The 117540-nt window shown below is 42.6% G+C and overlaps 3 protein-coding genes and 1 pseudogene across 5 annotated transcripts in view; all 4 read left to right on the forward strand.

The window, feature by feature from the left end:
• Positions 1 to 425, forward strand: part of LOC137627852 (pigment-dispersing hormone type 1-like) — a 1182-nt gene extending 757 nt beyond the window's left edge. The window contains exons 3-4 of the mRNA XM_068359270.1: positions 1 to 3; positions 152 to 425. The exon at positions 1 to 3 is cut by the window's left edge and continues 162 nt beyond it. The gene's annotated coding sequence lies outside the window, so the exon portion shown is untranslated. The remainder of the gene's footprint in view (positions 4 to 151) is intronic.
• Positions 426 to 4657: 4232 nt separating this feature from the next.
• Positions 4658 to 5828, forward strand: LOC137627534 (pigment-dispersing hormone type 1-like). Its single transcript, XM_068358625.1, has 4 exons — positions 4658 to 4700; positions 4949 to 5048; positions 5238 to 5402; positions 5548 to 5828. The coding sequence occupies exons 2-3, from the start codon at positions 4950 to 4952 to the stop codon at positions 5376 to 5378; spliced, it is 240 nt and encodes a 79-aa protein (XP_068214726.1). The 5' UTR covers positions 4658 to 4700; position 4949; the 3' UTR covers positions 5379 to 5402; positions 5548 to 5828.
• Positions 5829 to 14750: 8922 nt separating this feature from the next.
• Positions 14751 to 74086, forward strand: LOC137627536 (sulfotransferase 1B1-like). 3 transcript variants are annotated; one of them, XM_068358627.1, is made up of 10 exons: positions 14751 to 14876; positions 41131 to 41288; positions 41708 to 41905; positions 48679 to 48791; positions 51753 to 51964; positions 63900 to 64026; positions 64945 to 65081; positions 70062 to 70203; positions 70710 to 70858; positions 74005 to 74086. In XM_068358627.1, the coding sequence occupies exons 2-9, from the start codon at positions 41158 to 41160 to the stop codon at positions 70841 to 70843; spliced, it is 1194 nt and encodes a 397-aa protein (XP_068214728.1). In that variant the 5' UTR covers positions 14751 to 14876; positions 41131 to 41157; the 3' UTR covers positions 70844 to 70858; positions 74005 to 74086. The 3 variants fall into 3 exon arrangements, with proteins under 3 accessions (XP_068214728.1, XP_068214727.1, XP_068214729.1); XM_068358626.1 differs by lacking the exon at positions 14751 to 14876 and adding an exon at positions 22923 to 22966; XM_068358628.1 differs by lacking the exon at positions 14751 to 14876 and adding an exon at positions 22950 to 22991.
• Positions 31306 to 31424, forward strand: LOC137628028 (5S ribosomal RNA; annotated as a pseudogene).
• Positions 74087 to 117540: the final 43454 nt, after the last annotated feature.

Genomic DNA, 117540 nt, shown 5'->3' on the forward strand with positions numbered 1-117540 from the left:
TAGGTAAATAACGAACATATAGATTGAATTCAATATTTTGGGAAAATCTAACCGATTGATTAATAATATGTAAAAATTGATCATTCACTGATTAGGCCTACACAGGCACTTGTAAATATACTAAATTTCTAATTATTTTCTTTAATTTCAGATATGATATACGGCTAAGGAACTACAAACAGGAAGTAATTGGTAATAATTCTAGTTTTCAATGAAAAAAAATCTTTGTATCAAAAGTAATTTTTAGACAGTTACACCCTGGAAATTAGTTTCTTCATTCTGATGTTGCTGAAGATAATTGATCTTCCTTTTATTCTGCAGTTCTACAACTCACAGTCCTGAGATAGATAACATACCAGTGACAGGAGGGAATGTAAATGGAACTTCATATATGTAACACCTCACCTAATATATGAAATAAACATGGCAGCTTATATAGTCCTTACTTCTCCTGATTTTTTGTTAATACGTTTTGATAAACAAAAGAATGTGCATCTTTGAGTGCTTTACAGGTGCATGGAAAGCGCAGAATATAATCATCTACGTTTTTTCTATGTTACTTTTCAAGATGATTTAATCACATAATGCAGTTGCGTTCAGACTTGGGGATAGTTAATATCATAAATATTGTAATGTAGTCAATGGACTTTTTCCGTGAGTTTCTGGCAATTCTGAATAAATATATTGGGAAAGACAGATGTCCAGACTAACAATGGCACAGATTGTATTCATTAACTCACATTTACAAAAAAAAAAAAAAAGATAAAAAAAAAACCTTGTACATGTAGCCTGCTATAGGATATAATAGAAAAGCAGTTTGATAAACCCATTAGACTTTAAAGATTGCAATGTGAAGGAACATCAAAATACAAAGCCAGCCAAATTAAAGCTGGTCACCTGATTACACATTATTGCTAAATATGGTCAGCAGTATTGTTTATTAAGCTTGATTTCGTTATCCGGTCTCGTTGCCAACTTATGAAGACCATAATAAAAGAAAAGGGTAGAGGCTCATCAAAAGGAGAAATTTCTTAAGAATAATTTAAACCAGAGATGAGTCCAAAGATGAAGGATAACTGATTTCATCTGTAAAAATGTGGGAAGAGGTAGCCTGACAGTTGTTTCGAAGTAGGTTGATGGAAGCAGACTCAGATTTCTTTTACAAGAGGTTTAATTTTTTTTTTTTTTTTTTTTTTTTTTTTTTTAAGGTCATCTAATTTCCCATTACCAATACAGTCCAATCCCTCTCCACCATCCCCAACTGTTCCATTCATTACAAAATTCATGAGAAGGATAAACAACATAGGTGACAACACATTCCCTTGGAGTATTCCATTGCTCACTGGAAATTAATTTGTTAGGACTTCACTAATGTTAACTTTGCACTTGCTATGCTCATAAACAGACTTAATAGAATTTACATATATAAGAGGTAGGCGGTATATCTTACCATACAGTGCTAGGCAGTATATCTTTGCAATCCATGTTTGCCAACGGTTTTACTCGTACATGTGGATGAAGCAAAGAAAGATGAATACTAAGAAGAACTGCAGAGTGTAATATAGGAGATCCCTGAGAGAGATATGAAAATTGTGATTGGCGACTTCAATGCTGAATTTGGCAGAAACAATCAAAGGATAGAGAATGTGATAGGTGTCGAGGGTTGGCGAAGTTGCAAATGATAATGGAGCACATTTCATAAGTTTCTGTTCAGCAAACAATCTTGTCATTGGAGGTATCTCTTTTTCGACACAAGAACATCCACAAGTATACAAGGACTTCACCATGTGGTAATTACAAAAATCAGATAGATCATATTGCCATTAGTAAAGAGAGAAGGAGGACGCTGAGAAAGGTGCAGATATTGGTAATGATCACCAGCTCCTCATTGCCACACTGAAATTAAAACTGAAAGCACCCAACAGAAAGATGGATAGAATACCTAGGTATGATACAACTAAGCTTTTAGAAGAATGGCACAGAGTTACATTTGTAATTGAATGTAGGAATCTATTTGCAGTCTAAGACTTTAAAAGACAAAGAACAGACAATTAATGAAGAATGGTGTGATATTAAGAACATATATCAATCAGTTAGTAGTGAAGCCATGGACACGCAGTTACAAGAAGAAAACCATGGATATCAAATAATACCTGGAATTCTATAAAAAGGAGACAAAGACAGAAATTTATTGTAGAAAGTTTTCGAGGAAGTAATGAAAATTGCAAGGAAGAGCATGGTAAGTATTCCAGTATTGATAGTGAGGTCAAAAGAAAAACCAGGAATGACTGGAGAGAATATTTACACAGTAAAGTAGATGAGGCTGACAAAGCTATGAATTTAGGAAGTGGCTATGGTGTAAGAATTGCTCATATAATTATTAATGAAATGTCTACTGGGGAAAAGAAGAAGAAGCATATACTCATCAAAAAGAGAGATGGCTCTGTTATAGCAACAGAAAATGAAAAAAGACAACGCTGGATGGAACTCTTTAGTGAGGTTATGAATAGGAGATATGAAGGGAATAATTTGATTGATATACCTAAAGGTGATGAAGACCTTGATGTGCCCATGAATGAATTCAGTGTGTTTAAAATCGAAGCTATTGTCAAAACACTAAAGAGATGGAAAGGCCCGGGATACGATGGAATAACTGCCGAGATGATACTGGCTAAAAATGAAGTGACTCTCAGACTACTTATAAGATTATTTTGTAGAATATGGCATGAAGAGGTAAAACCTGATGAATGGGAGTTAGGTGTGAAAATATCAAGAAAATAAGACCTGACTGATTGCAATATTAACAGGGGCATAACACTTATATCGGTTGTTAAGAAAATATATAGTATGCTTATTCTATAGAGACTGAAGAGAAAGATTAATGAAAAGCTAAGGGATGAACAAGCAAGATTTAGAAAAGGTAGAAGTTGCACTGACCAAATTTTCATATTACGACATTGTAAAACAATGCGTAGAGTATAGAAATCCCCTTTTGATGGCATTTGTGGACTATGAAAAAGCCTTTGATAGTGTGCACCGGCCAATTATGTAGAGAGTCCTGCGTTATTATGGAATTCCTCATAAATATGTAAATTTGATTGTCTGTTCATGAGCATAGGAAGTACAAAGTTAATGTTAATGAAGCCTTATAAAATTAATTTCCATTCAACAGCTGAGTACTCCAAGAGAATGTGTTGTCACCTATGTTGTTTATCCTCCTCATGGATTTTATAATGCGTGGAACAGTCAGAGATGGTGGAGAAGGACTGGACTGGATTGGTGATAGGAATTTAGCAGACCTAGAGTATGCTAATGACTCTGTCCTTGTGAGCAGAACACCACACGATTTGCAATGCTTGCTCACCAGAATGCATGAAATATCACACGAGGTTGGGCTGAAGATAAATAGAAGAAAGACAGAGATGATGAGAACGGAGAATGCAATGGAAGAAAAAATATCATTGGAAAGAGAAAGGATTAATGAGGTAGAATCATTTAACTATTTGGGAACTATGATCTCCAATACCGGGTCTTTAGAATTAGAATTTAGTGAAAGATTGAAGAAAGCAAATCAGACAATGGCTAGGTTAAGTAAAATATGGAAATCAAATAGCCTGAAATTACATATAAAAATCAGACTGTATATCAAAAAGATCAGTGTTACTGTATGGACATGAATCATGGCATGATAATGAAACAATCTCCAATAGATTTAGTAGATTCAAGAACAAAGCTCTCAGAAGGATATTGGAAGTTAAATGGCAGGAGAGGATTAGAAATAAAACTATAAGAGAGATTACTCGAGTGCCATATGTTGATGAGTTTATGATGAGGGATAGATGGAGATGGTTTGGGCATGCTCTTCGCACTCCCCAAGAGAGATCAGTTCACCAAACGTTCAGCTTGGCTCCACAAGGCACTAAAAGAGTTGGAAGACCCAGGCATACATGGCTGAAGACTATGCAGTGCGAAGTAGGAGATGATGAATGTAGAAGTATTGAATTAAAACCTCAAGATAGAGACGACTGGCGAAATTTAACCGAGGCCCTTTGTGTCAATGGGCGTAGGAGGAGATGATGATATATATAATTCATATATATATATATATATATATATATATATATATATATATATATATATATATATATATATATATATATATATATATATATCGACAATTGCTCTCTATTATATAGGAGAGATGAGAGCTAGGCAACCCCTGGTTGGAAGACGGTAAGTCTAATTATGGCATAGGATTTACTGTTCGTAGACAATTTGTGTCGAACAAGGACAAAATTTCGATATATAGGCCTACATGAAGTCTATCTTTTTATTGAAATATTTATCGGTTATTATCAATTAGATTTTAACCAGAAAAGACAAAGTTTCCGTTATAAATCATGAAATTCGCTAAAAATTTTGTCCCCTAGTTGTACCGAAATTTGACAAGAATTGTCGAAACACAAAGGGAACGAAAGAATAGAGATGATGCTTCAGTAGGTCCTAAAAGATGATAATAAGGGACAAAAAAAGAGCAGAGAAAAACTGAAAAAAAAAAAAATATGTTTCCGCTTAATGCATGGGTTGGTGAATGAATGGGTAAGGGGGTGTCATTTATAAAGAGGAGATTCTCTCCCAAATCCACCATTCAATCTCCATCGTTCCTACTGGCCACTTTCTCATTCCATTATCCTTCTCAAGTAAGTGTAATTCATTAATAACTTATGATTATCCCAAGCTCAAATTTAAACATTTTAATTTCAACTTATCAAAAGAAAACACCAAATATACAATTTTGAATATGTTCTAGGGTAATTTGATTTGAAATTGTACAAAAATCTAGATTGTAGTGTAAAATTTCACTTGTTTTTACTTTACAAATAAATACCAACAAAATTAGGATACAAATTACTTTGTTTACGACAATCACCGACTGATTTCCTTTCAGAATGCAGGCTAAATTCGTCGCCCTCCTTGTGGCAATAGTAGCCGTCGCTCTCTCCTGCTATGCAACGGCTCAGGAAGATCTCACGAATACAGAGAGACAGGTAGGACTATTATTAATGGTAGGGAAACGCTGTTAAATCAAAATATTGATTATTTTTAGTGAATTCTATATCATAACTAATAGATATTCGTTGAAATCGTTCTCTTAAGTGCGAACTTCACCTAGACCTACTTTAATTAACGATAGTTTCAGAACTACTCACATCTAGAAATGTATTATTTGTGTCCAGGTCGTGGCAGAACTGGCAGCCCAAATCCTGCGTGTGTCCCACGGACCCTGGAGTGCAGCAGAGGCTCACAAGAGGAACTCGGGAATGATCAATTCTATCCTCGGCATTCCTAAGATCATGAGCGAGGCTGGAAAGAAATAAGACAACAAATTGTTTAAATTTTAGGTAAATAAGGAACAGATTGAATTTAAGATTTTGGGAAACTCTTACTGATTGATTAATGATATCTAAAAATTGATCATTCACTGATTAGGCCTACACGAGGCAATTGTAAAGATACTAAATTTTTAATTCTTTTCTTTCATTGCAGGATATGACATACAGCAAAGGAACTACAAACAGGAATTCATTGTTTATATACTTCTAGTTTACAATGAGAAAAATCTTTGTATCAAAAGTAATTTTTAGACTGTTACACCCTGGAAATTAGTTTCTCCAGTCTGATGTTGCTGAAGATAATGGATCTTCCTTTTATTCTGCAGATCTACAACTCACAGTCCTGAGATAACATACCAGTGACAGGAGGGAAAGTAAATGGAACTTCATATATGTAACATCTCATATAATATATGAAATAAACATGACAGCTTATATGGTCCTTCCTTTTCCTGACTTTTTGTCCATACGGGATCATGTTATAATTATAATTGCTAAGCTATAACCCTAGTTGGAAAAGCAGGATGCTATAAGCCCAGGGGCTCCAACAGGGATAATAGCCCAGGGAGGAAAGGAAACAAGGAGAAAAATAAAATATTTTAAGAACAGTAACATCATTAAAATAAATATTTCCCATATAAATTATAAAAACTTTATCAAAACAAGAGGAAGAGAAATAGGATTGAAGAGTGAACCCAAGACAGTGGAAGACCACGGTACAGAGGCTATGGCACTACCCAAGGCTAGTGAACAATGATTTGATTTCGGAGTGTCCTTAGCAGAGTCTCTTCTACTCTTACCAAGAGGAAAGTAGCCACTGAACAAGTACATTGCAGTAGTTAACCCTTGAGAGAAGAAGAATTGTTTGGTAACCTCAGTGTTGTCAGGTGCATGATGACAGAGGAGAATATGTAAAGAATAGGCCAGACTATTCGGTGTATGTGTAGGCAAAGGGAATATGAACCGTAACCAGAGAGAAGGATACAATGAAGCACTGTCTGGCCAGTCAAAGGAACCCATAACTCAGTAGCGGTACTATCTCAGCAGGTGGCTGGTGCCCTGGCCAACCTACTACCTAGAAAAGAATGTGTACCTTTGAGTGCTTTATAAGAACCTAGAAAGCGCAGAATATAATTATCTACGTTTTTTATGTTATTTTTCAAGAGAAATTAATCACATAATGCAGTTGTGTTCAAACTTGGATATAATCAATATCTTAAATATTGTAATGTGGTCAATGGACTTTTCCGTGAATTTCTGGCAACTTTAAATGAAAATATTGGAAAAGGCAGATGTGCAGACTAAAAATGGCAAAGATGGCATTCATTAAAAGAAAAAAAACCGAGTTAAATGTAGCTTACTATAGAATACAATAAAGAACAGTTTGATAAACTCACTAGACTTTAAAAGCGTACAATCTGGAGAACTATCTAAAAAAAGATAGCCAAAATAAAGCTGGTCACATGACATTACATGTTGCTATAAACGGACACCAGTTTTGTTTATAAAGTATGCTTCCGTTGTCTGCTTCCGTAGCCAACTTATGAAGACCATATTAAAAGGAATAAGTAGAGGCTTATTAAAATAAGAAATTTTATGAGAATAATTAAAACTAGAGATAAATCCAAGGATAAAGGATAACCGATTTTATCTGTGAAAATGTGGGAAGGGGTGGCCTGACAGTTGTTACAAAATAGATTGATGGAAGCAGAGCTCAGATTTCTCATTACGCTCAATAGATGAATGACAAACAATGTTATTAACATTGAGAGAGAGAGAGAGAGAGAGAGAGAGAGAGAGAGAGAGAGAGAGAGAGAGAGAGAGAGAGAGAGAGAGAGAGAGAGAGAGATGCCGGCCATAAGAACTGGACTAATTTCAGAAAACAGAAAATCTTAGTTCAATGAAATTATGATACAATAGATTTTTGTCTCGACTTGTCCTAATTGATGAGATAAACTAAATTAGGCTTACAAAGGCACTTAAAATCTCTGTTAACAACATAAGACAAGAACAAGCAGGATTGAAAGGGGAGCTTAGAAACGGAAAAGGAAAATGAAAGAGTTGAAAAAAGAAACAAGATTTACTGAGAATCAGAAGTCTAAAATACTGCCAGAATTAGGCAGAAGAGCAAGTGAATCCGTTTTAAATACACTAATATTACTATCACAACTATAAAAAAAAACTAGAAAAGAATTATGGGAAATGTAGAGGAAACAACTGAAAAAATTATTACCGGATGAAAAAATTGAGATTCACATAAATGACCCATGATAGAGTAATGGACAATGCAATTATGATAATGAAAGCAAGGTTAAACATGCTCAGTATTCCATATAAACAAATTTCAGGAGAAAATATTTAGATGATATTTGCGATTTATACGAGGAGAATTAATACAAAACATTCATTTTCGTTCCAAAAATTACGAAAGTTAAGAGAACAGGATATATGAGTGGATATGTTGAAAAATCCTAGGAAAGAGTGGACTATATAGGTCTAGATATTAATCTGAACGAAGTTAAAAAATAAATAAATAAATAAATAAATTCCACAATAGGTTGCTAAAATTTAAATAATTTTATCGTAACTGATTTCAGTGGAGAATGAAATAAAATTATAAGTTAAGATTTTCATTAAGACTTGTTTATGGCAACTCGAAAAATCTCAATTACAATACTGAGCTTAAGTTGAGACGTTCTGCATTTATCTATCAATACAGTGCCCGTAGACGTATTATACGGAGTGACCAGTTAGGGACAACGAATAACAAACACTTTCTACTGATTTCAGCGTATTGCCAACAAACAGTGAAACTATACAATCGGTGTTATTACAACGATACCTGCAATTGTGTAGCCACAGTCATAGTGTTGTGGAATGAGAGGCAATGAACAATGAAACTAGGAAATGCTAGGAATAAGGAACGAAGAAATACTAGAAACAAAAAACCAGGAGGTACAGTTGGCTTCATTAATTCCGGTACACTAGCTTCTCCTTGGCTTCCCAATAAGTGTACCGGAATTAATGAAGCCAACTGTACTAGATGTCTTTTTCAGATATCTCGCGTCTTATATTCCTGGTTTTTTATATGCTAAGGTAAATATTCAGAAGCACATTACTATGAATCAGATTTTTACAGTTAAGCAGATATGCGAGAAATATTTAGCAAAAGGTAAGGAGGTGTATGTTGCGTTTATGGATCTGGAGAAAGCATATGATAGAGTTGATAGGGAAGCAATGTGGGATGTGATGAGGTTATATGGAGTTGGTGGAAGGTTGTTGCAAGCAGTGAAAAGTTTATACAAAGGTAGTAAAGCATGTGTTAGAATAGGAAATGAAGTGAGTGATTGGTTTCCGGTGAGAGTGGGGCTGAGACAGGGATGTGTGATGTCGCCGTGGTTGTTTAACTTGTATGTTGATGGAGTGGTGAGAGAGGTGAATGCTCGAGTGCTTGGACGAGGATTAAAACTGGTAGGCGAGAATGACCATGAATGGGAGGTAAATCAGTTGTTGTTTGCGGATGATACTGTACTGGTAGCAGACACAGAAGAGAAGCTTGACCGACTAGTGACAGAATTTGGAAGGGTGTGTGAGAGAAGGAAGTTGAGAGTTAATGTGGGTAAGAGTAAGGTTATGAGATGTACGAGAAGGGAAGGTGGTGCAAGGTTGAATGTCATGTTGAATGGAGAGTTACTTGAGGAGGTGGATCAGTTTAAGTACTTGGGGTCTATTGTTGCAGCAAATGGTGGAGTGGAAGCAGATGTACGTCAGAGAGTGAATGAAGGTTGCAAAGTGTTGGGGGCAGTTAAGGGAGTAGTAAAAAATAGAGGGTTGGGCATGAATGTAAAGAGAGTTCTGTATGAGAAAGTGATTGTACCAACTGTGATGTATGGATCGGAGTCGTGGGGAATGAAAGTGATGGAGAGACAGAAATTGAATGTGTTTGAGATGAAGTGTCTGAGGAGTATGGCTGGTGTATCTCGAGTAGATAGGGTTAGGAACGAAGTGGTGAGGGAGAGAACGGGTGTAAGAAATGAGTTAGCGGCTAGAGTGGATATGAATGTGTTGAGGTGGTTTGGCCATGTTGAGAGAATGGAAAATGGTTGTCTGCTAAAGAAGGTGATGAATGCAAGAGTTGATGGGAGAAGTACAAGAGGAAGGCCAAGGTTTGGGTGGATGGATGGTGTGAAGAAAGCTCTGGGTGATAGGAGGATAGATGTGAGAGAGGCAAGAGAGCGTGCTAGAAATAGGAATGAATGGCGAGCGATTGTGACGCAGTTCCAGTAGGCCCTACTGCTTCCTCCGGGGCCTTAGATGACCGCGGAGGTAGCAGCAGTAGGGGAGTCAGCATTATGAAGCTTCATCTGTGGTGGAAATGTGGGAGGTTGGGCTGTGGCACCCTAGCAGTACCAGCTGAACTCGGTTGGGTCCCTGATTAGGCTGAAGGAACATAGAGAGTAGAGGTCCCCTTTTTGTTTTGTTTCATTGTTGGTGTCGGCTACCCCCCAAAATTGGGGGAAGTGCCTTGGTATATAGATAGATAGATAGACATTACTATTTTTTCTATTAGCTCTACAAACACATGCACATACATACATACATGCTTACACCCATATATATATATATATATATATATATATATATATATATATATATATATATATATATATATATATATATACATATATATATATATATATATATATATATATATATATATATATATATATATAGGCCTATGTCTGTATGGTGCAATATATTTCCTCATAATAATCTATTGGTTAGTCTAAAATGATTTTTTTTTTCAGCGAGAAGAACCTATATTATCATTTACTAAAAAGGTGGAGTTTACTTATTAATTGAAATGTAAAATTTTCAATCTGCAGACAAAAGATATATATCCAACGTGCTCATACGGTTTTAACGGCTTCGACTATATAAACAAGATGTCTAATATCCATATGAGACCTGAACTTGAAGAATTCTTCGTTTGGAGGTGTAATTGTCCAAAATGACAAGGAAGGGTAAAATTGACGACTTTCACTCCTAGACCGTGGTTAGAGATGCAGGCGCAAGAGGAGCCAGGAGTGACCCCACCTGACTGACGTTCCCTTCGGTAAATGTAGCTTGGTTGTGGCACCTAAACTATTTTTTCCTCTAAGGGTGCCACCCTATTATGGGCTGCTATGCAGCAAGAGTCCGTGGCTTGCACATGGCAAGACGAATTTACGCCTAACTAACCAACTTCCCCTCTAAAAGAAAAGAAAATAAATAAATAAATAAACAAATAAATAAATAAATAATAATAATAATAATAATAATAATAATAATAATAATAATAATAATAATAATAATAATAATAATAATAATAAAGTGGCCTGGGTTGTTCCCCCAAGGAAAAGTAGTCTATGCTACTCAACCTGCCGGGAAAAGTAGCATAACCCCCTACTGGGGACAGTAGCGTGGACTGTTTATCCTCTGTGGGAACTGTAGGCTTGAGATAATTTTTCCCGACAAGGGGCTCTTCACACCCACCATCCAGACGCACCAATCCCACAGGAATTGACATTCGGTGACGTAATACTTATCAGAGATGAATCGTAACCTGACTCCACCTAACCTAACTTATGTTACCAAGTCTTTAGGCTACTTACCTTAATTGAGGTGGGTGTCACTATAACATCCCCTTTGCCTCCTTGTCTGGACTGCGACGCCATAGCCTCTCAAAATCCTTCAATAAACCATTTTTCTTTTTTTTGCATTTAGAATAGGCCCATTATACCCTTGTCTCATTCAAAATTATAACCAACTTTAGTTTCGAGTTGTAGACCTACGAGTCGCCGTTTCGTGATAGTAGAATCCTTGCTCGATACTGAACTCAACCGTTTTTTTTTTCTATGCAAGTTATTTTTAGTGATCGGTTAGTATGAAGAAAATTTTGGCCATAACAAAGGAATACTAACCTGGATTGGACGAAGAAAATGCAGATGAGTCGACACGTGAACTTTATAACCTAGAAACTGACTAGACCGTTTCTTCTTCTTCTTAAATTGCCCCAACGCATGGTTGGAACGCAGGCTCTTGCCTCGATAGCCTGTAAAGAATATGCCCTGAAGACGTTATGTACCTTTGCACCGTTCGGAGGATCATGGATGTACCCTCATATAAGGTGAAGTGCTAAAAGAAGCTAGCCACAGGCTGGTCAACGGTAATTTTAACATGGAAATTTATTGTTCTTAAACAATTGGTTTTACCTGCGCTCACACTCACATACTATGTATATATATATATATATATATCCTATATACATATATATATATATATATATATATCCTATATATATATATATATATATATATGAGAGAGAGAGAGAGAGAGAGAGAGAGAGAGAGAATTTTACGTGAAATGTTTTGGATGTTTTTAGTGAATCGATACATCTTTCTAGAATCTAGATAACAGCGTCTATAGATAAGAGATTTGATCACACAATTCTTTCTAGAATTTATCAACTTGAGTAGGCCTACATTTTTAAACTTCCTCAATTAGGGTTCCTAAAATACTTTAGTTTTCTTTTATCTAGAGAAATATAACTGTATTATATATCTAGAGAAATATAACTGTATTATATAATTGCTTAGTTCTTTAATGGTTCTCTTATAAACATTCCTATTATACCCATGGACACATTAATTGGTTATGTTTTTCTGGAACTATTATTTCATTTGACCATTTCTGTTTTTTCTATTCAAAAGACCGAGTTATAATAGAAACGACGCGAAGCTCGGTAAATAAATTTATCCCTTAATTGCATCCAAAGAAAATAAAATCATTGGAAGGGAAATAAAAGTTGGCGAGAATGGAGCTCATGCTTGAGTTGGTCTATAGAAGGTAATAGTCGATGAAATTGCAGAAAAAAACAAGGAAAGTAAAAAGAAAAAAAAATTATGGTTGGGTATATGGCGCTTGGTCTAGGCAATAGGTCTAGGTATCGTGGTTCGGGGGAGAGGTTGCACTGCTTAAAAGTGGAAGGATCTCTCCAGACATCATCATTTGATCATAGTTGCCCTTCTTGGTCGTTTCTTCCCACACTCTCATCAGGTGTTTATTTCATATTTCATGATTATCAATCTCCCATAATCATAATCTTGTTCCATCTAGTTTTTGTTTAAGTTATATGACTTTATTTACTGAAGGAAATTGTTGGGACATTCAGATATGCTGTAGATTTAAAATTTCCACTATGAAAGTTATCTAAAAAGAGGATTAGAGAATTTTGTATGTAGAATACCTTATCAATTAAGATCTGTGCTCAATTTTCTTTCAGAATGCAAGCAAAATTCGTCGTTGTGCTTGTGGCATTTGACAATAGCCGTCCTTTCCTGCTACGCAATGGGCCAAGGAGATCTCTCTACTACAGAGAGACAGGTAAGCTAATACAATTTTTCTTGTTTAGTAATAAATAAAAATAAAAGAAGACGAGATCAGAAACATTGGCTTTGTTGACAGACAAAGTTTCAAGTGTAAACTAAAATTCTCCTCTCTGCAATTTCACAGAAGGCAGCCATGAAATTATCAAATCTAACTCTACTTACTGTAAACTTCATACAAGTTATAGGCACTTGACTGTAATTTTGTATCAACAAAAGTGTCATAACATCACTTATAACCTATAAATGTATTCTATCTAGGTCGTGGCAGAATTAGCAGCCCAAATCCTGCGTGTGTCCCACGGACCCTGGAGTGCAGCAGAGGCTCACAAGAGGAACTCGGGTATGATTAATTCTATCCTCGGCATTCCAAAGATCATGACTGAGGCTGGGAAGAGATAGGACGAGAAAATATAAACATTTTAGGTACGTAAAGAGGATCTAATTGACTGATATAGTTGTTTAGCTTAAAATATAGTTAATTGTTTACTTAAAAGTTGAATGTATAAATACCGCTTCAATGAGTGATTTTTAAATGTTAACATTTGTTTCTTTTGTTTCAGGATAGACCTACTAAATTCTGTTCAACTGTACCTCGAGAAGAATCATGACAAAATTTGACACCTATAAATAAGTTCTTTCAGTCAGCTGTTTGTGGAAATGTCTGTTCTCCTTTATAGCATAGTTCAACATCATACAGTTATGAAGGGTGATAAGATATTCAAACCATAAGAGCAGATTTCCATAAAGCTTCTTACTCGTAACACGTCTTAAAATTCTAGAAATAAACATGGCAGCTGAAGTTGTTTTTTACATCTCCTTTGTGATTTAATATGTATGTAAAAATATATCCAAATATATAAGTCTAAATGTTTAAAGGTAACTCATAAATGGCAAAGTTAAGGGACAGGACAATGTCCTTAAGATTGACTGTATACATGATCAGCGCCCAAACCCACTCTCCATCCAGCTAAGATATGGTAGGGCCAGGCAATGGCTGGCTGGCTGCTGATAACTTAGCAGCTAGGTGTAGACCTATAGGCTCCCAGCCCCATCCTTAGTTCACAAGGATGGTGAGGTTGCAAACACTACTGGAAACTATAGGCCTAAAGCTTGAGTCGATCTCGAACCTCCGTCCAAAGATTACTCTTGTAGAGACGTTTTCAGTTACTACTACAACACATTATGAGAGTATGTATAACTGCAAAATGCAGAATAATATATATATATATATATATATATATATAAACACATTTGTTCTTGCAATGTTGACCAAACTAACAATGGCAGGAAAACCTGGTTTTGTCTTTCCTGTAGCAACCGTAAGCTCTTTTTGAGTCGATGGTGAACCTCTTTTCTTTTTTCCAAACGTGATAATATTGCAGTTGCGTAAAAACAAAAGAAAATATTCTTATGGTTGTAAAAGTTTTGTTGGCGGTATTATTCTAAACGAAAGGTCTAAAACTAAAAATGTATGAATACAGGTCTGTAACTGATTGGGTTGCACGGAATTTTAACTCGACAATGAAAACCCCAAATATAGTAAAAAAATAAGATAAAAATAATGTGATAACTAGATAAAAGTAAAGAAGGTAAATAAAGCAGTCATAAGAGATTAATTTCATAAATGTGATTTCCAGCTTCTTACGAATGAAATTTTCTAACAAAACTTTATTTTTTTTATTTGTACCAAATGATAACCGAAGCCAGATAAAAACATGAAATTTAAAATGAGAGAGAGAGAGAGAGAGAGAGAGAGAGAGAGAGAGAGAGAGAGTCTTTCAAGTTGGAGAAAGAAAGAGAACCGAAAAGATTAAAAGAAATTGCTTAAAGTGCGATTAAAAATGTCTTAAAGTCATCATTTAAGTTGCATTGGGTTTCGTTTGCCAATACGAAAAATCAAATGAGCTATATTAGTTAGATACAGCGAGAGAAAACAAGATTGAGATTTGATTTATAGAATGACACAAGGGTCTGGGAAGCCATTCAGTGCTGATGTGAGACGAAAGTAGAAGAGGCTGAACAGCAAAATGGAAGAAAGGAAGCAAGAATAGAGGTAAAGTATTATTATTATCATTTGAAGCTAAGCCACAACTCTGGTTGGAATAACAAGATGCTATAAGCTCAAGGGCTCCAACAGGGAAAAATAACTCAGTGCGGAAAGAAAACAAGGAAATGAATACACTCCAAGAGAAGTAATACAATCAAAATAAAATATTTTAAGAACAGTAACAACTTTAAATTAGACCTTTCATGTATAAACTATAAGAAAATTAAAGAAACAAGAGGAAGATAAATAAGATAGAACAGCGTGCCCGAGTATACCCTAGAGCAAGAGAACTGTAATCCAAGATAGTGGAAGGTCATGGTATAGACTCTATAGTACCATAGTAGTACCATAGCCTCTATACTATAGAGGCTATGGTACTACCCAAGACTAGAGAACAATGGTTTGATTTTGGTTGTGTCTTTCTCTTAGAAGAGCTACTTATAGCTAAAGAGTCTCTTCTACCTTTAGCAAGAAGAAAGTAATCGCTGATCAATTATATTGCAGTATATAACTCCTTGATTGAAGAATAGTTTTGTAATCTCAGTGTTGTCAGATGTATGAGGAAAGAGGAGAATGTGGAAAGAATAAGCCAGGCTATTTACTGTATGTGTAGGAAAATGAGCCGTAACAAGAGAGAGGGATCCTATGTAGTACTGTCTGACCAGCCAAAGGACCCAATAACTCTCCAGCGGTAGTATCTCAACGGTGGCTGGTGCCCTGGCCAACCTTAGATGACTGAGAAATGGGTGCACCTAGGACGAATCTCGAGCCATAACGGCAACGAACTTTAGACCTATAATTGCAACGAATCTTAGACCTATAACTGCAGCGAACCTTAGACTTCTTTTCCACCGTTATCCCTACCTACATTAAGGGGTCAGTTGCCTGATGTGCCCTCTCCAGTACCTTTTATCATAGGCATTCTCTTCCACCAAACCTCTTCTCTCCATATTCTCACCTTTTCTCGCCATCGAATTCTCTGCCTTCCTCTCGATCTTCTCCCCCTAACAGGTTCCTCCTGGGCCCTCCTCACTCCCTCCTCAATTAACACGTGCTCACAACATCCAAGTCGTGATGCTCTTATTTCTGCAATTTTTACTACGCCTGCCATTCTTCTTATTTCATTATTTTCCGATCTTTCATGCAGGGATATTCTCATAATCCACCCTAGCATTCTCATTTCTCTTCCCTCAAGTTTTGTTTCCTCTTAGACCTATAACTGAAACGAACCTTAGACTTACAAATGCAACGAGTCTCAGATGTATATTTGGAATGAACCTCAGACCCATAACTAGAAATCTAACAATTAAGGAAATATTATCAAGGAAATTGAAGGTCCCACGAAGTAAAAGTTCAAATCACAAGAGGAGAAATCAGAAACTATAAACAAAGAAAAGAATAGGTACGGTTTCGTTAATAGAGACAGCTGTTAGCAGAGAAACCTATCTTCTATAGTCAATTTCTTTTAGCGATGCATATTTGCACCGACTCGCAGCGGTGCCCTATTAGCTCGGAAAAGTTTCCTGATCGCTGATTGGTTAGAATCATCTTATCCAACCAATCAGCGATCCGGAAACTTTTCCGAGCTAAAAGGACACCGCTGCGAGTCAGTGCAAATATGCATCGCTAAAAGAAATGGACTATAGTTATCAGTTTTTATGGATATTGAGAGAAACTTAACCTAACTAATCTGTGCTCTTTAATCCCATTACTACTATTTGTCTAAGTTATAGGCCTCAACATTATCATTTATGAGTAGGCCTACCTACTACACCTATTTTTCAACTGAATTCATCTTCCGTTTCATTCAGTTTTTACACAAATGCATGAATTCTTCGTTTTTATTTATTTCAGTTTTTATAGATTTGTATGAGCTTGCCAGGCACAATATACTCATATGTTAAACGCTGTGGCCCGGGAGTATTATGCATGTGTTAACATTTTTTCTTCTTGTTACATTTTTCAAGGATTCGTTTAACATAAATCTCATTACGTCTACATAAAAACCTTCGAACTTCAATATTCTGAAAGGGAAAGAAGGTCAAGCTAGAATACCTTGTAAAAGTGAATACTTTCGTCTCTAATCAGGTCTACAAGACATTCATATGAACTAAAATTCTACCAAAATTAGGATGCTTCTACATTACATGTAGCTATAGTACTATGCTGATCACCCAAATCGAGTTTTAATTTCCTCTTACAGTTTGTTAGAATATTTCTAATAAGAGATTAAGCAGTTATTTACCATTAGGAGAGATGATTGTCACATTAGTTTACATTTGGCTAAGGTTCGAACCCTTGGACGATCAGAAATTCTTATGAAAATTAATTTTTCTCTTGGGTCTACGATTCTGAGGCAGGACAAATTCATCGGTATTTGTGGCTTATTTGAATCTATGTATGTGTGTATATGTATACAAATTGATCATCATCTCCTCCTACGCCTATTGACGCAAAGGGCCTCAGTTAGATTTCGCTAGTCTTCTCTATTTTGAGCTTTTAAATAAATACTTCTCCATTTGTCTTCTCCTGCTTAACGCTTCATAGCCCTCGTCAATTCTTCTAGTACCTTGTGGAGCCCAGTTAAAGATTTGGTGAACTAATCTCTTTTGAGGAGTGCGAAGAGCATACCCAAACCATCTCCATCTACCCCTCACCATGATATCAACCTCATATTATTATTATTACTACTATCGAAGCTATAACCCTAGTTGGAAAAGCAAGACGCTATAAGCCCAGGGGCTCCAACAGGGAAAAATAGCCCAGTGAGGAAAGGAAATAAGGAAATAAATAAATGAAGAGAACAAATTAACAATAAATCATTCTAAAATAAGTAACAACGTCAAAACAGACATGTCATATATAAACTATTAACAACGTCAAAACAAATATGTCATATATAAACTATAAAAAGACTCATGTCTGCCTGGTCAACAAAAAAGCATTTGCTCCAACTTTGAACTTTTGAAGTTCTACTGATTCAACCACCCGATTAGGAAGATCATTCCACAACTTGGTCACAGCTGGAATAAAACTTCTAGAGTACTGCGTAGTATTGAGCCTCGTGATGGAGAAGGCCTGGCACTTGAGTAATCTCACTTATAGTTTCATTTCTAATCCTGTCCTGCCATTTAATTCCCAATATTCTTCTGAGGGCTTTGTTCTCAAATCAACAAAATCTATTGGATATTGTTCCATTGTCATATCACGATTCATGTTCGTAGAGTAACACCGATCTCACTAAATTGATATGTAGCCTGGTTTTTATATATAATTTCAGGCGATTTGATTTCCAAACTTTACTTAACCTAGCCATTGGCTGATTTTCTTTATTCAATCTTCCATTGAACTCTAATTCTAAAGATCATGTATTAGAGATATTTCCTAAATATTTAAATGATTCCATCTCATTAATGCTTGTTCCTTCCAATATTATTTCATCTTCCATTGCATATTCCGCTCTCATCTTCTCTGCCTTTCTTCTATTCCTCTTGAGCCTGACCTCATGTGATTTTTCATGGATTCTTGTCAGCAAGCTTTGCAAGTCAGTTCTATGATGTTCTAATGATAAGGGCAGCGTCATCAGCATACTTTAGGTCCGCTGGTTTTCTGTTATCAATCCAGTCCAATCCTTCTCCACCGTCCCCATTTATTCTATGCATTACAAAATCCCTGAGGAGGATAAGTAACAGAGGTGACAACACATTCCCTTGTAGTACTCCACTATGCACTGGAAATTCCTTTGATGTGACTCCATTAACATTAACAAATTTATAATCTATGCATATTCAAAAGCATACTTACGAAATTCGATTGCAGGCACATTCAGTATTATTATTATTATCATTATTACTTGCCAAGCTACAACCCTAGTTGGCAGAGCAGGATGCTATAAGCCCAGGGGCTCCAACAGGGGAAATAACCTAGTGAGGAAAGGAAACAAAGAAAAATAAAATTTTAAAGAAGAGTAACATCAAGATAAATATCTTTCACAAAACAAGAGGAAGAGAAACAAGAAAGAACAGCAGGCCCGAGTGTACCCTCAAGCAAGAGAACTCTAACCCAAGACAGTGGAAGACCATGGCACAGAGGCTACAGCACTACCCAAGACTAGAGAACAATGGTTTGATTTTGGAGTGTCCTTCTCCTAGAAGAGCTGCTGACCATAGCTAAAGAGTCTCTTCTACCATTAACAAGAGGAAAGTGGCCACTGAGCAATTACAGTGCAGTAACCCCTTGGGTGAAGAAGAATTGTTTGGTAATCTCAGTGTTGACAGGTGTATGAGGACAGAGGAGAATAAGTAAAGAATAGGCCAGACTATTCACTGTGTGTGTAGGCAAAGGGAAAATGAATCGTAACTAGAGAGAAGGATCCAATGTAGTACTGTCTGACCAGTCAAAAGACCCCATAACTCTCTAGCGGCAGTAAAAGTAGTTGGAGTAAAGATATCTATTTACCTTTAAAAGTCGAATAAAAAACATGAAATCTTATGATCTTTTTATTAGTTGTTATTTTTTTCCCTTAGTAACACAGTTCACCATCTTATGGTTATATGTTATTCAAAGGGAAGAGCAGTGAAATGATGTCCATTGACCACTGCTTGAAGAAAATCTGAAGAGGACAAATTTGCGCATTTTGTGGTTCCGTTGTACATACCGTTGCCTAGAGAAAGAGAGAGAGAAAAAAAACCAAATATGAATAATATGGTACATTTATTCTCGCATTTTCATTTAATTCTTAATTGAGTTTTTATGATTAGATTTAAAAATGTGCAAACTTTAAAATGGCATTATTCAAGAAGCTAGGAAGTTTTTAATTGACACCTTGCAGCATAAGCAGGTGGATTACCTTTTCTACCTGATATATGTTTTAGATGATCGTCTTATCTCTTCCCAGCCTCAGTCATAATCCTGGGAATACCGAGAATGGAATTGATCATTCCCGAACTCCTCTTGTGAGCTTCGGCAGCAGCATTCCAAGGTCCGTAGGCCACGCGCAGGATTTGAGCTGCTAACTCTGCCACAACCTGAAATAGGAGAGCTTTAAATCATGGCGACCGTTAAAGCTTTCCTTTACGTAAATAGAGTTTCAATTAGTATGTCTAGATTATTTGCTAATTTAATTTAACAGCCACTTCGAGGTGTTTATATTACTTGGATGGGTAGGCTGATATACTTCAAATAGGCCTACCTATAAATACACCATTACAGTATTGTTGATAAAACCATTCCAAACCGAAAACTCTCTCTCTCTCTCTCTCTCTCTCTCTCTCTCTCTCTCTCTCTCTCTCTCTCTCTCTCTCTCTCTCTCTCTCTCTTATTGGCTGTAATGCAATTCCTTTATTCCTAACATTGAATCGAATAGCTGACAGTGAAATGAAGCATTAATTAATTCTTAAACTTTAGTTGTGGTTTGGATTTTGTAAGTACAAGCACTGTAGTTCATTAGCAATTATTATACTTATAATCTAAATGGAGGCTTAATTAAATATGATCTTGATACTTTTTCAACAGAATCTATTAAATCAAAATAATCTTGGCAGACTCAGCCATCACACTGTCCTCCATGGTCCCAACTTGAATGGAGAGGCGATTTGTTGGTCTCTAGGACACTGTCCTCTTCCCTACTTCTGCAGCCCATGGGTAAATTTGATTAAACCATTAATTGTTACGACGTATGAATTATCTACATTTAATCTCATTGCTCTGGCAACTAATTCTACAAAGATCTTACCTGCCTCTCGGCAATCTGGAGATCTTGTTGACCCCAGACTGAAAAGTAGGAGGTGATGGACAGCATGACGATAAGAACAGCTACGACTTTGGATTGCATTCTGGAAGTAAAATGGACATTGATTCTTCGGAAATAAAGGAATCTGAGTGTAATATCCGCTCTAGAAAATGACCTTCGGTTGAATGAGAAATTGTAAGATTCTTTCACATTCTAGATAGCTTTGGTAAACAGTGATTGTCAAGCATATATTTCATTTTAAGGGCTCATTTCCTGGTCCTATTACACATGAAAACTCTGTGCCCTATAAGTACTGCAAGATGCTGTTTGTCGTATACAGTCTTATGTATTTAGAGTCAAGATCTACCTGTTTAGAGTATGACTCAAACTCAGCTGCAGATACTAAAGAAATTATAGGTCATTAGAGCTGAATTTTATAACTAATTGCTGGAAAATTACAGAAAAATAATAGGTTTTAATTCAACGAATAGATAAAAACATTAATCTTCACTCACTTTCTGAGAAAATGTAGCGAGACAGTGACCAGAAGAGCAATGAAGAACTAGTGCTGCCTCAGGATGAGATCCATTTGCTTTTATGTGGAACTGCCTTAGGACCATAACCCCCCCCCCCCTCCCCCATCCTACCTCTGCTGACCCCATATCGATAAGACACATTAAACACTTTTCCATTTATCCATTGTCTTTTTTCCTGTCCAGAGTCTTCTTTGAAGCTTCCTCAAGCACGAATTATTTTCCTTTTTATTTTGGACGTAACAAAAGGACGAATTTGTGTGTGTGAATTTTTGGGTATGCCGTGTTTGTCAATTGTATCATGAATAAACCAGATGAAATTCTTAGCAATTTATTGGTCAACATGCATTCACTTTATCGGTGATTATGACCAAGAGAATGAAACCGAGTGCAAATTCCAACAGAGTTGGAAAATAGCAGGATATGTGTATCTGCATCCAATGGTGCAGAATATCCACTAAACAAAGTTAACGAAACGAATTACCGAGCAATTTCCAGATTGTCTTCCATTGTTCTATAGAAATGATTGAGCAAAGCAATGTTAGATAAAAATGGGTTGCATGGCGAGGCACTGGGCGTAAATATTGTCGTTATTTGCCGCAGTTTCAGAACAGGAAACAGCGAGATTACAATTTTTAAAACATATTCACATAATTTCAATAGGTGTCAGGCAATGATACGAATAAAACAGCGGAATGGATGGAATAAAGAGTTTAGATAACGATAAAGATATGAAATAAATATAAATTATGTTCCCGTATCACAAAATATCTGATTTGTAAGGGTCTAAAACGCTTAATCTTAAATGGTTAATCCAAAGTTAATCCAGCTTTGACTTTATTTAATAGATACTGTGTAAGTAGATAAATGTGCACATCCAGTAAAAGATGGTTCGTGTTTTGGATGTGGTCTTTTTGTGACATTGATTAATATGAACATAGAGAGTAGAGGTCCCCTTTTTGTTTTGTTTCATTGTTGGTGTCGGCTACCCCCCAAAATTGGGGGAAGTGCCTTCATATATGAATAAATTATTATTCTTTAATTCGGCTTCGACTTAGGAGTATGAGTCAGCTTTTTCTCAACTCTTCAAATTATCTATTAGGTATGTATAAACTATAGTGTTTATATTATTTTTTATTTTATATTGTAATTTACAAACACACTACTCGATTGTAATATGGGAAAAATAAAGAAATAAGACATATCAATCTCTTACTATCACTTTCGGATAAGCTGTTTACTAGGGACTGTTCATTTCGAACTTCAAACGTAATTGTAAGGGCATGCATTAAAACATTCTTGAGTTGTCACTAAAATTTATATTGTAAATAGATTAAACTCACTAAAATTATTGAAACCACCAAAATATATTTTTTTATAAATCACATATAACTATGAGATTATAAGTAAGTACATCATTAACATCCAGAATCTCTTGTATATAAAAATATACCCTGTGACTCAGCCAGACCAACTAATAGAGTTTTGGTACCAGTAGTTATGCTGTCCCGTCGCAAATTAACTTTACCAAGCATTTAATCTACCAGAAACTTAAATATAAAATTTTATCTATGAATTATTCCAAATATCTAGGCAACTGTAGTATCGTACTCTAATCTTGAGGTTATAAAATTATCTAGAATAAATCATTCAAAATTCCCAGGTGTTTCAATATAAAATTAGTCTTACTAAAATTTAAAGTAATCCCATAATGAAATAAAATGAATTAACATCCCACTGAAACTATCAATATTTGCAAACATTTTAGCCTTTATTCTCTGTAGTGAACGCAACCGTTCTCCTGTTGTCATGTCGCTCCGCTAATTCAGCTCGTAAGTATATCAATTTGTGGAAAAGGTATATCGTATTTATAATGTTTAATTATTGTGTCACTGCGTGCTTTATGTATATATTTGAATTTAAAATAACTCTCCTTTTTGTAATGCCGTCTTTTGCCTTATTATTTTACTCAGTAACTGTAAATTGTATTATAGCTCTGTTGCTTTAAGGTACCGGCTATTTGTTGAGGCTCAACCTCAAACTGGCCTACCCTATTCTGATCTCAGAATCAAAAGTTTCAAGAGATTTAAGATCATGGTGATTGTATGATGATATAATTTGGTTTGAAACACATAGGCAATGTATTTATTTTTCTACTGTCTACATTTTGGGGTATATGTATGATAGCCGCTAACTTAGAATACGGCAGTGTAAGGGGGGTTGCAAGTGGGCGTAGGCCTCCCCCCCTCGTTAGGTAAGTAGGTAAGGACACGGCTTGTAGGTTAGGTTAGGGCCGCTGATATGCAAAGGCTACTACATTTTATTAGCATTATATTAATTTTCCTATTTTTTATTAGGGTTTTTTTAACCCAGGGCCCTAGGCCTATTATTGGTTCAAACCACTTAATTTAACTTTTTGAAATCTTGTGCCTCTGCAAATTAGGTGTAATGCCTTGGGGTGGGGTCCAGCTCCAGCGAGGATCAGTCTTTCGTATTCATATTCCTGATCTAGATATTAATCTTAGCCACACTAGGGTGGGCTAACTCCTAACCTAAAAAGTCACTGCCCCATGCCACGAGCGGGTGCCCGAGCTGATGATTACCAAAGTAAATACTGCCTAATATGGTTTTAATTTGGTTTCTACAACTGGTTACAATTGTATGTACTGTGTACAGTACAATTGCACACATGTACACTATGTAGTGGACAGAGTAAGGTTACAGTACAGTATTGTGCTAAGGTAAAGTTTACCGAGTCGTCATTATCCCCTTACTATTCTGTATAACAAAAGTTGTTCCTATCATGTAATACTGTACTGTAACCTAATACTCACTAATACTGTACTGTATATTACTGTAATATATGTACAGTAATATTACTACAGTACAGCTTAACTGTACTTGCTGTAAGTGTTCTGTGTTTTCATTCAAGACTCGTATCGTACGCGCTACTCTAGAAGCATGGCGCAACTTCTTATATGTTGTCTCTTACGCAATATGTTATCTATACAGTACTGTACTTTCTTAAACAGAAATACAGCTTATTTTATAAACTAAAAACTTACATATCTTGATAATAATGGTTTCTTTTAAATAAATAAACAAAAACTGTGCTTTCAATTACTTTTCAACGGCTGATTCTCTCTCTCTCTCTCTCTCTCTCTCTCTCTCTCTCTCTCTCTCTCTCTCTCTCTCTCTCTCTCTCTCTCTCTCTCTTGTATTCAAATTCGTTTAGAAAACATTATTGCATTCTAGAAAATTATGGTTTTTTAAACAGTTAATTGAGCTTTGATAAAACATTTATGTACTTTTGCATTACAACAGTGATGTTGTTATGCACAACATCACTGAACAACAAACTCGCCCTGTACTGCTTTCCAGTAATGGATCTCCAAGCACTTAGGCAAGATGCTTTTCAACAACAGTGGGACAACATAGATGTCTATGCATTCCCCCCTCATTTTGCCTTGTGAGAAGATTATTCAACAAGGTAGAGCATTCAACAACCTGTCAATGACTCTCATAGCTCCATTGTGGCACCACGCAAAATGGTTAAATGGTTACCGGAATGTCTGGGTACCTCCTGAAATCTTCATCTGCAGTATACTAGGCAAAGTGGGCAATCTTCTGTGATAGGTGTCATGGAAGGGGTATCTCTCCTCTCAATGCAATTATCCTAGTGATAGCAAAGTTTCTCCTGTATCTTCAGGAGGATAAACTCCTCTCAGTTGCAGCAGTGAAAGGCTACTGCTCAGCCTTGAACCTTGCCTTTAGACTGAAAGGAGTTAATATTTCCTCATTGTTGGAATTGTCTCTATTCATACAGTTTCTAGCTTACCTGTCCTCAGCCGGAAGTTAGACCACTTCCATGGAACGTAGTTCATGTACTACGATCGCTGGAAGGAGTTCAGTACAAACCATTACGTCAGGCATCAGATTTTTACCCGACTCTTAAAACTGTCTTCCTGCGAGCTCTGGCCACTGCCAAGAGAATCAGCGAACTGCATGGTCTTTCCTTCGACATCTCCCATTCAAGGGAATGGGGACAGGTACCGGTAATGCTCCTTTTTGTCGCTGAGTTTGTCACTAAGACTCAAAATCTGGCAGTAGTGGATCCTAGATTTGGGCCTTTCCGGATTGAGAGTCGCCGTAACATAACTGATGAACCAGATCAACTGCTATTATATCCAGTCAGGGCTCTGAGGGGTTACCTTAAACAAACTTCAGGAGCTCTTCCCCGAGTGAGCAGATTGTTTGTCATCATGGGGAAGATTTAAAGGAGAGTCACAAAGAACACGGTCTCAGGGTGGATTCGCAAGGTCATAGATGGGCTTTGAATCCTGACTCCTCCACAGGTGTGGAAACCTAGCGCTCACGACGTCAGAGGCATTAGTATGTCCCTAGCATTCAAGAAAAATTACTCTGTAGCGCATGTTCTTCAAGCGGGCGTTCGGAAGCGTCGAATGACCTTCACCGCCCATTACTTGCAAGACGTAACCCATAGGATCATGGAGACATAATCCATTGACCTGAGGTGGCTGCACAACAGGTGGTTTAAACACCTCGAGCTCCTTGATGGACAAGTAGCAGATGGTGGAGGGCAGACGTTACCTGGGATTAAGTCTATGATGAATGATAAGATTGAGTGGCTCCTTCTCTCTCTCATCTTCCCCTCTCTTGGGTCACAGCACCTACGGTACCCTGCAAGCTGTCCTCCTCTGTCTGCAGGTAATGACCATTTCCCTTGGGTAACCTAATACTGTATATGCCCATGGAATTTGGGTAATGTTCATGGCTTGTTCAAGGAAATCCAAGGACTTCGAAAATTTGAACCTGGATAGGTCATTGCTAGTATCATAAAATCACACAGATTGCTGAGGCTGCTAACACATGCACATGCATGGAAGTTCAGCGAGGTGTCACGGTGATTCTTTTATAAAGTGTGCGTAGCACAGAGGAACACCCCTGATCAAAAACCAGCCAGTTGGTTAAGAGTTCCACCGATCTTAGGGTGAGTCTTCCCTATTAAAGAGCGAAAAGGTTTGTAGTAGTGATGGAATAAATGAAAAATTTAAAGGTAATTTGTATTTTTCCCAACAACACAAATCTTGAGCTCTTTATACAAATTTGTCCTGCCATCACTTATCCCCCTGCAAGTCCTGCCTACCATCAAAAGTAACAATAGAACACAGGTGTGTGTGTGATTGCGGTAGCCGGTACTACGCCCCCCTCGCTTACTAGCAATGGGATCATTTTACCTTACTAAAAGTCTTATGGCTATTCTTCCAGATTCACCGAAAGTATATCCCTAATAAAGAGCTCAACATTTCTATTGTTAGGAAAAATACAATTGTTCCGTAACCGAAATACAAACCACGCTATTTACATTGGGTTTACCTTTTAGCGCAGCTGAAATGGCGAGCCATTAGAATTTAACGAGGGTGTATTACCCCCGCGCTAGTTAGCGGGGGGGTAGGGGAGTGGTAGCTAGCTACCCCTCCCCCCCCCCTCACACACAGGTGAATGCTCACTTTCACTTTTGGCTCGGACTGGGACAGACGTCTCTGTCTTGGTCCTCGCTTGGCAGCCATTGTTTGTTTTGTCTTTACTTAATCGCTTACTTTTCTTTTACTCAATATATATGTAAACATGTTTTCATGTTTGTATATATATTTGAGTATAGAAATCAGTAAGTTTCCTTTTCAGAGTTGTGTGTGTAGTGTACGATATCTCCGTGGAGTCCTCGGCAGTTAGGACACCACGGCGTAATTTTATGGGTTGTGATCGAGTTTGACTTCGGTCTTTCTCTCTCTTTCTCTCTTGAGGTCGTTCACCCTTTTACTACGTTTTACTACGCCCTTGTAGCTTCCTTCCCTTGTGGGGGGTTGGTTGCTACGCCGTACGTTTTGTCTCAATTAGTTTATGAATCTAATTGTAGTTGTTAATTTTTCAGCTTGTAGAACGATTCCTTTCGGGGTTTTCTTTCTTTCTTTAGTGTTCATTCATTTTTAAATTACATAATTACATACTTTCATAATTATAATTGTTATAATTCTGTTTTGGTTACAGCTCTCCTTCCGTGAGTGTAAGTGGTTGTGAGGGCACGTGCCTGTTGTGTAATTCTTGTTCCTTTCCCTCGGGATTCCTCTTCGGAGCCTTCCCTGGGGAATGAATGTGTACTAATGTTTTTTGTTTTTATTTTTTTACAGTTACCGATCTAGTTCGTTTCTGTAATATGGGTACGGTGTGAGCTGTCTTGTGGAGGCCTGGGGATTCGGCTGTTGCTTCCTCCCCTTTGGATTTTCGTCAGGGGCGTGTCTCCTTCTACTGGAAGTACTCCTGTGACGATTGACAGCTCTCCAGTTCATTTTAGAACTCAGGAGGCTTGCCTCCTTGGGTGGGTAACTTTCCTTCCGAGGGAAGTTTTTTCTGTCCAGGCTTGAGTTTTTCTCCTTTTAGGGGGTTCTTCTCTTGCCTTTTTTTCGTGCGACTATGCTCTTGGTGCTGAGTGGTCACACCTGCAGTTTTGCTCAAGGGTCTGGGCAACTGCAGGAGACCCTCTTCGGAGGATTGCTCCTTTTAGGTCACTGGCTGACCAGTCTCTTCTACGAAGTGTTTCTCTTTCGTTCGCGAGAGAATACATTCATAGAGACTCCTCTTCGGAGGATTCTTCTGCTGTTGTTGCTGTTGGCCTCCTTCGCCGTAAGGCTCACCGTCCGCCTCGTCGTAAGGGCCTCTCATCTCCCTATAAGGGTGCTAAGAGGCGCCTTTTTGAATCTACGTTTGCAGCCTACAACTCCTTCATCCGCCCTGGTGCAGATGGACAGCAGTCTGACCTCGTCTTCCGACGGACAACGGTCTTCCCGACGGACAACGGTCTTCCGACGGACATCAGTCTCCCGGCGGACAGGCAACGGTCTTCCGGCCTGCTCCTGCTCAGTGTTAGCGCACAGGCGCTCTCCTGCTCATCAGCGTTCTCCTGTTCGCCAACGCTCTCCTGTTTGTCAGCGCTCTCGTGATGATCATCTCTGCTGTTCCTGTTGGTTCCTGTTACGCGCCCTGTGCGCCCACGTTCGCCCTCGCGATCTAGAACTTCGGTTCAGGTCTGGGTCAAGGACTCTTCTTCTATGTGCAGGCTTCCACGTGTTGCCTTCTGCTCGTCAGCGATCATCAGCTCGCCAGCGACCTTAGACGCGTCAACGTTCACCTGCTCGCCAGCGATCTCCTACGCGTCAACGATCACCATCGATCTGTCACGCGTGTCAGTTCCCCTGACCACCATCAGTAGCGATCTTGCGCTCGCCTGCTGTGGACCACGATCTCCGGTAGCTGAGTCTTGCCGTAGATCTTCCTCCTGCTCGCCAGCGCTCACCTTTTCTTCTGTCCTTCTGTGCGCCAGCTTTCTTCAATCGCCAGCGCACATCTGCGCGCCCTTCTTTGCCGCGCACCAATGGGCGCCAACGGGTTTCTGACCGTCTAGGATCGCCTGATTAACAGCTGGCTTCAGCGCTCACCTTCCTCATGCACCTGCGCGCCTTCTGTTAGCGCGATGCGCACTAACCATCACTAGTCTCTCTCACGTTGGCAATCGCCTATGCACCCGCGCGATTCTTCATCTGCTCGCTAGCGTTTTGTTAACGCACCACCGCTCGCCAACGCGCCGTCGCTCGCCAACGCGCCGTGGCTTGCCGACGCGCCGTCGCTTGCCGACGCGCCGTCGCTTGCCGACGCGCCATCGCTTGCCAACGCTCCGTCACTCTCCTGCGGGCTATCGCCTCGCCAGAACGCGCCATCGCTCGTCAACGCGCCATCGCTTGCCGACACGCCATTGGTCTCCCGACCGCCTGTGCTCACCCGCGCGCCCAAGTGCCTGCGCGGCCACACGCCCACGTTCCTGCGCGACTGCACGCCCGCGTGCCTGCACGTCTACGCTCATGCGCGACCGCGCACATGCTCAACCGCGCACATGCTCAACCGCGCACATGCTCTCCAATGTTCGCCCGCGCGCGAACTAACGGTATTCCATCGCGCGAACCAACGGTATTCCATCGGGCGAACGGACCGTTTCCGTCGCGCGGACGGACGGTGTTCCGTCGCGCGGACGGACGGTGTTCCGTCGCGCGGACGGACGGTGTTCCGTCGCGCGGACGGACGGTGTTCCGACGCGCGGACGGACGGTGTTCCGTCGCGCGAACCGACGGTGTTCCGTCGCGCGAACCGACGGGGTTCCGTCGCGCGGACCGACGGGGATCCGCCGCGCGAACCGACTGGGATCCGCCGCGCGAACCTACGGGGTTCCGTCGCGCGAACCGACGGGGTTCCGTCGCGCGAACCGACGAGGTTCCGTCGCGCGAACCGACGGGGTTCTGTCGCGCGAACCGACGGGGTTCCATCGCGCGAACCGACAGTGTTTCTTCGCACGAACGTCGGCTTAATTCTTGCAGTATCCATTGCTCGCCTATAGGTTATCACTCGCCGACCACCAGCTCTCGCCCTTCCTTCCACGCTCGCCCTCCTTCTGCGTTCCTGCGTGACCGCGCATGGGCGCTTCCACGTTCGCCCACGCGCAGATCATTGATTTACCATCGCGCGAGCTCCAGGGCGATTGCAACCACGATTCCCATTGGGGTTTTCTCAGCATGGCCAGCCTGGCGAGTTCTTCTGGAGCGTATTTCCAGAACACGGCCTCACCCCGTAAATGCAGAGCATGGCACTTGCAAGAATAGGAAGAATCTTCAGGGAGGTCTGAGCAACACTCCTCTTTCCAGAACCTGGGTTAGCCCTTCCCCGTCATTCTCTGGAAGGATTTTTGGCGAGGGGCCTTTCCGTTCGAGATTTCTCCATCGGCCAAGGGGTGACTGCTTACCCCTTCCTCTTCTCCACCGCGTGTAGGGGGCTTACCAGGTCCTTTCCCTCCTCGGTTACGGCCCGAGGTTTGGTTCAAGGAAGCTACAGGAAGGTCATGGGTACTTTCCTCCTCTCGGGCCCAGGCACCTTGGCGTTTCGTCGTTAAGTATCTAACTTGCGGGCAAGCTCGATGTTGGACCATCTGGACGTGCTGACCGAGGGCTTCCTTTCGGGTGTCTCATCCGTGGATGTCGACAACCTCAGACACCCTTCCATCCTTGAGAAGAGTTTGTTTGTGCCCAAGGACAGAGACTTAGACAGCGGCTGTGCGGAGGAAGTCGACTTCCGTTTTCACTCCTCCAAGGCGCTTTCTTCCAGACTCTGCAGGGCTCCAGCGCCTTTTTCTTTCAACCATGTTGGCCTAAGTTATCGGCTACGACAACTGAGACAATGTGTCCAATTGCAGTTTCCTCCTGTCAGGAACAGATGGCACGGGAGGCTCCCCCGGGGGGGGGCATAGTCCTAAAGGGAGCGGCAGAGTTCACGAACTCTAGGATTGGCACCCCCCCCCCCTTGCAGGTTTCACGCTGGGAGGATGCTTAAGGTTACTCATCTGGATGACAGCTTCCCGATGCCCATTCCCGCACAATCTCTGTGATCAGCCAAGGATATCGCGCCTGCCGTCTCTGTCAGCGAATTCAGTGTCTCTGAACCTCTATGCCATAGGGTTGGCAAGAGTTGCCCGTTTGGGCAGAATGATCCATACCTTAGGAGAAGGTCCTCCATAGGATCATTGACGGCTTCACCCCCGGCTTCTTCAGTCGATCCTTTCTTGTAAGGAAGTATCTGAAACGAGAGTTCCGTAGTCGACCTCTCAGCCCTGATCAAGTTTGTCGAACAAACTTCGTCCAGCGTAGAACAGCAGAATCGATCAGACTGGTAACGAGGCGACAGGACTCCTTAAACGCTGGATCGTAAGGACGGGTACTTTCAGTTTCCATTCCATCCATCTTCCAGGGAGCTCGTGGAATTCAACCTAGACTGCAGATATTCCTGCTTATGATGCAGTGTGGTGATCCCGCCGTGGCATCGCAGGTTTTTTTCCCCAGAGAACTCTCCCTGCTTTCCTCATGGCCGCTCAGGTGCAGGCTTCCGCCTCCTTCGCTTTTTGGAGGGCTGGTCAACTCCGGTAGGCTCGGGTTCGACCTTCTTCAGCGCCGGGACAAGCTTCCGGATGCTTACCATGAGTGTGGTTTCATGGTATTTTGCTAGGAGCCTTCTCTTCTTCTGCCTCAACATCTGGAGTATCTGGCCATGATATTGAGTCAACGGCCTTACCACGTTGGAAACCCCGCTTCTCGTCCGTCCAGCGAGGTTAAGCAATGTCGGTTCTGGTCGGTACTTGGATGGGTGACCACCTGGGGACGCCAGATTCTGTTGCCACCTCCTCTGAGCCTTCCCTTCATTTGACTGTGGCAAGGCTGAGGAGAGTCGCAGTACCTGTTCTCAGTCAAGCAGAGCTTTCAGCCCTACCTTGGAACGTTTCCTAGTTCTCCTTTCCTCATTGACCCGTCTATAGTTCCGAACGGTCGCCTCAGGATAAGTTCCATGTAGGGCGGTCCAAGTTCCGGTGGTTTCAGGCAACGATTAACCGGACTTCCTGGCCCTTATGGGACCAGCGGAACTATTAGACCTGCAATGGGTGTTGACCTATGGAACCTCTTGATGGGAGTGGATATTCTCGTCCTTTCCCCACATTCTTGATGCTGTTCTCGGACTCGTCAAAGAAAAGGGGGGGGGGGGTGTGGCATGTTTCGGTCCAGGCCTATGGTCAGGACCTGAAGGATACCTCTCCATCATTCAGGCAGGCTTAAGGGCCGTAGTCTGGCCCCTCTACAGATCCTACAGCTCCTGCCGAGTCGCTCCGTGCGCGTTGACTTCATGATTCTGGCGTGTTCTAACCAGCAGGGGACGCATTTTCACACCTTCACATCTTGCAGTAGAGATACCGAGATGATTGAGATACTCTCAATACCACCATCAGCTCTCTCATTCCAGGCAGAGGAATTTTCTCTCCGACTATCCGAGCAGAGCCTCGTAGAGAGAGTGTACCTGGGGGTCTTTGGCCTTGAGTAACCAGCAAGTCCTGGTCTGGGGGACCTGATCGCGACAGCTTGGAACCTCAAGCTTCCGTTGTTCTTCCCCCCAGTCTCAGACCCCGAGACTGGCAAGATGCATTCCGGTGATGTTGGGACAACTTCGACGCCTGTCTGTGGAGAATGGGTCTCAACAAGACCAGGTTGTCTGTCAACCTTTCAATGGGAGAGCTCCACTGGGACTATGCGCAGAACGGTTTCTGGACCCTCTGCTTTCCCTGACGGAACTCCCGGGAGAGCTTCTCCCATGGCACAGACTACTCAAACAACCACACTGCAACATCTTTCACGAACCGGGGCGTCGCTTCGGCTTCATGCCTGGAGACACTACGCCTCCTCCTCAAGAAGAGACAACCCGCTACAGTCGCGGGACGGAGGTCGCGTCATCTGCGATAGTCATCCGCAGGGGTCTTCCAGGGGAAGTGAAGAGTCTTCAGTGGTTGGTGCCGTGGGAGATATACCTCTTCCCTTGAGGCCTCTTCTCCAGCAATAACGGTCTTATTGCCTTTCGGCCGGAGGAAACTCCTTTCCGCTCTCGGCAATGAAGCCTGTCGCTCAGCCTTTCCCTGACCTTCAGGCTTAAAGGAATAACTTTTTCCTGCCTGCTGGATCTTTCCTCGCTCATGCGAAGCTACGATCGTCCCTGCCCTAGTCGGAGTGAGACCTCCAACTTGGAGCATGGCTCGGACTTTTTAGTCCCTTAAGAGATCTTCTCAAGACCCTTTACGACAGGCCTCGGATTGTATTCCATCTTGGGTCTCCTGCTCACTCTGGCCGCGGCCAGTGTGTAAGCAATCTTCTTGGTCTCGTACGACTCCGCCCTTTCTAAGGAAGAGGGGAAGGCAACATTCAGGTTCGCTCCTGAGTTGTTGGCTAGACTCAGAATCTTGGGGTCCCGGCCCTTCGGTCCAATTCCTTCAAGATTTCGAGTCTCCATTCTGTATCTGATGTCCCAAAACCTTCTATTTCTTGCCAGTAAAGGAATCGAGAGGTTAGCTTTTGGAACAGCTGCAGTTTGTCCTCAGTTGCAGCCGATTTGGGAGCACAAGGAGGACACGGGGGAGAGTCCCCAGTATACCTCTTCAGCTCGGACTCAAGGACATTCATCTCGACCTGTCTCCAGACCCTCCCCCGTCACGTCGCCCTACAGCATGATGTTGGATACATCGCAACGTCCCTCGCCTTCGAGTAATACTACTCTGTGACGCAGGTTCTACAAGCTGGAGTCTGGAAGCGTCTAATGACCTTCGCAGCCCGCTTCCTGCAGGGCGTGACCCACAGGAGTTTCAATACGTTTTCTATCGCTCTGTGGTGGCTACACAACAGCTGGTCTAACCTCAGGCTCCTTTTTGGACAGGTAGCAGAAGGTTGAGGGCATTGTTATCAAGTTTTAGTCTGCATGAACGAAAGAAGTATGTCTGGCCCTTATTTCTTTCTTCATCATTCCCTCTACGGGGAAGCAGCATCCTGGTCTCTGCATAGCTGACCTCGAACCTCTGCAGGTAAACCATGCTTCCTTGTGTTCCGAGTATTGAGTCAATACTGTCGCGTCCCCCATACCCTGACGAGGTGGTATTGGGAACGTCCTAACCCAGAGTTCCTTCTGGAACTCCAGGTCAACTGCCTAGGACGGGTCACACTTCTTCCTTCACACACAAGCTTATGTAGGCCACATGGTTCCTTGCGGAGCAAGGAACTTGTGAGGTGCAGGGACTCCTTTTCTCGAGTGCGACTCACTCGGATTCTGAGTCCCCGGGTAAAGCCAAAGCCAGTATGGCTGGGGACTTTCCACCCTACCTAAGGGGTAAGTCACCCAATGTAAATAGCGTGGTTTGTATTTCGGTTACGGAACAAATGACAAATTCGAAGATAATTTGTATTTTTCCTAACCATACAAACCTTAGCTTTTTAAATATTTAACTTAGCCGGTGAATATATAATAGCTGAGCCTCCGGCGGCTCGACAGAAAAACACACAAAAACTCGCGAGCGATCGCTATGAAGGTTGCGGGTGTGCCCACTAGCGCCAACTATCGGCCAGATACCGCATATACTGTACATGTAAACAGACCCAATTTTTCTCTGTCGGCCTTAACGACAAGACGTATCAATACTCGCTGTATAACCTGGAGTTTTCTCAACATATTTGGTGAAGTACTTCCTTTTGGTTTGAGCTTTCGCAGTGCAGGTGTTTTATCTTCAACTTAAATCTTGAACTCGTTTTTGGATAGATTTAATTTTTGATGACTTTGGATGGTTTTTTGGACTTTCTTTGACTTTTAAATGGCCGACCCTTCCCTTAGTACGGAAGTGTGTTTTAGGCTTTTAGCAATTATCTTATCACGTTATAAATTGTTGTTGTTAACTATATATTTTATATCTCAACCGCCTTTATTAGGCCTCTTCGATTAGCTTTCCATTTATAATAAACATCAAGATAAATTTTAATGATTTGTTTATATGCGACCTTTCCTATTCCTCCTCTAATCCGAGAGTAGGCGGTCCTAACTTGGAAACCGAAGTTAAACAACGTTGAGCCCTTTCAATCGTAAATAACTTTTACAGAGCAAATGATTTAAAACTTATTAAATAAATATTTTTTAGTAAATATTTTATGAAAGATTTTCTTTGAATAGTCTTCGTACTGTTTCAAAGATGAACTAACGTTTAGTTTATTTATGCTACGCAGTTTGCGCTCTATCGTTACGATAGAGAGAGAGAGAATCACGGTTTCACTTTGCAGAAAGAGTAAATCGATTCTGACGTTTTGTTCATTCTTCTTTCAAACTTAAATGTTTTAAATACTATTTTAAAGGAACTTGTTAATTGAAAAACCTTTCAGTTTTTTCCTTTGGTCAAATAACCTGTTTATTGACGAAAGGTAAGTGGGCTCTTCTCTTCGGTGCGAAATCAAGAGAGAGAGAGAGAGAGAGAGAGAGAGACGGAGAGAGAGAGAGGAAGAGAGAACGTTCCGATCTTTATTCTCGTCCCAAGCGAGTAACGTTGTTCTCGAGTCAGTTTTTTACTCTCGTCCCTAGTCTCTGTACGGGGAGAAAGGATAAAACGTTTTTAGTTTTTATTCTCGTCCCAAGGCACTGTACGGTGAGAGATTGAAAACGTAGTTTTGAATGAACTAGTGTTTAGTCTCCTTCCCAGCCACTGATCTTTTTATCTTAATATATGTTTACTGTTTTTTGCTTGTATTAATGTGCTTACATTATACGACTGATTTCGCAATTATAACCTTTTGATGAGGGTAGAATTGCGTGAATTGTTGTAAAATTCGATTTCAGTGAAGTAAGTGCAAAACAGAAAATCGTAGTGATAAAGTGATAATTGCGCAAAGTGTTATCAGTGTTGCGACCGAGGGTTCGTCTGTTCGTGCCTGTCGTTCACCTAGTCCGAGACCTCTTGCAAGCTCCCAAGCCCAGAGGAGAAGTAATGTCGTACGACTTATGGGTTCGAGAGGACTTGATCAGCGAACAGACGTTCCCTCTATGGTTTCAGGCGTGTCTCATCAACACCGCCCCTACCATAAGACGAGCGAGACGATTTTCTCCTCGTTATCCGAAGGCTTTTCGCATAAGAAACCGTGGAACAAGGTTTCGAGGCCCTTTAAGCGAAAGTCAGTCCTTTCAGGACAGGTCCAGCGTCCTGGTTGTAACCATTAGGACAGCTCTGACCCTATGCAGTCATCGGAAGACTGCTCGCCGCCTAAACAAAAGCGTAACACAGGCTCCGAGAGTCTTTTTGTAGGCAAGGTTTTGCAGTCACAGACGTTACCCTCGTCTCTTACCGCAACCATTCCCGTTGATCCTAAATGGGTTGTACGGCAAGACATGCAGAATAAGCTTGCCTCTCTTATGGAGGACTATTCTGTTGAGCAGGTTCACGATGATCCTCGCCGCTTAGCTGATCGAGATCTTGGCCGTCAGCCGCCCAAACGAGCCTTTGCTCGTCCTGTTGACATTGACGTTACAAAGTCACGTCAATCGTGTTTTGTAGAGCCTCACTCGATGCAGTCCCGTGTTGACTCTCAGCCGCTTGTGGACGTTCAGCCGCTGCCGCTTGCTCTTGATGACGTTCAGGACGTTCACCAACCAGCAGAGTTGACTTGTTTTGACGTTGAGCGTCAAGCACCGCAGTCAAGAGTTGTTTTGACTGCTCAGTCTAAGCAGTCAAGGCAGTCTCGAGTTGACGTCGAACGTCCTCCCGCACCTGTTGTTGTTACTGGTCAGTCCTTTAAGCAGTTACATGACATAGCGTCCTTGACTGCTACTGATTGCTCCTTTGCGTGTGGACTCTGCTTGTCAAGCATTGCCACCACGGCAGGTCTCTCCCTTGCTTGAGACTCGGCTATTGTCGGACAAGGTTCCTTCAGATGAGGAAGTTGCTGATCCCCCTCCTACTGATATTCCCTTGAGGACTCTGTCAGACAGAGAGGAGCCTAAAGCTGCTCAGCCCTCTATGGACTTTAAATAAATCATGCTGATTTTTAAGGATCTTTGTCCGGATCTTTTTGTAACTGCTGCTCCTCGTTTGCCTAAACGTCAGAGTTTACACTAGGCCTAGCTACTTCAAAGCCGTTGTTTTATAAGCTAGTGCTCTCTCGCTCTTCTAAGAGAGCTTTACGTTTGCTAGGCGACTGGTTAATCACCAGGAGGAGTTTGGGGGAGACAGCCTTTGCTTTCCCTCCTTTTAAACTGGCTTATAGAGCGAGAGTCTGGTATGACACGGGAGAAGTTCTCGGCTTGGGAGTTCCTGCCTCTGCCCAGATAGACTTCTCAAACCTCATAGACTCTCCCTGGCGCCTGGCCATGAGACGCTCCAAGATTTTATGGTCGACTTCAGAGCTAGACCATCTCCTGTTAGGAGTTTTTTCGAGCGTTTGAAGTTTTGGTGTACAATTATGTCATGCATAAACAAGGCTTTCAGGGATGGCTCCAATGATCTGACAGCCACGTTCTCTGCAGGAACAAGTCCCTCAGGGATGGCTCCAATGATCTGGTAGCCATGTTCACTGCAGGAGTACGTAAGAGGCAAGTGCGCTCAATGTATTCATTGTCAAGACAAACTTCACGATGAAGTCTACCAGGCTGTCTTGACAGCATTAATGGAAGGCGACTGGATGGTCTCTCTCGACCTTCAGGAGGCATACTTCCACATTCCTATACACCCGGATTCCCAACCGTTTCTGAGGTTTGTTTACAGGAATGTGGGGTACCAGTTTCGAGCCCTGTGCTTTGGCCTCAGTCCTGCTCCTCTCGTGTTTACGAGGCTCATGAGGAATGTGGCAAAATCCCTCCATCTATCGGGGATCCGAGCCTCCCTGTACTTGGACGACTGGCTTCTCAGAGCATCGTCCAGTCTTCGCTGTCTGCAGGATCTACATTGGACGTTGAGTCTGGCCAGGGAGTTGGGACTTTTGGTCAACCTAAAAGTCCCAACTGATCCCATCCCAGATTATTCTATATTTGGGGATGGAGATTCGCAGTCCAGTTTTTTTCGGGCTTTTCCGTCTGCCACCCGAATAGAACAAGCCCTGCTCGAAGTCTAACTAATGCTGAAAAGAGAACGTTTGTTCAGTCAGGAGTTGGAACAGTCTCGTAGGGACTCTCTCATCCCTGGAGCAGTTTGTCTCACTAGGGAGACTACACCTTCTGCCTCTCCGGTTCCATCTAGCCTCTCACTGGAACTAGGACAAGACGTTAGAGACGGTATCATTCCCAGTCTCCGAACCAGTAAAGGCATGCCTTAAATGGTGGGACAGCAATATCAGTCTGAGAGAGGGACTATCCCTAGCAGTCAAGAACCCAAACCACGTGTTGTTCTCAGACGCGTCGGATTTGGGTTGGGGTGCGACCCTGGACGGTCGGGAATGGTCGGGTCTGTGGACCTCAAGTCAGAAGAGCATGCACATCAACGGCAAGGAGCTATTAGCAGTCCACTTGGCCTTGATGATATTCGAAAGCTTCTTCGAAACTAAGTGGTAGAGGTCAACTCAGACAACACCACAGCTTTGGCGTACATCTCCAAGCAAGGAGGCACACACTCCTTCACGCTGCTCGAGATCGCAAGGGACCTTCTCTTATGGTCAAGAAATCGAGGCATCTCCCTGTTGACGAGATTCATCCAGGGGGACTTGAACGTCTTGGCAGACTGTCTCAGTCGGAGGGGTCAGGTGATACCCACGGAATGGACCCTCCACAAGGACGTGGGCAAGAGTCTTTGGGCTACTTGGGGTCAACCCACCATAGACCTCTTTGCCTCCTCGTTGACCAAAAGGTTACCAATCTATTGCTCTCCAGTCCTCGATACAGAAGCAATCCACATAGACGCGTTTCTACTGGATTGGTCTCTTCTGGACTTATATGCATTCCCACCATTCAAGATAGTCAACAAGGTACTGCAGAAGTTCGCCTCTCACGAAGGGACAAGGTTGACGTTGGTTGCTACCCTCTGGCCCGCGAGAGAATGGTTCACCGAGGTACTTCAATGGCTGGTAGACTTTCCAAGAAGTCTTCCTCTAAGGGTAGATCTGTTACGTCAGCCCCACGTAAAGAATGTCCATCAAAGCCTCCCTGCTCTTCGTCTGACTTCCTTCAGACTATCGAAAGGCTCTCAAGAGCTCGAGGCTTTTCGAAGGAGGCAGCCAGTGCGATTGCAAGAGCGAGGAGAGCTTCTACCATTAGAGTATACCAGTCGAAGTGGGAAGTCTTTCGAGACTGGTGCAAGTCAGCATCTGTGTCCTCGTCCAGTACCTCTGTAGCCCAAATCACAGATTTTCTTTTACATCCGAGAAAGGTTCGCTCCCTTTCAGCTCCCACGATTAAGGGCTACAGGAGCATGTTGGCTTCGGTCTTTCGACATAGAGGCTTAGATCTTTCCAACAATAAAGATCTCCAAGATCTCCTTAAGTCTTTCGAGACCTCTAAGGAACGTCGTTTGGCAACTCCTGGATGGAACTTGGACGTGGTCCTAAGGTTCCTCATGTCAGACAGGTTTGAGCCATTACATTCAGCCTCCCTGAAGGATATCACCCTCAAGACACTTTTCCTAGTGTGCTTGGCTTCGGCTTAAAGGGTCAGTGAACTTCATGCCTTCAGTAAGAACATCGGCTTTTCTACAGAAAAAGCCACATGTTCACTTCAACTTGGTTTCCTGGCCAAAAATGAACTGCCTTCTCGTCCTTGGCCTAAATCTTTTGATATTCCTTGCTTATCAGAGATCGTAGGCAACGAACTGGAAAGAGTATTATGTCCTGTTAGAGCTCTTAAGTTCTATTTAGCTCGTACTAAGTCATTACAAGGTAAATCTGAGGCATTATGGTGCTCAGTTAAGAAACCATCATTGCCTATGTCAAAGAATGCTTTGTCATATTTTATCAGATTTTTAATACGAGAAGCTCATTCTCACTTGAATGAGAAAGACCGATGTTTGCTTAAGGTTAAGACGCACGAAGTTAGAGCTATAGCAACCTCCGTGGCCTTCAAGCAAAATAAATCTCTGCAAAGTATTATGGACGCGACTTTTTGGAGAAACAAGTCAGTGTTCGCGTCATTTTACTTAAAGATGTCCAGACTCTTTACGAGGACTGCTACACACTGGGTCCATTCGTTGCAGCGAGTGCAGTAGTGGGTGAGGGTTCTACCACTACATTACCCTAATTCCAATATCCTTTTTAATCTGTCTCTTGAAATGTTTTTAATATTGTTTTTTGGGTTGTACGGAAGGCTAAGAAGCCTTTCGCATCCTGGTTGATTTGGCGGGTGGTCAAAGTCATTTCTTGAGAGCGCCCAGATTAGGGGTTTGATGAGGTCCTGTTGTATGGGTTGCAGCCCTTAATACTTCAACTCCTGGGAGTCTTTCAGCATCCTAAGAGGATCGCTGGGCTTCGTGAGGAAGACAGACTAATAAGGCAGAGTAATCGTCTAAGTCAACTTCCTTACCAGGTACCTTTATATATTTGGGTTTTGTTATGATATAACTGTCAAAAACTCTAAGCATATACGCTGTAAACTTAATTAACTCTGGTCTCTACCCACCACCATGGGTGTGAATCAGCTATTATATATTCACCGGCTAAGTTAAATATTTAAAATTGATATTTTAATTATAAAATAAATTTTTGAATATACTTACCCAGTGAATATATAAATTAAAGGCCCCCCCTTCCTCCCCGATAGAGACCCAGCGGGATGAGAAAAATTGGGTCTGTTTACATGTATATGCGGTATCTGGCCGATAGTTGGCGCTAGTGGGCACACCCGCAACCTTCATAGCGATCGCTCGCGAGTTTTTGTGTGTTTTTCTGTCGAGCCGCCGGAGGCTCAGCTATTATATATTCACCGGGTAAGTATATTCAAAAATTTATTTTATAATTAAAATATCATATTTACACATATTTGCCCGCCAGCCCTGTCCCCCAAGACAAGTCCTACCTCTAAGTGAAAGTGAGCATTCACCTGTGTGTGAGGGAGGGGAGGGGTAGCTAGCTACCACTCCCCTACCCCCCTGCTAACTAGCGCGGGGGTAATACACCCTCGTTAAATTCTAATGGCTCGCCATTTCAGCTGCGCTAAAAGGTAAACCCAATGTAAATAGCTAAGGTTTGTATGGTTAGGAAAAATACAAATTATCTTCGAATTTGTCATATTACTTTCAAATTTGACATTTTGATCAAGAATGAACTTGATTGAATATTGCATTAATGCTGCACAAGGCTTGTGGTAACATGTTCAGTCAGGGGCATTATTGTACATGGTGTTTGCTATTGCTCCTTATTAGATTCCAGGGTTAGATTGAGAGCATTTTGATATCGCTTAGTACCATATTTTACTATGGTTTAGCTCTTGTTATACAGAATGTTGTGGACAGCATAAAAGCTGTACATTTCTGTAGAATATATAGTACCATATTAGTATACAGTATGTAACAAACTTCATGGCTGAGTACTGTAATTTGTTTGGTAATCAGTGTTCTAATATCTTTCAGATTTATGGGTATTGAAGTGCTGCAGGAATGTTACTCCACAGACTTGGCTCATATGCCAGGAGCTGTATTCGGTCACCTAACAGATATTATTTACTATGCGATGAAGTAACTAAATGTAAAGGGCAAAATATTTTGATACAAAGACCACTATCTAGTAGGTAAGTTTTTGTAGGGAGTTCTATTTTCTTTTTAAGGTATATACTCTATTATATATTATATGAATGCTGCATTTAGATAACATATTTTTCACAGTTGTAGCTGCTAAGTATTTATCTTGAGTCTTTGATAATTACAAATTCAAGATTTTTATTTTAGTTGGCTTTTGTCTCTGCTCTTGAAGTTAGCAAGAGGTTTTATGTGACAAGAAATTAGATTTTTATGAAACTTAACTATTTGTTTTATACTTCACTTCTGTAAAATCAGACATGTTTGTAGATATCTATTTTAATTTGTCATTAACATAAATCTCCAGTAAGAAATGTAGATTTTATATTTTTCTTTTTATTATGATACAAGACCAGAAGCCAATGTTTCATTGCATAAATTCAGATTTTGCATTTCACTTTCTTGCTTTCAGTAATAATGGACAGTTTTCCGACATGAGGAAATTTCGATTCTACAAGAGAGTGTTTGCCCTGACACTTTTTTCTGGAACTCTTGGCCTTGCTTGGTACCTAAAGAGACAGAAAGGGATTCGTCTGAAGAGTCTTCTGGAGGATTGTACTAGATTACCTGTTGAGGAATCACTTTTTGGTTCTGATGTATCCTTGTATAGGTAAGTTGCTTTTTTTAAGATTTGTAGTGTCATTTTGGTAGTTTATCTTCCTTAAGATATTTTCTATATTACTGATCTAAATTTTCATCAGCTTATCTTCAGTCATGCTGTAGAAGAATAATCCATCTTGATCATTCTATTTCTGTCTGCCAATTAGAATAGACCCCTTTATTTGTTTCTTGATGAATTTTACCAGTACATGCTTTTTCTATGATTGAATAACTGAATTTCATTACATACATTATTTTTTGTTTGTTCTGTAACTGGAATACAAACCTATGATATTTATAGGATTATTACTCGGCAAAGCTGAAAGACCAGCCATTAAGCCATTAGACTTTTTAATCTTGTTTTTTTTTTTAACCCTGGATAGGTACGGTGGGTCGTTTGCGACCCCGAGCGTCAAAAAAAAACAGGTTTTTCTCACGTGACTCACCCCTGTGACTGAATTTGTGGGTGATCGACCTGCAGGAGGTGTCTCCCCTACACGCTCTAGTAGTGTCCAGATGTGCATTGCTGTAGCTGTACTCCTTCCCCGATTTCTGAGACGCGTCGGGGTCGTTCGCGTCCGAGTTTACCCTTCTGAGGTAGTTTGCATAATTATCAAAGTTATTACGTATTATGAAATTGTCGTAGAATGGTGCAACTTGTATAGGTTATCAGTTGTGGAAAGTCTTGGTGGATTGTTTGGCTACCATGTGCATGTTTTTTTTTTTAGTTAAAATGTCGTTCATCACCACGAGGACCATTTTACCGCGAGTGCCCCTTTTTCCTTTTTTTTCATTTTTTTGCCAAGTCATTTTTCCGTAAGATATTGCCAAATAGTGTCGTAAAACTTTTGCTTGTTTAGTGTTGGAAAGTGTGTCTAGATGATCTGGCTACCCATGCATGACTTTGTTTTTGTCAGATACGACGTAGTTATTGGTATATTGGGTATTTAACTACGGTTACCAATTTCTGTTTTTTTTTCAATATTTGTAAAAATTACTACGTAGTAAGGAATTGCCGTATATTATTCATTTTTTTTTCATGTTTATGTGTTAGAAAGTGTGCCTTGATGGTTGGGCTAACACGTGCATGTCTTTTTTTTTATCTGAGATGTCGTATATTAGAATGTCGGGCATTTTACCGCGAGTGTCCCTTTTTAATTTTTTTTAATTTTTTTGCCAAGTCATTTTTCCGTAAGATATTGCGAAATAGTGTTGTAAAACTTTTGCTTTTTTAATGTTGGAAAGTGTGTCTAGATGATCTGGCTACCCATGCGTGATTTTGTTTTTGTCAGATACGACGTAGTTATTGGTATATTGGGTATTTAACTGCGGTTGCCAATTTCTGTTTTTTTTTCAATATTTGTAAAAATTTACTACGTAGTAAGGAATTGCCGTATATTATTGATTTTTTTTTCATGTTTATGTGTTAGAAAGTGTGCCTTGATGGTTGGGCTAACACGTGCATGTCTTTTTTTTTTATCTGAGATGCCGTATATTAGAATGTTGGGCATTTTTCCGCGAGTGCCCCTTTTTATTTGTTTTGCATTTTTTTGCTTAGTCATGTTACCGTACGGAATTGGCAAGTAGTGTCGCAAAACTTATATTTTTATAGTGTTGGAAAGTGTTTCTAGATGATCTGGCTACCCATGCCTATTTTTTTTTTAGCCAGATATGGCGTATATATAAGTATGTGTTCGATTTTCCTGTGATTGCCATTTTTTCGTTTTTTCCCATTTCTTTCAAAATTACTACGTACTAAGGAACTATCACAGAGTAATATTTCATTTATATGTTTATTTGTCGGAAAATATGCCTTGATGGTTTGCCTAGCACGTGGCTGAAATTTTTTTTTTCTGAAATGCCGTATATTAGAATGGCCATTTTTCCACGAGTGCCCCTTTTTATTTGTTTTGCATTTTTTTGCTTAGTCATGTTACCGTAAGGAATTGGCAAGTAGTGTCGCAAAACTTATATTTCTATAGTGTTGGAAAGTGTTTCTAGATGATCTGGCTACCCATGCCTATCTTTTTTTTAGCCAGATATGGCGTATATATAGGTATGTGTTCGATTTTCCGGTGATTGCCATTTTTTCGATTTTCCCAATTCTTTCAAAATTACTACGTACTAAGGAACTATCACAGAGTAATGATTCCTCTAGATGTTTATTTGTCGGAAAATTTTGTTTACTTTTTTTTTGATTGAATATCATCAAATTTTTTTAGCTAAAATATTGTTTTACATTTTTTTTTTCGATTTTATTTCCCTTCAAAAAAAATTTTTTGGGTCAGAATTTTAATTTTATAGTCGTAAAATAATCGACAATTATCCAGCAACCCACCATACAATTTTTATGCATATCCAATAATAATTAGATTAGTAAATAACACCTTGAAATTGACATACCCTTCCTACATTTCAAGTGGCAGATTAGGGAGTCTGAGTCAGTGTGGTTGGCGGCCATTTTGTGGACATATCCGAAGCGTAAGCTGCCCTATCTATACATATTCTTGTTCCCTATAGAATTTGTGATATTTTGGTATATTTTTACCTGCATAAATATCATATTATATATTAAATATATGTATTTTTTTACGAAATTTCCAAGTACTCAAAAAATTACCTTTAGATATGGCCCCTGATATAAATGTAATTTACAAAATAATGAAGATTTTTTTACATATTTCTATTTTAGGATAACATATGTTTATTCCCTAAAAAAATTAGCCACTTCCTATTTCATTTGGGTACCCAAAAAAATTCATGAAATTTGGACAATTTTTTTGGCCAAAAAAAGTTACCCTTTTTTTCTCATTTCAGATCTTCACCTCCATGGGTCTGACTTCATCCAAAATACATCAAGATGTGTCCTAAACATTCAAGAATCAATTCCTAAAAGGATTTGTGTATATATGTATAAACTTTTTTTTTATGAATTTTTATGTCAGGTCTTTTTTTTTTCTACTTAATTTTTTAAAATATTTATAATAAATAGTTTTTCTGCAGATGAGTAGTATTTATCTTTACAGTTGTTTTAAGCATTCATTGAAGTTTTTTTTGGCAAAAGAAAAAAGGAGGTTACTGCAAAAACTGATTTTTCAAGAATTTTTTTTGGCGTTGGGGTCGTTCGCGTCCGAGTATACCCTTAAAGGGGTGTCCGAGGACCGTACCTATCCAGGGTTAATTGGTATATAGGAAAACATTCTGTATGTTTTTATATATTTTTAAGCTTTCTTTACCGTGAATGTTGCTGTTTGTGTGACAATTTAGTGCGGCAGGTTCTCAAAGGGGGCGGAACCTTCCCTTACGACCTTCCTCCCTTGGACAACGGTCATCTCGTAGGCGGGTAGCCTTCCGAGTGGCTCGGCCACCGCCGCAGGGAAGTTGTCATCAATTGGATACTCTCTGTTTTGTAGTTATCATCACCCTCCCCTCTAGGTGTTCTTAGTGGGAATCTGCTTGCGGCCTTCACAGAACTTGATTTCGGTCTTGCTCTTTCTGACAATGCCGCTCACTTTACATGGGCGGCTAGCAGATACTCTGCGGAGGAGCACCTTTCCCATTCGTGGTTTAGGTTGCGCTTCCGAATGGTTTTCTTCATCAATTAAGTGAAATAATAACTGTTTGTAATTCAACTTTTCAGCTTTGATTTGGCTTGCCGGCAGAGGGTGCGCTTGCCGCTCCCTCTTGGGGAACCGCCTTCCCGCCGGAGGGTTGAATGGTTTTCTTGAGTTGTTTGTTTTGTCATTTTTCTTAATGGTTTCAGGATAAAATGACAACTGCATTTACGTTATACAGAATTCTTTAATATTTTGTGTCGATGCGTGTTTTGAATCACCTTTTTTTTTTTTATGTAATTCCGTGTGAGGACAAAATTGGTTGAAAGATGGCACTTGATTTTTTCAAGATTTGGACAATTGGGTGTTATGAATACTTTTCCTTAACTCCGATGGAACCATTAAGTTTCTTACTTTGGTTGCTGCTTACTACTGTATATGCTAGCATTTTCTTTTAATTTTTGTTCTCTTCAACTATTATACTATACAATACTTTACATAATTTTTTAGTGTTGATTAATTTTGGTTTGTTATACCAGAATTTTGGTGTATGGTGTTTACTTTTATCACAAACCCATGACTTTAAGGTATCTGTAATATGTGCCAACGCATTAGCCTACCACATTCCAGAAAAGGAATTTTCATCTTTTCAACTGCATACCTGAACCCTTAGCAGCAATAAAGTCACTAAAAGGGCCTTTGCTAGTTTAAACATATTTGATTCTTTATTCAAATTGATCTTACCTGGTAATCATCATGCTTTAATCATTCGAAACCACCAGCTTCCTGATCTCTAACAAAAATGTTTGTTCCCATGGGACATACAAACCCTCAACCTTTAATTAAGGAGATTAACTCTATGCAAGCTGGAATTGGTCATTGAACTGGATAATAAGGAGTTATTCGAGTGTAGAGGATGCGGGACCCCTTTTCCAGTCGGAAGTACTGCAGCGCTATCCAAAACTGTTGATTCTTTTTCTTATCATTGCATGGTTGCTGAACTAAGGAATAGAAACAAGAACTTCATGTTTGCCAGGAGAAGGGCAGACATTGCAACCGCTTTATGGCAAAGCCAGCTATAAATCCTCACTCCCTCTATGCTTCGTTTCGGGGCTTGTCTATTCACAGACATATCCCTGCTCTGAGTGTTGATCGTGGCCTCTGGTGCAATGGCAGGCTTATTCCCTAAAAGGGGAATAAGCGCTCAAGAAGTTCGTCGGAGTCGGTCTGTGCAATGCCCAAGAAAACACCGATAGAGGCTTCCATCACCGCTGTCTTCTTAGGGGGCGGAAATGCTACGTACGCTGCAGGGGTCAGGAGAACGCTGATCGATATTGGCATCCGTTTCAGGCTTTGTTGGTTTGCTGGTAACCCCGAGTGTTTGCCGCTCCCCTTTGGAGGCTGAGAGATCTTCTGGGCTAACCTTGCAGGTTGTTGACAACAAATTTGACCTAAGGAAAGCTTAGGTCTTCAGGTAGGCCCTCCCTGACTGTTTTGAGGGAAGTGGTAGCTAAAGCTACCTCTTCCCTGGTACCGCCTGTGCAAGTTTATGATCTTGTGACTCCAGTGGTCAGTAAGTCAGGTTTGGTTGCCTCTGGTCTGGCCGGCAAGGGGCCGGGAATAGTGGCGGTAGCCTACAGGCCCAGTAAGAAAGGCAAGGGTAAGAATAGTGTTTCCATTGTTTTGGAGTGACTCTGATCCCCTATCAGTGTGAGTGCTCCCCACCCCTTCTCTTGTGTCCATCGCCTCGACCCTTGTGCCAGGGGGTTCTGCGTCTGTTCCTCCTCCCTCAGTGTCAGGGGTTGTGCCTCTGCCCCTCTCGTTGCAGGGTCAGAAGCCTTGTAAGTGTGTCTTTTCCTTCCTCTGTCACAGTACACCCCAATGCTGTTGCTCCTGTTGGAGCAACCCATGTGGTTTCTCCCCCTGGGGGAGCGTTGTCATTGGCGGTTGGTCAGACCTCAACTGCTCAGCCAGCAGAGCCAGGAATACAAATCAGTGTGAGCGTTCCTCCTCCTCCTCCTCCTGGTTGTCCTCTGACTTCTCAGCTGAAGAAGAAATTGGAAAAGTCCAGGAATGCCAGCTATAGTTACAGGGACAGGGCTCTCACAATGCCACCTCTCTTTTTGGGATGAATGGATGGTACCCATGTGGTTTCAAACTGGGGCCACCAGGCCCTGCGTGCCAGTTCTTCTGGGCAAAATTCATAAATCCAAAACTAAGAGAACTGGAGTTACCACACGAGACTGTTATTTTGAACCAGTGATCCCTAAAAGTGAAAGGATCACAAAAATCTTTGGAATTGAAGCGAAACATCTGGGTAGTGAATAGATGGGAAGGAAAATTTGATTTGATGTATTAACCTGTTTATAGAAAAGCTTGTATTATAGATTTTGTTGCTTAAGACAAAATAGTTTGATGTAATGTCAGACAGTTTTCCATAGCTTGCATATCTGAAAAAGGAAGTTGGCATCAAGTGACCAGCAATGTTGCATCTTGCATTGAAAATCTTGATGTGGTCTGACTAATACAATAAAACTCTTAATTTCCTTATGTATCTCAGGGCAGCACAATGTGCTGGGTGACACATTCAACAGTTGTGGTCAAGTACCAGCTAGTAGTAAGTGATCTCTGCACCTTGTGGTGGTCAGCGTGCTGGGAAAGTTGTGAAGTGTACTCTTGATGGACTTCTGTGTGACACATCTAAAGCACAAGCTTCCAAATAATCATTCCTCTCTGTCAGACAAGGCAGTTTGTGGTCAAGTATCAGCTAGTAGTAAGTGATCTCTGCACCTTGTGGTGGTCAGCATGTTGGAAAGTTATGGAGTATACCCTTGATGGACATCTGTGTGACACATCTAAAGCACAAGCTTCCGAATAATTATTCCTCTCTGTCAGACAAGGCAGTTTGTGCAAGTGATGATTTTATGGTTTGTAAGCAAAATCTGGAGCTGCATGTCTTTCTGCTGTTTTCTAATAAGACTTCTGTTGTAGAAGTTATAATTGATTCAACAGTAGGCTTATTATAGTAATAGCTCTACTCTGTGTGTCAGCAAGTTTTGGTTCTCAATCTTTAGGATATGGAAGTTAAATACAGTAGGTACTCAGGATACAGTTTTTTAAGAATTACACGTAGCAATAAATTTCACTTTGTTGTTCTTTGTTTGATTCATATTGTAGATCTATTCATACAGCCGTATTTAAGAGTTTAACATTCTGTTTTTTTTTTCAGGTTCAAGGGATATGTATTTGCTGGCCAGTTAATCATGTCAGGGGTGCTGAAGGAATTACCAAATTTTCAGTTTAGGCCTGATGACATCATAGTGGCCAGTTATCCCAAGACAGGTACTTAAAATAGCTCTATATTTGAATTGTATTCATGTATGATACTAAAGAATTGATTTTCTTTGTTCAGTAATCACTCTTTACTGCCAGTAATTGTGAATGCCAGTTGTTATCATAGTATTAGTAGTTTCCGAGAGTTTGTTAACTTCATTTCCATTGATTTCTATTGCATTATGTTGCTTCTTGCTACTCAAAAAAGTTATCCCTCGGCAAACTTTAGTACTATGGCAGACTGCAGAAAGCTGGAGATTGACCCATTTTTTGTCTTCCCACTGATAAGTTGGGATGCCACAATACATGCAAAGTAAATCAGATTGGGCATTAGTAGTCCTCCATACTGTATTCACACCTACAGCAATCTGACTCTATCTCTTGCTACTTGTTCATATCCCTTTGTTCTTCATCTATTTCTGTTGTAAGTTATTTCAGTTCTCAGAAGGTTGGCTCAAAGGGTGTATTTGTAGGTAAGAGGTAAAAATTATAGAAAGGTAAAAGTGAATACGTACCATATTTTCCTGCGCATAAAACATCTTCTCTCTTGAAAAAAAGGACAAGGAAATTCATGGTGTTAAAAGGTCCCGTGTACAATATAAGTTACCAAGCACGTTTTAGAGACTGGTGTCAGTGATAAGTAAAATTTAAAAAATAGCCTTGTAATACAAAGTCCATGTTAAAAGAGACTACATCATTGGAAGCCCAGTGTAGTACATTGTAGCTATTGTATAACGATATTGATCCATTGTTGTTAAAACTGATTACTTAAAAAAATGGTTATCAATATAAGAATTAATAGAATATACACCGTAGGAAAATTCTCTCTCTCTCTCTCTCTCTCTCTCTCTCTCTCTCTCTCTCTCTCTCTCTCTCTCTCTCTCTCTCTCTCTCTCTCTCTCTCTCTCTCAACAGGGACAAAAGTATGTTGGTGCATCTCCATGTTAAGCAATGGGCAATACCATACAACGTGTAATTTAGAATAAAGGATAACGGATATTTTGTGTAAGACCAATTCAGTGGTAATGCACAATGAATAATGAATACTAGTAGGAAATAAATTTCAGTTTAACCAATTGTGGGGTCTGCAAATCAGAAAATAGTATATATCTATTTATTTCTGTTCCAAAATATACTCCCCAAACTTGGGGTGCATTTTGGATGTTGGTGTGCATAACATATATTATTATTATTATTAAGGGAGTAGTAAAAAATAGAGGGTTGGGCATGAATGTAAAGAGAGTTCTATATGAGAAAGTGATTGTACCAACTGTGATATATGGATCGGAAGTGTGGGGAATGAAAGTGATGGAGAGACAGAAATTGAATGTGTTTGAGATGAAGTGTCTAAGGAGTATGGCTGGTGTATCTTGAGTAGATAGGGTTAGGAATGAAGTGGTGAGAGTGAGAACGGGTGTAAGAAATGAGTTAGGAGCTAGAGTGGATATGAATGTGTTGAGGTGGTTTGGCCATGTTGAGAGAATGGAAAATGGCTGTCTACTAAAGAAGGTGATGAATGCAAGAGTTCATGGGAGAAGTACAAGAGGAAGGCCAAGGTTTGGGTGGATGGATGGAGTGAAGGAAGCTTTGGGTGATAGGAGGATAGATGTGAGAGAGGCAAGAGAGCGTGCTAGAAATAGGAATGAATGGCGAGCGATTGTGACGCAGTTCCGGTAGGCCCTGCTGCTTCCTCCGATGCCTTAGATGACCGCGGAGGTAGCAGCAGTAGGGGATTCAGCATTATGAAGCTTCTTCTGTGGTGGATAGCGGGCGAGGGTGGGCTGTGGTGCCCTAGCAGTACCAGCTGAACTCAGTCGAGTCCCTTGTTAGGCTGGGAGGAACGTAGAGAGTAGAGGTCCCCTTTTTGTTTTTGTTTCATTTGTTGATGTCGGCTACCCCCCAAAATTGGGGGAAGTGCCTTGGTATATGTATTATTATTATCATTATTATTATTATTATTATTATTATTATTATTATTATTATTATTATTATTATTATTATTATTACTTGCTAAGCTACAACCCTAGTTGGAAAAGCAGGATGCTATAAGACTAGGGGCTCCAACAGGGAAAATAGCTCAGTGAGGAAAGAAAACAAGGAAGAACTAGATATTTTAGGAGCAGTAACAACATTGAAATAAATATTTCCTATATAAACTATAAAAACTTTAACAAAACAAGAGGATGGGAAATAAGATAGAATAGGATGCCCGAGTGTACCCTCAAGCAAGAGAACTCTAACCCAAGACAGTGGAAGACCATGATTTAGAGGTTATGGCACTACCCAAGACTAGAGAACAGTTGTTTGATTTTGGAGTGACCTTCTCCTAGAAGAGCTGCTTACCATAGCTAAAGAGTCTCTTCTACCCTTACCAAGAGGAAAGTGGCCACTGAACAATTTCAGTGCAGTAGTCAACCCCTTGGGAGAAGAATTATTTGGTAATCTCAATGTTGTCAGGTGTATGAGGACAGAGGAGAATATGTAAAGAATAGGCGAGATTATTAGGTGTATGTGTAGACAAAGGGAAACTGAACCGTAACCAGAGAGAAGGATCCAATGTACTTCTATATGGCCAGTCAAAGGACCCCATAACTCTATAGTGGTAGTATCTCAATGGTAGGCTGGTGCCCTGGCCAACCTACTACCTACAATGATAAGTTGAAAGAGATGGAAATTAAATAAGGAAAAGAAAATTTATGATATATTTTATTACTACCTTGCAGGTAGTCAGTTACTATAACTTCTGGCTATTGCTTCAGTATCAAGGGAACCGGGTTATTTTGCGAAATAATGACAATCAAAATTTATATGAGAGTACAGTAACCATATGATCATTGAATGTAATAGCGTTTGTGAATGTTCTTAAGACTATTTTGCATATAACAATACTATATGGCTGCATTTATGTAAACAAATATACGTAAAGTATATTAAAATTTAATTAATTCATTCCCTTTCCTTTATTTCTAGGAACTACGTGGTTACAAGAAATTGTTTATATGCTTACTCATAATTTCAAGAGAAGTGACGAATCCTCCGAAGTTTTAGAGACCAGGTTTCCATATCTCGAGTATCCATACCCCGGAATAAAGACGGTTGCATCAAAACCAGGACCTCGATTCATAAAGACTCATTTACCGTATTCACTGTTGCCACCATCATTTGAAAGCAGTAATGCCAAGGTAAATGTTCCTATTTATTAGTTCAAAAGAATTGTACATATTTTTTATGATTTATCTGTATGCTTTGATCATGAAGAATCTTTAAAGTGTAATCAAGATTGTTCATACAAGTCTAGACTACTCTAGCTGTATAAAATTGTTTTTGCAATATTTTTTCAAACATGCTCATTTTGATTTAAATGTAAGGAAAGCAGTTCAACTAATGTGCTTTGGCTGTCACCTCTTGGACAGTTAAAGATAATATAGAAACCTGGTATTTTACTGTATGCAGTAATTCCTCATGAAAATGATTTTCCAGTGGAGGGAGTTAGTACATGGAATAGGTTTTTATTTAGATAGATTCACTTTCCTCATTATTGTAGATAGTTTATGGCCCTGGAGTCCAATAAAATATTCCAGTAATGTACCTAGGTTATTCAATTACAGATAATATAATTCAAAATTACTAAAGTTAAACAGATAAGAGAACAGAAATGGATTTCCTGTGCAAACCAACTTTAGAGGCATGATAGTTTCAAAATATCATTGGTAGAGGTTCTAACTTAGTGATTGATGTGGAGGTCTTGAAAATAGTAAATTTAGACTCTACATCCTATGATACAATGAAAAGTTTGTAGGGATTTCATGCACTACTCCAACTGTGAAGTGTGTTCTACATTAATGCAAAATAAATGATGAGAAACTGCACAGGATCAAAATCTCTGAAGGCAGGTTGCTGGTTAGGGACGTTTTGTCATTGAAGAGAAGTGTGTTAGATGGCATAACTTGAATGGATACCATAAGATATGAAGTGTTATCTGTGTTGTAGTTAGATAAAGTTTTTTAATTACCTCTGCCAACCAAGTTGGAAGGAGGTTATGTTTTACCCCATGTTTGTGTGTTTGTAAACAGCTTCCTGGCCACAATTTTAATCACAGAGTAATGAAACTTGCAGGGATTAACTGTTATGTAAAAAGCTGTAAAGGATTAAATTTTGAAAGGTCAAGGTCATGGTCATGTAATCAGCTATAAGTTTGGACATCAGTGTCACAGAGACTTCAAACTGGGTTCATATTTGAGTGTATGAAAATCCACGCCAATTGATACATGTTAAGGTCAAGGTCAGGATGTAAGCTGCCGCGGCGGAGGTCTGCGCTCTACTGAGTGCCCCTCTAGTTTTTTTTTTTTTATTGTTTACTTGAAGTATTACTTTGTGAATTTTTAGTTGTTCCGACACTAAATACAAACCCTTTCGCTCTTTATTAGAGAATGTATTTTCGGTGAAGCTGGATGACTAGCCATAAGACTTTTAGCTAGGTGCAACTATCCCACCGCTAGTTACGGGGAGGTAGGGGGCTAGTACCGGCTACCCTGCTTACACACACACACACAAACTCACGTGTTCTATCGTCACTTTTTACTTTTGGCTTAGTGGAGAGTGGATGAGTGTTATTCATCTCTCTCTATCACCTAACCTTTTTTGACTGGCCTTTGACTAAATTGTTCTTTTTCACAGGTGTGTGTGTCTGTTTCGGAGTTGGAGTAATGCCGGGTGTTCCTTGAGGACAGAGAAGCTTTTCTTACAATATCTTCTCTTTGACTTCGGACAACCCTTAGGCTGGAGGCCTCCCCCTCTTCCCTTAGTGCAGCGGCTCGGTCCTTCTCCACAGGGAAGTCGTTCTTTGTTTGGATGCTCCTTCACCGTATTGAAGTAGATGTTGCTCATACCCTGCGAGTTCGACTTGCGGCCAACTCAGAGCTCAACTTTGGTCTTGCTCCTCTACGCTGACGACGATGCACTCCCACATTCTGCGATGGCAGCTGGCTGAGGGAGTGCGAAGTCTGAAGCATGTTCATGCGGCTCTTGGGGACACCTTTCCCGTTTGCGTGTTAGGTTTACTCCCGAGTAGTTTTCTTTGGCGCTAACGATGTCGCACTCCATCGTTTGGCTAATACAGCTAGGGTAAGGAGTGCAAAGTCCAAAGCATGTTCCTGTTCAAGAGGAAGTTGCTGCTCCTGCTCCATCACCACCTTCATCGCCTGCGGAAATTCCTAATTTTCGTTCTAGTGACAATGTACTCCCTTGTTCCTGCAATGGCAGCTGGTGGAGGGTGTGCCAATTCTGAAACATATGCCTATTCCTGTGGAAGTTTCTGCTCCTGCCCAGTCACCGCCTGCATCACCTGCGCCTGCGGCAGTTCCTGATCATCATGCTAACGTTGGCGCTTTCCCTTGTTCTGAGTTACTCAGCCGGCGGAGGAAGGGCCAAGTATGAAGCTTGTTCCTGCTACTCATAGTGGATACCTATCCCGTGCGTGGGTTCAGTCCTCCCCGGAGTAATTTTCACCACGCTGGATTAAGAGAGTGTTATGGACTACTCCGGCTTTTCTCTAATTCCTCAGGGCGTGGCTCATTGGAGCATGAAGAAGAGGTTGCTCACCCTCAGCAAGTTTGACACTTCCAGCTCCGTCTGTCTTGTCTTGCCCACCTGACTCATCTCGCCCAGCTGACTCTTTTCGCCTAGTAGTCTCACCTCGCACAGTCCTGCTTCAGCTTGCGATTTCCTGTCTCTGAGCAAACGCCCATCAACTCTCGATCGCCTGCACAATTGCCCGTCAGCTCGCTTCTTGCAACCTCTTCCAGCACCTGACGATTCCTCTACTCGTGATTGCCCTTCTCTGGCAAGGATTGCAGAGCATTACCAGCTACGATCCTTACTGCAAGCAAGTGCACTGCTCTTCCCAGTGAGACTCCTTCTTCTCTATTTGTCATACTCCATAGCGCTCGAGCGCTATTGCTTCAGCAATCGTTTTTAGAGTTTCCTAGCGAGTCTCCTCATATAGACGACACGCTAGACTCTTTGTCCAGAGCAAGAGCTGGCGCTACCTCATAAACGCTAGCACTCATGACCGCGGTAACACACAGTTGTGTGTTACTTTGATGTGTGGTCTACGGTGGCAGCTCACAGAACTTCAACAGTGTCTGTTGGTCGCGCTTACCACAACATGCAGTTGAGGTACTGAAAAAAGCTGTCAAAACAAACTATGGTACTTAACATTGGTAAAGGTGAAGTAGCAGCGTCAGTCATGATGAATTAACGCCCAACACGGGAAAAACACCGAAAGTACAAATAATACGACTATGCAGGCAAATCCAAAACAGAAGGATGACCTAGAGGGCGCTCGTGTTGGGTGACGGGACGTGGTCCAAGTGTGGTTTCTGGGGCCTTTGTTACGACCCTTCCCTTTGATGAAGGAATTATCTAAATGGAAGACAGCCTGTGAATAGTGGTTTTCACATGCCCCTGATGTATACACGACACCCACGAGGTGCTCGAGCGAGGGTAGTAACCTCTGCATTCCATGCTTTTATCTTTCTCTGGTATATTTGGAAGATTTATTTCAGAAAAGTGTAAAGAAGGACTCTTTTCACCGGCCGTCACAGGTCTCTCCCCAGAAATAGATTTTTCCTTCGTCAAAATCCCTTTTTTACACAAGTATTGTGGGAACGGATTCCGCAGGTAATACATCTTATTAGAACTTTTTCATTTGAGCTTCGGCTCTTGACACGACTACAAGAGGTCATGCAGATGTTTAAAGGGCCAGCACATGTGGATGCTCAAACTTCCTCATTGGCTCTCCCAGAACTCAGCTAGAAGAATTAATTACAAAATTTTCAATATTAATCTTACCCGATAATCATGTAGCTGTCAACTCTGTTGCCGACAGAAATCTACGGTAGGGATACGCCAGCGATCGCTATACAGGTGGGGGTGAACACCACAGCGCCATCTGTGGTCAGGTACTCCAGTACTTCTTGTCAACACCACCTCAATTTTTCCTCTGTCGTGCCTCCGGCTAGACCTACATGGATACGCTGTTGATTCTGGAGTTATTGCTCACGATTTGGTGATGTATTTGCTCTAGAATTTAGCCTTCGCTATTCAGGAAGCTATATCATTAGCTTAGCAAGTTTTTGGAATTAATTTGATTTAATTTTTTATTTAATTTTGGTACGAAGAGAGTATGAACTCTCTTTCACTTTTAAATGGCCGACCCTTCCCTTAGACGGAAGTGTTGGTGTCGAAGAGAGTATGACTCTCTTAATTTTGCTTAACAAAAGTTATAGATTTATTTTATATCTCTCCGCCTTTTATAGGCCTCTTTGATTAACTTCCTTAAATTAATTTTTATATTTGTTTATATTCGACCTTTCCTAATAGTAGGCGGTCTTTTCTTGGAACCGAAGTTAATTTACATTGAGCCCGTCATTTCGTTTTACCTGTTAACATATTATGCTATTTTAATGTTTTTGAAAGAATTTCTTTGACAAGTCTCGTACTGTTTTCAAAGTTGAACTAACGTTTTGTTTTGTCTCTGCAGTTGTTGACGTTCAGAACGTTCAACTTGCGCTCTATCGTTACGATAGAGAGAGAGCATTCACGGTGTCACGTTGCAGTAAGAGTAAACCGATTCTAGCGTTTTGTTCATTCTTTCTTAGCTTAAATGGTTTTAATTCTAATAAAGGAATTTTTTATTTGGGAAATCTTTCAGTTTTTTTCCTTTAACAATAATATGTTTTAACGATATACAGTATATAATTGGGCTCTTCTCTCAGGTTCTAAGTCAAGAGAGAGAGAGAGAGAGAGAGAGAGAGATAGAGACGGAGGGAGAGAGAGGAGGATAAACGTTTCGTTCAAGCGGGTAACGTTGTTATCGTTTTAGCTCTTCTCCCTAGTCTCTTTAGGGGAAGAAGGTAAACGTTTCTAGAGTTTTATTCTTGTTCTCAAGCTTTATGCGGTGAGAGATTTTAAACGTAGTTTATTTTGATCTAGTGTTTAGTCTCTTTTCCAGCCACTGAATTATTTATCTTTCATTATGTTTTTCTGTTACATTGTAATACTGTTTTCGCAATTACTAACTTTTAATGAAGGATAGAATTGCGTGTTTCAGGTACAAACCACTTAAAGTTTCGAGTTCAGTGAAATAAGTGCAAACAGAAAATCAATAGTGATAAAGTGATAAGCGCAAAGTGTTACAGTGTTGCGTTCGAGGGTTCGTCTGTTCGTGCCAGTTGTTCGCCTAGTCTGGGACCTCTTACAAGCTCCCAAGCCCAGGGGAGAAGTAATGTCGAAGGACTTATGGGTTCAGCAGGCCTTGATCGACGAACAGACGTTTCCCTCCGTGGTTTCGGGTGTAACCAACTCACGTAGCCGACGTGATCACCCCACCCACACAAAGACGAGAGAGCCCATTTATTCCTCGTCTGCGGAAGAGGTTTCTCGCAGAAACCATGGACCAAATCTTGCAGCTTTTAGTGCAAGTCGGTCCCTTCCGCGCAAGTCCAACTCCTAGGTGGTGTCTTTAACACTGGGTCAGTTCGGACTTGCTGCAGTACGACAACTGCACACCTCCCAGAGAGGCAAGGTGGTATCGCAACAGACAGTAACTCAGTCTGTTGCCACACCAGCTGTTTTAGACCCTCAGTCTCAACGGACAGTAGCTCCGTTTGTTGTTGTCTTTTTTTTTAAACTCTAGTGGTCTATGCTGCTGACAATGCAGTCTCAGCTTGCGGTGTTGATGCAGGAGTTTCAGGCAGAGAAGGTTAGCACACCTCCTCCTGCGAGCGCTCCTCCACCTCTGCGCAGTCCACCCTGCCAGACGTATGATGTTGAGGTTCCTCATCCTACCTCCACGCGTGAGCTGCCGCATTGGGAGTTGCCAGATACCAGTCCACCCTGCCAGACGTATGATGTTGAGGTTCCTCAACCTACCTCCACGCGTGAGCTGCCGCATTGGGAGTTGCCAGATACCAGTCCACCCTGCCAGACGTATGATGTTGAGGTTCCTCAACCTACCTCCACGCGTGAGCTGCCGCATTGGGAGTTGCCAGATACCAGCGCTGTGCAGCAACCTCCACTTTCCTTGAGGCAGGAGCTTCTTGCTTTGCGGCAACCTCCTCAACACTTGAGGCAGGAGTCTTATGCTTTGCAGCAACCTACTCTACCCTTGAGGCAGGAGCTTCATGTGTTGCGACAACCTCCTCCATCCTCGAGGCAGCAACCTCTTGCGTTGCGGCAACCTCCCCCATCCTTGAGGCAGCAACCTCAACTCTTGCGGCAGCCACCTCCACTCTTGAGGCAAGAACCTCAACTCTTGAAAGAGCCTCAACTCTTGAGGAACCTCATGCTATGAGGCAGCCGCCTCAACGCATGCAGCAACCGCATTCTTCACAGCATGAGCCTCTATCTGCGCAGCTACCTCCTCAACCCTTGAGGCAGACGCAACTCTTGAGGCAGGAACTTCACAGGAGCCTCATGCTATGCGGCATCCTCCTCAAACCATGAGGCAGGAGCCTCATGCTTTGCGGCATCCTCCTCAACCCATGAGGCAGGAGCCTCATGCTATGCGACATCCTCCTCTACCCATGAGGCAGCCTCATGCTATGCGGCATCCCCCTCAACCCATGAGGCAGGAGCCTCATGCTATGCGGAATCCTCCTCAACCCATGAGGCAGGAGTCTCATGCTATGAGGAGCCTCATGCTATGCATCCTCCTCAACGCATGCGGCATAAGCCTCATCCCTTGCAGCTTGAGCCTCATCCCATGCAGCATGAGCCTCATACCATGCAGCATGAGCCTCATCCCATGCAGCATGAGCCTCATCCCATGCAGCATAAGCCGCACGCCATGCAACATGCTCTGCTTACCTTACAGCATGCTCTACATACAGCATGCTCTGCATACAGCATGCTCTGCATACCTTACCGCATGCTTCTCAGTCACACATCTTTGGTTGTTGCCAACTCACTAGACTGTCAAGCAGTTTCATAATGTTGCCTTCTAGTCTGCTGCTTTTGCACCAGTGAAACCCTCACTGAGAAAACTTAGCTTTTCTCGGATATGGTTCCTGTAGATGAGAAAGTGCTATTCTCCCTCCTTCTGATATTCCCTTGAGGACTCTGTCATTTGGAGAGGAGCCTTTAGCTGCTTAGCCTCCTATGGACTTTTATTTAAGCATAACATGCTTCCAGGGAGGGTAATGGTTCCACTTCAGTCGCTAACCCCGTCTGTTACCACACCTGCTCCCATAGACCTTGAGCTGTGTTGCAAGACATGCAGTCCAAGCTTAGTCCTTGTTAGAGGATTTTTTGTTTACGGAGTCAGTGTGTCACTGGGAAGACGTTCAACAACCAGCAGAAGTGACTTGTTGTGACGCAGTGCGGCAACCTCAGCAACCCGATAAGGAGTTGTCTTTACGACCCAGACAGTCTAGACAGCTTCGGGTTGTCACTGTACTTCCTCGCTTTCCCATGGTTGACAGTTCACAGACTGTGCAGCAGTACCATGATCTTGTGTCCGGCTCCGTCAGACGACTAGCTTTTAAGAGCTCCCACAAGTCGTCGCTGTCTGGAGATTCTCAGATGGACTATGGATCTGACCAAGGAACTGGGCCTCCTGGTCAATTTTGAGGAGTCCCAGCTCGTCCCATCCCAGACCATTGTCTTCCTGGGTATGGATCTTCAGAGTCGAGCTTTTCGGGCTTTTCCGTCGGCCCCAAAGATCTACTAAGCCCTAGATTGCTTCCAGAGCATGCTGAGAAGGAACCGATGCTCAGTCAGGTAGTGGATGAGTCTAACAGGGACACTTTCATCGCTGGCCCTGTTCATCGAGTTAGGGAGACCCCACCTCCCCCCCCTTCAGTATCATCTAGCGGCTCACTGGATAAAGGACATGACGCTAGAGACGATCTCAGTTCCTGTTTCCGAAGAGAGGAGGTCTACTCTCACGTGGTGAAAGAACAGCTTTCTTCTCAAGGAAGTCTACCTTTGGCTGTTCAGAAACCCGACCGCCATCTCTTCTCTGACGCATCAGACACGGGCTGGGGTGCGACTTTGGACGGACAGGAATGCTCGGGTACATGGAATCAGGAGCTAAGGACACTTCACATCTATTGCAAGGAGCTGTTGGCGGTTCATCTGGCCTTGTTAAACTTCAAGTCCCTCCAGCTTAACAAGGTGGTGGAGGTGGACTCTGACAACACCACAGCCTTGGCTTACATCTCCAAGCAGGGAGGGACTCTTTCGTGGAAGTTGTTCTAGATCGCAAGGGACCTCCTCATCTGGTTAAAAGATCGAAAGCTCACGCTGGTAACGAGGTTCATTCAGGGCGATATGAATGTCATGGCAGATCGCCTTAGCCGGAAGGGTCAGGTCATCCCCACAGAGTGGACCCTTCACAAGAATGTTTGCAGCAGACTTTGGGCCCTGTGGGGTCAGCCAACCATAGATCTGTTCGCTACCTCGATAACCTAGAGGCTCCCGTTGTATTGTTCTCCGATTCCAGACCCAGCAGCAGTTCACGTGGATGCTTTTCTGCTGGATTGGTCCCATCTCGACCTGTATGCATTCCCGCCGTTCAAGATTGTCAACAGGGTACTTCAGAAGTTCGCCTCTCGCTAAGGGACACGGCTGACGTTGGTTGGCTCCGCTCTGGCCCGCGAGAGAATGGTTCATAGAGGTACTGCAATGGCTGGTCGACATTCCCAGGACTCTTCCTCTAGGAGTGGACCTTCTACGTCTACCTCACGTAAAGAAGGTACATCCAAACCTCCACGCTCTTCGTCTGACTGCCTTCAGACTTTCGAAAGACTCTCAAGAGCTAGGGGCTTTTCGAAGGAGGCAGCCAGAGCGATTGCCAGAGCAAGGAGGACATCTACTCTCAGAGTCTATCAGTCTAAAGGGGAAGTCTTCCGAAGCTGGTACAAGGCCAATGCAGTTTCCTCATCCAGTACCACTGTAACCCAGATTGCTGACTTCCTGTTACATCTAAGGAACGTAAGGTCCCTTTCAGCTCCTACGATTAAGGGTTACAGAAGTATGTTGGCAGCGGTTTTCCGCCACAGAGGCTTGGATCTTTCCACCAACAAAGATCTACAGGACCTCCTTAGGTCTTTTAAGACCTCAAAGGAACGTCGGTTGTCCACTACAGGCTGGAATCTAGACGTGGTCCTAAGGTTCCTTATGTCATCAAGATTTGAACCTCTCCAATCAGCCTCTTTTAAGGACCTCACATTAAAAACTCTTTTCCTCGTGTGCTTGACAACAGCTAAAAGAGTAAGTGAGATCCACGCCTTCAGCAGGAACATAGTTTTCACATCTGAAACGGCTACATGTTCCTTGCAGCTCGTTTTTTTTGCTAAAACGAGCTTCCTTCACGTCCTTGGCCTAAGTCGTTCGAGATCCCAAGCCTGTCCAACTTGGTGGGGGACGAACTGGAGAGAGTACTTTGCCCAGTTAGAGCTCTTAGGTACTATCTAAAAAGGTCATAACCTTTACGAGGACAATCAGAAGCCTTATGGTGTGCTATCAAGAAGCCTTCTCTTCCAAGGTCTAAGAACTCAGTTACTTACCTATTCAGGCTCCTGATTAGGGAAGCACATTCTCATCTGAAGGAAGAAGACCTTGCTTTGCTGAAGGTAAGGACACATGAAGTGAGAGCTGTGGCTACTTCAGTGGCCCTCAAACAGAACCGTTCTCTGCAGAGTGTTATGGATGCAACCTATTGGAGAAGCAAGTCAGTGTTCGCATCATTCTATCTCAAAGATGTCCAGTCTCTTTACGAGAACTGCTACACCCTGGGACCATTCGTAGCAACGAATGCAGTAGTAGGCGGGGGCTCAGCCACTACATTCCCATAATCCCATAACCTTTTTAACCTTTCTCTTGAATACTTTTTATGGGTTGTACGGTCGGCTAAGAAGCCTTCCACATCCTTGTTGATTTGGCGGGTGGTCAATTCTTTCTTGAGAAGCGCCGAGGTTAAAGGTTGTGATGAGGTCCTTTAGTATGGGTTGCAGCCCTTTATACTTCAGCACCTAAGAGTCGTTCAGCATCCTAAGAGGACCGCTACGCTCAGTAAGGAAGACGTACTTTATAAAGGCAGAGTAATGGTTCAAGTCGTCTTCCTTACCAGGTACTTATTTATTTTATGTTATTTTTGAATAACTAATAAAATAAAATATGGGATACTTAGCTTCTTTGTTAACATGTATGCTGGTCTCCACCCACCACCCTGGGTGTGAATCAGCTACATGATTATCGGGTAAGATTAATATTGAAAAATGTTATTTTCATTAGTAAAATAAATTTTTGAATATACTTACCCGATAATCATGATTTAATTGACCCACCCTTCCTCCCCATAGAGAACCAGTGGACCGAGGAAAAAATTGAGGTGGTGTTGACAAGAAGTACTGGAGTACCTGACCACAGATGGCGCTGTGGTGTTCACCCCCACCTGTATAGCGATCGCTGGCGTATCCCTACCGTAGATTTCTGTCGGCAACAGAGTTGACAGCTACATGATTATCGGGTAAGTATATTCAAAAATTTATTTTACTAATGAAAATAACATTTTTCCCCTTTCTTACGACATCGACGTCTCCCATTCCAGGGTTGGGAACAGGTAATACTCAACTTCATTCCTGAGTGTGTCTCCAGACCTAAAAACCCAACAGCAACGGATCCCAGATTCGAGCCCTTCTGGATTAGGAGTCTTCGTATTGTAACCAATGATCCAGATCAACTGCTACTTTGTCCATTGAGGAGCTTGAGATGTTACCTCAAGAGAACTGCAGCAGCTCGCCCCCGAGTGCCAGCGCTTTTCGTCAGCATGGAAAGGGTTAAGAGAAGGATCACCAAGAACACAATCTCTATATGGATACGCAAGGTCATGGACTGGGTATTGAATCCTGAGCTTTATCATGAGCCTTCTCCTCAGATGAGAAGACCGAGAGCTCATGACGTTAGGGGCATTAGTAAGTCCCTAGCGTTCAAGGAGAATTACCCTGTGCTGCAGGTCTTACAAGTGGTGTGTGGAAGCCTCAAACAACCTTCACCGCCCACAGGAACATGGAGACATTCTCCATTGGCCCTGTGGTGGCTGCACAACAAATTGTTTAAATACCTCAGGCTCCTTGATGACCAAGTAGCAGATGGTGGAGGGCAGAGGTTACCAGGGTTTAAGTCTGGGATGAATGATAAGAATGATTGGCTCTTTCTTTCTTTTATTTTCCCCTCTTTGGGGGAACAGCACTACTGCAAGGTAGTCTCCTCTGTCTGCAGGTAAAACCATTTTCCTTGTGCAGCCTGGTATAGAAATATATACTTCTTGCATCCCCATACCCCCTGACAAGGTGGGATTGGGTAACGTCTATGGTTCAGAGATTCCTACGTCTCTGAAAATGTTTACCTAGACTAGTCATATTACTAGTACTGTATCACGCAATCGCACGTTGCTCAGGTCGCTAAAGCATACTACTATTGTACGTAGATTTAGCGAGGTATCATGGTTTTCCCCCTTATGCCTATGTAGCACGAAGGGGAGGGAAACCCCCAAGTCAAAAGCCAGTCAGTTGCTTTAGACTTCCACCCACCTTAAGGGTGTGTTCTTTATTAAGGGCTAAATGGTTTGTAAATTTATTTAGTGTCGGAACAAATGACAAATTTAAAATAATTTTCCTTTTTTCCTAGCGATACAAACTTTGAGCTCTTTATACAAATTGGCCTGTCATCACCTATCCCCCAGCAAGTCCTGCCTGCAGGCAAGTGATGATTGAACACAGGTGTGTGTGAGCAGGGTAGCCAGTACTACCCCCCTACCCCCACTAACTAGCAGTGGAGTAGTTACACCTCACTAAAAGTTTTATGGCTAGTTTTCCAGCTTTGCGGATAATATATTCCCCATTAAAGAACTCGTGGTTTGTATCGTTAGAAAAAATACAAATGTCTTTAAATTTTTTATATTATTTGCTTTGTTAGTTAAACATTTGGATCTTGAAATGGGTTTTATCGTTTATTATTTGCACATTCAAAATAATTCTGCTAGCCTCTGGAAGCCCTCATATATATATATCACCATTACAAAATAAAGTTTTTATGACCTTCCATTTTCAGTTGGTTTACATAACAAGAAACCCACGTGACACTGCCATATCTTACTTTCACTTTATGAGGTTACTTACTCCATGCAGTTTCCAAGGAACGTTGTCAGATTTCATCAGAATGTTTCTTTCCAACACTGGTAAGTAAGTTGGGGTTTTTTATTAATATTAATCACCTAAACAACATACAGGCTTTGTATAGAATGGGCTTAGTAGTAACAGTCTTTTATTATCATTGTGAGTCGTGTCATTTATACCATACTGTACAGTACAGCACCATGAAATTTTTATTAATACTGTATTATATTTATAGTATTTTTATATATATTTTAGATAAAGTAATTTCATAGAAAAAAAGGTTTCTTTTGATTGAAAATTTATTGAATAATGCTGGAAGAATGAATTAAAGTTGAATTACTGTAAGCAACTAGATTGGTCAATTTTTTTACTTTACAGAGATATTGTGATCTTCCTTGGTATTTGCTGCTTCCATAATTGTAAAGTAGCCAAATTTTGTTTTTACTACATATGGAAAACTCATCATCTTTCATAAATTTGAATCTTCAAATAGCAAATTGAAAATTATTATTGAACTGGATTGAGTTGTAGGGTTCTACAGGTATATGAATTAATTTCAGCCCGACTTCAGATACAACACACTCATCTATTTATTTATTTATTTATTTATTTATTTATTTATTTAAATCTTTTTTTATTTTTATTTTGTATAACCTAAGTTATCTAATCCCAGAGTATTCACAAGCAACAATGAGTTCAAGGTTTAGGGAACTTGTCAAATTGCCAGAATCTTCATTACATTCAGTTTTAGCCTGTCATTAGATTTTCAAGTTGTTTATTAAATGATATCTAATACTGTGCATTTATCAATCCCTGTAGGCCAACAATATTAGAGTTAAGAAGGTTAACTTGACAGTCTCATTTCAATTGTTTAATGATGATTATAAAAATACTAATGAAGATGGAAATGGTTTTATTTTGCAGTTATGTACAGCGATTATAAAAATACTAATGAAGATGAAACTTTTTTTATTTTGCAGTTATGTACAGCCCCTTCTTTGATCATGTGTTAGAGTACTGGAATCAGCGGGAAGTCTCAAATGTTTTGTTTATCACATATGAGGACTTGAAAAGACATCCCATCAGTGTTATACAAAAAGTGGCAAAGTTTTTAGAAGTAAGTTCTTTGTCAGTGTGTGATTTGTTTTTTGGAAAAAAGGTTGATAATTGTCAGTTCCTTTTTGTGTGATACAGTATATTCAACCTTTAAAGGTTTTATCTTTACTTAAGTCAAATTTGTTCCTACACTAAATACAAACCTTTGTCCTTTATTATTATTATTACTATCCAAGCTACAACCCTAGTTGGAAAAGCAAGATGCTATAAGCCCAAGGGCCCCAATAGGGAAAAATAGCCCAGTGAGGAAAGGAAATAAATAAATGAAGAGAACAAATTAACAATAAATCATTCTAAAAAAGGTAACAACGTCAAAACAGATATGTCATATATAAACTATTAACAACGTTAAAAACAAATATGTCATATATAAACTATAAAAAGACTCATGCCCGCCTGGTCAACAAAAAAGCATTTGCTCCAACTTTGAACTTTTGAAGTTCTACTGATTCAACTACCCGATTAGGAAGATCATTCCACAACTTGGTAACAGCTGGAATAAAACTTCTGGAGTACTGCATAGTATTGAGCCTCAGGATGGAGAAGGCCTGGCTATTAGAATTAACTGCTTGCCTAGTATTACGAACAATTAGATAGGGAGATGATTTTGGCGCAAGCTGGAATGGTTGTTAAATTCATTAACGAGGTATACTTAATCAGATGGTATCTGCAGGCGAATAGCCCTCCCCACCACCTGTCGGAAGGGGCTCACTTTGAATTTCGACCACAATGAGTACAAGGTCCTCAGCTTACAAATAATATGCATTCTAATGATGCACCAGAAGTTGATTTTCTTCTTAAGTCGGGTTTATACATAAATTATACTGTATGTACATACATACATACTGTAAATGTATGATATTCTTTAACCCCTTGACTACGAGGCAGCAAATCTGCTCCTAGGAACTCTATATAAGATTTTTCACTCATGGATATACATGCACATTTACTCTGCAATAACCTATAATTCCCTGTTTATTTGGTTTACTGCTGATTACAGAATAAATTTTTCATAAGTTTGCTTTATTTTCTTTTATATTTCACTTTAAACAACCAAAATATTCTTTCTCTTCAGTCATTGTGCAGTTATTATTGTATAATTTTTCAGAAATTTGTTTATATCATTTTACTGTAAAAATAAAAAAGCATTGTGATTTTATGTGTAAAATAAGACTATGTTCATTGAAGTGACCATATTATTCTGTAATAATTCCATGATAGACAGCTGTCGAAAGACATAGAAATACTCTTCACTGATAATGGACTTAAAATATCCATTTGTTTCCTTTGATACAAGAAGTATTCTATAATGTATAGTTATAAGGTACATGATAAACAAAAAGGCTTGTCTTCTGATGACAAAGGAAACATTTTTTTGCCCCCCCCCACACACACACACTCACGCTGCCACAGGGCGTGGCTTAATTACGTAATAATACATGATAGGAGGTGGTGGATTAGACAATTTTTACATTGTAAGAGGATTTATTGTCTAAGTTAATTTTTGACAACAAAAATGAGCATAAATCTTCTTCAAAGTGAGTGACAGAACTTTAAATCTTGAGATTATATAACAGAAGAATTATAAGTTTCTCGCTGGCTCGTAAATTTCATCAGTCAAATACAAAGGAATTAACTTTTAACTAATACAATAATTACACACGGGGAGAGCGGACTCGGGGAGACATTTATATGACTGCGAATTATTACAAAAAGAAATCGTTGTATGGCTTATGGACGTCCGCTAGGGTTGAGGTAGGCTTACCATGGCAGGTGGGCCTAGCGAGGGTTGCCCACTCACGAGAAGGACTCGAACTAACCGGCCTTCGACTCACATAATGTGGGCGTTCTTATTTCCCCTAGATTGTTGGGGGTTTGAGGGTAGCAGTGGCAATTGATGTAACGGCAGCAGACTGGTTCTCACTCTGCGTCCCCTCTCCCCGGTGTACCACTTGATATGGAAACAGATTCAGTACACGTGTGCTTGGGTCATCACATACCCAGCAATAATGAAAGTGGCTTGAACTGCTTCCCACAAAACCCATGGATCAGGAAGATAAAGTCATAGGTCGGCAATATCCGCCCCACTTCCTGCGCATTTACTTTATTTCTTTTACGTTATTTCTTCTATATATGTGACAACTGGAGAGAGAGAGAGAGAGAGAGAGAGAGAGAGAGAGAGAGAGAGAGAGAGAGAGAGAGAGAGAGAGAGTGTGTGTGTGTGTGTGTGTGTGTGTGTGTGTGTGTGTGTGTGTTTGTGTGTTGTTTGTTCTTCTGTCATTACACTTTGCATGTGACTAACATTCTGAACTGGACAATTCCTGTTTTGGATATTTCATGGGCTTGGAAATAGGGAATGAGCATGTAAGAACATGACAAATACTGTGTAGAAAGACAATAAATTAAAATAATGGCAATAAGCTAACTTTTACTCTTGGAAACAATGAGCAATACTAATATGAAATACATATATCGAAGTCATGAAAATTTTATTAATTTGTAGAAATGATAGTTGAGAAAATAAGAAACAAACTAAGAACAAAATAAATCACATCATATGTCATCATGTTTACAGCTATACGGTTACAAATGTGGTAAATGATATGATATTGGGGAAATATCCGAAGACCTGTGAAATGCAAATGAATGATGTAGGAAATTGGAAATTCATCAAAATAAGGGGAAGATATATATGGATTGAGACATTTTCAGGTAATTTATAGTATGGAGATACTTTGGTGTGATAGAGCTTACGACAACTTGTTTTGGTGGCGTTGTGTGGCAGACAGTTAGTATGACTGGTGTTTTGGTGGTGTTGGGTGTGGTAGACCGTTAGAGGGGGAGTAGTTGGGAGAATCAGGAATAGTTGAAGAACGACACAACTACATCGCACTTTACAGAAGGCTTTCTGTGGTATATGAACACGTTTACCAGCAAAGAAATACACAAAAATAGCGCTTACATAATCACAAATAAAAACTAGAATCGCAAGTGTTTCAGTTGTTGGTGGGGTGAGATGTTACAATCTCTAAGCTGGGGATGTCTGGGGGGCGGTTTCAGTAATGCCTCGGGTAGGAAATATCGCCATTGGCTAGAGAGAGTGGTGTGATTCTACATGGTAACACAAAAAAAGACTAGAATAGCTCTTACACAATCAGGAATAAAGGCTAGACTCCCAAACACTTTGTTGGTTGGCTGAAGAGAGAAGGAGGGGCTAATATCAGGGAAGGGAGGAGGTTTTTAGTGAAATTACCTAAGTGTGATATACGACCATATGCTGTACAGTACTCTTATAGGGTAGACGAGTGATTTTCATTTCTATATCGTTTATATTTGTGAAGGACGTATCTGGGACGTCATCGTGTGTAGTACCGAATAAGTTTTGACATAAAGCGTTGTCATCGTAGCAAAGTGATTAAAAAAGAAAGGAAACAATCCCTTACCATTCACAAATTGCTGTACCTTATGCATACAAATACCTATACAGTAGCATACCTACACTTATACAGTATTAGTAGAAAATAAATAATACACATAAAAGTTCCTTACCTTTATTCCTGTGACTGGCTTGCACACTTCCATCAGAAGTCTCCTTTACGCTTTCCAGACATAATGCATAGCAAAAGAAGGCACAAAACTATCCAAAAAAAGAGCAGCATCGAAATCCTGAAACAAAGATGGCAAACTAATGCTAAAATAACATGTAACACAATACCCTGTGGCATTGGTTGCTCTCCGTGTTGGCAAGTAGTTCGTCGCAGCAATGAACCAAACGTCATGGCTTGAAATCGAGTTACAACGAATTTGGAAAAGTGAATCATTGTAACTTGAGACAGTCGTAACCTGCGGACCTCCTGTGTGTAGTTTTTAGTAAAAATACTTCTCTCATATATTTATTATTGATTTTAATTGCATGTTGAAGTTTAGAGGTTTCTCATCCCTGTTGCTAATTTATGATAATTCAATAGTTTGTACCTTTATGTTGCTCGATTACAAAGCTTAGGAAATTGTTGACTTTTTCTTCCATTTCTTTAGGTAGTTTTTGTGCAATTTGGTTTGCCTTTTCATAAACCAAAAATGGTATAATGTAATAATATATCAGCCATATTCTACTTAACGTCATTTGTAACAACTGTGGTAATTGTTTGCTCTTGTACAAAAGTTGAATTGCAAGCCAAGAAGCTGTTGTTATCCAAATTGGTTTTTCAAAACGAAACAGCTGTATTTAATTTGGTCGTTTATAGCCTTATGCTTTACTAATCATACTTTTTTCATTCATTCATTATCTTTTGCTCTTTTTAACTTATTGAACTGGAAGTTTGGATAAAGAGGTGGAGAAAAAGAGGTTTATTTGTTATAATTTAGTCTCAAAAAAGAAACTTGCATGATACACGAAATACAAAATAAGTAATTTTTTATGGTTGAAAATTTGGTTCTTGCACAATGTGCGAGTGTTCCATGAGTATATGCAGTATTACTGTAATTTAATAAATTTTAGGCCCAAAAATGACTCTTCATAAAAAAAAAATAATTAGAATATGAAAATTATAAAACTTATCTGCCTACAGAAATCCGTGAAATAAAGAGGAGTCCGCGATATAGATTTATATATGTATATTTATAAATCCCTGGTGTACTGAGGGAGCGATAGGTGAACCGCTATAAGGCAAGGGATTACTGTACAAGGCTATTGGTTAACTCCTACTTTCTCTTTAGATAGGAGTGAATTGTCTTGGAATTTGTTTTCCATGAAATCTGCTAACTATATATGTTGCAATGGGTTTTTGTATGAAAAAAAGATTTTTTATTAAGTAGTACATACTGTATATAAATATAAATAAGATACAGTACTGTGTAGATAATGATAGGAATTTTCAGGACTAGTCATAAGAGCCTTTGTTTATGATGTTGTTATATTACATTTCCAGATCCTCTACTATTGTTTCAGAATTTTTATGTATTCTGTATATTATTTTTGCAGATAGAAGCCTCAGATGCAGACATTCAATGCATAGCAGCTTGCACTTCATTTGATGTAATGTCCAAAAATCCTAGCGTCAACTACGAGCACTGGAAAGACCTTGGTTTTGCTCATAAAGAAGAGGGAAAGTTTATGAGGAAAGGTAAACATTACTTTCAAGTTTAATTACAATAGATTATTAGTTTAGAATTCTAAAATTTCAAATTTAAAGGACAGAGATAGCCTTTTATGGAATACAAGACATCTAATGATCGATACTCGGCTATGATTCTTTTATTTTGTTTTATTTCACCCTGACCTTTTGCACCAATTATACCTGTTAGTTCCTTTTATGACAGCATTACTGTACTCTAATCCTTTTAAAGGAAATGAAATGAAAGTAAATTTACTGTATTTTCATTTTATACATTTGATTTAATATTTTTAAAAACCTAATTTCATAGATAAGATATGATTTTCAATGATGAATGACAGTATTGGAAACTTACCATACTGTACAGGTTTTTGATTTGCTTACCTCTCATTAAACTGTATTATAAATAAGGCACTGTATTGAACGGCTTGTCTAACAAATATTAGAATAAAATTATCCAATGTTTATGATGATTAATGACTTAAGAAAATAATGGAAAGTTTATATGTTTTTAGGTCAAGTTGGTGACTGGAAAACTCGTTTAAGCGCCCTGGAAATTTCTGCCTTTGAAGAATGGGAGAAGAGGGGCCTATCTGATAGCGACTTCTGCTTTACTTATGATTTACCTGATGTTGAAGAGGAATCCTAAGTGATGTTACCATTTGTAAGTTAAAGCTACCATATGTATTTAAACTTTCATTTCTAGATTAAAGGTTTAAAAGGCCACTCATGAATGGCAGAGGCAAGGGACAGTGACATTGCCCTATCAAGCATATCAATGCCCTAGAGACTGACCATATACAAATGCATATGATCAGCGCCCAAGCTAGGACCAGGGGGTGCTAGGCAATGGCTGCTGATAACTCAGTAGGTAGACCTATAGGCTTCCCCAAACCCCTTATCCTTAGCTCACAAGGATGGTGAGGTTGCAGTGACCAAAGAAACTAATGAGTTTGAGCGGAACTCAAACCACAGTGTGGCGTTCACCAGTCAGGGATGTTACTACATTGGCCATCACAATCTCTAAATACATATTTTAGTGTCCCAGATCAAGTATGGTAAGAGAAAGGGACAGAGTTGCAGATACATCCAAAATTTGGTTACAAGAATAGCGAGCGCTTACCCTTGGTCATACTACCCAAAATTATAGCTTAACCCTGCCTACCCTTCAAACATCCTGAAAATTAATACTAATGCATAGAATCCAAAAAAGAAAATGCTACATACTGTATTCCATTGCAGTATAATCTACAATAAGTGTGTATTAAATACAAAATATTCTAGATATAAAATTTTATTAATTTTCAAATTAATTAATGGGTTTATGCATTATTCTTTAATTTCTCTGGCATGGTAACAATCAACAACTGAGAAAATTTTTCCATTTTTCAATCAGCTGATTTCATTACTTCTATATATCTATGAAAAATTCTTAATGTTATTATATGCTTTCTACCTATGTGAATACAAACCCTTGTCCTTAAGGATAGGTATCATTTCGGCAAAAGCTTGAAACGGCCATTGAAGGAATGAAGGAAGTGCTGGCAGCTAGTGATAGGAGCTTGGGTAAGCCCCGCCCACCATCCAGCTCGCCTAGCCGTCATTCTGGTTTTGGCCGTCGAGCTGCACAGACATGTACTTAAAGTTTTTAATAAACATTTATTTTACCTTTCAATACCTAACTGCATAAGATGAACCAGATAATATGCAGTGTGAATCTGACTCATATTACTAGACCTAACCTCATTTAGGTAACTTACATTATTGAAGCCAATTGATACCTGTTGAGTAATCTGTATTTGTGTTTAAAACCATCAATCTAATCATATATATCTTTTAATGCTACTTTTGTAAACAGATTTAAAAGAATTAATTAAGGTATTTATTATAATCTGTAAATTTCTTGCTGAAAGATTGAAGGGCAGGGCGTAGATCATAATCCAGAACTAGATTGGCAATGATCCGTGTTGTGGGATAGAAGGCTTCAACATCAAATGGGAACTTAAATTACCATCCTTAATTTGGATTTGGGATAACATTATATATATAGATTACCCAAAACAAACTAAATACCTTAAGTAACTTATCTTGGCACATAAGGTGTGAGTGGTTGCTTAGAGTCCCTTCCTCTAGCAAGAATAGGAATACCTGTATAAGGATTCAGGCTACAATCTTGGTCTTCTGCCTTGCAAATTCTATGTATCTAGAAGAGAAGCTATAGATGCTCAAGTACATTGGTTCCATAGAAAAAGGATTTAAAGTGAATAAAGAAATCGAGGCTCTTTGAGAGGATCTCATATATGGAATATGCCATGTACCATCAAAACCCTTATTGAATGGTGGACTGGAAACACTAGCTACCACTTGAGGAGTTATGCTAGGTTTGGAAACAGGCAAAATTAGCCTTGAAATATTACATTGAATCTAATATTTAATGGCCTTCTAAGCTTCCACAAAAGAAACTACTGTAGTGACATTAAACTCTTAATAAGCTCGTGACTATCAAAACTTAATTTGCTATGACTCAAAACTAAACTTGTTAGGCTGTTGCAAATTCAAAGGCTGGAGTGGCACTTGTATCATCATTCCTTCTATAATCCAGTACCGTAGACTTTGGATTCCCTCTGAGCTAAAAGTAAGCTTTTATATTTTGAACTTTAACCTGATCATGAACCATACATCCCAGGGAGAAACAGTGAGACCTGTGCACTCCTCACAAGATTCTGTAAATTAAAAAAATTGTCACTGGCATAAGGGACAGTCAGAATGCAGATTAGATCACCCAAAAACAATTCTTATGCACAACAGTGTAGTGATTGGTAAGAATTCCTAAGGAGATATCTTAAAACTAGATAGATAAGTATACAAGCATTAAAAAGAATCTGACATTTACTGCTGTTGAGCACACGTCTTTTAATTCCGTGTCAACTTTTAGACTGAAAAGTTATACATTTGCAACATGTTATTGTTGTTAGATGCTGGTAAGTTTCATTGGTTCATTAGAGGCATTAGTATATTTGAAGGAAAGAAACAGGAAATTTATTCATTTTAATGGGTAAAGTCAACATTTCAAGCTTTCAGGGATGAAAGCATTACAAACATCAGGAGAGATTCATAGAAATTATAAATTTCAATTTTCTGCACTATATTACCATTACAGTATAGAACATTCACTGCTTAAGTATATATAACGTTTAGATTACAATTACATTCCTATATTTAATATTTACAAGTGGAGAAAAACATCCTTTTAGAGTTTATATTGCCTATTATCCATAGAATTCCGCAACTGCTGGGGAGCTCAGATTGCAATGAAAGCCGATGAGGTTTTACTATAATTTATCACAATTTACTCAAAATTTTGGATAAGGAGCAGCACAAAATGATGCCATGATCAAAACTGTTATGGGACTTCCATTTCTATTACTGTAGTTATTATTGCTAGTTTTAGTTGGCAACATATAAAAATACTGTGTGCAGTTCATGTCTATGTTGAATTTATTTTTTCAATTCTAATTGTTTATAATTATTTTTATATTAATACTGTTACTAATTTTGGGTGAACTTTTAAATACCAATAGTTAGTGAGGATTCTATTTTAAATCCAGTTTTATTTCTTTAGCAATGCATTCTACTACTGTGAGAATATGCACATATATTTGTACAGAACATAATTTTAAAAAATACATTACAAATATATCACAACTTATTAAAAAACTAATCATCAGCAGTTACAAATTGACATAAATGATGAAAAACCTACTGTACTACTTTCTATGATTACAAATCAGCCATATCCATTAATTTCAGATGGAAACTTCGCGTGAACGGCCGTGTTTTGTATCCAAAGTCGTCAATAAAATGTACAGTATTTTTTAAAGTGTATTTTCATCCTTACATCTTTTTTTTCTTTTATCAGTACTTGAAGTGCATATGCATGTACTACAGAGGTTGGATGATTGAGTTCTAGCTTAATGTTTTGACACTTTGATATATTAAAAACTATTTTCTGGGCTTGAACCTGTGCCGCCCAGTGAATAAGCTCCTATTAGCACTTATTCTTAGGTAATTTACTGCTAAATATACCAGAGAAAAAATGTAAACGAGTGCTAGGTTAACTAGCTCGCTCACCTATTGGTGTCGGTATAAAATTGGGCGTATAATCCAGAGGTCCCGCACTATTTAGATTCATCCACGACAAAGACCCTAATAGAGGAGAGCCGTTCAACCTCACTCGGCACCAGCAACTCGGCATCCGCTCAGAACCTAACTCCTTTTTAGCACGCCTGTATGGTAACCCGCTTTTTTGTGCTCTCGTGTTTTGCCTTATTTTTCATGGATTATGGCTTCTTCATCGGTTTCCCAGGAGACACCGTCTAAGTTAAGTACCAAGCTATGTTTTGCTGTGTTTTGAGCAATCTAGATCGTTTAATATTTAAATTATAGGAGTTTATTCTCTTCGATCATATCGATCTTGCTTGATTCCGCTTACGGTTGGTACTCCTGTTTTGAGAGCTGTTAGTTTCACTCGCGGTGTTACTAAGTGTATTATTTTTATTATTAATTAAATTTTTATATGTTTTATTGTGGATATTCATTATTTAGCGTTTAGAACCCTTGTGGTTCATATTTAGGGCCGATATCAGTTACGTATCGTAGATGGCTTGCCGACCTTCGTTACTGGGCGGCAATTTTTATTATTTAAGCCATCAGGTTGCTGTCCTTTGGGATTTATTTATTATGTTGCATACCTTGCCCTAAATTTTTATGTGTATATTCATATATTTTTCAACGCTATTACTTTTATAATGAATATTTGTGCTTATTACTCCGTATGATCTGTTTTGGTAGTGTTTGGGGATCGTCAGTTGGTAGCCCTGCTGCTCCGTATCACGTGATCCTCCCCCAAGCTCCCCCTCTCGCTAGGTTGGTGGCTAGGCTTCTCTCCCCCCTCTCCTAGGGGACCGTTGCCTTCCCTCCTTTTAGAGGGGGTAGTTCAGTGTTTATGGACTTTGTCCTCCGGGTGTCCCGGCGGTTTCGTCTCTGTCTAGACGGGTTGGCCACCTTTCAACAGAGTAGGATCCCGGTGCACCCTATTTTATATTCACCTATCACAATTTTATTATGTTATACGAAACCCTCCGGGTTCTGTTGGCGGTTCTTATCTACAGTTCCGCCCCCCTCTTTATTTATAACAGTTTCTATGATTATATATGATTATATATGACAGATCACTATCCCGGAGTTCCTATATATATTGGTTTATGGATGTACTTTTATTTCCCGGCCCGGGGCTTAACCTCGCTCCGGGAAATCAGACACCATGTGTCTTAATTCTTTGTTGCATCCTTCTTTATGATCCCGGCTCGACTTATGTTTAGGCCTGGGTCCTCCGGACCCACCCCTACTTAAGAGTATCACAGTTAAGCTAGACTTATGTTTAGGCCCGGGTCCTCCGGACCCGCCCCTACTTAAGAGTATTACAGTTAAGCTCTAGTCTTAAGTTAGACTTATGTTTAGTCCCGGGTCCTCCGGACCCGCCCCTACTTAAGAGAATTACAGTTTCTCATATACTATTCTTTTTATAGATGGTACATTGTCAGACGACGGCCTGTGCGGCTGTCCTTCACCAGCCTTGTGGCCATACTGTTTGTAGGTCTCACGCCTTCTGCGGAGTTCAGCTGGAAGACATCGTGGTCTGGCACCCTGATAATTGTATGGTCTGTTTTGACCTCATCACCACCCTCGGATCTGATTCGGTGAGTCCCGTTGGCTATGTTATCTTTCTAATTATTTTACCTCTTTTGGTATACATACACTATTTAGTAAGATCTCTATGGTCTTGAAGGACCTCCTGGAATCTTCCTTTCGGTAATTCCCACTATTATTTCAGGCATCCCCGGAGCAGAAGACTGCGGCTCGGGACACACTGAAAGTGTGGGTTAGGGGATTTGCCCGGAATGTGAAATCCAAACAGCCTTACGTCCTGTCTGAAGACTACTGTGCAATGATCTACCCTAATGCCAAGTCTTCAGCCGCCGTGGCTAGGCATGTTGCGGCACCCATCATTGCCCACATTGATGCCACTATTGCGGGATTCATAGACAAGGAACAAGATCCGTTGGATGCCCCCGGAGATCTGGAAGACAATGTTGCCTCCATGAACTTGGACGTCGAACCTATGTTGTTGGATGATCCGGATGCAGGTAGGGTGGTAAGTGAGGCAGGTGTTACCGGCGCTGAGATTCCTATCCTCAGCCCCGCTCTTTCTTCTTCATCTGATCTCTCTTCTTTCCATGGTCTTTCTGGGGACCGTGATTCGTCTCACCGATCACACCCGGTTCCCCCCAAAGATAAGTCTATATCTAGGACTTTGCCAAAAGCTCGTAAGCCCCACAAGGCTTCCCATAGTTCCAAGTCTAATACGAACCCGTCATCTAAGGCTTCCGGCTCCTCCTCTAAGTCTCACGACCCGGGAGTACAATCCGCCACTTCTGCTCCTAATCCGGGCCTTTCCAAATCAGCCATGCTTCGCATTGTGTCGGAGATGCAAGCTAAGTTGGTGTCGGAAATGCAGGCCAAGATGGACACGATGTTCTCTAACATTGGTCAGAGACTTGGGGCATTAGAGCAGGGTGCTCCGGAGCGAGTTCAAAGCTCTCTCATCCCGGATGCCTCTAAGCTTCCGCCGTTTGCCAAGAATAACCCTTGGCGCATGGCTCTTCATTCCCCATTTTCAGACGGGATGTTAACATTGGAAGGTCTTGGCACTCGTCCCCTAGAGGACTTTGAATTCTTTCCTCCTGGTCTCTCATTTCCATTTCATGGTTATGCCAGGCTTACCGAGGAAGCTCTGGTTCGGCTGGATAAGGTCCCCAAAGAGACTGTCATTTTCCCAAAGGAACAAGCCCAATCTGTTTGGGCTAGGTTTCTGAATGATATTGGTTGCACCAATACCATGTTGACGCCTCATAAAAGTTCGTTCACAATGTTCTTAATGGACAAGAATACCGTGACTCCATGCGTCAATAAGGTTGCAGAACTGGCTTTTCAATATGCTCTGGAGGAGAAGCCCTTGCCTCCCATCCGAGAGGTAGACCCGATCTCCCTCCTTCTTCCTTCAGGTAATGAGTGTTGGGACAATGTCCATACCACCTTTACTTCTGGCAAGCTAACAGCCGACTGTGCGTCGGTAATGTTTAGCGAACGGCTTCCCCGTCTCCCGGAATCCCTTATTAAACAGGAGTATGATTCCCGCCTACGTGTTGGTCGAACTTTGAACTTGGCCACGTCTACGGAGTCGATAGCCTTAACTTATGATACTGAGAGTATCTTTAAGTCTCTCAATAAGGCTACTTTGCAGTCGTTATATTTCGATCTATATGACTTTACTATTGCCAAACGTAGGTGCCGCAAACACGTCCTGGCTGAGGCGACTATTAGGCACGAGCCTAATAAACTTATCCGGTCCTCTTGCTGGGGTTCAAATCTTTTCCCTGAGGATCTTGTGGAGGAAGTCTTGGCAGAGGCTACTAGGGTTAATCAGAGCCTTAAAACCCGTTGGGGTTTGACTACTAAGCGGAAATATGATCCCGCAAATTACCAAGCCCGGGGTAGGAAGAAGCTCCGCCCGTATACCTCCACCCAGTTCCGGCAACAGCAGAGTAGTTCGTCTGTTTTCCGTCAGCCTCTTCCTCCATCTCCTGCTGCTCCTGCACAGCCTTCCACCTCTCGGGCTCCTTCATCGGACGACTATGTCACCGTTCTGCTCCCTAAGAGCCAGCTTCCCGGTGCCTCCACCACCTCTCCAGCCTTTAACCAGTCTTATGAGGCTCAAGGCTCTTCCCAGAGTTATAACAGAGGTAGAGGCTACCATCGTGGTTCAAACCAGAACAGAGGTAGAGGTAGATTCTTTCGCAAGGGAAAGAACTTCCGAGGCGGACGTGGAGGCAACTCCTCAAACCAATACTGAGGTGCAGCGGGTAGGGGGGAGGCTTTATGCCTTCCGCAACAAATGGAGGTTCAGTCCCTGGGCTTTCAGTATCATCTCCAAGGGACTGGGGTGGAGTTGGATTCAAGGACCTCCACCTCCGAACAGATTTCATCAACATTCCACTCCGGACCTAGTCGAATTTGTCCAGGACCTGTTACAAAAGAACGCCATACAAGAAACGAAACACCTGAAGTTTCAGGGTCGGCTGTTCAGTGTCCCGAAGAAGGATTCGGACAAGAGAAGAGTGATTCTAGACCTATCCCTTCTCAACTTGTCCATTCAATGCGACAAGTTTCGAATGCTTACCGTCTCGCAGGTGCGGACCTTACTTCCCCGTGGGGCCGTCACCACCTCTATCGATCTTACAGACGCCTATTATCACGTCCCGATAGCGAGACACTTCCGTCCGTATCTAGGCTTCCGCCTAGGGGACAAAAATTACTCCTTCAAGGTGATGCCCTTTGGGCTCAACATCGCCCCAAGGATCTTCACAAAGTTAGCAGAAGTTGCTGTTCAGGAACTCAGAAATCAAGGGATTCAAGTAGTAGCCTATCTGGACGACTGGCTCATTTGGTCAGACACCTCCCAAAATTGCCTAAAAGCCACTCACAGAGTCATCCAATACCTTCAATCTCTAGGCTTTCAGATCAACTTCAAGAAGTCCCGTCTTCTCCCGAAATCAAAGTTCCAATGGCTCGGCCTGCAATGGGATCTTATATCTCATACTCTGTGTCTTCCCAAACCCAAGAGGTTAGAGATTGCAATGAACACCAAACGCTTTCTCAAAGACAAAGTAAGTTCCAGACGACTCCAAGAGAGGATCCTAGGGTCCCTTCAATTTGCTTCAGTGACGGATCTACTTCTGAAGGCAAAATTGAAAGATATCAATCGTGTCTGGCGTTTGAGGGCGAACCGGAAGCTCCGGGACAGGAAAGTCCGCCTTCCTCCCATTCTCCGGGAAAGACTTCTACCTCGGACAAGGGCCAACAATCTGTCAAAGTCAGTTCCCCTTCGATTTCCGCCTCCGAAGTTAATCATTCACACGGACGCATCCCTATCAGGTTGGGGAGGCTATTCTCAGCTCAGGAAAGTTCAAGGTCTTTGGTCTCCCTTATTCCGCCAATTTCACATCAATGTGCTGGAGGCCATGGCAGTTCTTCTAACCCTGAAACGTCTCGCTCCACCCAAGAGACAACACCTTCGTCTGGTTCTCGACAGCGAAGTGGTGGTCCGTTGCCTCAACAGAGGCGGATCAAAATCAGGGCCTCTGAACCATGTTCTAGTAGCCATATTCTCCCTAGCAGCCTCGAACCGTTGGCATCTTTCAGCTGTCCACCTGGCGGGAGTCCGGAACGTAGTGGCAGACGCCTTGTCCCGGACCTCCCCTCTAGAATCGGAATGGTCACTCGATCTAAAGTCATTCCGGTGGATTCTCTCTCGGGTTCCGGGTCTCCAAGTGGACCTCTTCGCCACGGAGTCCAACCACAAGTTGAGAGTATATGTGGCTCCCAATCTAGACCCTCAGGCCTACGCCACAGACGCTATGTCACAGAATTGGGACATCTGGGAAAGGATTTATCTCTTTCCCCCGGTGAATCTTTTACTGAAAGTCCTAGACAAGCTGAGATCCTTCAAGGGACGAGTAGCCTTGGTCGCACCCAACTGGCCCAAGAGCAATTGGTATCCTCTCCTGCGAGAGTTGAGACTACATCCTCACCCGATACCCAATCCGGTTCTGTCTCAGATAGTACAAACACGCGTTGTGTACGCTTTCTCAAACATTCAGAGCGCCCTAACTTTATGGACTTCATGAAGTTTGCGGCCATGCATGGTGCCAATATCGATCCTCAAAACACCCTGTTCCTAGAATCAGATAAACGGGATTCCACCATCCGCCAATATGATTCTGCGGTTAAAAAGTTGGCTAAATTTTTGATAGACTCAGACGTACACTGTATGAACTTGAACCTTACAGTCACTTTCTTTAGAACTTTATTAGAATCAGGTCTGGCAGCCAATACTATCACCACTATTAAATCTGCCTTGAAAAAGATATTCCTAGTGGGTTTTAACATAGACTTAACCAACTCTTTGTTAGCTTCAATTCCGAAAGCCTGTGCCAGACTGAAACCGGTTACTCGTCCTACCCCGGTTACCTGGTTCCTTAATGATGTACTCAAATTGGCTTCTGATACCATTAACAGTTCTTGTGATTACATTCCCCTTCTCAGGAAAACACTTTTCCTGGTGAGTTTGGCTTCCGGGGCAAGAATTTCTGAACTGGCAGCTTTGTCAAGAGACCCGGGTCATATTGAGTTCCTTCCTTCGGGAGAGGTCCTTCTTTCACCTAACAAATTCTTTTTAGCTAAGAACAAAGACCCTCAGAACAGATGGTCCTCCTGGAAAATTGTTCCCCTCACGCAAGATCCGTCTCTGTGCCCTGTTACTACTCTTAGGTCTTATTTATCCCGGACCTCCTCTAACTCCTCGGGGCCTCTATTCGTTAGAGAACAAGGCGGTACCATTACCATTAAAGGGATCAGGCAACAAATTTTGTATTTTATTAAACAAGCTAGCCCTGACTCTTTTCCTCTTGCACATGATATCAGAGCGGTTGCTACTTCGGTGAACTTTTTTCACCACATGAATTTTACGGATCTTTCCAGGTATACAGGGTGGAAGTCACCCTCAGTGTTCAAGAAACACTACCTTAAACATTTGGAAGCCCTTAAATTTCCTACAGTAGCTGCAGGGAGCGTAGTTACCCCCAGGTAACTCATATGTTAATTCCTTGTTATTTTATCTCTCCCCCTTACCTGCCTCATTTATACCCTATTTGTATTCGTTGGTTTCGCACCTGATTACTATTATTATATTTGTAAATTTTTGACTCCTGAGTATCTGTATATATCATCACTCACGGCATTATTATACCTTACCTTTTTTGGTCAATTGTTCTACCAAGTGGATTTATGTTCTTTTTAAGATACCCTTATAGCTGTTTTTGGCACTCATCTCTGATTAAAGCAACTTGTATTTCCCTTATGTTTATGTTTTTCCTTTATTTTGCAAGTTTGGTGACATTTCTCTTGTATATATTCACTGGCCGGCACAGGTTCAAGCCCAGAAAAGGGATTTTGACGTAGGAAAAATCTATTTCTGGGCGAGGGACCTGTGCCGCCCAGTGAACCCTCCCAGCTCCTCTCCCTTGGAGTCCCCAAACTTTGGGTGCTAAGGAGTTGGGTTCTGAGCGGATGCCGAGTTGCTGGTGCCGAGTGAGGTTGAACGGCTCTCCTCTATTGGGGTCTTTGTCGTGGATGAATCTAAATAGTGCGGGACCTCTGGATTATACGCCCAATTTTATACCGACACCAATAGGTGAGCGAGCTAGTTAACCTAGCACTCCTTTACATTTTTTCTCTGGTATATTTAGCAGTAAATTACCTAAGAATAAGTGCTAATAGGAGCTTATTCACTGGGCGGCACAGGTCCCTCGCCCAGAAATAGATTTTTCCTACGTCAAAATCCCTTTATTCCGTAACTAAAATATAAACCAATGCTATTTATAGGGGCATTACTTTCGGCAAAGCTGAAAAACGAATTGTAACCACCCACCCGCTTGTTAGGTGGGGTAGTAGCTACCTCTCTCACTCACATACCTGTGTTTGTTACTCACATTGCTTTTGGCTCAGGTGGAGAACGGTTGTCACTGCTCTTCTCTCACCAAATTCTGGACAGCCATTATTATTAATCTTTTTCTGGTTTTTCTTTCAGTGTGTGTGTGTACGACTTCTTGTCAGAGATGCGGACCTGCCCAGGACCTGAGGGCTGCTCTTGCGGGACATTTGTGTCCACAATAGACATTGATCCTCACCATTTGTGACCCACCTGTAGAGGTTAACGGTGTGATACTGATAATACTTGTGATAAATGCCGGGAGTGGTCTGCCTCCCAGTGGGAAAGGTTTGGTCGACGTTGGAAGAAGAAGGCTAAAAGGGATTCTTCTCCTTTGGGGTCTTCCTCGAAGCAGAAGAAACCCAAAGCTTCTTCCTCCGCCCCCCCAAGTTTCCTCCAAAGTTCCTTTGTTCTGTAACTGAAATACAAACCACGCTATTTACATGGGGTAATTACTTCGGCGTAGCTGAATGACGAGCCATAAAAGTTTTAACAAGGGTTTACTACCCCGCCGCTAGTTAGCGGGGGGGGGTAGGGAGGCGGTAGCTAGCTCCCCCCCCCTCACACACCGGTGAATGCTTCACTTTACTTTTGGCTCGGGAAGAGAACAGACCTGTCTGCGCTCTCCCTCGCTTTGACTGCCATATTAATCTGTTTTTGCTCTTTCTCTTTTGCAGTATGCTTGAAGTTGGCCTCTACTGACAATGCGTACTTGCCCTGGACTTCCCGGCCGCCCTTGTGGGACCTTTATGTCGGCGGTCGACACCGATCCCCACACCTTATGTCCTCACTGTAGCAGCCAGCGGTGTGATAGTGATAATGTATGTATTGAATGTAGGGAGTGGTCTACCTCCCAGTGGGAGAGGTTTGCCCGGCGCGGGAAGAAGAAGGCCAAAAGGGATCTTTCTTCTTCAGAGGCTTCTCTGAAGAGAGAAAATTCCAGGACTTCTTCTTCCGTAGCCCTTTCCTCCTCCGAAGCTCCCCCTCGAGCGGTCTCTTCCGAGAGGCCGGCGAGTGGTAGTGTAGTCCGCTGTGCTGTTGACCGATCCCGGGGTGCGGGAGAGGTAGTTTCCTCCCATAGCGAGGCGGCTGCCCCTCCTCCCCCAGAGGAGGATTTAATGTCTAATCGTGATTTGTTTCAGCTTTAGGCTTCCTTGGGGCTGCAGGGTTCGCCCTCCAAGGAAGCCCTGTTTGACATGATCAAACTGGGTGCAGCCGTCATACAATTGCCAACTACAGCAGGGATAGATCCTCTGTCTGTGGTTGACGTTGTTGTGACGGAGTCATCTCGTGGGTCAAGTCAAACCCCCGTTCCTGTTGCTGAGGTAGCTGACGGCTTAGATTCCCCCTCCGAACACCCTTCAAGGGAGGATCTAATTCCCACGGTCTCTCCTGCCGGTGATTCTCCCCCTCGGGGGAGTTCACTTACAGATACTCCTCTTCGGAGGCCCCTTGATGGTCAGCTTGCTGATTCCACGGCCCCTCGTGGGTGCATAAGGCGGAAGGCTCGTCCTCCCCTTCACCGTAGAGGCCTTCCTTCACCTTTCAAGGGGGTTAAGAGGCGCCACTTCGGCTCGTCGTCACCACAGCCCTCTGCGGATGAGACGACTCGCCGTTCACCGATCCTGCCAGCTACCACCCTAGACCTCTCCGGGGATCGTTCGCGATCACCTTCGGATGATGGTCGTCCTTTGGGACACAGTGACCAGTCTCCCAGACCTTCAATATCTAATGTTCCTGATGCGCGTGACGCGCCACCTGATCCTGCCACTGTGCAGTCTCCGGGCCCTTCAGGGCTGAAGGGTCTTGAGCGCAAAACCGCGCCTCTCGCCCTCAAGCGCCAGGTTCTTCCTGTGCGTTCTCCTGCTGCTGTCGCTGCTGTGCCTGCCGTTGCCGCTGTTCCTGACTTAACGCCACGGCGCTCACCCTCGCGCTTCCACGCCACCGTTCCTGCTACACGCCAGGGTTCCCCTGCGCGCCCACGCCCTTCTGCGCCCCGCCGCCCTCCAGCAGTTCCTGTTACAGCGCGCCAGCGCTCACCTGCGCACACGCGCCCACCGGTGCCCCAGCAGCCACCGGCGCCCCAGCGTCCCCCGGTTCATGCCTCGTCGCGCGCAGTCCAGGAGGCTCCTTCGCTGGCGCACAGGCGCCCACAGGTTCCTCCGGACTGGCTGCGCCCGTCTGGAGAGACCTGCGACACTCGCCCACGCGCGGTTCCAGATCCAGCGCTCACGCGCTCACCAACGCGCTTCAACATCCCAGCGCGTCGCCCAGGAGGCTTTCAAGCTAGCGCACGGGCGCTCACGGCCCCCTCTGGGCTCTTCTCCCAGACCGCGCGATCCTGCACGCGCGACGCCCCGGTTACGCGCCCTGTTCCTGTCACGCGCCCCGTTCCTGTCTTCAAGGCGCCTAATGTAACCCTCCAGCGCACACCTGTGCGCCCTCATCCAACCGCGCACCCTATGCAGCCGCTGCAACAGCTCACCCCGGTGCGACCACATCCTGATGCACGCTATGCGCGCCCACAAGCGAGCATGCCGGTCCTGTCAGACCAGCGCCAACCGTCGCGCCAACGCTGCCGCACGCGATCCTGCACCAGCGCTCACGCGCTCTCGCCCGGTTCTCTCGGACACGTGCTCAGGCGCCCCCGTTATCTCACGCCCTCCAGGGCCGCATCAGGTTGCTGCGCGCCCTCGCGTCCGGCCGCCTCCCGTGCCGGCTCCTGCGCGCCACACGCCCTCGCCATCTCCTACCCGCGCCCGCTCCAGCTGCTTCGCGCCCACGCGCCCACTCCATCACCAGCGCACCATCGCTCCCTCGTTCCTGAATCCTCACCTGCGCGCCACCGCGCCCTCGCACCCGCCCCCGCCCACGCGGACGTGCGCCCGCGCGCGGGATTCCTGTGTCGCACGAGCCCTTCGTGCGCGACTTTCACGTGCGACCCTGACCAGGGCCCGTCACGCGACCCCCAGCGCGAGCGCCGCCAGGCGGACAGTTCTTCGTCTCGTTCCCCTCCCCGCAAGTGCAGACCAGTGCGCTCGCCGGAGGAGGGGCGTTTCCCGGACAGGTCTAGGGACTCTTTCCTTTCAGCCACACAGGCGAACCCACATTTGTCAACTCCTCCTAGGGATCGCACGATTCCCTTCCCTCCAGAGGGGGTGTCTGACAGCGCGACTGTCAGCCAGCAGCCCTGGTTCGGCACCCTAGTCAGAGCTCTTGTGCAGGCGATTAAGCCCGCCCTCTCTGACGGGGGTCACAAACCAGCGGCAGCTTCCTCCCCCCGGAAGAAGAAGAGAGGAGTCTCTCCCGTGTAAACTCCTCCGAGGCCTATATTGTCTCCTCGCAGGTCCTTGCGCAAGGCTCCTTCTCCCCCCCAGACTTTCTCTCCCTCCTCTGCGGATGAGGACTACCCATCCTCAGGAGAGTCGGATGAGCCGGACCATTCCCTCATCGCACCAATGGGGGAAGCACCGCCTCTCCCTGAGAAGTCGTCTCGTCCAGGGGTGGAGAAGAGCCTGCCCCCTTTGTTGCTCGAGTCCTGTATCCTGCCCAAATCGTCAGCAAGGATCAGGCAGGAACCGTCTAAAGCCGCCGAGGATGTCCACGTGTCCCCCAGGAAGAGCCACTGGAGACGGGAGACTTCGCTGCCAGTCCTTCAGGAGGAGAGCACCAGGAGTCAGAACACACTTTCTGGCAAGTCCTGACCCTCATGAGGAACCTCAATGGGATCCCAGACCCTGAGATTCCCCCTCGTGAAGGTAAGGACACGGTCCTGGACCGTGTCTATGGCACCCAGAAACCCTCTAGGGCCAGTGCAGCTTTGCCCTGGTCTCAGGGGATGAAGAGTGCCAGGGACAAGGTCGAGGGCCAGCTCTCTGAGCTTGCCTCCTCCAGCAGATCGAGTGCCGGTAACAAGCTCCTCCCTCCTCCTCGAGTCCATCAGAGGAGGTACTTTGAGATCCTCGAGGAGTCTTGTCTGAGTCTTCCGTTGCACCACTCTGTGGAAGAACTCACAGGGGGAGTCCCTCTTGAGAGACTCTCCAACCGGCACGTGTCCTTCTCTGCCACTGAGATCTTGAGCCAGGAGAAAGTTACCAAGTGTGCCATGCAGGCAACTTCGCGGCTCGACATCTGGCTGGGGTCTCTGGGCATCCTGGTGTGGTCCGAGGACCTCTCCAAAGAAAGCACCAGGACGGCGCTGGAGACTTTCTTACTCTCGGGCACACAGACCATTGAGTTTCTGGCCCACCAATTCTCGAGCTTGTGGGCCAATACGATTCTCAAACGTCGGGACGCTGTGGCCGAGAGGTTCCACCAGAAGGTCCCCAGTTCGGAGGTTAGCAGGCTCAGACACTCTTCCGTGTTCGGTAAGAGTCTGTTTGAGCCTAAGGACGTAGAGCTCACCGCTGAGAGGTGGAGGAAATCCAACCAGGATTCCCTCATCCACAGGGCCCTGACATCGAGGCCCTACAAACCTCCAGCGGTTCAGCAGCCCCGTCCAGCTAAGGACATGAAGAAGACTACTGCAGCGAAGCCAAAGGTGTCTAAGCCCTTTCCTGCCAAGAGCAGAAGGAGCAAGAAGTCCTCCAGGGGAGGCAAGAACCCTAGAGGTAACAGCCGAGGCCGAAAACGCTAGGGTTGGCAATCCCCCTGCATGTCCACCAGTGGGGGGATGCCTACAGAGTTGCGCGACAAGGTGGCAGCAACTCGGGGCAGATGCCTGGACGATCTCTGTGATCACTCTAGGTTATCGCGTCCCGTTCACAGCCTCTCTACCTCCCCTGACAGGGAATCCGGTGTCGTTGAGCTCTTTTGCCATGGGATCGGCAAAAGGGCATGCCCTTCGGGCAGAAGTCCAGACCATGTTGAAGAAGGACGCTCTCCAGGAGGTTGTAGACGGGTCCCCAGGCTTCTACAGTCGACTCTTTCTTGTCAGAAAGGCGTCTGGAGGCTGGAGACCAGTCATCGACCTCTCAACCCTGAACGGGTTTGTCAAGCAGGCTCCGTTCAGCATGGTGACGGCAGACACGGTCAGACTTGCGGTGAGATCTCTAGACTTCATGTGTACACTGGACATGAAGGACGCGTACTTCCAGATCCCAATCCATCTGTCTTCAAGGAAGTACCTAAGATTCTGCCTAGACAACAAAATCTACTAGTTCAAGGTGCTGTGCTTCGGTCTCTCCACAGCCCCTCAGGTGTTCACCAGAGTATTCACCCTCATCTCTTCGTGGGCTCACAGGATCGGCATCCGTCTCCTTCGTTATCTGGACGACTGGCTTATCCTAGCGGACTCGGAGGCAAGCCTTCTTCGCCACCGAGACAAGCTCCTCGAAGTTTGCCAGGATCTAGGGATCGTGGTAAATTTCGAGAAGTCCTCCCTGCAGCCCTCTCAGAAACTGGTATATCTAGGCATGGTCATAGACACCAATCTCCACAAAGCCTTCCCATCAGACAACAGGATAGCAAGGCTGAGGAAGGTTGCGAGACCTTTTCTCAATCGAGAAGAACTCTCAGCCCAATCGTGGCTTCGTCTCCTCGGCCACCTCTCCTCCCTGACCCGTCTCGTTCCCAACGGTCGACTTAGAATGAGATCTCTCCAGTGGCGACTCAAGTCCCGGTGGAGTCAAGGCCACGACTCCCCGGACACTTTGATCCCTATGGGCACTGCGGAACGGGCGGATCTCCGGTGGTGGGTGGCGGACGAGAACCTACAAAAGGGAGTGATCTTCTCGTCCCTCCCCCAGATTTGATGCTGTTCTCGGACGCATCAAACAAAGGGTGGGGGGCCCACGTTCTGAGCCACAGGACCTCAGGCCTGTGGTCAGAATCAGAAAAGTACCTTCACATAAACCTGCTAGAAATGAAGGCTGTGTATCTGGCACTTCAGAAGTTCCACCAAGTCCTGGTGGGCCACTCTGTGGTGGTGATGAGCGACAACACCACGGTAGTGGCTTATATCAACAAGCAGGGAGGTACCTTTTCAGAACAGCTATCCCATCTTGCAGTAGAGATCTTGAGATGATCCGAGGTTCACTCGATTTCACTAGCGGCTCACTTCATTCCAGGCAAAAGGAATGTGCTCGCCGACAGTCTGAGCAGAGCGACGCAGATAGTGAGTACCGAGTGGTCTTTTGATCCTCAGATAGCCAACAAAGTCCTGACTTTGTGGGGTTCCCCGACGGTGGATCTGTTTGCTACGGCGCTGAACACCAAGCTCCCGCTGTACTGCTCCCCAGTCCTGGACCCCAAGGCTCTCTGGCAGGATGCCTTCCAACAACGGTGGGACAACGTCGATGTGTATGCCTTTCCCACGTTCTGTCTGATGAGGAGGGTACTCAACAAGACCAGAACATCGGTCAATCTCTCAATGACCCTGATAGCTCCGCTATGGCATCACGCAGAGTGGTTCCCGGACCTTCTGCAACTCCTCACGGAGGTTCCGAGAGAGCACCCTCCACGTCACGAGCTACTCAAACAACCACACTCCAATATCTACCACAAAGCCGTGGCTTCGCTTTGACTTCACGCCTGGAGACTATCCAGTATCTCCTCACAGAGAGAGGATTTTCGCAACAAGTTGCGAACAGGATGTCTGGCCACCTGCGCAAATCATCCGCAGGAGTCTACCAGGCGAAGTGGCGAGTTTTCTGTGGTTGGTGTCGTGGAAGGGGTATCTCTCCCCTCGATGCCACTTTACCAGCAATAGCAGAGTTCCTCGTTTATCTGCGGGAGGAAATGCGGCTTTCAGTCTCGGCAGTGAAAGGCTATCGCTCAGCCTTAAGTCTTGCCTTAAGGCTTAAAGGAATGGACATTTCTTCCTCACTGGAACTTTCCCTTCTCATACAGAGTTATGAACTTTCCTGCCCTCAGTCGGAAGTGAGACCTCCTCCATGGAACGTGGTTAGAGTCCTCAGGTCTCTGAAGAGACCTCCCTACGAACCATTACGCCAGGCTTCTGATCGCCACCTTACCTGGAAGACGGTTTTCCTGCTAGCTTTGGCCTCGGCCAAGCGAGTCAGTGTGCTTCATGGTCTCTCGTACGACATCGCCCATTCAAGGGGATGGCGGGAGGTAATGTTCAGCTTCGTCCCTGAGTTTGTTGCCAAGACTCAGAACCCGGGAGTGCCGGACCCAAGGTTTGACTCTTCCAGGTTTCGAGTGTCCGTTCTGTAACAGATGACCCAGACCATCTCCTACTGTGCCCAGTTAGGAGTCTGAGGTTGTATCTTAGAAGAACAGCTGTAGTTCGCCCCCAGGTGCATGCCTTGTTCGTGAGCACCGGGGAGACGAAGAGGAGGGTCATCAGGAATACCATCCCAGCCTGGATTCGCAAGGTAATACATCTGGCCTTGAATCCTGACCCTTCTCCGTCACGTCGCCCTAGAGTGCATGATGTCAGGGGCGTGGCTACGTCCCTGGCCTTCAAGAAGAACTTTTCAGTGACGCAGGTCCTTCAAGCTGGGGTGTGGAAGCGTCAGACCCCCTTCACGGCCCACTACCTGCAAGACGTGACACAGGAGGCTCGATACGTTTTCTATTGGCCCTGTGGTGGCTGCACAACAGCTGGTCTAACCTCAGGCTCCTTATTGGACAAGTAGCAGAAGGTCGAGGGCATTGTTACCCGGTTTTAGTCTGCGTGAATGAAAAGATCTGCCTGGCCCTTATTCTTTTCTTCATCCTCTCCTCCCTTGGAGAAAGCAGCATCCTGGGTTCCTTGCACAGCTGACCTCGAATCTCTGCAGGTAAGCCATGCTCCCTTGTGTTCCTAGTACTGTATTAAGATGTAATACTGTCATGTCCCCATACCCTGACGAGGTGGTATTGGGAGAGTCCTAGCCTAGATTTCCATCTGAAGAACTCCAGGTCAACTTCCTAGTACGAGTCACTTCTCACCGTCACACACAGCTTACGTAGGCCGCAGCAGTTTCACAGCTGTCAGCGAGGAGCAGGGACCCCTTACCCCTGGAGTTCCTACACACTCGGGTTCGGGGTCCCCGGGCAAGCCAAAGCCAGTATGGCAGGGTACTTACCACCCTTCCTAAGGGTTAAGTCACCCCATGTAAATAGCGTGGTTTGTATTCAGTTATGGAACAAATGACAAATTCGTAGATAATTTGTATTTTTCCTAACTATACAAACCTTAGCTATTTACACATATGTGCCCGCCAGCCCTGTCCCCCAAGATAAGTCTTACCTCTAAGTAAAGTGAAGTATTCACCAGTGTGTGTGAGGGGGGAGGGGGGTAGCTAGCTACCCCTCCCTACCCCCTGCTAACTAGCGGCGGGGTAGTAAACCCTCGTTAAAACCTTTATGGTTCGTCATTCAGCTACGCCGAAGTAATTACCCCACGTAAATAGCTAAGGTTTGTATAGTTAGGAAATACTGTATACAAATTATCTACGAATTTGTCATATTCGGCCGGTTTCCTCCAGGGAACCGTCGAACAGTAGCGTAGGCTAATTAACCCCTGGACAACCTCGGTTCTTGAGAGACGGTGCTGTTTCCCCTAGCGAAGTGGCTCTGCCTCTCACCCCGGGGGAGTCCTTAATGTTTTTTTATATTTTTTAGTAGTGGCCGTGCCTGGGATTGTCCGGCTCACCTTCGAAGGAAGTTTTGTTGCAACTCCTTCAGCGAAGTGTGGAATGGCAACGTTCTTCCGCCTCGGAAGTTTAACCGTTGGCTCTACTCAGTATTGATCTTTTTTACCTTGAGGAGTCCTTTGTTGCCCTGCCTTGTCTTTCACTCCTGCAGCAGTTGCCAAGGACTGCATTCCCCCCTCGCCGATCATTCTTCGAGGGCAGAGGAAAGTCCGAGGAAAGTCTCTCCTGCGAGTGCTCACCTCTCTCTTTCGTGAGAGACGCCACCTATAGACATACCTCTTTGGAGGCTTACCAGAGACCAGCTTACTGGTCAGCCCTCCACTGCGAAGGCTCGCCCTCGTGGTCAACGATCTCTCAGAGTTTGTGGCTCTCGTCGCCTCAGACGTTCTCTTTCACCTTCGGCAAAGAACGGCTGTTTGGTACTTCATTTTCCTCCCCTCGGGCACACGCTCCATCGAGTTCCTGTCTCACCAAGTTTCGAACTTGTGGGCAAACTCGATCCTAAAACATCGTGATGCCGTGACCGAGAGGTTCCACTCGAAAGTCCCAGCCGTGGATGTCGGCAAGCTCAGACACTCCTCCATCCTTGGAGAGAGTTTGTTCAAGCCCAAGGATGTGGAACGGACAGCTGAGAGGTGGAGGAAGTCGAATCACGATTCGCTCCTCCAAAGGGCCCTTACATCTCGGCCCTACAAGCCTCCAGCTCCTCAACAACAACATCAGCAGCCTCGTCAGTCTAGGACATCGAAACCGGCTCCGGCAGCAAAAGCAAAGGTGTCTAAGCAGCAGCCCTTTCCTGTCAAGGACAAGAAAGGCAGAAAGTCCTCCAGGGGAGGTAGGATTCCTAGGGGGAGCGGCCGAGGCCGTAAACGCTAGGATTGTCAATCCCCCTGCATGTCCACCAGTGGGGGGATGCCTACAAAGTTGCGCGGACAGGTGGCTGCAACTCGAGGTCGATTCCTGGACGATCTCTGTGATCAGCCAAGGATATCGCATCCCGTTCATAACATCTCTTCCTCTCCTGAAAGCGAATCCAGTGTCGTTGAGCTCCTATGCCATGAGTTCGGCAAAGGGGCTAGCCTTTCGGGCAGAAGTCGAGACCATGCTCAAGAAGGATGCTCTCCAGGAGGGCGTCGACGGCTCCCCAGGCTTCTTCAGTCGATTCCTTGTAAAGAAGGCGTCTGGAGGCTGGAGACCTGTCATCGACCTCTCAGCTCTGAACAGGTTTGTCAAGCAAGCTTCGTTCAACGTGGAGACAGCTGACACGGTCAGACTTGCAGTGAGACCGCAAGACTTCATGTGCACACTGGATCTGAAGGACGTGTACTTCCAGATCCCAGTCCATCTGTCTTCCAGGAAGTACTTGAGATTCAGCCTAGACAACAAGATCTACCAGTTCAAGTTGCTGTGTTTCGGTCTCTCCACACCACCTCAGGTGTTCACCAGTGTTCACCCCGATATCTTCGTGGGCACACAGGATCGGCATCCGTCTCCTTCGCTATCTGGACGACTGGCTGATCCTGGCAGACTCGGAGTCGACCCTTCTTCGACACCGAGACAAGCTTCTGGGACTTTGCCAAGATCTAGGGATCAAGGTAAATCTCGAGAAGTCTTCTCTGCTTCCAACTCAACGACTGGTATATCTAGGCATGATATTAGACACCAATCTCCACAAAGCCTTTCCATCAGATGACAGGATAGCAAGGCTGAGGAGGGTCGCAAGACCTTTCCTCGGACGAGAGGAGCTTCCAGCCCAATCTTGATTACGTCTCCTAGGTCACCTGGCCTCCTTGGCCCGTCTAGTTCCGAACGGCCGCTTCAGGATGAGATCCCTGCCATGGCGGCTCAAGACCCGGTGGAATCAAGGCAACGATTTCCCGGACACTCTGGTCCCTATGGGACCTGCGGAACGGACGGACCTGCAGTGGTGGCTGACTGACGAAAACCTTCGAAGAGGAGTGGATCTTCTCGTCCTCCCCCCGGATTTAATGCTGCTCTCGGACGCGTCAAAAGAAGGGTGGGGGCCCCACGTTCTGAACCAGAGGACCTCAGGCTTATGGTCAGAATCAGAAAGGTACCTCCACATCAATCTGCTAGAAATGAAGGCCGTTTATCTTGTCCGTCAACAGTTCCAACAGACCCTGGCGGGCCACTCCGTGGTGATGAGCGACAACACCACAGTAGTGGCTTATATCAACAAGCAGGGAGGTACCTTTTCACAACAGCTATCCCATCTTGCAGTAGAGATACTGAGGTGGACCGAAGTCCACTCGATTCCACTATGAGCTCGCTTCATTCCTGGCAAAAGGAATGTGCTCGCCGACAGTCTGAGCAGAGCATCGCAGATAGTGAGTACCGAGTGGTCTTTGGATCCTCAAGTAGCCAACAAAGTCCTGACTTTGTGGGGTTCCCCGACAGTGGACCTGTTCGCGACAGCTTTGAACTTCAAGCTGCAGCTGTACTGCTCCCCAGTCCCGGACCCCAAGGCACTCTGGCAAGATGCCTTCCAACAACGGTTGGACAACATCGACGTCTACGCCTTTCCACCGTTCTGTCTGATGAGAAGGGTGCTCAACAAGACCAGACTATTGGTCAATCTGTCAATGACCTTAATAGCTCCGCTATGGCATCACGCAGAGTGGTTCCCGGACCTTCTGCAGCTCCTGACGGAACTTCCGAGAGAACTCCCCCCACGACACGAGCTACTCAAGCAACCACACTGCAACATCTACCACAAGGCCGTAGCTTCGCTTTGGCTTCATGCCTGGAGACTATCCAGCATCTCCTCACTGAGAGAGGCTTTTCGCAACAAGTTGCGGAGAGGATATCTCGACACCTGCGAAAGTCATCCGCAGGGGTCTACCAGTCTAAGTGGAGGGTCTTCTGTGGTTGGTGTCGTGGGAGGGGTATCTCTCCCCTCGATGCCATTATTCCAGCAATAACGGAGTTTCTCGTGTATTTGCTGGAGGAAGTGCGCCTTTCAGTCTCGGTGGTGAAAGGCTATCGCTCAGCCTTAAGCTTAGCCTTCAGGCTGAAAGGAATAGACATTTCTTCCTCGCTGGAACTTTCTTTACTCATATGAAGCTACGAACTTACCTGCCCTCAGTTGGAAGTGAGACCTCCTTCATGGAACGTGGTTCGCGTCCTCAGGGCTCTTAAGAGACCTCTGTTCGAACCATTACGCCAGGCCTCTGATCAACACCTGACTTGGAAGACGGTGTTCCTGCTCGCTTTGGCATCAGCCAAGCGGGTCAGTGAACTTCATGATCTCTCATATGACGTCGCCCATTCAAGGTGATGGGGGGAGGTAACGTTCAGGTTCGTCCCTGAGTTTGTAGCTAAGACTCAGAACCCTGGAGTGCCGGACCCACGGTTCGACTCCTTCAGGGTTTCGAGTCACCGTTCTGTAACAAGTGACCCAGACCATCTGCTACTATGTCCAGTGAGAAGTCTGAGGCATTATCTGAAGAGAACAGCTGCAGTCCGTCCCCGCGTGCAAGCCCTGTTTGTGAGCACGGGAAGGATGAAGAGAAGGATCACCAAGAATACCATCTCAGCTTGGATTCGAAGGGTCATCCACCACGCCTTGAATCCAGATCCTCCTCCGTCACGTCGTCCCAGAGCTCACGATGTCAGAGGCATCGCAACGTCTCTGGCTTTTAAGAGAAACTTCACGGTGATGCAGATGCTACAAGCTGGGGTCTGGAAGCGTCAAACGACCTTCACAGCCCACTACCTGCAGGACGTGACCCACAGGAGCCTTGATACATTCTCTATCGGCCCTGTGGTGGCTACACAACAGCTGGTCTAACCTCGGGCTCCTTAATGGACAGGTAGCAGAAGGTTGAGGGCATTGTTACCCGGTTTTAGTCTGCATGAATGAAAGAGTATGTCTGGCCTTTACTTCTTTCTTCATCCTCCCCTCTCTTGGGGAAAGCAGCATCCTGGGTTCTCTGCATAGCTGACCTCAAACCTCTGCAGGTAAACCATGCTTCCTTGTGTTCCTAGTATTAAGATAATACTGACGAGGTGGTATTGGGAACGTCCTAGCCTAGAATTCCATCTAAAGGACTTCAGGTCAACTTCCTAGGACGAGTCACGCTTCAATCCTCCACACACAAGCTTATGTAGGCCGCACGTTCCTTGCGGAGCAAGGAACTTTCAAGGTGCAGGGACTCTTTTCTCGAGTGCTGCTCACTCGGATTCTGAGTCCCCGGGTAAAGCCAAATCCAGTAAAGCTGGGACTTTCCCCCCTACCTAAGGGTTAAGTCACCCCATGTAAATAGCGTGGTTTGTATTTCGGTTACGGAACAAATGACAAATTCGGAGATAATTTGTATTTTTCCTAACCATACAAACCTTAGCTATTTACACATATTTGCCCGCCAGCCTTGTCCCCCAAGGCAAGTCTTACCTCTAAGTGAAGCAGTTCACCGGTGTGTGGGGGGAGGGGTAGCTAGCTACCATTCCCCTACCCCCTTGCTAACTAGCGCGGGGGTAATTAACCCTCGTTAAAATTCTAATGGCTCGTCATTTCAGCTACGCTGAAAGTAATACGCCATGTAAATAGCTAAGGTTTGTATGGTTAGGAAAAATACAAATTATCTCCGAATTTGTCATGTTTCTTCAGTCAACTCTTTCTTGTGAAAAATGCGTCTGGAGGCTGGAAACTAATCATCGACCTCTCATCTCTGAACAAGTTTGTCAAACAAACTCTGTTCAGTATGGAGACGGCAGACACAGTCAGACACGGTCAGATATGGTCAGACAAGCGATAAGACCACAGGAATTCACATGCACACTGGACTTAAAGGACACATACTTCTAGATCCTAATCTATCCATCTTTGAGGAAATATCTGAGAATCTTTCTAGACAACAAGAAATACCAGTTCAAAGTGCTGTGCTTCGGTTTTTCTACAGCACCTCAGGTCTTCACGAGTGTTTGCCCTCGTGTCATCTTGGGCTCACAGAATTGGCATCTGTCTCCTATGTTATCTGGACGACTGGTTGATTCTAGTAGACTTGGTGGTGACCCTTCTTCAACACCGAGACAAGCTTCTGGGGCTTTGCCAAGAGCTGGGGATCATGGTAAACCTCAAGAAGTCATCACTGCTTCCCTCTCAACGACTGGTATACCTAGGAATGATAATAGACACCAACCTTCACAAAGTCTTCGTATCAGACAACAGGGTAGTGAGCCTGAGGAAGGTTGCAAGACCATTCCTCAGACGAGAAGAACTCTCAGCCCAGAGGTGGTTATGTCTCGTCGGGCACTTATCATCCCTGGCTCGTCTAGTTCCCAACCAAGGCATCAAACTTCTCGTCCTCACCCCAGACTTGAAGGGTCCTCCCTTCGAACTATTACGCCAGGCAACATTGCCACCTCACTTTGAAGACGGTGTTCCTACTAGCCTTGGCTTCGGCCAAGAGTTAGTGAACTTCATGATCTCTCATAATACATTGCCCATTCAAGGAGATGGGGAAAGGTAAGCTTCAGCTTCGTCCCTGAGTTTGTTGCAAAGACTAAAAATCCGGGGATAATGGATCTTATATTCGTTTCCTTCGGGATAACAAGTCTCCATTCTGTAACCGACGACCCAGATCAACTGCTCCTATGTCCAGTACAAAGTTTGAGGTACTGCCTCAAAAGAGAATTAGCAGCTGGCCCCCGGGTACCAGCACTCTTCATCAGCATGGATAAGGTCAAGAGGAGGATCCCGAAGAATACCATCTCTGCCTGGATTGGCAAGGTATTTGACTGGCACTAAATCCAGATCCTCCTCCTAGACATCAACCCAGAGCACACGACATCAGGGGCATTGCTACGTCCCTGGTGTTCAAATGAAACAACTCTGTGGTGCAGGTTCTAGAAGCGGGCGTGTGAAGCGTCGAGCTACCTTCACAGCCCATTACCTGGAAGACGTATCCCACATGAGACTTGATACATTCTCTATCGTTCCTGTGGTGGCTGCACAACAATTGTGGACAAGTAGCAGGAGGTGGAGGGCATTGGTTACCCAGTTTTAGTCTGAGTGAATGAATAAGAATGACTGGCACTTTCTTTTCTTCATCCTTCCCTCTCTTGGAGAAATCATTATCCAGGGTCTTGTGCAAAGCTGACCTCAACCAACTCGGGTAAACCATTGTTCACTTGTGTAACCTGGTACAGTATTGTATCAGTACTATTACATCCCCATACCCTGGCAAGGGGGGTATTGGGTATGTCTTAGTGATCTCGGACGATTCCTATGATTTGGAAGAACTTTTACCTTGACAGTCACATTGCTAGTATCACAAAAACACGGTATGTGTACCATGCATAGCATGCATAGCAAGGTGTAGGGTTTCCACCTACTATGTACTAACACACATAAGAGGGGAATCCAATCCCCAGATCAAAGCCAAAAAGACATATTGGCAGGGACTTCCACCCTCCTAATGGGTGAGTCAACCCCTATAAATAGCGTTGGTTTGTATTTTAGTTTCAAAACTAATGACAAATTTGGAAGTAAGTTGTAATGTTCCTAATGATACAAACCTGTAGGTATTTATACAGATTGGCCCACCACCACCAGTCCCCATTGAAGTCCTACTTCCAAGCAAAGTGAGTAATAAACACAGGTGTGTGAGTGAGAGAGGAAGCTACTAAGCCCCCTCTCCCTGATAACCAGCGGGTGGGTGGTTAACCCTCGCTAAAATTCTAATGGCTTGTCCTTCAGTTTCACTGAAAGTGATATCCCTATAAATAGCTGTAGGTTTGTATCGTTTGAAAAAATACAAATTACTTTCAAATTTGTCATTTTCCTGAAAACGCCCTGCTGAAATGTTTGTACCTCTAGTATACATGTTTATTTTTTATGTTGCCACTTACAGTACTGTAGTTTCAGTTTATAAAACAATTATAGTGATTGATGTTTAATGATAGCGTATTTCATTACAGTAATACCTTGAGATACTAGCTTAATGCGTTCCAGGACCCGAGCTCGTATGTCAATTCACTCGTATCTCGGATCAATTTCTCCCACATAAAATAACTAAAAAAAAATTAATCCATTCCCACCCTCTGAAAAAACACCTAAAAGCAATATATTACAGTGGAAAAATATGTTTTTAATTGTTCTAATTCACAACCTACGCTCACAAAATAACAAATACCTATGTACTGGTTATGATCTGCAATAAAATGTGATGTTATTTTGGAGTTCTTGCCTTCGAGACAGACGGTAGTGGCCAACGGTGGTGTGTGCGGAGGAGGAGGGAGAGAGAAAGGGGAGGAGAGAGATTTGACGGCAAAACGTTTGGTACGCTACACTTTTGTAACACTACGTAACATAACAAACTTTAAATTTAACTTAAATGAAATTAACTTACTGCACACACACTTAAAGATAAATGTTAATCTAACGTTACACTAAACTTAATTCTAATTTTGTTTTCATTTTTATTTTTTACTTTTCTTCCGGCTTGGCTCTTTTTGCCTCGCTTTTTGACTCGCTTTCACCTTCTCTTTTTGCCGACCTTTTTAAAAGGAACCTATCTAGAGACGTTTGCTTTTGTCTCCCCTTCAAAATGTTAAAAAAATGACGTATACAAGAGTCGTCTCAAAAGGCTAACGCACGACCACATGCCAACTTGTCCGGGTGCCTCTTTTCCATAAAATCAGAAAACTCCTGCCACTTCGCTATCATGTCTGATTTCCTTTGTAGAAAGGCAGTCCTCCTCCTCGCTACTGTGCTCCTGTAACACCTCCGAATGTTACATCTCCTGAAGCTCGATTAATTCCTGTGTTGTGAGCTCTTCCTGATGCTCGTCGACAAGGTCGTTCACGTCTGCCTCATATACCTCCAGACCCATGGACTTTCCAAGAGACACGATTTCATCCACCACAATAGGTTCGGGGTCATCAGGGTCTGGGGTATCGAACCTTTCAAAGTCCCTCTTAGCGACAGAAGCTGGCCACAATTTCTCCCATGCTGAATAAAGAGTTCTTCGTGTGACACCCTGCCATGCATCATCAATAATTTTTAACAATGGACGATATTGAAATGTTCCTTCCAAAATTCACGAAGGATGAGATTGGTGTTGTCTGTGACATTGAAGCATTTCTTGAACAAATGCTTCGTGTACACTTTTTTAAAGTTGGAAATTACTTGTTGGTCCATGGGCTGGAAGAGTGGCGTGGTGTTGGGCGGGAGATAAAGGACCTTGATGAACCTGTACTCATCAAGAATGTCCTCTTTGAGACCAGGAGGGTAACCAGAGGCATTGTCGAGGACCAGGAGACATTTCATTGGCAGGCTTTTCTCGGCCAAATATTTTTTGACTGCCGGGCCAAAGCACAGGTTAACCCATTCTGTGAAGAAATGCCGCATAACCCAAGCCTTAACATTAGCGTGCCAAATCATTTGCAGTTTTTCTTTCAAGATCCTTTGGCTCTTGAAAGCATGTGGGTTTTCTGAGTGGTACACCAGCAGTGGCTTGACCTTACAGTCACCGTTGGCATTGGCACACAAGGCTAAAGTTAACCGATCCTTCATGGGTTTATGGCCCGGTAGTCTCTTCCCCTCTGCCGTGATGAATGCCCTCCTGGGCATCTTCTTCCAGAAAAGACCAGTTTCATCGCAGTTGAACACTTGTTGGGGGATGTATCCTTGTTCTGCAATAACTGAGGCAAAGGTTTTGACGTAGTCTGCCGCGGCTTTCGAGTCGAAACTTGCTGCTTCCTCATGCCTCACAACCGAGTTTATCCCAATCTGTTTTTTTTAAATTATCCAACCGGCCACGACTGGCTTTGAAGGTTTACGCTGGCGTCAAAGTCCCCTCTCTTTCAGCTGCTTGCTATCCTTTCAAGTCATCGTAGATTCCGCTGGCCTTTTCACAGATGATCGTCTCGGTCACGCTATCTCCTGCCAACTGTTTCTCCTTTATCCATATTAAAAGAAGCCTCTCCATCTCGTCATGGATATCACTGCGCAGCTTGGAAAGGATGGTTAGTCATTTGGAAGGCTTGGTGCTCTTTATAGCATCCTTCTGCTTGAGGATGGTACATATTGTTGATGTACTCCTCTCATATTGGCGAGCCAGCTGTCACTCGTACACCACTCTCATGTTTTTTCTATTATTTCATGCTTTATCTCTATTGTCATCATACGCTTTTTCTTTTCGCTACCCTTGTTTATACTCGCTTGCTTTGGACCCATTGCTTATTCACTTAATTCTGTACTGATTAACGCAAAAAACACGTAAAAAATGCAAACACTACGGCCGATGCTCGGAGATAACTTTACGCGACAGAGATCCGACGGGAAAGAGTGAGCGATGCTGTCCTGGTGAGCAGCCTCTCGCACACTTGGCCACCTAGCAGCCGCATAGGGAACCGTCTCGTATCCTCGTATCTCAAATTTGTCTTGTATCTCAGGGCAAAATTTGCTCGAGATTTTCCTTGTATCTAAAATTTCTCTTATGTTGGGACACTTGTATGTCGAGGTATTACTGTACTGCGTCAAATGTTGATTATAGTTTATTACCACTGACTTCGATATACAGTGGAACCTCTACATACGAATTTAATCCGTTCCAGAACCAACTTCGGATGTAGAAAATGTTCGGTTGTCGAAACGAATTTTCCCATAAGAATACAGTGAACCCTCGTTTATCGCGGTAGATAGGTTCCAGTCGCGGCCGCGATAGGTGAAAATCCGCGAAGTAGTGACACCATATTTCCTATTTATTCAACATGTATATTCAGACTTTTAAAACCTTCCCTTGTACGTAGTACTGTTAACAAACTACCCTTTAATGTACAGAACACTTAATGCATGTACTACAGTACCCTAAACTAAAACAGGCACAAATATTAAAGGTGATTTTATATCATGCATTTCCTAAACATGCTAAAAAGCACGATAAAAAAAGGCAACCAATGTTTTGTTTACATTTATCTCTGATCATAATGTAGAAACAAACTGGAGGTAGAGCTTTGCTTATTACCCAGACATATTTCCCATACTTTTCCCTTAGAACTACATCACATCTTCCTACTTTAGATATATATATATATATATATATATATATATATATATATATATATATATATATATACAGTATATATATATATATATATATATATATATATATATATATATATATATATATATATATATATATATATATATATATATGTGTGTGTGTGTGTGTGTATATATATATATATATATATATATATATATATATATATATATATATATATATATATATATATATATATATATATATATATATATATATACACATATACATACCTACATATATACATAAATACATGCATACATATATATATATATTAATGTATATATATGGGTTATGGAAAAAATCCGCGAAGTGGTGAATCCGCGATGGTCGAACCGCGAAGTAGCGAGGGTTCACTGTACATTGAAATAGGATTAATCCGTGGTTGAGCCCAAAAACCTATGATAACTTCTTAATAAACTACTACACATAATTTTCCCATGAGAATAATGAACACTAAATTAGATAATAGACATGTAAATAAGAAGAATTAGCAAAAAATGATGAATAAGAAACGGGTTTTTAGCGTCACTTTACCTTAGAAACTCCAGCGCAGGTGTTGTTAGTCTTGCTACGCAGAGAGGAGACGGACGGGCGGCGAGGAGGTAGAGAGGTTAACTACGATAAACGTACACTACCGTAACTTATTCTAACTTACACTAAGTGAACTTCAACATAACTTAGCTTTTTTTTTTATAATTTATATTTTTTTTTTACATTTTTTTTTTTTTGATGATTAATTTTAATCACTTTCACTCTCTACACTTAAAATTGATTGAATTTTTTTCTCTTCACTCTTTTCTGTTTTCTTTGAACCACTTCCTTCCTCTTCATCACGAGTTCGCTTCGTAGTTTTTTTAAAGAAGCTATCGATAGAAAGTTGCTTGGTACAGCTTTTCAGAATGTTTCGAAAATAAGTTAGGGAAACATCATCAAACTGCGCAGCTACACGACAAACCTGCAATTTCTTTGGATGGTATTTGTCGATGAAGTTGACCACGTCTTGATATTTTCCTAACACCTCTTTTATTTGCGCGGAATTTATTGCAAGTTCACTCATACGGACGCCACGCTCATGCTTTTCAATAATTCCTTGCTTTACTTCTAAAGAAAGCATTCCCTTATTCCTTTTCTCACCACTACCACTACCACTTGCGAAACTAAGCCTTTTAGGACCCATGATTTTCGTAAAATACCGTAAAAGGATGAATGTAAAAAATCACGATTAAAACACAATTAATAGCAGAACGCACAGGGCACAACCACATAAAGCCAACGAGAACAGAGGACTGACCCAAGCCACGCTAATTGAGGGTCCCTCCGAGGTTGAAGTGCTGCCTTCTATTGGCGGAAATAAAAAACACATCAGGCGCTATGAGCACCGACTACGCATACGAGTATTGTTTACTTCGGGTGTCGAAAAAAAAATTCGGGTGTAGAGTAGGAACGTGTTCGAATTGTACTTCACGTGTCGAAAAATTCGGATATAACCGGTACGACGAAAATTGCTACTTCGTGTGTCGAAATAAAATTCGGGTGTAGAGTCAAAAATTTGCTCGAATTTTACTTCGGATGTTGGAAAATTCGGATGTAGATACGTTCGTGTGTAGAGGTTCCACTGTATGCTTAATGATAGTTTGTATACTAAGTTTATTATAGAAAGTTTTTTGGTTATGTTTCTAGTAATATACAGTATATCCCCATCTTTAGTTTTGTCACTTTAAACATTACTTTGGCTTATTTAATTTAGTGTAACATGTTCCTTAGGTGGGTGCATAGAAAAATTTGCTACAAACCTGATTGGTTAGAGTCCCCCCTTTAGTTCAACTTAGTGAGTCCTTACTGCATTTTGGGTGTAGGTTTAGTGAGTACTGTACAGCCAAAAAGCGGATTAGGTAAATGAAGTAAACTGGAAAATTTAATTGAAATTTGACAATCATTTATTTTCATTTATATACAGTAGTAGTAAATTGTAATATTGTGTAGTTCATGTCATATCCAGTTGAGGTATTTAATAGATTGGATTTTGTAAATCATAAGTATTAGTTATTTACTTTTATTGTAGTAGAGTAGCAGGATAATAAGTACAGCACTATATTGCTTAAGGTAAATGCAAATTTAAATTCTTAGTTAGCTTACTGAGATTGATTGCGTTGTCCATTGTGCCGTATGACAATATATGAGACTAGTTTGAAATCATGTAGAATACGCCTAGGTTGAATAATTCAACTGTCGAAAGTTCTTTGGCTTTTTTGGTTTTTGTGCCCGGTTTAAACATTCAACCGTATTTAACCGAGGTATGCCTAAGTTAGTTAACATTTGTGTTGTTAGGGTATTGTTTCTAAATTGTTTAAGCAAAGATTGTAGTGTCCTGTTACACAAATAATAATCCTTATTTTACATAACCCTTTATTTATGTGTTTATGCTGAAAGGTGAAGAAAAGTACCACTCAATTATATATTTGCACTTGGTACCAGATTGAAATTTAGAAACACCACAAGACTGAAGATGGAACGGTACTCAATATTGCATGCAGCCCTACTAAAGGAAAAATCGGATAGAAAAATGCTTATGATGATGATTCTGCTGTAAAATATCCTCCAGGTAAGTGGGAGTACAGAGATATTTTTCTGATTTTTTACGGTTTTACATTTTTATAATTTGAATTTTTCATGAATTTACGGAATATTTGGTTTTTCATTTGTATATCATAGTGTTCATTCTGTTGTAGATATTGACATCAAAGATTATACATTATGAGGTAATTAATTTTTATCCTAAGATGTACAGTATTAAGATTCAAAACTTGAGTAAGGATAGTTATGTTGATTTATTGCTTTAGTTTAATCCTTTTACATAAGTCAGTTTTGATGTGATTTTCCCCTTGGTTGCAATGTTAACTTAATTTTTTTTACTAATGTATAATTTATGGCATTTGGTTGTTGATTATAGTACTTTCTTCTTAAAACTGATTATAGAACTTACTTTCTAATTAGTTGATTATTTGATAGCACTATTAGAGGAGGTAGGGTATGTATCGATCAGATTTTAATAGTCAGGCAGATATGGGAGAAATATTTAGCAAAACGTAAGGAGGTGTATGTTGCATTTATGGATCTGGAGAAAGCTTATGATAGAGTTCATAGGGAAGCAATGTGGAATGTGATGAGGTCATATGGAATTGGTGAAAGGTGGTTGCAAGCAGTGGAGGATAGGAAATGAAGTGAGTGAATGGTTTCCAGTGAGAGTGGGACCATGACAGGACTGTGTGATGTTACCATGGTTGTTCAATTTATATGTTGATGGAGTTGTGAGAGGTGAATGCTCGAGTGCTTGGTTGAGGATTGAAACTGATAGATGAGAGTGATCATGAGTGGGAGGTGAATCAGTTGTTGTTTGCAGATGATACGGTATTGATGCCAGACTCGGAGAAGCTGGATCAATTAGTGACAGAGTTTGGGAGGGTGTTTGAGGAAAGGAAGTAGAGAGTTAATGTTGGTAAGAGTAAGGTTATGTGATGTAAAAGAAGGGAGGGTGGTGCTAGGTTGAATGTCATGTTGAATAGAGAGTTACTCGAGGAAGTAGATCAGTTTAAGTACTTAAGATCTGTTGTTGCTGCAAATGATGGAGTAGATAGAAGCAGATGTACGTCAGAGAGTGAATAGAGGATATAAAATGTTATGGTCACTGAAGGGTGTGGTAAAGAACAGAGGGTTAGGAATGAATGTAAAGAGAGTTCCATATGAAAAAGTGATTGTACCAACTGTGATGTATTGATTGAAGCCGTAGGGAATGAAAGTGACAGAGAGACAAAAATTGAATGTATTCGAGATGAAGTGTCTGAGGAGTACGGCTGTTGTATCTCGATTAAATAGGGTAGGAATGAAGTAGCGAGGGTGAGAACAGGTGTAAGAAACAAATAAGCAGCTAGAGTGGATATGAATGAGTTGAGGTGGTTTGGCCATGTAGAAAGAATGGAAAATGGCCGTCTGTTGAAGAAGGTGATAAATGCAAGAGTTGATTGGAGAAGAACAAGAGGAAGGCCAAGGTTACGGTGGATGGATGGAGTGAAGAAGACTCTAGGTGATAGGAGGATAGATGTGAGAGAGGGGAAAAAAAAGCATGTTAGAAATAGGAATGAATGGCAACCGATTGGGGCGCAGTTCCGATAGGCTATGCTGCTTCCTCTAGTTGCCTTGGTGACTGCTGAGGTAGCAGCAGTAGGGGATTTGGCATATGAAGCTTCATTTGTGGTGGATAATGGGGGACGGTGGGCTGTGGCACCCTAGCAGTACCAGCCAAGCTCGACTGAATCCCTCGTCAGGCTGGGAGGAGCTTAGAGAAGGAAAGTCCCCCCCCCCCTTTTTTTTTCTTTCTTTTTTTTTTTTTTTTTTTTTTTTTTTTTTTGGCTACACCCCTAAAATTGGGGGAAGTGCCTTATTAGATGGATGAATTATGCTGTACACTGTTCATGTTTTTGTGGCTATTAATTTGAACATCATGCTTACTCTATTAGATTTGTTTAAGACTTATCCTTTTACCAAACATGTTAATAGTCAAACATTTTTAAGTTTGTGAAGTACAATTATTTTCATCAGGTTTCAATATAAAAAAGTGGTTACTATGGATCTAGATTGGGCTTGACATGAATTTGATTTTCCTTTATAGCTCTTAGGCTAAGAGCTTGAAATAAAAACTTAACATTTACTAAGGTGGTACTCCTGAATTATACTGAAGAGGAGGCATGTGCTCCAATCTCAACCAATTTCCTTTTCAAAGAGTAATCCAAGTAATATTCAATACCAAGGATGGTTCAAGCACTGAAAGGCGTTTCATCACAGGACAAGAAGGAAAATCAAGAGGGTAACAGTCAGATCAGAGTTGTGATCATACAATTTTATTTGCTATTGATGTACTTTCAACATGCCCAAAGACAAGAGCCAGGAGTCATTGAGTTATTTAGCAGCAAAAGCAAGATAAGTAACACTGGACATTTATTCAATAAAGTTTTTAAAAAAATTACGTATTCCATAATTTTTTTTTATTTACTGCTTGATAGATTTGTCCTAGTTATTAGTAAATCACTAAATATTTCTCTTGCAGGTTGGTAGTCTAAACTGATCTCTTGAGGTGGGTTTGACTTTGGTCATCTAAACCAGGAATAAAGATAAATGAAGCAATGATGAAGAACCAACACTAATACCCAATGCTCTTGGAACTTGCATAACAGAGTGGTTCTAGAATCCAGTTCAGTGGTAAAAATCAAGAGATATTTGTTCATACACGAATGCTAACCATTGTCCTTTACTTAGCAGAATAGATAACAACTTAGCTGGAACACAGCATTTAAAGATATAACGAGGTGTAAACAACCGAAAGGTAGTTACTTACGAGTAGCGAGGAGGTGACTGCCCTCCCGCTAGCTGACTGACAACTCGCTTAGATTTAGGCCGTCAGTAAAAACAGATGCTATCGCCGGCTGGAGTTTTGGCATGTTTAAATTTTTTTTTTTCCAGCATTTTTATGGATTGTTTTGAAGAGCTTTCAGCGAATGTTCAGCATCCATAAGTGTTCCTGTTTTTGGTTTTCTGCAGAGGCTTTGACCGCATCCCAGAACTGCTTGGAAGTGTGTGTTCATACCCTTGTAATTTCGTCCCTGCCTGGTATTCGGGAACTAGACTTCAATGCTTATGTGGTTGTCATCCTTGGTGAAGCAGTCTTCAGTGCCCTTGTACTCATCCTTGAAGTGATTTAACCACCTCGTACTTAACTCTTGCCTTGACAATCCTAGAGATAGGAAGGCCTTCCCTTACCTGTCCTGGGACAAGTTTTACTCCAGAGGATCTTCCCCTTGGAAGGTGCTGCTGGCATCTTCAAAGTAGGTAGAGTGGAACCTCTACATACGATTGCCTTTACATACAATTGTTCCAATATCCAAAGTAAAATTTGATCAAACTTTCATCTCGACACCCGAAGTCATGCTCCAACATCCGACGTAGATCTTGTCTACGCCAGTAGACGGCAGCACATCCGAGGGACGCCATTGAGCGTCGAGTCGGTCAGTTCTCTTTTCTCGTGTGGTTGTCCTCTTTTCGGTCCGTTATTAACAGTGCTTATTATCTTCCTTTTCTCACGTTTCATTTTTTATTTTACGTATAATCATGGGTCCTAAGAAGCTTAGTTTCGGTACATGTATTAGTAGTGGTGAGAAAAGGAAGAAGGCAATGCTTTCATTAGAATTGAAGCAAGAAATTAAAGAAAAACATGAGCGCGGTGTGCGTGTGAGTGATCTGGTTAAACAGTATGGCCGGAATATGTCTACGATCTCGACGATCATCAAGCAGAAGGAAGCCAGTAAATCAGTCCAACCATCGAAGGGGATCAAAGTGAAGCAAAGAAAACTAAGATTGAATTGAGTGAAAGTGATGAAAATTAAAAATCAAAAAGAAAAAAAAAATGTAAAAAAATATAGAATAAAAAAATAGAAAAAAAAATAAATAAGCTGAGTAAGGTTAAAGTTCACGTAGTGCAAGAGTAAGTTACAGTACGTTATCGCAGTCACCATCTCTACCTCCTTGCCGATCATCCATCTCCTCCTGCGTAGCAAATCCTACACCTGCGTTGGCCTGTTTCTAAGGTAAAGTGACAATGAAAACCCCCTTTTTTTATTCATTTCTTTATAATTATTCATTTTTACATCTCTTACATACAGGTAGTCGCCGACTTACGACCAAGAGATGAGTCGTAAGTCGAGTTCGCCGTATGTCGAACTAGAAAAGTGAAGTTTCCGTAGATTTATTTTTATATGTTATGATTCGGCAATCATCTGGATCATATTTTGTCAATATTTTCTTACTGTCTATCATTATTCCATTTTCTTGTTTCATAGAATATCATATGCTCTATAAATGCATTTTTGTATTCTATTTATCAATTTTGGAAGCATTTTACAATCGAGTACTGAAAATTTTGTTTACATTTGGTTATGATCAGCTGATCTGAAAGTGCCGCTACCGTATCAAAATATGGCGTACATACGTATGGCATATTTTTTTATTATTTCTTAACTTATTAGAAATATCTTCATGATGAATATTACATCGCCAATATGTTACAGGAAATCAGTTTCCATACAGTTCGTCTAATCGTTAGGTATAATGCGAAATCGTTGTAGCTCTTTCTGTGTGTGTGCTCGCTCTCGCAATCGCATACGGGTAGTTCATTTTTAAAGCTTCATTCAGTATTCTAGTTCAATATTAAGCCTTTATATTTCATTAGACATTACAGGTACTGTGTTTAATTGTGGTTTATTAAAGCACGTTTATATTTTATTTTTCAATTTCTTGAGCATATCAATAATCAGCAAATACTTTTGATTTACTTACGGTTGGCATCAGCTGTACTCAAGGTCACGCTGCCGTATTACTATTACGAGCACATATATATAGTGCGATTAACACAGATTTATATAATTTTCTTGACATTCGAAATTTCTTCATAATGAATATTACATCAGCGCCAATATGAAATAGGGTATCACATTTTCCATACGGTTCGTTTATAGACTTTATTATTAGCTATAAAAGGAATAAGCTCTCTCTCTCTCTCTCTCTCTCTCTCTCTCTCTCTCTCTCTGTACAGTATTTTGTTTTTAATTCAGTTGTATCTTCATATTTTTTTTGAAAATTATTAAACAATTCTATATATCATTATTCGATGTTTCGATTATGAAAATAGTAACGCATCGGAAGGAAATCACTTGATTTGCCTCTCGCCTTCCGCCAGAAATATGACGTCATCAGACTTTTTTTCTTAAATTTACGGTAAGTTGTACTAATCTTACAACTAATGATACAGACCACTAAAACACTTGATATCATTACTGGGTGTTTCGATGATGGAAATGCTGTAATAAGATTACTCGGTAACAATGAAAGGAAATCATTCGGTTTGTCAGCGCGCTTCTGCCAGATACATGACGTCACAAGATACGTGATGTACAGTAAACTCTACGAAGAATGACTTGCAAAATATGTAAATTCATTTTCTTTGTTTCTTGCAAGAAATGAAAAGAAAATACTAACTTAACAAACAAAAGTATTTTATTTTTATAATGTAAAAGGAAATATATTATTTTCAAGAAAATATTCGCCCTATTAGTATATTTTCTTTAGAGTTTAGATAAACATCGATCCATTATCAGAGATTAAAAAAGTAGCGTACAGTCAAATTTACGCTACGTAGTACTCATGACAACCGATACAGACCCTCAAAATACTTTGTATCGTTATTTAATATTTCGATAATGGAAATACTAATATTAATCGTTAGCCTATTGAAAGGAAATCACTGTATTGTGCCCGGACGCTTTCCGCCGGTGATGTGACGTCATCAGACATAATATGAACTCGACAGATATTAAAACTTTTCTTAATGTATTTTTAACTGAAAATAAATACTGAATATTAACAATAAAAGAAAATAATAATTTACCAAGATAAATCAGTTTATATGTATACAAGAAAGATTATTTTCAAGGAAATATTCGTCCTATTTCCGATAAACTTGTGACGTCATCACCCTGAAAAAATGGTCGTAAAGTCGAATAGTCGTATGTCGCATAGGTCGTAAGTCGAGCAATACCTGTAATGCAATTGTATTATTGGTATGTGTAATTATGTGTAGTAATTTATTAAGGAGTTATCCTAGGTTTTTGGGCTGTAGAATTATACAAATTACAGTGTATTCTTATGGGAATATTTGCTCCAACATACGATTGTTTTAACATTCGAAGCAGGTCCCGCAACGAATTAAGATCGTATGGAGAGGTTCCACTGTATATATTTTCCAGTTTACCTTCGCGTCTTTGGAGGGAGAGTCTTCTCCCAGGCTTTTTCCCGAGAGAGGCGTCTTTCAGTTACCATTTTTCCCGATCGTCATGGAACTTTTAGTTCCTCCTTCAGCTGCCCTTGAGGTCATTGGAGAAGCGTTGGTCTCCAGTATTCCTTCCGAAGGAGAATTTCTCCCAGGTGCGTCTTCCCAAGGAAAGCACCTTTAGTGTCTACTTCTTTAGACCTTCAGGGACGTTAGGCCCTCCCAGAGTGGGACATAATCTGTGTTGTCAAAGCTTTTATGCATGCCCTTTAGAAACCTTTGAGAAGGCCATCAGACTGAGATCCGACTTGCTAGCCTTAGCATCTATGAAGAGAGTAGGTGAGTTACACTGCCCCTCTCTTTTGTAGCAACTGACTCTGAGGGTTGGAAAGACATCTATTTTAAGTCCATTACCAAAACTTAAAATCCATCAACACAAAACTCCAGGATTGAGATGTTCTCCATCCCCTGACTTTATGAAGTTTTGGGTGGTAATCGAGAGACAATATTGCGTCCCATGAGGGCTGTCCGGTGCTATCTAAAGAGAAATCAACATCTCAGGCCAGTGTCAGTGTCTACCTTAGCACTGGCAGAACCAAGAAAGAGGTGTTGAAGAACATATTTTCGTTCCAGCTTTGAGAGACAAACCGTAAGACTACCAAGAGAGTTGAGGTCTGGACTAGAGCTCTCGAAGTTGGTTATTTTCTCCACCTTAGCTTTCAAGAAGAATCTTGCAATTGACATGATGTTAAAGGCAGTTTGAAAACTCCAAACAGCCTTCACCCACAAGTCCCTCGGCACTTTTTTTTTTTTTTTTTTTTTTGTCCTGTGCTGACTGCCAAGTAGTTGTGTAACCTGCCCAGCTTCCGTGTGGGACAGGAAGCATCTTTTCTATAGTAATGTGTAGGAGTAAGTCTGAAATGAAAGATGAAATGACTGGCTCTTCTACATCTTTCCAACCCCCTCTCACAGGGATAAAGCTTGCTAAATATGACTTAATGCTGGTAAGCTACACTTAATGATCATAATTTTTTAGAATATATCTTGTAAAAGGAGTCCTCCCCCAACATGCCTTTATGAGGGGGAGGGTGGTAGAATATATACCAACCCATTGTCGATCATCATTAACCATTCTGTATTTTACTCTGGATTCCTCTTTTTACCACATAGCAGGTACTGTATTCACAAAGTACAAGACGACCCGATCAGCCTACTCATCCCTATGATAGGGAGATACGGGGTTAATGGAATCATCTTCGTTTCGGTACGAAACCAAGACGACATATTTTAAGGGAAGAAAAAGTACCAACCAGTTTGATTCTTGAAGGACTTCCTAACCACCAATAATTGAGTCTTTCTGTTTTAGAGAACGAAAGGTTTGTATATGCATAGAAGCAAGTAAGTTTTAAAAGTAACCTTTATTTTTCCAAGCTATACTAATCTCCGAGTCCTGAGCCAAAGGTTTAAAGTGAAGTCTTTGACAGGCAGTAGGCGGGGGTACTTGTCTATGCTCTCCACCTGTCATTGACTACCTCTTTAACGATTTGAAAGGTTGTTCCAGCTCCGCTGAAGACATTCTTCTTATTTTAAAGGACTTGGGATTGTATAGCTTGGAAAAATACAAAATAATTTTAAAATATATTTTTTAGTAGAATAGTTCGTTACCTATAATTACACCAGGAATTATAGATAATTTTACCTTTAGTTCTGTCTCCAAAGAAAGCAGTAACTATTAGCAATTATTACACAATCAGAGCAGGAAAAAATGAGTGAAGAAATTCATTACCGTCATACCAAGCCTAATTTAAAGATACAGTATACTGTAAAATACACTATGAAAACTTACAAGTTCTATAAGACACAGGTTGTTTGTAATTCTTATCAATGGAGGTACCACTTTTGTGATACCTTGGCAATTAATGGTTTCCTCATTTCCAGTTGTGATAGATGGGAATTGTGGTCATACATGTCACTGGAACCGAGGGTATCATTCAGTGCCACGGTAATATAGCTTTCTGCAGTGTCCCTTTGATCCCAGCAACATGCCTCTGCATTTTCCCCCCATTTTCATTAGTTTCTTTCTTAATGGCTGTCTAGCTTTGCCTTTATCTGATTTTAAGTTCTCATTCATGAAAGAGCATTTCAGATAGTTTAGGAGACCTGTAAATTATGGGGGTATTAGTTTATTTAGAGTTTGGTTGGAAAACTGTCGTCTTCGTCGGCACCCACTCGTGTCCGAGTATTGGGTTCTGTCGTTAGCCATCAGCCTCCTATCTATGGGGTGGGTGCTTATGTCTGATGTGGCTGTTAAGTCCTAGTCTGTGGTGGAAGAGTCACGGACAGTGTTCACAAGGGAGGGTAGGTGGTGGGCGGGGCTGTTCTAATCGCTCTCTCCTTCTTCTCCTCCTAGCCTCCTCATTTTGTCTCCTCCTCTCCTCGAAGTCCACGGTGCCATGGTGTACTGTACTCCTCCAGGTTTTCCTGTCCCTGGCTGTTTTTTCCCATGAGGAAGGATCGATGTCAGTTAGAGCCAGGGTGTGCTTTAGTTGATCTTTATAGCGCATTTTCGGGGCTCCTCGTGGTCTGGTGCCCTGGGTCAGTTCTCCGTAGAATATTTTCTTTGGGAGCCTAGATGGATCCATCCTATGCACGTGTCCTATCCAGCGGAGGCGGTGGTGGATGATGGTGGCCTCCACGCTGGTCAGCGAGGCACGTTCTAAGACTTCAATGTTGGTGGTGTGGCTCTCCCAGGGGATTTTCAAGATCTGCCTCAGTTTCATTTGTTGGAAGCGTTCTAGGTTTTTAATATCGTTTCTATATAGCGTCCATGTTTCACATGCATACAGGAGCGTGGAGAGGACTACTGCCCTGAACACCATTATTTTGGTGGTCATTGTCAGTGCGTGGTTGTTAAATACGCGGCAGTTGAGTCGGCCAAAGGCGGAGTGGGCTGCCCTGATCCTGTTCTCCACGTCCTTTTTGCTTGTGGGAGCTGATGTTAGGATGCTCCCTAGGTAGGAGAACTGGTCCACCTGTTCTAACGGTTGGTCATTCACTGTGGTATTGAAGTTTGGGAGCATCAGTCCTGGTGGAAGTTGGACGAGGGTCTTGGTTTTATCTGTGTTGACTTGCATCCCAAAACGTTCGTAGGCAGAGTTGTATGCATCAGCTAACGACTGCAGGTCCTCTGCCGTCTGACCTGGGGTGGCATTGTCGTCAGCATACTGCAGTTCTCGCACTGCACACAAGGTGGTCTTGGTTCTGGCGCGGAGTCTGGCGAGGTTGAAAGCGCCTCCATCCATGCGGAAACGTAGGTCAACTGAGGGTGTGTCTGGGGGAATCTCGTTGAGCATTGCTGCGGTGTATAGCGAGAAACACGTTGGGGCCAGAACACAGCCCTGCTTCAGGCCGCCGTTGATGGGGAATGGGTCTGAAAGACAGTTCTGGTGGCAGACTCTCCCAACCATTCCGTCATGGAGGGCACGCACCAGATTGACAAAATCGGGTGGGCAGCCATATCTTTTGAGGACAGCCCACATGGCAGGTCGAGGTACTTTGTCGAAGGCCTTTTTCAAATCCCAGAAGATGAACATTATGGGCTGTTGTTGTTGTTCGAGGCTCTTCTCTTCTAGTTGTCGCGCACAGAAGATCATGTCTATGGTCCCGCGGGAAGGTCGAAAGCCACACTGGGACTCTGGCAGGACGTCTTCTGCGAGAATAAGGAGGCGGTCAAGGAGAATCCGAGCGAAAATCTTACTCGCGATGCTTAGTAGTGATATTCCCCAGTAGTTGTTACAGTTCTCCCTGTCTCCCTTCTTGAAGATGGTAACGATGTTTGCATCGCGGAAGTCACTGGGGACGGTCTTGGTCTCCCATATTTTCAGTATAAGGAGCATCAAACGGTTCCTCAAACCGGGGCCAACATGAGTGAGGAGCTCCAACGGGATGTTGTCTGGCCCTGGGGCTTTGCCGGGCTTCATGCGCTGCAGGGCCTTGTTGAAGTCATGGATGGAGGGTGGTAGTGCCATCCAGTGACGGACGGGATGCTGCGGGGTCATTCGCAGGAGATCGTCTGGGGTGTCTGCTTGGTCATTGGGGAGGTTCTCAAAGTGAGACCTCCACCTGGCCAGGATGCCCTCGCTGTCGGTGATGGTCGTGGCCCCATCCGCGTCCTTCAGGCTGCCCACTGATGACCGTGTGGAACCGAATATTTCCTTTGTTGCTGCATAGAAGCTGCGCAGGTCACGTTGGTCAGCGAAACTCTGTATTTCTGCAGCTTTTCTTTGCCACCAGGTGTTCTGGGCTTCACGGATCCCTCTTTGGCAACCAGCTTCAGCCACCTTGTGAGCCCATTTGTTAGCTGCTGTTGGTTGGTTTTCCAAAGTCAGGCGTGCTAGTCGTTTAGTTTCAATGAGAAGAGAGATGGTAGCATCATTCTCATCAAACCAATCCTGCCGTTTCTTGGTGGTGTAGCCTAGTGTTTCCTCCGTGGCACGGGCCATGGCATTTCTGAGGGTGGTCCAGTGGTGCTCAACAGTGGCCTGACCCACGGGGTCTGCGAGGTGTTGTTCGCAGGCCTCCTTGTAGTTCTGAGCCACCTGTGGGTTGCGGAGCTTACTGCAATCAAAGCGTTGGTGTGGTATGCTGTCAGGTGCCCTTCTGGGTGGTCGTAGGGTCGTCACGGAGAGTTGGGAGATGAGGAGTCTGTGGTCCGTCCAGCAGTCGTCCACTCCGGGCATGGATAGGGTGATGCGGACGTCTCCTCGGTCTCTGGCTCTGGTCAGGACGTAGTCCAGGGTGTGCCAGTGTTTAGACCGTGGGTGTCTCCATGTGGTCTTTTGTCGTTTTGGTAACTGGAAGATGGTGTTGGTTACCACAAGTTGGTGTTCTGCACACAGACCCAGTAGGAGTTGGCCATTGGCATTGCAATTTCCAATGCCATGGCGGCCGATGATTCCCTCCCACAGGCGATGGTCTTTGCCTACTCGGGCATTAAAGTCGCCAAGCACAACGAGCTTGTCATTGGCGGGCACTGCCTGGATGGTGCGGTCGAGCTGGGTGTAGAAGGCAGCTTTGTCATCATCAGTTGAGGTCATAGTCGGGGCGTAGACAGAGATCAGGGTGAGGTGTCTGTCCCGCGTGATGGGGATGCGGACAGTCATCAGGCGCTCACTGATGGCCTTGGGAGCGAGGTTGTGCTGCTGCACTAGCTGGGAACGGATGGCGAAGCCGACACCGTGGATGCGAGGCTCCTCTAGGGCCTTGCCTTTCCAGAAGATGGTGTAGCCTGTTCCAGCTTCCCTGATGTTGCCCTCTTCGGGTAGTCTGGTCTCGCTAAGAGCAGCCACATCAACATTGAAGCAGGCTAGCTCCTTGCAGACGAGGGCTGTACGTCGTTCCGGGCGGTTGGTGTTCGTCACGTCTTGGAGGGTGCGGATGTTCCACGCACCTAAGGTTAATATTTTTTTCTTGTTGTTTCGACCGCATTAGTGGGATGTCCGCCAGCCGCGGTGAGCTGACCAGACGGGTTTGCCGTGTCCGATGTTTACCCCACCTTTTCTAGGGGCCTCCCCATGTGGGGTGGGCTGCGGTGTCCTCAATAGGCCAGCCCAGTCACGGGTCCAGCTGCCGAACTCTGGTGTCACGGCACCGTCACCAGAGAGCGACTGAATCTTAGACTCGCCGCCAGAGTGCAGTCGTGGGCTAAGGGCTTCCAGCTATCCAGGCCTGCCCCCTTCACCCACGGTGCTGTCGCCTCAGGACTTGGTGGTGGTGATGATGATGATGATGGTGAGAAAGAGATGAAGAAGGGTGGAGGAAACAACAGAATGCCAGTAGCTGGGTATATTGTTTTGGGTGGTCGTGGCTTTGCAACGGCCACGGACACACACTTGGCCCACACCGTTTTCACCGCGGCTCAAGACATATGAGTCAGGCGGCTTCTCCGATGTTGGTTGCATCGGGCTGCCGGGTTCTTGTTATGTCAAGGCCCGCCTTGTTGCCTGCCCGACAGGCATTGCCCTCTTCCGCCGGCGCTGGGAAGCTCCGCTGTTGGGGTCTTGTTTGGTTTGATTTTGGAGTTTTCCTTCTCCTAGCCTTTGCCTATCTTAGATATAGATATAGTATGTAAACATGGCAATTTGTGTGGTAGTGTCATCACTTTCGCTATCTGTACTCTGGTCTAACCACTGAATCTACTTTTGTATACTGGGCAATTTGATTAGTTCATCAATTACACGGCAGATTAGTTTGAGAAATTCCAGTAAATTTTACCTAAACAAAATTTACAAAAATCCTAAGTAAATTCACCTTATGTTTCAAATAATTTAGTCCTACATTAGTTTTTGTCTAAGAGCTTTCACTGATAGAATCCTACATTAATTTGATCTACATTTTTATTTCATAAATTCCTTTTACCCTAACCATTTTACTTAATTACTTCATGTAAATTACACATCAGACTATGCTGTTTAGCAGCATGTAAAAGATGACCTACAATATCCTCTCCCCCTTATGCCATCTTTTTAGCCAAATTTTCACGAATAGCTTCAAGGAAGTCGTTGGTGTAGAGGTACATTCCCTCCTTAACGTTCTTCAGACTATGAATACATCCAGCAAGATCCTTTGTCATCAAGCCACTGTCAACGGTGTCTACGCAAGCTTTCTCCAAGGCCAGGGCAAATCTTGCAAGTTCAGGAGTTCCATCAAGCTTAGCACGGTGTTCTAGACCACGGGTCCAGGCAAAGATGGAGGCAACGGGATTGGTAGAGGTAGGGTTGCCCTACTGTAAGGTAGTGTTAATTAATAGAATAAAGGATAAAACAGGATGTAATCTGAGACGCACAGGGTGGCTTTAGAAGTAGTAGGGGATATATTGATCATATTTTAATAGTTAGGCAGATATGAGAAAAATATTTAGAAAAAGGTAGAGGTACATTTTGCATTGATGGAGCTGGAGTAAGTTTGAATTGGTGGAAGGTTGTTGCAAGTAGTGAATAGTATACTGTATATACATAGGCTGTAAATTGTAATAGGACAGGAAATGAAATGAGTGGTTTCCAGTAAAAATGAGGCTGAGAGAGGCGTGAGTGATGTTGCCATGGTTGTTCAATTTCTTTGTTCATGGATCTTTAAGAGAGGTGGTTGCTTGATTGCTTGGAACGCACTGATTGATGTGATCATGAGTAGGAGGTAAATCAGTTGCTGTATGCTGATACTGTATTGGTTACAGACTCGGAGAAGCTGTTTCGATTAGTGGCAGAGTTTGGAATGGTATGTGGGAGAAGGAAGTTGCATGTAAATGTGTGTAAGGTTATGAGTTTTACAAGAATTGAGGGTGGTGATAGATTGAATAACATGTTGAATGGAGAGTTACTTGTGGAAGTAGATCAGTTTAAGTACTTGGGTTCTGTTGTTACTACAAATGGTGGAGTGGAAGCAGATGTATGTCCGAGTGAATGAAGTATGTCAAGTGTTGGAGCTGGTAAAGGGAGTAATAAAGAATAGAGGGTAAGGAATAAATGTAGAGTTCTGTATAAGAAAGTGATTGTACCAATTGTGATGCATGAATCGGAGTTTTGCTTAAATTGAATATGTTCGAGATGAAGTGTGTCAGGAGCATGGTCAGTGTATCTCGGTTGGATAGGGTTAGGAACAAAGTAGTAAGAGTGAAAATGGGTGTGAATTAGCAGCTAGTGGATAAGATGTTTTCAGGTGATTTGGTCATGTAGTGAGGATGGGAAATGGTCATGTGCTGAAGAAGGTGATGAATGCAAGAGTTGATGGAAGAAGGTCAAGAGGAAGGCAAAGGTTTGGGTGGATGGATGGATGAAGAAAGGCTTAGGTGACAGGAGCATAGATGTGAGAGAGGTTAGGTGACAGGAGGATAGATAGATGCGAGAGAGGCTAGGTGATAGGAGGATAGATGTGAAAGAGGCTTAGGTGAGAGGATGATAGATATGAAAGAGGCTTAGGTGAGAGGATGATAGATATGGAAGAGGCTTAGGTGACAGAATTATAGATGTGAGGCAAAAGCATGTTCTAGGATTAGAAATGGATGGCGAGCAATTGTGACGTAGTACTATAGGCCTTGCTGCTACCTAGGGTCACCTTATGGTGACTGATTAGGTA

This window comes from Palaemon carinicauda, chromosome 35, assembly GCF_036898095.1.
Source record: "Palaemon carinicauda isolate YSFRI2023 chromosome 35, ASM3689809v2, whole genome shotgun sequence".
NCBI lineage: Eukaryota > Metazoa > Arthropoda > Malacostraca > Decapoda > Palaemonidae > Palaemon > Palaemon carinicauda.

Excerpts from the sequence above, each read along its gene's own strand:
- LOC137627534 (XM_068358625.1), top strand. The coding sequence starts at position 4,950 with ATGCAGGCTAAATTCGTCGCCCTCCTTGTGGCAATAGTAGCCGTCGCT. Across the intron at positions 5,049-5,237 it reads TCACGAATACAGAGAGACAG|GTCGTGGCAGAACTGGCAGC; the intron begins GTAGGACTATTA and ends ATTTGTGTCCAG.
- LOC137627536 (XM_068358627.1), top strand. The coding sequence starts at position 41,158 with ATGTTACTCCACAGACTTGGCTCATATGCCAGGAGCTGTATTCGGTCA. Across the intron at positions 65,082-70,061 it reads AAGTGGCAAAGTTTTTAGAA|ATAGAAGCCTCAGATGCAGA; the intron begins GTAAGTTCTTTG and ends TTATTTTTGCAG. Across the intron at positions 70,204-70,709 it reads GGGAAAGTTTATGAGGAAAG|GTCAAGTTGGTGACTGGAAA; the intron begins GTAAACATTACT and ends ATATGTTTTTAG.